Below are 114,212 nucleotides of genomic sequence, written 5' to 3'. Positions count from 1 at the left end.
TACCCCTCAGTTAGGTCCACCGCTGCATGAATGAAGTAGTGTGTATGTGTATACAGTCAATTAAAGCTATGTTTTATACATAACACAAGTTGCAGAGAAGTTGGTTGAGAGTTTAAGGTGTCACGACACCATCATTTTTGCTGCAACAGATGGGCATGGGTTGTTGTTTCTTGTTGTTTAGTCGTTTCGTCGTGTCCGACTCTTCTTGACCCCATGGACCATAGCACGCCAGGCACTCCTGTCTTCCACTGCCTCCTGCAGTTTGGTCAAACTCATGTTGGTAGCTTCGAGAACACTGTCCAACCATCTCGTCCTCTGTCGTCCCCTTCTCCTTGTGCCCTCCATCTTTCCCAACATCAGGGTCTTTTCCAGGGAGTCTTCTCTTCTCATGAGGTGACAAAGTATTGGAGCCTCAGCTTCATGATCTGTCCTTCCAGTGAGCACTCAGGGCTGATTTCCTTCAGAATGGATAGGTTTGAACTTCTTGCAGTCCATGGGACTCTCAAGAGTCTCTTCCAGCACCATAATTCAAAACCATCAATTCTTCGGCGATCAGCCTTCTTTATGGGCATGGGTACTCCTCCGAAAACTCTTGCCGCTATCCCAGTTTTGCTATGTTAATCAGCACCCATTGTGGGACAGGAAAGCACTGTCTCTGTCCAAGCTTTTATGTACAGAACACAACTTCTTGATGAATTCTAATTCAGCTGTTTCGCACCAAATTCACCCTTTGAAATCATTTTCCAATTTTCACATCAGCCGTGGGGTATCCTGGGAGACTGAAATCTTCCCCCACTGGTTTATTGATCTTAACATTTCTGATGGCAGAATTACTACGTCATACATTATTTTGCATACATCTGGATCAGTTTGTCCTATATAGAAAGCAGGAGTGCATTGCCAGGAGGTGTAAGCATTTTGCCAAACTTGAAGGATAAGCAAGTGAGGGAGCATGTGGGCCACATCTGGCTTGTGGAAGAATTTCACCCGGCCTTTGAGTTGTCCCTTTCTCTCCCCCCCCAATCCATTACACTCCTAGACTGTTAGTATTATGACCACCATACGGGAGGGGGTTCAAAAATCTACACCTAAGCCTTCATTGGAATAATGCAAGGTTCAGCTCCCAGGACTTAATTTTAGGTATATTTTCTGATATTTCCTTGAGCAAAAAATTTAGTGCAGTTAGCTCTAAACTGACAGTTCAATTTGCCCTGCACAGCCTTGTGACCAAGACTGAGCTTGAGAACAGCCCCTTCTTTAAAGCCATCTGAGAAGAAACATCTTACAAATCAGGGGCAGTATTAAGGGGTGGCCCAGGGGGCCTGGGCCCATTGTTGTTTGTTGCAGACACTGGATCCCTTCTCACTTGTCACCCTTTAATTTTCTAGGAGAGGGAAAGCTCTGATCCTAAACCTCTGCTGCCTTAACAGCTATACTCATATGTAAGAAAAGCTTTGGGGGTACAGTGGTACCTTGGTTTGCAAACAGTCTGATTTGCATACATTTTGGATTAGAAACATGTCAAACCCGGAAGTGCGTGTGGTACCTTGATTTGAAAACAGTCTGATTTGCAAACTTTTTTTGGATTACAACCCCCCCTTTTTTAAAATTACGAACACATTTTTTTGGAGGCCCCATTGGCGAAAGTGCGCCTTGGGTTACGACCTGTTTTGGTTTACAAACGGACCTCCGGAACGGATTATGGTTGTAAACCAAGGTACCACTGTAAACCCTGAGGAACAGTCCCTACCCGTTGCCTTGCAGGACATCTTCAAGAAGATAAAAGGCTAAGGAGTAAACCCTGCACAAATTCAGAGAGGAGTCCCTAAGGCAGTTGGATGTTGCCTTCTATGCCTTCTTCCTGCAACTGCTGTAGCCAAGTTGGTGCCAAATGTATTGATTTGATTTCCTCTGGACCACATCAATGAGGCCAAGGTGTGTGTGTGGGGGGGGAGTCTTGTTGTCTGGGCAGCTCAGGACCTCCACATACACTGCCCAGGCTTGCACCCCTGAGAGAGTTGGGCACTGCAAAGTGTAGCCATCCACATCTCATTTTCCCAGAGGCACCTATACATATATATATGTATATGCAAATTGTATGCAAATTTGGCTCTCTGCCCTGAATCCTTTATGTACTGTGCAACACTCCTGTCTTACATAAAATCTAGTAAGTTAACACAATGGGGGAAAGTGTACATAGGAATGAACAAATCATGGATATTAACAGCACTCCTAACCTGTAAGTCAACATCTCCCTCTGCTGACTTTTGGACGCCTTCAACTATTTTTTTAACATTCTTAACCCTAAGTCCACAATGTTTTTCTTTAATTCTGGAGGACTTGTTCTGCAAAGCCTCACAGTTACAATCCACCATAAAAATTAGAATCATAGAATTAGAATCAAAGAATTGGAAGGGACCCCTAGGGTCATCTATTCCAACCCTCTGCCATGACAAGAAAACAAATATCTTTGAGCATAGTGGGATTTAATTCCACGTAAACAGGCATTGGATTGTGCTGTAAACTTTCTCACTGTAATATTGGTTTGGAAGAATATTAGTTAAAACAGCAGCAGCAGTTCCAGTCATATTCTAGTGCTCACAAATGCATTCTTAATGTAGAAGAAATCTAATAGTGAAGCGGATGCAAACTCATTATTACAGTGAGTTTTTAATGAACTGTGTTTGTTGACCTGGAAACACCATTGTCTTATGTTTTGAGCTTTGAAGTACAATGATAACTGAGTTCCTGATGGCATTAGGAGTGGGTAGATGCAAATTGTGAGGTTACAAATTTCCTGTTCCTAGGTTTCTCAGGAGAAGGACACTCTCCCTTTCTACTCTCCAGAATGCCCAACCCCCTGGCTTCTATATAGAAATAAAGTGCTCCGATTTGTGGCTAGCCATCAACTTGAGCCCGAGCACTATATAGTTTGGTGGAGGAAATTTTTAGGACAGGAAAAGAAATAAAAATACTGTACTGTATATATAATTTCCTTCCTTGCTTCTGAAACATTCCCCTTGCCAACAAACAATGCTACTACAAGTCTTTTTTCTGGGATGGTTGGAGACCTGAATCGGAGTAATCTTCTTAGGAGTTTGGAATACACTGGACAACTTTATTGCAGGTCCAAAATCAAATTACTGATTTCACAACAAAACTTGCCTACCCCAAAATGAGGGAGTTGTTTCTTGTTCCCCAGGGAGTATAAGTACATTAAGTTCGACATTAAAAGAAACTAACAAGGATTGAGCATGCTTTTTGGCTTCCCAAAGCCATGAATATTGAGGGTTGTGCTGTGGCTGTGGGGAGGGCAAAAAAAAATGGAGGTGACTAGCCAGCATGAAACCTTAGTAGCATATAATAACCGTGCGCGGAACCAGCACGGAATGCTCCCTGCCCAATGGGGCAGGGGGAGCGGGAGACAAGCTGGAGACAGAATGTGCTGAATAAAAAAAAGGGAAGAAGATTTAAAGGGAGGGAAAATGAAAAGGAAAAGAAGTGGATAATAGTTAAAAAATTGGGGGATCAGCAGCTGATGAAGAGGACAGAGCAATGGGTAGAGTGGGTCAGAGTGGGAGTGGGGTAAAAGTTGCTAATTTATGAGATAATTGGATTGATAAAGATGGTCTGAATCTGGATTGTTATAAGGAGCTTGCCGAAACCTCTGGAGACATCGACTCCGGGGGGGGGGCTGAAATAGATCTTAATGTATTAAATTTGAATAAGATGTTGAAATTGATTATATGGATATTTTTGGGTATGAAAAATTGGCTTTGGAAAAAATATAAGAAAAGGGGATTAGTTGTTAGAGGAGGGTGTTTGTTTTTAATAAGTATTGATATATGTTTAAATGATTATTATTGATAGATGTTCAAGATATAAGAATTGATATATGATTTAAGAAATATTGAGAAGTGTTTAAGATAAATGAAAATTGCACAATTTAGTTATAATAATGAACTCAATGAGGGGGATGTGAGGAAGTCCATAAAGTTAAGAAACAAGATTAAGATGTTATATATTTTTCATTTTTTCCATTTTTTTCTTTTCATTGTTTTCGCTTTTTTTAATGCATTTTTGTATGTTGTCTTAAAATGAATAATTTTTTTAAAGTAGCATATAATAACCTAGAAGAGGGGGCCAGAGGCAGAGGAGGTTGTGTGTCATTATATTTAAAAGAATTGGGGGGGAGGGGAAAATACTTCCCTTTCCCAATCTTCAGAAACCTCCCTCATCCGTCTGTTTCAAGAGACAATGGAGTGTGCCTCCGAGGTTGAAGTAAAGTCACTGTGTTAGCAGCACCAAGTGACTTCACCCGTGCACAAGCCTGGGCAGTGTGTTTGGAGGTCCTGGGCTGCCCAGAAAACACCCGCCCGCCCCCAGCCTTGCTGATGTCCAAAGGAAAGCAGAGCCATACATTTGGCAACAACTTGGCTGCAGGAGTTGCTGGAAGGAGGCATACAAGGCACCATCCAGCCTTTTTTGGGATTCTGGATTTGTGTAGAGCTTACTGCTTAGCCTTGCCTTCTTCCTAAGATATCCCTCAAAGTATCAGAGGTTTAGGGTCAGAGTTTTCCTTTTCCTAGATGGACTACCTTTCCAGGTTGAGGAGCCCCATCTGCCCCTCACTCCCCTCCAGAGCACATGCAGAAATCTCCTTGACCATTGGACCCACTACAGTGGTACCTCGGGTTACAGGTGCTTCTGGTTATAGGTGGCGCTGTGGTTAAACCACTGAGCCTAGGGCTTGCTGATCAGAAGGTCAGCGGTTCGAATCCCTGTGACGGGGTGAGCTCCCGTTGCTCGGTCCCAGCTCCTGCCAACCTAGCAGTTCGAAAGCACGTCAAAGTGCAAGTAGATAAATAGGAACCGCTACAGCGGGAAGGTAAACGGCGTTTCCATGTGCTGCTCTGGTTTGCCAGAAGCGGCTTTGTCATGCTGGCCACATGACCTGGAAGCTGTACGCTGGCTCCCTCGGCCAATAATGGGAGATGAGTGCGCAACCCCAGAGTCGGTCACGACTGGACCTAATGGTCAGGGGTCCCTTTACCTTACCTAACCCAGAAACAGTACCTTGTGTTAAGAACTTTGCTTCAGGATGAGAACAGAAATCGTGTGGCGGCGGCACGGCAGCAGCGGGAGGCCTCATTAGCTAAAGTAGTACCTCAGGTTAAGAACAGTTTCAGGTTAAGAACGGACCTCCAGAACAAATTAAGTTCTTAACCCGAGGTACCACTGTATTGGTCTCGTCTGCTGAATCTGCCAGTCTGTCTTTGCATAGAGGGGAAGTCTCATAACTCACTAAGGGTTTGAGACTCATTGGCTACCCTTACCTGGTTTAGCTGACCAGTTGAAGCTGTTCCAGGGGTGGGGCCCCTGGATATCCCAAACTCCTTTATGAAGCTCATTTTCCAGGTTGGTTGGAGTCCTGAGCAGAACCACTAACATTTAGTGTCCCCTAGCTTCTGCTGCATTCCATGTCATTGTTGTGGCACCCCCTATGGCACTGGTGCCCAGTGCGGCCGAACCTGTCACGCTACCCTAAAACTGCTCTGCTTAAATACAGTTCAGAGGGGATGCAGGCTAGATGACATACAGCTGGCTCCCCCATCTCCTCTTCCAAAGGAGGCCGACTGCAGCAAAAGGCAAATGTTAAGGAGGGCAATGATGGTAACCTTCTTCTCCAGCCTCCTGAAAGTACCAACTGCTGGTGTGGTGATGCAAAAAACCTAGTGGGCCTCAATAATTTTCTGCCATCCCAAGTGGGTCCTTTAGGAAGAAAGTTTTAATATTCCTGCTCTAAGGGACAGCCCAGCATCATATCTGGCACAGTGCTTCATTTTGGTGGAAGACATAGAATCATAGAATCACAGAGTTGGAAGAGACCACAAAGGCCATCCAGTCCAACCCCCTGCCAAGCAGGAAACACCATCAAAGCATTCCTGACATATGCCTGTCAAGCCTCTGCTTAAAGACCTCCAAAGAAGGAGACTCCACCACACTCCTTGGTAGCAAATTCCACTGCCGAACAGCTCTTACTGTCAGGAAGTTCTTCCTAATGTTTAGGTGGCATCTTCTTTCTTGTAGTTTGAATCCATTGCTCCGTGTCCGCTTCTCTGGAGCAGCAGAAAACAACCTTTCTCCCTCATTGTGAAATCTACCACCCCTATGCTAATAATTGCCAATATATGGTCCCCCAGTCATGCAGTTATATGATATGAGCCCCAATGTAGGAGCCAACTCCCAGGGGCTGAGGTCCCTTTGGCCCCAATAAAATATTTGAGGGCGCCAACTCCCCCAAAATTAATGGACATTGCCAATCAAATGATGTATGCACCTCACGTCTTGTGATTACGTGGGGCAGGGCTTACCTGGGGCCCCCAATATTTTATTCAAGTTGGCACCCCTGTAGCTCAAGGTTTATTTTGGGGTGCAGGGACATTTTGTTTATTGACTTCATATCCCATCCTCCCTCCCAAACGGAGCCCAGGGTGGCAGACAAATCCTCAGCTTAACCCCCCACTACTGTATATTCTAAAACCATTAAAACTTCTAAAAATACTTAGTTGTTGTTTGTTTGTTTTTAATCTAAAAACAGTTGCAATTAAAAAAATTGTTTCATTCAGTGATCTCAGGGTGGCCCGGAACAGTATTCTTCAGCCATCAGATGCCTGAGTAAACAGGAATGCTTCCAAACTCCTCCTGAAAGTTAATAATGATAGGGACACACACCTCATTAGGCGGGCATTCCACAAACAGGAAACCTCCCTGAAAAGGCCTTGTCACAGGCCAATGCTAAGCAGGCAGCCCCCCCCCCAAACATATTGACCTGAGGAGAGGAAGTATCCTTTATGGAGATCCTTCCAACCCCTAGGTCCAGCAAGTGTTAAAATATAAGGCAGGCTAGCTTCCTGTGTTGAGGAGATAGCCTGGGTGATGGGCCATTAAGGGAAACAAAAGGAAAGAGGCTCTGGGTGAGAGGGGCTCAGAGATAGTTTGAAAGACAAAGCCAGAGTTTAGAGCTGAGTTTGAAGTTATGGAGAGCTGGAGAGTGAGTCAGAGCAACCTTTTGAGAGCAAGGGTTGATTTCTGTTTGAATCCAAGGCTGTGGCTGTGGTAGAAATAAGACCCTTTTGGAGCGTTGATTCTGTGAACCCCTCCGTTGTAGGCTCAGGTAGTTTATACGTGTAAATAAACCATATAGCATAAAGACACCACAGTCTCTGCTGTGGCTCATTTCCAAAAGGAAACACGAACCCTGGGGGAGTGTGTGGAACCCCTGGAATCTCCCACCACTTGGAGACTGGAGTGGTATGCAACAGTATACAGCTCCTATCTAGGGCTGCTCATTCAGCTCTGTTTCAGTGGGAACAAGGAACTGGGACCTAGTACAGTGGTGCCTCGCTAGACGAATTTAATTCGTTCCACGGGTCTTTTCTTATAATGGAAAATTCGTCTAGTGAATCCCATAGGAATGCATTGAAATTTCTTTGCCCATAGGAACGCATTAATTGAATTTCAATGCATTCCTATGGGAAACCGCGATTCGCTAGACGAATTCGTTTTATGAAAAATTCGTCTTGTGAGGCAACCTCCGCTAGAAGAAACCCTTCGTTAAGCGGAAATTTCGTTAAGCAGGGCATTCGTTAAGCGAGGCACCACTGTAATCAACTTCAACTATGTGATTCCCAAGTTCTTTTTTTATAGTCCGCTTTCACTTTGGCCTCTTGGAAGGGAAAAAAAGTATACGGAAACGGGAAGTTCATATAATGTATCATTCTGAACCTCTGGTTTTGAGTTACTTTGCAGAGCACAGAGATGGGGGGAGGCGGAAGAACTCCATTATCCACATAGGTAATTTCTTGGTTTACATGTTAAAAGCCATTTTAAATTTTCCCCTGGTGTAAGAAGTGAGAGCTCCATGAATGGAGAAATGCTAGATTTTACTGTACGTACCAGTATGTTCCTCCACATTGACTCCCCCACCCATCGAACAATGAAAAAGGGGCATTCCTGACTTTTCTAACTCAGGAGATGTGGAGGGGGTGTTTTTCAAATATTTTAAAAAATAGTCTGCAAATTGCAACGCCAGTACAGCTCATTACAACAGCCCCACAATGTAGCCCAGAATGCATATTGCAGATGTGTGGCTAGGCTAAGACTGGTATATAACAACAACAACAATTTATTTATTTATATCCCGCCCACCTGGTTGGGTTTCCCCAGCCACTCTGGGTGGCTTCCAACAAAAATTTAAAAATACATTAAAACATCAGTCATTAAAAACTTCGCTAAACAGAGCTGCCTTCAGACAGTGCAGTGCAATGTTGTGCAACCCTCACTGCAGACCGAGGGTCAGGCTGAAGTTGAAAGAGAGGCTAACAACCAACTGTACTTTATAGTCCAGTGTTACCGGTAGTATTGCTGATCAGAGGAGGGTCTGAATTGGGGTTTGCAATTTTTACTCAAAACCCCTCAAACAAAACATTCCTAACACTCAATTTAATGGAGAAGCCTTGTGCTTCATTGACTTGCATGCAACCATGTTGCACTGTAAAATGCAAAAACAAAAAACTCAGAAGAAAGAGGAGGAATTTCTGTTTTTCCTAGTACAGTACATTGAATGGCTGGAAAGACAGGTTGCTATCAGGTCACACCTTCACTAAAATCCTACTTTCCCTCTTGATTTCCATGGACGGCTTTCACTCCCCTGCAATCGGAAAAAAAGAATAATTGTATTGAAACCGGAAATCATCCCTACTTTTCAGTCTTTAATTACAAATCTATGGTGTAGAGTAGACAACAGGAAGTACAGGTGTCTGGAAACTATAGACTTTAGAATATGTTTAGAGGAAATCGCTAAACATGCAGTTAAGAGTCAGGAATTTATCCCTCCCAGCCTGCACTATGGGGATATTATTTGTTAATGTGGTCACTGAAAAATCTTTTTTAAAAAGAAACTATCAGTACTTGAATTATTTCCTGCACTGTTTATTTGTGCTGTTGTATATTTAATAATATGTAGTTGACAGTTCTAAACTGGCAATTAACTGGTTATCTATCAGTATCTACGGTACCTCACCAGATACTGTGGAGAAGATAACAGAGGCCAGCTGTGATAACACACACACAAAACCTATAGTGAGAGGGTAAACACACTGGAATACACGGGAATACATTGCCATTATCTCAGCCATAGGTGCCTCTCCCCCCCATGCAATATGTGGACTATGTGTGTGTGTGTTTTCTCGTTTGTTAAGCTGAAATCTAAAACACTAGAACAAAAATCTCAGAAACTAAGACCCGAGTAACAAATAAGCCAAGGAAGCAATTTCTTTGCTGCTATGCTTTGTTTAGAGCTGGGCGGAATCACATATAGAATCATAGAATTGTAGAGTTGGAAGGGACCATGAGGGTCATTAGTCTAACCCCCTTCCATGCAGGAACTTCAGCTACAGCATACATGGCAGGTGGCCATCCAACCTCTGCTGAAAAACCTCCAAGGAAGGACAGTGCACCACTTCCCTTGGGAGCTTGTTTCACTGCTGAATAGCTCTCACTGTGAGAAAGTTCTTCCTGATGTTTAGTCGGCATCTCCTTTCTAGAAACTTAAATCTTGGTTTGGGTCCTATCCTATGGAGCAAGAGAAAACAAGCTTGCTTCATCTTCCATTTGACAACCCTTTAGATATTTGAAGATGGCTATCATATCTCAGCCTCCTCTTTTCCAGGCTAAACGTACCTGACTTGATTGTTCCTCATAAAGCTTGGCATCCAAACCCTTTATCATCTTGCTTGCATTTCAGCAGAGCAGAGCCGTCTTTCCTATATGGCTTAGTGGTGCATTGCGCCAGGGCGCCGGCCTCTCAGGGGTGCCCCAGTGAGTGGGGGAGCTGCGCGCCTTTGCCGGCGGCTTCCCCTTTCCCTACATGCCCGTCAGCTGTGCCCCGTCAACCATATGGCTGGCGGGCGTGCAGCTTCCCTCCCAAGTCTCTGCGGGGATTGCTCTCCTGCAGCGGCATGGGGGAGAGTTGCGCCCCTCTGATGGCTGGCAGTGCGCAGTTCCCCCCCCATCCGTGGTAATTTGGGGGTGCTGAGCGGATATTTGCACCCGGGCTCCGCATCTGCTAAAGACGGCCCTGCATTTCAGCTTGTCAATATCCATCTTAAAGTTTGGTGCCCAGAACTGGACACAGTATTCCAGGTGTGGTCTGACCAAGGCTTTTACTTCCCTTGATCTTGACACTATACTTCTGGTGATGCAGGCTAGAATAAAATCAGCTTTTAAAATTAAATTGATATAGCGCCCTTCATTCAGATATCCCAGGGCAGCCATGGGGCATACCTAGGAGTTGGCAAGGCTGGCCCTTGCCAAGCGCCCAGGCCTGGGGGGGGGGGGAGCAAAAATTATTCCTCTCCACTAATTCGGAGTGGTTAGAAGCCTGACCACCCACACACCCATGTCCTCGCCTTGCACCTATACAGCTTCTTGCCAAGGGGTACAAGCGAACCTAGGTACACCTTTGCTTGAAACATAAAGACACACAAAAACACAAAATATTTAAATATGTAAAATCACATACACACATAACAATCAAAATCAATAACCCACCCAAAAAGTCCACAGACCGTGCAATTGTGTTAAATCCCAGTCACTGATACCTTAGTTGGTACAGCATGAGAGACTTAATCTCAGGGTTCTGGGTTCAAGCCTCAGGTCGGGTGAAAGATTCCTGCATTTCAGGGGGTTGAACTAGATGATCCTCCTGGTCCCATCGAACTCTATAATTCTATCTTTGATGGAAGCCGTCCAGAGTGGTGGGGGAAACCCAGCCAGATGGGCGGGGTATAAATAATAAATAATGATAATGAAATATACTCGGAGTCGAGAGTGAATTTCATGCTCTTTATTCAGCTCATAGTCATCAAGGAGAAGAAGAGAAGACGAATGGCTCTTTTCCCAAAACCCTCTGCTTATATACATTATTTACACAATGGGCCTTGCGTGATTGGCTACTTCAGGGCTACACCTGTGGGCCAATTATATTGTGGATTGACTTCTGCCTGCAGCCTGATTGGCTGCTCCTACAGGCCAATCAGGTAGCAGATTCACTTCTGCCAGCCGCCTGATTGGCTGCTCCAGCAGGCCAATCAGGTTGCGGATTCACTTCCACCTGGAGTTGGATTGGGTAGCTCCCGCTGATTCTGAATCCTATTGTTCTAGGATTCAGCTCAGTACATAACACCCCTCCCCTCTAAGTTCCAGTCCTGCCCGGGAAGTTGCATTCGTAGTCCCCAAGGTCTGCTGGCCGCCTCCGTGTGCGTTGTGGCCTGGGGTGTTCCTTGGTCAGGGGTTCTGGTTCTGGCTCGTGTTCCGAGGCTGCTGGCTGTGCCGGGGCTGTCTGGTCTGGCGCCACTGAACCACTAGGTTGTGGCTCTGGTTCCGGTGTCCTTCCAGCCTCGGGGCGCCCCTCTGTGCCTACTGCTTCTGCTTCCCCTGCCCACCCCTCTCGCTCTACAGGCCTCACTGCCCTGCTGTCCCCTTGGGACCCCTCTGTCCCGCTCTCCTCCCGGGTTCCTCCTGGGAATCGTCGCTGTAGCTGGTCGCAGTGGCGGCGCCAACATTGCCCCCCTTCCGTTAGTACCTCGTACGACACGGGACCGGTCACCTTGGTGACTGTGGCGGGTACCCATGCTGGGCCTGCCCCAAAATTCTTTGCATACACTGGGTCCTGGGCCACAAATGTCCGGGAGTTCCTGCCTTTCCCCACCACTACCTCATCCTGAGCTCTGTCGGGGTGAAGTCGGTCCAGTCTAGTTGCAAGGCGCCGGCCCATTAGTAGTTCAGCTGGGCTCCGGCCCGTCGTTGTGCTTGGGGTGCTGTGCTGTGCTAGAAGAAATGCGGCAAGGCGGTATTCCCAGTCCCCTTGTGTCATGCGGCGGAGGCTGTCCTTGGTGGTCCGCACCATGCGCTCCGCTTGGCCATTGGTGGCAGGGTGGAATGGTGCTGAGCGGATGTGGCGGATGGCGTTCTGCGCTGTGAAGGTCTGGAACTCCTCTGACGTGAATGCGGTTCCATTGTCCGAGACGAGGGTGTCAGGGAGCCCGTGGGTTGCAAACAGCTTACGTAGTACCCGGATGGCTGCCGCCGTAGAAGTGGACGGTACCAGTGCGACCTCCAGCCATTTGGTGTAGGAATCCACCACTATGAAGAATGTTTTTCCCTGGAAGGGGCCAGCGAAGTCCACGTGCAAGCGTGACCATGGTTGTCGGGCGGACTCCCAGGGCTGGACTGGGGCCCTTGGGGGATCCGGGCGGGATTCTTGGCAGGTCTGGCAGTGTTGGACGCAGGGCTCTATCTCTCTGTCAATCCCCGGCCACCACACATAACTCCTGGCAAGGGCCTTCATCCTCACTACCCCTGGGTGTGTCTCGTGTAGGGCTGTGAGGACCCTTTTGCGGAGGGGCTGGGGAACAACAACCCTGCTTCCCCATAACAGGCACCCCTTGTGGGCCGACAGTTCATGTTTGCGGTTTGTGTAGCCAGCGAATTCTGGCCCGGGGCTGCTGCTGGGCCATCCTCGCCACACCCAGTCCAGGACCCGGGAGATGACCCTATCTTTTGTGGAATGGTGCGCAACTTCTTGTGCCTGAATGGGTCGGTCGGGAAGCAGCTCCAGGGTCATAACCTCTTGCGCAGGCGCTGGGTCGGGGCCTGTTTCTGGTAGTGGTAGCCTGCTGAGGGCGTCTGCGTGGCCCATCGCCTTCCCAGGGTGGTGGATTAGTGCATACTGGTAGCCGGCAAGGAAAATTGACCACCTGAGGACACGTGGAGACAACACTTGGGGGGTCTGCTTCTCGGGGGCAAACAGGCCAAGCAACGGCTTGTGGTCAGTCACTATGGTAAAGGGCCGCCCGTACAAGAAATCATGGAATTTTTTTACGCCCTTCACGATTGCCAGACCCTCCTTGTCAATCTGTGAGTAGTTTCGTTCGGCTGCAGCAAGCGTCTGGGAGAAGTATGCCACCGGCACCTCTCTTCCATCCGGGAGTTGGTGTCCCAGGACAGCGCCGATGCCATAGGGAGAGGCGTCGCATGCCAGCACCACTGGCAGCCTCTCGTCGAAGTGTGCCAAGACCGAGTTCGAGACGAGCAAGTCCTTGACTGCCTGGAATGCGGCCCTTTGTCGCTGGCCCCACACCCAAGGGGCCCTTTTATCTAGGAGTCTGTGTAGGGGCTCCGCTACCGCTGCCTTATGGGGAAGGAAGGCATGGTAAAAGTTCAATAGTCCCAAGAATGACTGAAGTTCGGGCTTGCTCTTGGGCGCTGGGGCCTCACAAATGGCCCGTACCTTGTCACCGGTTGGATGGACCCCTTCTGCGTCCACCTTAAATCCCAGAAAGTCCACCTGCGGCACTCCCAGTAAACACTTTTCCCGCTTCACCTTGAGGCCCGCCGTCTGGAAACGGTGCAGGACGGAGCGGAGGCGGTCCTCAAATTCCTCTGGTGTGGGCCCGGCGATCAGTACATCATCGAAGAAGGGGGTGACGCCAGGAATCCCTTTAAGGAGAGAGTCCATTAGATTCTGGAATATGCCTGGTGCCACGCTAACGCCAAATTGCAGCCGCTTTACTCTGAATGCCCCTCTGTGCGTCACAATCGTCTGAGCCTCTGCTGTGGCTTCGTCCACAGGCAACTGTTGATACGCTTGGGCCAAGTCCAGTTTGCCAAAGATTTTTGACCCAGCCAGGGTGGCGAGGACATGGCTGACCACTGGCACTGGGTATGCATGGGCCGTGAGAGCCTTGTTTATGGTGCATTTGTAGTCTGCACAGATGCGGACCGAACCGTTAGGCTTGACGGGTGTGACAATTGGAGTTTCCCAGGGGGAGTTGGGCACCGGCTCCAGCACTCCTTGCTCCACGAGCCGGTCCAATTCCTCGTCTATGCGGGGTTTCAGGGCGAACGGGACCCGGCGGGCCTTGTGCCTGATGGGTCGTACAGCGGGGTCTAGCTGTAGGGCAATGGGGGGTCCTGTATATCGTCCCAATGCCCCATCGAAAACCCCTGGAAACTCTTTGCATATCGCATCCACGTCCACTTGTAAGCTAGTGCGGTTCACCCCGGTAACGGCTAGCCCCAGAGGTCCAAACCATGCCAGTCCCAGTAAGCTAACGTAGGGGCCCTTAACTACCAGCAAGTCCAATTGTTGCTTTCGCCCTCGATATTGCACCCTGAAGGTCCCCACCCCCATTGTAGGGACCTTACGTTTCTGGAAGTCCCGGAGGGTGAATGGGGCCGGCCTTAGTTTGGGACCCCCATTAGGGCACAGTTCCCTTAATGTTCGGGCCGAGATTATGGATAGAGTTGAACCTGTGTCCAGCTCCATGCGGCATGGGGCTCCCTCTATCTGTACCTCTATATAAATTTTCTCTGTGCTGGGATGGGGCAACTGGAATACCTGGTAGTCCATGATCTCCGTCGAGTTGCCTTGGTGCATGGTGCCGTGTGACCTGGGGCTCCTGGGTCGGTCATCTGATGCTTGTCGACGGGTGAGTTGAGCCCGACACACCCGGGCGATGTGTCCCAATTTTCTGCACTGCCTGCACTCTGCGTTGCGGAAACGACAGGTCCTCCTCTCGTGGTTCTCCCCGCAGCTTGCACAGTTCCCTCCTTCTCGTCGAGGCTGCTGTGGTGTGTGTGCTGCTTGAGTGCGCCGCTGTACTCGGTGTACTTCCTCCCTGTCAGATTCGGATTCGTCGGTGAGGTCTTCGTGGTAGACCCTCGGTTGGGATGGCGGGGCCGGTCGTGCCTCTTGCGTTGACCTCTCGGCGGCTTCGGTTGCCAGGGCTTCCTCCAGAGCAATCTGGAACGTGAGGTCTTTTTTGGCGTAGAGGCGTCGTTGCAACATCTCGTCCCTCAGGCCACCGACGAGGCGGTCACGAAGCATGTTCTCCAACTCTGAGAAGTTGCAAAGCAGGGCGGCTTGGCGGAGGGAGGTCACAAACCCAGTTATGGTTTCCCCCGGGGCTTGCCGCTTTGCGTAGAAGGCATTTCGGCAAGCTACCACCGAGGGCTGTGGTGAGAAGTGCTCCTTCAGCCGTTCCATTATTGTTTTGTAAGAGACGGTAGCGACATCTCTAGGTGCAAGGAGAGCCCGGGCGATTTCAAACGTCTCCTCTCCACAGACGCTGAAGAATGTCGCCCTCTTCATGGCATCGTTGGTGACTTCTTTCGCTTGCAGGAGGAAGTTGAAACGGGCGGCGTACCCTTCCCAGTCTCCTGATGCTGGTTTGAATGGCGAGAAGCTGCTGTCGGTTGCCATTCTGGGTTCCTTGGGTCCTGGAGCTGAAGCCTGGATGCACGGTGCGATGCAGCGGTGCAGCAGGTGGCGGTGCTGCGGTGCAGTGCGTGGTGGCGGTCAGCTCAGCAGGATCCCACCTTCGTCGCCAGTGAAATATACTCGGAGTCAAGAGTGAATTTCATGCTCTTTATTCAGCTCATAGTCATCAAGGAGAAGAAGAGAAGACGAATGGCTCTTTTCCCAAAACCCTCTGCTTATATACATTATTTACACAATGGGCCTTGCGTGATTGGCTACTTCAGGGCTACACCTGTGGGCCAATTATATTGTGGATTGACTTCTGCCTGCAGCCTGATTGGCTGCTCCTACAGGCCAATCAGGTAGCAGATTCACTTCTGCCAGCCGCCTGATTGGCTGCTCCAGCAGGCCAATCAGGTTGCGGATTCACTTCCACCTGGAGTTGGATTGGGTAGCTCCCGCTGATTCTGAATCCTATTGTTCTAGGATTCAGCTCAGTACATAACAGATAAATAATAATAATCTGTAATGGATGATCTAGTTGAGATTCCTGCACTGCAGGGGGTTGGACTAGATGACCCTCGGATAGCCCCTTCCAATTCTTAAGATTCTATAAGCAGTGACCATTTCTTCGAGAGCGCTTTGAAATAAATAAATAAAAGAAACCCGGAATAACTTCCGTTGCCGCTGCGAGCCCTTCTCTACCCTTAAACAGCTCTATGAAATAGAAAACGAGAGGAAAGCAGAGGGCGTCCTCTTCCGCTCACGGAGAGCCACGCATGCGCGCGAGGGGAGCCTGCTTCTCTCTCTGTCTCAGGATTCCGGAGTCGGTTCCTGCCTTGCGAGACGTTTGTCGGAAGGAAGAAGAGAAGGAGAGGGAGAAGAGGAGGAGGCCGAGGAGCGAGTGGCGCCACACTGCCGGCCGGCGGGCCCGGCCCCTCCGACGCTCCTCGGGCTCCGCCGCTGTCCCCGCTGAGCGGCTGAGGGAAGGGAGGCGACGGCGGGCGGGCGGCCTGGCCGGTGCTGAGGGGAAGGCAGGCGGCGCTGAGGAGCCGCTGGGCCAGGCATGTGGTGACGGAGCCCCTCCAAATTTCCCTCAGGCTTCGCGCTCAGGACCCCGCCGCGACCTGCTGACGCCGACCAGGAGCCGCCTCGGGATGAGCGCGGCCGCTCCGCCTCAGGCTGCCGTGGCCCGGGGGCCTCCCTCCGGGGAGGGAGCCGCTGCCGGGACGGCTTCTTTGCGCGGAGCGGCGCGCCGGCCCTCCTGAGGAAGAAGGCGGAGGAGGAGGAGGCCTGGTAGCTGCTCGGTCGACTGGGGCCGAGATTTAACTGCCGTCACCCGCCGCCGCCTCGTCTTGTCTTGCTTCGCCGCCGCCGCCGCCGCCGCCGCCGCGATGACGACCCCGGCGCTTCTGCCGCTCTCGGGTCGCCGGATCCCTCCTCGCAACCTGGGCCCGTCGTCGTCGTCGTCGTTCCCGCACCACAGGGCCACCTTGAGGCTCTCGGAGAAGTTCATCCTCCTGCTGATCCTCAGTGCCTTCATCACGCTGTGCTTCGGGGCCTTCTTCTTCCTGCCGGACTCATCGAAGCACAAGCGCTTCGACCTGGGCTTGGAGGACGTGCTCATCCCCCACGTGGACGCCGGCGAGGGGGGCAAGAACGCGGGAGGGTACCTGATCCACGGGCAGGGCCGCGACCAGCACAGGCACAGGTAGGCTTGCTGTGCTGGGGCAGGCGTGGCCGGCCCTCATGCCAGTGCTGCCATTTATTCTTATTCTTCTTATTATTATTGGTGGAATGGGGTTGGGTAGTTCATGGATCTCAAACTCTGTGATTTAGGGGCTTCTGGTGGATTGCGCAAACGATATCAATAGTTGGTCCAGTGGTCAAGGTGGTATCTGCATGGTGGGCTATATGGAGAGAAATGGGGGCAGATGGGGCTTGTCAGCCTGGTGAGGTATCCCATCTAGGAGAATGAAAACACTGATCCTAAACGTCTGTTGCCTTGTGGGATATCTTTTGGGAGAAGAAAAGGCTATGGAGTAAGCCCTTTACAAATCCGGAGTGGCAACCCTAAGACTGTTGGGTGGCACTTTGTATACCTTCTTCTAGCAACTCCTGCAGGCAAGCTGGTGCCAAACTTATTGCTCTGCTTTCCTTTGGACCACATCAGGGAGGCTGAGAGAGAGGTCTTGCCTCTGAACAGCTCAGGACCTCCATACACACTGCCTAGGCTTGCAGCCTGGGGAGGACACGTCAGTGCTAACGCAGCGATGGAGGTGCACTCCATTGTGTCTCAAAACAGACAGATGCTAGCAACAGGTGGAGTGTTGTATACAGGAATAGGTTTCAGCTTGGCTTAATGTGGTGTGCTGTCTTGGTGAAGAATCACTGTGTGCTGTCAGGTTACATTCACACCACAGGTGTCCAGAAAGAGCTGTCAAAGACCTGATTTGCCAATGCACCTTATTTACTGTACAGTGGAACCTCGGTTTATGAACACCTCGGTTTACGAATTTTTGGTTTACGAACGCCGCAGACCCATCTGGAACGGATTAATTCACTTTCCATTACTTTCAATGGGAAAGTTAGCTTCAGTTTATGAATGCTTCAGTTTATGACCAGACTTCCGGAACCAATTACACCCATGCTTTGGGTTAAGTACACTTCAGGTTGAGTACTCTGCGGACCTGTCTGGAACAGATTAATCCACTTTCCATTACTTTCAATGGGAAAGTTCGCTTCAGTTTATGAACGTTTCAGTTTATGAACAGACTTCCGGAACCAATTGTGTTCATAAACCGAGGTACCACTGTATTTAAATCCTGCCTTTACTTCAAGGAGCTCAAGGTGGTATTCATATTTCTCCTTCCACTACCCATTTAATCCCCACAACAACCCTGTGAGGAGTGTTAGGCTGAGAGGCAGTGACTGGCCCAGGGTCACCCAGTGAGAGCTTCGTGATCAAGCGGGGGACTCAAACCCTGGTCTGTCAGTACTCTTAACTGCTGCTTCACACTGGCTCTTGTTTACTTTTTTCCTCCCCATCCCTGCTAGCAGTGGCTGTCCCCATGGAAAGCAAGCCTGTGTTTTAGACTAATGAAAGCCAATTGTGTATCAGTCTCCTGACATTTTGAGGTGGGGCAGTGGGAAGTTAAATGGCCTTTCCTTCTGGGGCAAGTCTTTGGAGCTGTTAGGAGTGGAATGAGTGAATACTTTAGATCAGAGGCCGGGAACCTCTTTCAGCTGCATTCACTTCTTGGCAACCTTCAGGGGACCACATGCCAGTGGTGGGTAAGACCAGAGGCAAAAGTGGGCTATTTTCTGCATGCACTTGTATACCCCTCTCTGTCCTCCACCAGGGAACCAAAAGGCATTATCAGAATAAAAGGACGCATTCCAGCTAGGCAAAAACACTCAAAGACCAAAGACAGTTCAGTGAGGGGTGTGGCCTAGGGAAAGCTCTGGGGAGGGGCAGATAGAGAGTCTGGAGGGCCTCCTTTGGACCCTGGGTTCCTCACCCTTGCTTTAGGTGGGGCTGGTGACTGATCCACCGCCTACCCTTATTAGATGTAGGCACAGCAGGAACTGCCACAGACTAAAAAACATTGTTACATCTATATTGTGTCTGATAACCTGAAAAGCTATGTAACAACTTGGGAGGAAAGAGTATATAAGTCCTCACAGCAGGAACCTGTGCCACAAACCCTGGCTTTATATAAACCTTTAGAATATCCTCCATATGCACTCATACCCATCTATGAATAGAGTTGGTGTGTCATTTTATACAATGCTCTTAGCAAATGGAACAGAGAAGATTAATTAAAGGAGTGCCTTTCCAGTACCCCGTTTGTATGGAACAGGATAAAAGAGGGGCAGCACCAAAAGAACAAAGTACAGTGCAAAGAGTCTGTATTGGGAGGGAAAAAAGTGAATTACCCTGGGTGTTCAGTCATAAAATTACTATTTTTGAACCTTATTTTATGGCTTTGGGGCAAGCCTAATGATGTCTATTCAGAAGTAAGTCTAGGTGAATTCAGTACGGAATACAAGAAGCAAAGGTATTTAATTAAATCATTTTACTACCGAAGAATAACATTAAGGAAAAGGTAAAGGAACCTCTGACCATTAGGTCCAGTCGTGACCGACTCTGGGGTTGCGGTGCTCATCTCGCGTTATTGGCCGAGGGAGCCGGTGTACAGCTTCCAGGTCATGTGGCCAGCATGACAAAGCTGCTTCTGGCGAACCAGAGCAGCACACGGAAATGCCATTTATCTTCCTGCTGTAGCGGTACCTATTTATCTACCTATTTATCTACTTGCACTTAGACGTGCTTTTGAACTGCTAGGTTGGCAGGAGCTGGGACCGAGCAATGGGAGCTCACCCCGTTGCGGGGATTCGAACTGCCGACCTTCTGATCAGCAAGCCCTAGGCTCAGTGGTTTAACCCACAGCGCCACCCGCGTCCCTAACATTAAGGCAGTAGCAAACATAATTTGAAAAACTACTGGCAAGATCTTCCGTTATTTTAAATATTTTACCCCACTTTTACTTTGCTGCAGTTTACAGCAAAAAATAAAAACCAAATTCATCAACATTATAACTTAACACTACAAACCTAACCCCCCCCACAAATCAGCTGAACTCACAGTCAATTCCTAGTCTCCAAAGGCCAGAACAAACAGATGGATCCTGTGATGTGGTACAGTTTTCTGTGTGGAATAAAAGGTTGGGAAATGATATTTGCTCTTTTTAGAAAACCATTGAGGTTAGAGCCATAGAATTTTGTATGTTGTACTTTACACTTTGCTCTTTCCTTGCTTGCTTAAGGAAAACACACTGGAATGATTTGAACTTGACACATATTGACTTGTTTCTTATTCTGTTCCTTAATTCTTCCCTTCTTCATGCACCACAACTGAAAAATTCCTGGGTTCATTCCTGCTCCTGAACTTGGAAATTAGGGTTATCAAAGAGGGCTTGGTAGCCAAGTTTTTGTTTTTATTAGCCAGCTATGAAGCATATACTGCTGTCAACAAATATACTAACTGATGAAGTTACATAACACTCTATGTAGGTTGAAATTTTTTTTTTGTTTGAACCTATTGACAGGTTTTTCTCCCCCTTTCAAAAATTTAAGACTTATCTCCACCACAAATATATATATATATATATATATATATATATATATATATATATACACACACACACACACACACACACATACATACACACACACACACACACACACTCTTTGAACTTGTACAAAACAATATTTATATAACTATTTCTAATAGGACTACAGAATGTAGGGCAACATGCCATTTTGCCAATAAGATGCTTATTTTAATTGTCTAAGAAATTTTATAACAAAAATGAAGGAAGAATTATCAGAGAGTTGGGGGATCTTAAAGATTAAAGTTTGCGGCATGAGTTTTCATAGGCTAACACAGGCACCCCCAAACTGCGGCCCTCCAGATGTTTTGGCCTAAAACTCCCATGATCCCTAGCTAACAGGACCAGTAGTCGGGGAAGATGGGAATTGTAGTCCTAAACATCTGGAGGGCCGAAGTTTGGGGATGCCTGGGCTAACACCTGCTTCTCAGTTTTTCCCAAGCTGGATCACTCACATTGCCCATAGGATATCGAAATCTACAGCGGGCTTGGTTAGTTTTAAATCAGAATTAAATAAGCTTTAGGCTCCATGTCCCATCAGTCCCAGGCAGCATGGCCAGTGGTGAGGAGTGATGAGAGTTGTAGTTGATAACAGCATCTGGAGAGCCATAGCTTAGCCAACCCGGATTTAGGGTTTCTTTCCTCTTTCAACTGCATAAAAAATAGATAACAGTAATGCTATCACAAGACGATACCACTTTTCGCTTAATGCCAGGTGAGAAAATCCAAAGTTTGATAAACTCTCAGAGTTTGTTAATATAATTTATTTTTATTATTTTTACCTCACTCTAAGACTACAATTATACATAACTTACCAGAGTATATATCCCACTGAATTCTGTGGTGCTTGATTCTGAACCTATGCTTTTGCATAAGTTCAATCTGTAAAAAGCATTAACCATTTTTTTTAAACCAAGGCTTATCTTCAGCCAGTTCAAATGCACTCTTTAGTTTTGAGCAAGAAAAAAAATAATTTTACAAAGAAGTATCTAAATGGCTAGAAAGAAAAGAGTAGTATCTAGTTTCTGCTTGCTTCTTTTCCTTACTCTTACTCTTTTTTATTTTTAGTATTTATCCCCTTGCAGTTCATTCAAGTAAAAACTCTGATGTAAAAAATGTTACAGTCTGAAAGAAAAAACCAAACTCCATCTTCCACCCCCCCCAGCATTGTTTTAAAAATGGAATACCTACTTGCCCTGATTAATTAACATAGTTAAAATGCGCAATAGTAAAACCAAAATGCCTTCCTGAACCTAGTTACAGGCAGTAATCATTTTTGCACGTGTCTGATTGATGCACAACCACCTACATGCACGCTGCTTTCGGCCCCGGAAGGGGGTGGGGCAGAATGGGCTTATGCACGACTGCTGACACCCACAATGAGTTGCCTGCATTATCTTGCAATTGCCTCATACACTCACCAAAAACAGGAAGGGCATTTAGCTATAACTACCCTGATTATCGGGACGCGGGTGGCGCTGTGGGTTAAACCACAGAGCCTAGGGCTTGCCGATCAGAAGGTCGGCGGTTCGAATCCCCGTGACGGGGTGAGCTCCCGTTGCTCGGTCCCTGCTCCTGCCCACCTAGCAGTTCAAAAGCACGTCAAAGTGCAAGTAGATAAACAGGTACCGCTACAGCGGGAAGGTAAACGGCGTTTCTGTGTGCTGCTCTGGTTCGCCAGAAGTGGCTTTGTCATGCTGGCCACATGACCTGGAAGCTGTCCGCCGGCTCCCTCGGGGAATAATGCGAGATGAGCACCGCAACCCCAGAGTCGGTCACGACTGGACCTAATGGTCAGGGGTCCCTTTACCTTTACCTTTACCCTGGTTATAGCTTTTACCACATTTGGAACAAACCAGGAACTGAAATAATAGGAAGTTGGTGTTTCCCAGTTTCAGGCATGTTGGGAAACTGATTAATTGATTTACTTAGGCAGTCTTCGGTTGTGCATGGAGAAGGAGCAGGAAAGGGTGCAGCAAGGGCAGGGTGTCTAGGTGCAAGGTTTGCGTTTATTTTAGCTTAATAAATGTGGGATATATGGTGGCTGAACTGGGGTGTTCACAACTTCTGCAATTTATTGTGGAGTAAGTACCCCACTACTAAACTCTTCTCATGAGCTAGCATTCATAAATGGACAAGGAAGAGTATTGACCTGCACTCTTATTTAAAGAGGAGTGCATATTTCCACCTGGTTTTTGTTTTTTGTTTTGCTTTGCCCTCTGAATGAAAGCAGAATTAAAGTATTCAACATTCAGAACTTTTAAAGTTCCTCTTTATTAATGTCTTATTGTAGTGCTGCAGATCAGTCTAGCAGAAAATTCCATGACACAGTTGAAACAATAGAAGATTGTATGTTAATATGAATTAAAGTGGTACCACTGGAAGTTTGTAAAAATATAGTTGTCAAGGATTGGAGTTGTAGTATGACTTGAAACCAGTCAATGGACAGAGGGAAACCAGTTCAGAACTCTTCCCTCAACTCCTTTTCTAGCCACTGTCTTTCCAGGTTCTGCACAGCCATTCGGGTTGAACAACCAGAGACCCCTTTTGCTCTAGGAATGCAGACTTACATTGTCACATTTAAAATGGGAGTAGTTTGGCAGTAACAATAGTTTGAACCAATTACCCCTTCAGTGCCATTGTTGGAATGCCTTAGGCTTAGAAAGTGGGAAGAAACTATTTCCCACCCCCTTTCTTACGGTAGACCTTCTAACAATGGTGCTGCACTAGGAGGGAAAATGACCCTTTCCCAAAGGTAAGGAGAAGCTTTGTTTCTCCTTTCCTGGAACTGGAGGCGACCCTCCTACACTCTTGCAACTGTAGACAGCAACACAGTCCCCTCCCCCCCCCACATGCTGGGGTAGAGGGAGATTCTTCTACTGCAGCGCTGCCCTACAGAGTAAAAATGCTACTGACTGAGCATGTCTATCTGCTCCTGAACCTGCCCCTCTACTGTGTGCGCATGTGTGCTTGTATGCATATACACATAAGTGCAGGTTCCTGTGTGCCCCCTCCCCCTGCTGTGTTGTGTGTACATGCATGTGAATTGGACTCTGGTTAGCATGTGACCCTTGGAAGACTGTCAAATCCTAAATGTGGCCTTCAAGCCCCAAAGGATTACACACACACCGTTTCAGCCTACTGTGTTGAGTTATAGTATTGTTGTGATTCTCAAAAAGTGGGTTAAACTCACAGTAGGTTTCTGGTTTGCAGTGGGAGTTAGGCATAGCGCTATCCAAGTCTCAAGGGCATGGAGTTTAATGTCACAGGTGTTGTATTCCTTCAGAGTTTAGTGCCTGTTGCTATTCGTTGCAAATGAGGTCTTAACTGCTAATCTACTGTTGAGAAGACTTTCTTGTCATTGTTGAAATGAAGAGAAGTGACAGAATCTTAAATGATTTTGACTTTTCACACTTAAAATAACTAGTAATATAATGTTAATATGTCAGGAATGATATTTTCATTTTCACAGCACATGTTTTGTGACCTTTTCAATAGGATTGAGTAGTTCTAAAGCTTGTGGGATAAGCAGGAAGCAGAGATCCATCATGCCAAGCTTCTGATGAGTTTTAAATCCTTTTTAAATCAGGTTTATCAGGGGACTCTTGGGCTGCAATCCTAAACATGGTTACTTAGCAGTAAGTCCCATTGAACATATTGGGGTTTACTTCTGAGTAGACATGCATAGAATTGTACAGTTCTCTGAAATGCCTGTGCCAGTTTTCCAGTCACAGATGTAGGTCTTTCTTATCTTGTGATTGCTGTTGCATTACCCTATTTGTGCCAAAAACTTGTTGTATAACTACTTCCTGCAGTAATAAGGTAAAAACTGTAAATTGCTGGTGATATTTGTTCATTATTGCTGCAGCTTTCTAAATTAGATGCACATGGATTTCCTTCTTTAAATGTAGAGTTGAGGGCATAAAGTGGATTTGCATCCAGATGCAGATATGCCTACCCACATTGTGTTTCTATCAATGGTAGGCATATATACCTGGCCAAGTCTTAATTGGCACCTGAGAGTTTTGAATATAAAGTCTTCATACCCAGCGTTCTTGGGATAATGTTGATTGCTGTGCTAGTTGCCTTGCCATTTAGGGCCTCCTCATTTGCTCTATTCAAATTAGGGGTTGGCTGTGAGCACATTTGCAAACCAGAGAAACAGTTGTGGGCACAGCAACACACACAGCACACTCAAGCACACAATGCCACCTATTTTGTTGACAAAAATAGTATGCTTAACTTCAGCGGGGGAGAGGACCCTGTAGACTACAGGCAAGAAGACCTCTGTGTGTGCCTACGGGAACCATATTGGCAAACCATGCTCTAAACTTTATCAGAGCTACCGTGTGTGAATGCACTTTTACATATAAAGCCTATAGATAGCACTTTCATGTAGCTTCACATCAGTAACAGTGTTTTTCAATGAAATCTGTTCATTCGGCTGCAAGTGACGGCAAATGAAATGAAATTCTTGCATATGTGAAAAGGCCCATTTAATCATTAGAATTTCTGTAATGCTCTAATGTCAACCATTTCTTACAACATATAGTGGGCTTCTAATACTAATAGATGTATTGTTTGCATATATTTGGCAGAACGTCTTCGGTTACAGTTGGAATAAGAAATAAATTATTGTTGTATAACAGGTTGGCCCTAACTGTTGGCCCTAAGCTCTAAAAACAGAGTTTTCTGACTATTATTTGTTTATTTAGAGAAGAAGAGGAACGCTTGAGAAATAAAATTCGTGCAGATCATGAAAAAGCTTTGGAGGAAGCAAAAGAGAAACTGCAGAAGTCACGGGATGAGATCCAGGCTGAAATTCAAACTGAGAAGAACAAAATAGTAAAGGGTTTGAAGAACAAAAGCAGCAAGCCCCTGCCAGCGGTCCCGGTACCAAATCTTGTAGGGATAAACAGTGGAGATCCAGTGGACCCAGACATCCGAGAAAAAAGGGACAAAATTAAAGAGGTAATGGCTTGCGTCATCTTATCATTACCTAGCTATAGTTCGTGATGCTAGGATTATTTCTGTGAATAGAAACCATACTGTTTGTGATAGTCACAGAAGTTAATTTCATGTGGGAATTGGCTTAATATATTCTGCTTCATAATCTGGTTTTATTTTCTGGGCTGCTTTGGGAGGAAGTTCATCACTCTGACACCTATAGAACATTTCCTGCCTCTGGAGCAGGCTAATAAGAAACTCATGAGATAGAATCTGGAACAGGACCTCATGAGGAAATCTTAAGTGCCATGTTGAGGTGGGGGTTGCTTTTTGGAGGCACAATAAGCACGTTAAGACAATTATTATACATAGATCTTTTGTGTCTTTTTCATTTAGTGTAATCTGACATTTTTCTCTAATCTCTTGCCCTTTTGTTATGATTCAGAATTGCCTTGGGAGCTCCTTTTCTGGGGTAGAATGAAGATTACTGACAATATTTTTTAAATGTTGCATTAAAATGTGTTCAGCTATGCTAATGAAATTTCTACCTTAAATTTCCTATTTGACAGAGGAAACATGCATTAATGCCCATTTTTTTTCAACAGCTTGCTGTTTTCCCTCAGTCATACTTTTTCTTCTGTGCATTTGCTCCTATGTCACCATAGTCATGAAATGCAACAGAGGTCTCTAGGCTTTCTGGGTGTCTGTGAACCAATTTGGATGTTTTTAAAGTGTTGTGTGCATGACCATAAAATGCCTGTAGTGTGTGGGGGTGAGTGGGTAGGGGATTGCTCCTGTGGGGATATAGCTAATCACAAAACATTGGGAGTGTCCCATGTGTGTCTGCCTATGTGAAAACACAGACACAAGACACATACACACCACTCAATGGAGCAGTTCCTCCATTGACTTGCGAAAGTGAGAGAGAGGGGAAGCCTTCAGGAATACAGCTTTTTGCCTTATGCAAATCAGTGGAGACACTGCTGCTTTGACTCACAGAGGCAACAGGAAGCATCAAGAGGCAGGTGGCTGGCTGGCTGGCTGGTGATTAGGCATACCAGGCATACAATTTCATTTTGTGAGTATGTTGCTTTGTTCAAATTTGAGTCAGAGTCAGAGAGAAAATGCAGTGCTACTCTGAGAAATAATGAGAGGCAAATTAGGAATATGTGTTTTGAAAAAAGATAATAAAAGAAAGAAGTTGGGACCATATTTAGAATTGCATTTCAACAGTGATTCTCATGAATGTGCTGGCCTTTGCAAGTTGATTAGCTTCTTCTACTTAACCTGTTTGATTTATTAGCAGGGGATGTTGCAGTAGACTGGCAGTTCAAATCTGCAAGATGGGGTGAGCTCCCATTGCTTTGTCTCAGCTCATGCCAACCTAGCAGTTTGAAAGCATACCAGCACAAGTAGGTAAATAGGTACTGCTGTGGCAGGAAGGTAAACGGCTTTTCCGTGCACTCTGGCTTCTGTCACAGTGTTCCATTGCTCCAGAAGCAGTTTAGTCATGCTGGTCACATGGCCCAGAAAAGCTGTCTGCGGACAAACGCCAGCTCCCTCAGTCTGAAAGCGGAGATGAGCACTACACCCCATAGTCAAATTTGTCTGGACTTAATTGTCCAGGGGTCCTTTACATTTTTTACCTTTACCGTTTGATTTATTCCTCTTACGTTAATCACTGCTGGTCTTCCATCCCTTTAACAGAAGCAGTTGCTTACTTTGACAGCACAGAATATTTTGCAAGACTTGAATTTGAAACATTTTCAGATATATTTCAGTTGAAATTACAGTTGTACTCTGTTGCTTATCTTTGTTTATATAGAGAGAGAATCTGTTTCTGAAACATATTTTAGTTGAATGGTTAATTTGTGTTAATTTTTATTTGTTTTCTGTTCCTTAGATGATGAAACATGCCTGGGATAATTACCGGCAATATGGATGGGGACATAATGAACTGAAACCCATTGCTAGGAAAGGGCATTCCACCAACATATTTGGTAAGTTGTCGTTTTAAAAAACTCTTTTTGAAAATTCCACATAAAATACCTTGCTTATCCTGTTGTGTCATTGGAATTTGAAAAAGTCAACTAAAGAGAACTGTTGACTTAAGAGATTGCATGTGTAATCCTGTAGATACCGCTCAAGAATAGCAATTACAATTAAATGCAATCCCGTTTTATTCTTGAATTTTATTGTACAAATGCATCAGTGCATGCCTGACTTCTTATGACAACGAATGTTATAAATTTTCTGCTAGTCATTGCAAACGCAAAATTTGTACAATAGGTTTCTTTTTGTATAACACAGACTTTTGTAGTTCTGATACTTGGCTCTTTGAATTAACATTCTGCAAACAAATCTGTTTCATGGTTACATTTGATGAACTGCACTCAGATTTTTGTGTGGCAAGCTTCTGTTTGTGCATGTGCTATGCTGCTATATATACAGTATTTATGTATGAAGTCCTGCTGGGGCATTCGTGTGTATGAGAGAAAGGGAAGAGCTGGCATGATGACTTCACTTGATCTTCAGTCTTTGCCCTTGCTTACTTCATCTAGAGACCTGTTCTGCATAACTTTTGCGATCTCTTCCATGTTGCCTGGATTTGCAGTTTGATAGCAATTGTAGAATACATAGGCATCTTAAACTATTGGACAAACTCTGAAGATAATAAAAACAGGGATACTATGGAGATGATAATAAAAACCTATTGTACAGGTTTAACATGTAGAATATATATACATGAAGTTCTTTAAATACCTTAAGTTGCAGTACATATGCTAAGATTTCTGCAATCACAATGCAGTTAAAAAATCTACCTCTCTGTTCCCACTATGCCTGCAAGAGGAGAGGACTTAAGTCACTCAGTGAGGTTGTTTTTTTAAAAAAAGGACATACTAGGACCAAAAATCCTTCAGTTTAAGAGAAAGGCTAAGATGTTTACTTACCTTATTCATCAAAAAACCAGAGTCCTACCTCAAACTCTGTGCCATATAAGCAACAAGTACAGCCTACAGTTTGGCATATTCTACTCGCTTACAAAAGTCTCCATATACCTGTGTTTTTCCTTGGGCTTTCACCCTCGATCTTTTTCGGTATGTTGGGAGAATGCTATGGGGGCAGTGACTAGATAGGTGCACATCCTGGGTTCTGTTTCTTGGTCATGCTAGGGCATGACAGGGTTAAGATGGATAGATAAGAACAGTGCCTTTTAATTTTATTGAATTTCACAGCAAGAGTGACAGAGTAGCTTTATTTCCAAATGTGGTTTAATGGACCTGTATTTCTTCAACCTGAAGTGCCCTGTTTGTTTCACAAAATGTTCCAGTGGCATATATATGTGAGGTGCTTTCCCCTCCCTTTTCCTCACAGAATGTGGTCTCTGTGCTTCTCAAGCCTCTTTGTTTTTATAGCCCTCCTGTAGAGCATCTTCTTCTCTCTGACTTAGAATGCAGTTAGTCATCTCATCTCTCAGTGTGTCCAGGTCAGATAACTCTTCTGTGGATATACTGGAACTAGTAATATCTTCCTTGAGGAATGTGATGTTGGCGATTTGTTTTCCTTCTTGTTGACAGAGTTGTCCCTCTGAATATTTTAATGTATCTGGGTGCTTGATGCCTTTTTGTGAAGACAGTTGAGACAGGTCTTCTGCAGAGACAACACCTGTCCAAAAAAGGATGAACTCTTTGCGAGAAGCAGCAACAGCCATAGTAGTAGTGAGTATACAGGGCACCAGGTATAAGAGAGTTGACTGACTTGTCTGTAAGAATGTTGCTACAACAAAAGTCACCATAAGACCATAGCTATAAGCTAGAGTAGAAGCTAGAAAATAGACCCCTGATGAGTTGACTTGAGCATCAAATCTGTGGCAGTAGGCTACCAGGAAACCAGGAAGTATAACATCTCCAAGGCCTATAGCAGTAAAAGAACTGTCATCAAAAATGGATGTTGATGGTAATATTGGTACTTTCAACAGAAAGGGGATCTCTTCAGAGTCTGGTGTCCCATAAGCTGTCACATCTGTGATGCTTTTTCCAGCTTTGGTTAGCAAAGGCGTGACGAACAGACAGAGTACATCATAAAACAAATGAGTGAGCAGAAACAAGCTACAGTTCTTTAAGGTGGGCATGTGAACTGTTCTCAGAATGTAAATGCCAATAGAGATTCCTAGAACATCTTGCAAGACCCAGCCCCACTCATTCTCATTTCTGAAGATAACCCAGAGTGCACTGATGGCTATACACAGGACAGTTAGAAGCAATGTTCTGATCTCTAGACCTTTGTGAAAAAATGGGAGATGGATTACACGTTTTCCAAATGGAAGCTTGCTTACAAATGGAGCTAAGCAACCATGTAGACTGAAAGATGCGTATAGACAGAAAATGCCAATCATTGCATGTACCAGGTAATCATAGAAATAGTAGAGAGCAAGTAGCATGAAGGTGGCCATTACTGTACAAGTACATGTGAAGTAGACATTGGTGTCAATTGTTATCTCACCAAAATCATCGTCTTCTGTTTGGAATCGGCTTTCAACATGTTGTTGCTTTTTTCTCTCTGTTCTGCCTGCCCAGTAGCTTCCTATGGTGACTATGAACATTGACATCAGATAAACGGTCCCAGTTTTGCGTAGCAAGTCCCTGATCAAGTTCTTAAACAATAAATAGAGAATGTCCACATCTTGGAGAAGAATTCCTGGGATTGTGACCTCCTCACAGTGACCCCAGTTATATCTGGATCTCCAGTTTTTCATGAGATAGGGAGCATCTCCACCAAGAGTCAACAGTCCCTGGGTTTGGTTAATTTGATGGAGTTGGGCACTCTCAAAGAGATTGCAGTTGTCCTCCCTTACAGATGCAATTCTTGTGCTGAATCCACCACCATCATTGTCTTTCTCCCCAAAGAATGAAGGTGGGCAACACATGGCTGAGTAAGTGATGTTCTGAGTTCCGAGTGCAGGGTGAAGCCAGCGATTTTTGTTACCCTCTTGGCGTGATTTCATCCACTGTGAAGGGAAGAGTAAGCAGTAATCTCCTCCTTTCTCTGGGCTGATATGGATGACCCCAGGGTTCTGAGCAAGCACAGGTGGAACAAGGAGCAGGAACAAGCTGGCTAGAAACAGAAACATCTTTCTTGGCAGTTTCCCTGATCTTTACTAGGAACTGTAACCACACGCTGCTTCTTTCTCTTCTTGTAAAATAGATTTTGTCCCTTTTCCCGCTTTTATTCAAAGCTTAGGCCCCTGGGACCCAAGCTCTGCTTGCTACATGGTAAGCTGTTCCTGACAGCCTTACCCCCACATCATGGATATAAGCCCAACCTTGTTTGTTACATAATAAGCCCAGCTTCCTATCCATGGAGACAAACCCCACCCCTGTCTGCTGCATTGCATCTTCTCTAATAAGTATTTGTTTCTTGCTTTTGCACAACAGGTTTATCAATAAGCCTGTTCGTCACAAATTGAGCCTAATTTTCTCTTCAACCATGGATATGGACCCAGAATTACAAACTAGAAATTGACTTTTATTACTGCTTTTATGATTTAATAGCTTAATCTGGTGACTGTCAGAAGAAGGTGTGATGTGAACATTTTAGTTCATAAAGGTGACTGTCCTCTAAGCAGTATTAAAATTTGAAGTATAGGAGCTAGTCATTACAGGTTGCATAGCTGCACAATAGGAATCAAGAGAAACTAGGGACTCTTTATGTTAGCAAAGGTGGACATTAAGTTTAGGTTGTGTGCTAGGTAAAAAGTCAGTACAGTGGAACCTCGGTTTATGAACACCTCGGTTTTCGAATTTTCGGTTTACAAACGCCGCGGACCCATCTGGAATGGATTAATTCACTTTCCATTACTTTCAATGGGAAAGTTTGCTTCAGTTTATGAACGCTTCAGTTTATGAACAGACTTCCGAAACAAATTACACCCATGCTTCGGGTTAAGTACGCTTCAGGTTGAGTACTCCGCGGACCCGTCTGGAACGGATTAATGCACTTTCCATTACTTTCAATGGGAAAGTTCGCTTCAGTTTATGAACGCTTCAGTTTAAGTACTCCACGGACCGTCTGGAACAGATTAATCCACTTTCCATTACTTTCAATGGGAAAGTTTGCTTCAGTTTATGAATGCTTCAGTTTATGAACAGACTTCCGGAACCAATTGTGTTCATAAACCGAGGTACCACTGTACTGTAGAAGCCCAATTGGGGTAGAATCATAGAATTGTAGAGTTGAAAGGGATCCCAAGGGTCATCTAGTCCAACTCCCTGCAATGTGGGTTTCTTTTGCCCAAGGTGAGGCTCAAACTCACAAACACGAGATTAAGAATCTCATGCTCTACTGATGGAAAGATTCTTCCCACTTCAAGGGTGTACGACCCTCTAGCTCTAATTTAGGATCTCACAGCTAAATGGCTATATTTTCTAATTCAGACAAAATTTAGAGGTAGCCATGTTGGCCCATAAGAAAAAAATCCTAACTCTGTACTAGGGCAGTAGTTTTATTAGGTTAAACAGAATAACAAAATATAGTGTGCAAGCTTTCAGGATCACCAGAACTCTTCATCAGACTAGATGGTAAACGGAGCATCTGGTCACAATCTTTTACCTAGTATACCATCTAAAATTAAATTCAGTCTCTGTTAATGTAAACACTGCCTAGTTTTACTGTTTTCTACCTACCAAGGGGCCTGTATATTTCACTTAAGGAACAGACCTGGTTAACAAGCATCTTTTGAGGTTCTAGAGATGGGGGATCGGCCATTGTTTTTCTTCTTGTTAACAGTAGGCCTTGGTGCTACCATACGGTAGCACCTAAAGAGCCTCCTTTGATTGTCTACTGCCTCCCTAGCATTAAACACCCCCCCCCCCCCGCCAACAATTTTCTACTCAGTTGCCTGTGGTGATTAAGAATTGTCCCCTGGCAACCAGTCAAGATTCCATTCTCCTATGAAGCCTACCCCTCTAAGATTAGATTGGAAATAGGCAGCCCCACATGCAGTCTCCAGAATTATAACTCGAGAGTCCCTCACTTTTGAAATTGGAAAAGGAATGGACCAGGACACTGCCCGTGAAATAATACATAGCCTTACGCTAAGGAGGGCTGCAATTCTGGAATCTGTACACTAGCCTTTCATTGTCTGCCTTCGTATTTTGTTAAATATTTTTTTTCTTTGTCCCATTTCTACTTCCATGGTTTTTGTCAGTCAGTTTTTTCTACCTGAAATGGCTCCCCCCACCCCCACCCCAGTAACGTTTGGTGATTGGTCCCAAGGGGGGCTGTTTAATTACATTTGTATCCCTGTTGTAATGACAAAGTTAAATCACCAAGCTGTAATCACTACATCAGCAGGGGCTACACATTATGGCTGGGGAAGGCAGCTAAGCATTAATTCCGACTACACTGCTGTGTAGTCCTACCATGCTATTGAAACAGTATTACCGTATATGCATTTGTCAACACAATTACTGTTAAGTTACTGTTAAGTTTACTTAGATCAGTGGTGCTTGCTTCTGAATAGATATGTGCAGCACTGCACTTTCACTCTATATGCAGGTTGATGAAAACCTGGAAGTTATTGTTTACTTTTAACATGTGATTCCCACCCCCAGCTTTTTACATTTTCCGCCTTCTTCCAGTTTTTTTGGACACCTACCACCCTTATATACATGGTAAATAAGCTCAAACAACATTTATGTTGCTTTTTTTACTGCAAACATTTAAATGAAGGAAAATATGGGTTTTGTCCAGTAAGATGCCCATTTTAATTTTTTGCCTTAAGAAATTTTACTAACAGTTGAAGGAAGAATGACTAGTTTTTGTTTGTTCATTTTTTGCCCGTGGCACCTTGAACGCTAAACCTTTTGGTAGCATGATCACAACTTATTTGACTTGGAGCAGTGGCCATGTAGTGCAAAGGGAAGGGCTGAATTTGGGCGCTGAATTTAGGAGGCTGCTGCTGCTAAGGCAAGGTTATGAGTGAACTTTAGCACTGGAACTTTCTAGTGCTGGCTGGCTGAGTGAAAGGACTGGATATCATATACTGCTAGGGTTACCATGAAGTTTTGGCTTGGGGGTTGTAGAAGGGATTGTCACTTTCTACTCATCTGCCACTTGCTGAATTTCCCCTCACAGATTTGCTTAGTATCAGGTGGCACTTCAGTCAGTCAGAAAAATAGAACCAGCTCTGTTTGACCAATCAGAAAAAGCTAAACATTCCTACTGGCTTCAAGTGAAACAGATGCATCCATGAAGAAGACATGCTGTGCAATGATGGGTGCCAGAAGGAGGAGAAAGTGGGGATAGAGAGGTTTTTGGGAGGTGGGGCAAGGGAACGAGAGAGAAAGTGTGGGGTGCCTTGGTTCTGTGAGCTTGTTGTTACCCATGAATAGCTGCCTGTCCTTACAGGCAGGAGAACTTTCCCAGGGAATTTCCCCTTCTACCTGCCAAGTGATTTTTCTTTTATCGGGACTTCATGGAAAGCATGGCCTCCATGGGGCTGCCCCTGAATAAGTCTGACCCAACTCATAGCCGCGGACATGCCTTGGATCTGGTAACTGAGAGCGGCTGCCGAGACCACAGAACACCGGTCTTGAAAGACCTACATTGGCTCCCAGTATGTTTCCGAGCACAATTCAAAGTGTTGGTGCTGACCTTTAAAGCCCTAAACGGCCTTGGTCCAGTATACCTGAAGGAGCGTCTCACCCCCATCGTTCTGCCCAGACACTGAGGTCCAATGCCGAGGGCCTTCTGGCGGTTCCCTCACTACGAGAAGCCAAGTTACAGGGAACCAGGCAGAGGGCCTTCTCAGTAGTGGCACCCGCCTTGTGGAACACCCTCCCACCAGATGTCAAGGAGAAAAACAACTACCAGACTTTCAGAAGACTGTTCTGTTGAGTCGCCAAAGAAATTCCTGTGCTCAGGGCTGATGATGATGATAATAATAATAATAATAATAATAATAATAATAATAATAATAATAATATTAAATTTCCAACAGAACAGCCCTGAGCACAGGAATTTCTTTGGCGACTCAAAAGAACAGATTCAAGTTCAAAGTTTTACTTACACAACAGAACACTCTAAAATACACCATGCATGAGGAATAATTCCTATAAAACCTTTTTCTATATAGCACTAAAGAAATGAACACAGCAGATTAATGGGCTGCTCAGAAGCCAACGGAGAGGGTCACAGGGGACGTCCCCCCTGGCTTGGTCTTCTCTCTCCTTTCTTAGGTCAAAAATTTAAATATACCCAGTGCTTTTTTCTGGCACAGGGGTACACACCCCTCTAAACATTTTGTGAATCTTAAGTTTGGCCTCATTGAGGGGCAGTATTTCAATATGAGTAGGGAAATGAGAGTACCCCTAAATATTTTTTTTAGAAAAAGCACTGAGTATATCATTCAGTCTACATTGTTGACATAGCCAGACTGTTACATCGATGATTTTGTTTGCACTGATGCTGCTGCAGGTGCAAGGTAACTTTCCCATGGGCCCAAACATTATCTCTGGTGGTTCCTCTTCCTTCGGAGATGGCATTAGGTTCAGCCCTAGTCATGCCATATTTGTTTCGAACTGGTTCTACTACAGTGGCCTGAGATAGTTTTTCATTCAACTTTACTTTTGTTTACGCTTGACTATACTCCATATATATTGCTATGAACAGGTCTTCTGTCTTCTTGTCGTTTATTGTGAGTTAGCATTCTTAGGGGAAATCCCTTTAATTCCCATTTAACTTCCCTTGGTTTTGTAATGTCAGCTGAACAAGCCATTCAGTAGAGCATAGTATACACAACAAACAAGGCCAAACATCTGAAGGAGTAGCTCCTTCCAGGTTGATCTGCCTAGCTGTTAAAATCGGCACAAAAGGTGACCCAGCCTAGGGCCATTCAGTGAAAGATACACTATTAGCACAAATAATCAATAAATAAAAGCATAAAATTAAAATAATAGACCTCTGAAATGTTACTCTTGGGGGGAATGTGTCTCTTTGTTTGGGGGGGGGGGGTTCCTCACCCTAGAGAGACTGGCTCGGCTTCAGTGTATTGAATTTGAGATAATAGTAAAATTTAAAAGCTGCTGATATTATTAGATTTATTTTATTTATTAAGGCCAGCTATCACATTCACTTAGCAGATTAGTTGTCCAGAGTGCCAAATCTCCATGAGGTTCCCCCACCCCACCCTGCCACTTTGCAAAAGCTTCAATTTCAGGAGCATGTACATATTTTGTGTTTGAGAGTGAGATAGAAATCTTACACAGTCTGGTACATATTTTCTGTACCTGTTTGTTCCCTAATTCCAGTAATAAGTGGAGAGTTCCTTTGCAGACAGGCACCCGATTCTGTTTATTTATTTAGTTAGTTATTAATTTATAAGATATATATATATGCTGTTATTTCATTTAAAATATCAAAGTGGTTTACAACAAAAAATACATTAAAAAACCAGTTTGAAATGAAACGAAGCCACCTAAAAAACAATGTAGTGGTTTCTACATGTATACTATGCAGAAGTATATCTGTTTGCAAATTGAAAAGCCAACAACAAGGATCTGTGAGTTTTCGGGGGAAATCTGTCAGCGAAGCCTATGTTTGAGAACAGTTGTTACATGGAATGTTAGGGTGTCATTTTTTTAAAAAGAAAAGAAAAAAGGAAAGTGAGTGGATGGATGGAGAGGGAATTGACCTGCTCAGGCCCCTAACAGCAGCTCATAGTGCCTTCAGCACTGTTCTCCAACCCAGTGCCCTCCAAATGTTATGCAGTACAACTCTCTTAATCTCTGACCATTGTCCATACCAGCTGGGACTGACGTGAGTGGTAGTCCAAAAAAATCGAGTGCACCAAGTTGGGGAAGGCTGACCTGGAGGTAGGATTAGACTGGGGTAACAGATTTGTTCAAGGATGTTTCAGGAAAATGGAAATTCTTCTTCAACCTGCTCCTTGCCACATTTCCCACTTTTTAGCAAAGGAGAGGCAGATGCAAATGTGATACAGAAATAACATTGAAGGAATAATGTTCTTAAAGGCGTGACAATTCACTCTTCTTCATTTTGTTGAAGTTGTTGTTTTTCCCCACATGTCCCACGTGTTTATTTAAATCTTTATTCATGCATTCAACAAATATTTATATACTGCTTGATTGTAACTACTAGGAGAAATTGATTTATTTATAAGGGATAGTTCCAGCTTACAAATAAATAATGGCTGCACTGAAGGGGAAGATCATAAGTAAAACATTTAGTTATAATGGAAATTCTGGGTTTTCTGTAGGAAATTCACAGCTGGGTGCCACTATAGTAGATGCATTGGATACCCTCTACATAATGGGCCTTCACGATGAATTCAAAGAAGGGCAGGAGTGGATAGACAATCACCTTGATTTCAGTGTGGTAAGTTGAACTTGTTGTATGTTGTCCAATTTCTTCCTATGTGAAGAAACATAGACTCATATAATTGTAGAGTTGGAAGGGCAGGAAATTTATTAGCTTGATCAAACTTCAAATACTCTTCTTCTTTCTAAAATGAAGCCTGTAAAAGAGCTGATTGGTATCTTTTGATGACTCGCAAACATTGTGTATAAATTTAAAAACAAAACTTTTCAACCTTTCCTCACAGGACTTGGTCTCCAAGCTTATCTAAGACATGTTGCTTTAATTAGCTGTCCTCCTTCCCTCAAGTGGGAAAAGGAAATTCTGGATGTAATGGTGGATTTCTGTTATTCACATGGTGCAAGCCCACCTCATGATTTTCTTGTCTTTCTACATCCTTGGTGCCATACTTTCTTCACTGCAGCCTGTGGGAGACAGAGAAGTTTTTCCTCTTCCAAGTTATGTTTCTTGGTCCCAAGCTTTTCCTAACAAAACAAACTGAATTCTCTTGCTTTGATGCCTTGATGCCTCTAGTTCTTTTGACTAATAGCAGAATAGCTTTTTCAGTTCCACAGGAGCGTGAGGGGAAAGGCCCTTCTTCCTCTCTTTTAATAACAGAGAGTGTGTTTTTCTGGTCCCAGAGGAGGGGCCTCCTTTCTTTTAGGAAGAGAAATTCAGTGTCTTCAAAGGAAATTTGGGACCTACAACACTGGCAATCACATTTCTATGAAAGAGAGACCATAGCAGGATGCTGGTTTGATGTTCAGCCCCCAAAAGAGACATGAGTAGCTTTTGTGGATGTAATCTCAGAGCCTCTCAAAAATTATAGAGAATTATTGGAGAACAGATGAGGTGCCTATCTTCTAAAAGGGGAAAAAGAGAAGACCTAGGTAACTACTGATGAGTTTGACATCAATACCAGGAAAGGTCTTGGAACAGATAATTAAGCAGTCATTTTGTGAGCAGCTGGAGAAGGATGCTGTGATGACTAACACCCAGCATGGGTTTCTCAAAAACATGTCGGGCCAGATGAATCACCTTTTGTTTTTCGATACAGGTACAAGCTTGGTAGATCAGGGGAATTATGGAAAGGTAATGTATCTTGAATTCAGTAAGGCTTTTGACAAAGTCCCCCATGACACTCTGGTAAAATATGGACTAGACAAGGTAACTGTTAGGTGAATTTGTAGCTGGTTGACTGACCAAACCAATAGAGCGCTCACTAACGATTCCTCACAATTCTAGAAAAAGGTGAGAAGTGGGGTGGCACAGGGGTCTGTCCTGCGTCCAATATTGTTCAACATCTTTATAAACTATGGATCAAGGGAATGCTCATCAAATTTGCAGATGACACCAAACTGAGAGGGAATATTCAATGCTGGTAAAGAATGAGTTGGGATTCAAGATGACCATAACAGATTGAGAAACATTGCCCACACTAACAAAATGAATTTCAGTAGGACAAATGTATGGCTGTAGACTTAGGCAGGAAGAACCAGCTACACAAATATAAGACTGGAGTACAGTGTCCAGTTCTGGGCAGCACAATTTAAGAAACATATTGACAAGCTGGAATGTGTGCAGAGGGAGGGTGACCAATGTGATAAAAAGACTGGAAACCAAGCGTTATAAGGAATGGTTGAGGAAATTGGGTATGTTTGGCCTGGTAAAGAGCGTTGTCAACATGGAAGATGGAGCAATCTTGTTTTCTCCTGCACCAGAGACGAGGGCCCGAACCAATGGATTCAAGTTACAAGAAAGGAGATTCTGACTAAACATCAGAAATAACTTTCTGACAGGAAAAGCTGTTCAATAATGCAACAGATTCCCACGAGAGGTGGTGGACTCTCTTTAGTAAGGTAAAGGTAAAGGGACCCCTGACCATTAGGTCCAGTCATGACCGACTCTGGGGTTGTGGCGCTCATCTCGCTTTATTGGCCGAGGGAGCCGGCGTACAGCTTCCAGGTCATGTGGCCAGCATGATAAAGCTGCTTCTGGCGAACCAGAGCAGTGCACGAAAAAGCCGTTTACCTTCCCACCGGAGCGCTACCTATTGATCTACTTGCACTTTGACATGCTTTCGAACTGCTAGGTTGGCAGGAGCAGGGACCAAGCAACAGGAGTTCACCCTCTTGCGGGGATTCAAACTGCCAACCTTCTGATCGGCAAGCCCTAGGCTCTGTGGTTTAACCCACAGCGCCACCTGCGTCCCACTGTTTACTTGGAGGTTTTTAAGCAAATATTGGGTGGCCACCTGCCATGTATAGATTCCTGCATGGCAACGGGTTGGACTAGAATGATGACCCTCAGGATCCTTTCTAAGTCTACAGTTCTGTTTCTGTATGAAAGCTCATTGTAACAGATTAGCCCCAGGATGGAAGATGTATTACACCCTGGATTAGAAAGAGTTAATCCACCTGACAGCGCATCTTAACTGACAGCGCATCTTTAGGAGGCGGGGTGGGGCCTGGTTTAAAAAGGAAGGAATAACCGTTTTGGCAGTTGGAAGAGGGGGAGTGTGGTGACGAAGAGGGAAGAAGAAGGGTGTGGGGCCAGGATAGTGGTGGTTTAGGTTAGTTTTAGGATAACTTGAAGTTAAAGTCTGACAGAGTTAATGTATAACTGTAACTAAGCTTGTAAACTTATGCATCGTTAAGAAAAGAAAAACCTATGTTCTCAAGAAAATAAAATTCATCTTTTTGTGCCAAAGAATATCGTCTTGGTTATTCCAGCAGCGTATTAATACTCACAGAGGTGAAGACTCAGAAAAGGGCAAAACTTACCTAAGGAAAAGGGGATAGTTTGTGTCCTAGAGTCACACAGGAAGGGCAGTATGGTAAAAACCTAGAGTGCCACAATTTTGCCAGGGTGATATGGCAGACTGATACAGTGGGGATCTGAGTTGAGGGAGTCCCTGTTCTGTAGGCAAGAGGTTGTTCTTTCAAATAGCCCTGAGTGTTTGTGAGATCAGGCCATGAAAGCTGGAATTACTCTCTTTACTGAGAAGCCCTGAATTGAGGGGTTTATTTTAAGGCGTAAGGAATTGAGTGGGGATTGCTTTACCCCTGTACCCTTTAGTCTCATAATCTATTGGCAACATCGGCGAGGGGGTTCGTCGCACTCATCAATCAGAAAGTGAATGACCAACTAGTTATAGTTCCTTAATTTTTTTTTTTTTGATCTCTTGATTAAGAAACTGTGATTTTGAATACTTGGGGCATGGAAAACAAAGTGAGAAAGGATTTTGCTCACACCAGCTCTCTTGCATCTTGGCGGTTAAACTTTCCACCAAAAGTCAGATTTTATATCTTACGAAGAAGATTACTGTATATCCCTTGTATGCTAATGGAAGATTTTAGTTAGCCATTGCTTTCAGGTTGTGAAATATTTATAAAATGCAATTTGTTGTCTCTCCGTATAAAAGATATTTGGAGCTCTTGATATCTTTCCTGAATGGAGCTTTATGTACCACAGTTATGAGCCCAACACATTGTACAGATATGGCTATAAGAGTTTTATCTCTTATGTGAGATCATTTTTCACAAAATTAAAAAAGATGGCAGCAGTTCATGACTCCTATTAGCTTTCTATTAACAATACACCACAACACACCTGCAACTTACACACATCTCTTTTGCCACCTTGCTACTACAAGAAGGTGTGGGAGCCAAATTGCACAGAAAGTTGAAATCAATTCATAATAAAGTATGGAAGTTTAATGTATATGTGAAACAACACATTTGCAGACATTGTCCTTATTTTCATAATTAAGCACAGAATGTGAGCTTTCTTGATGTGAAAGGGCTCCTTAGCCAGAAAAGTATACTGTTAATTTGCATAGGAGGTAACACTAACTCTAAAACCTGTTCTGTAAAATGGGTTTATATCTCCAAAGAAACATTTACAGGAATACATTATTTAAAACAAGAAGTGCCACCCTAGGAATCTTCAGAAAGAAGGATAGGATACATATTTAATTAAAAAATAAATTCACTGTAATAATTTGTGATTAATCTACACACTCTATACTAATATCTAGCTTGTATCCTTTTTTTCTGTCTCAAGAATTCAGAGGTATCTGTCTTTGAAGTCAACATCCGCTTCATTGGTGGCTTGCTTGCGGCCTATTACCTTTCAGGTCAGGAGGTAAGTGGATTATAATATAATTGTTGAAATATGCGCAACCTTTTGCATAATTTCCTTAAAAAGGAACATAGGCTTGTTTTCTTGCTACTTCATAGGCCTCACTAATAGGTAAAGGTAAAGGTATCCCTGACAGTTATGTCCAGTCGCGAACCACTCTGGGGTTGTGGCGCTCATCTCGCTCTATAGGCCGAGGGAGCCGGCGTTTGTCCACAGACAGCTTCTGTGTCATGTGGCCAGCATGACTAAGCCGCTTCTGGCGAACCAGAGTAGCGCACGGAAACGCCGTTTACCTTCCAGCTGGAGTGGTACCTATTTATCTACTTGCACTTTGACGTGCTTTCAAACTACTAGGTAGGCAGGAGCTGGGACAAAACAAAGGGAGCTCACCCCGTCGTGGGGATTCGAACCGCCAAGCTTCTGATCGGCAAGCCCTAGGCTCTGTGGTTTAGACCACAGTGCCACAAACTCATAGCTGTAATCAGGAGCGATATGAATTTTAAAATTCCGTACAAATGCAGAAAACTCAAAATGCTGGGCATTGGCCACAGAAACCGTTCTCATTTTATTAAAGAGAGGCATTTAAATGAAATATCTGGAGCCAAAAGAGATTAAGGGGGAGTGCTCTAGTACTGTGGAAAACACATTTCTCCCCATGGAAACTAATAAAATACGTGTGAGGTAGTTTAAGTTTTATATTCAGGTTGCAGAATTTGGCACAAAATTTGCCAATAATTATGATGAGCATTTGTCACCCTGCCTGAAATCAGTTGTCAAAAATTGAGGTCTTAGTTGATGGTTTGCAGCAAGGTTTTAACTGCAGCATATGAAACAGATCATGAAAGATCTGCAGTGGGTACCATTCTGTATCTGGAGGATCACTTGCTCCCATATGAACTTGCCCATGTCTCATTAAGATCTTAGCTTGAGAGGTGCTCTGGGTGCCCCCAACCTCAGATATCCCAGATGGAGCAGGAGCAGGGCCTTTTCTGTGGTGGCACCCAGATTATGGAGAACTTGTTAGGGAACCTGCACTGCTGTCTTTTAAGTGCCAGCTAAAACTTTTTTATAAATTTGCTCTAGCCTTTCCCAAAATTTTATTTTTGTGTATAATTTGTGATCATTTATATTCATGTTGCTTTTACTAACTATTGAATATGTTTTGTTGTTGTGTTTTTAATTGTTTGTTATGAGCCATTTGGGGCCAATATCAGAATATGTATGGGATAGAAAAGATTTAAAATAACCCAACCTGCACTTTTCTATGCTTATTTGCGTAAGGACTTACTTCTAAGAAGATATGTATAAGATTGCGCAGAAAAAAATGGACAAGCGCTCAACTTTCTTTCTTGTGTTACAGGTTTTCAAGTTAAAAGCGGTCCAACTTGCAGGAAAACTTATTCCTGCCTTCAATACACCCACAGGGATTCCCTGGGCAATGGTGAATTTGAAAAGGTATGAGGAGAATGATAAAATAATAATAATAATAATAATAATAATAATAATAATTTATTTATACCCCGCCCTTCCCGGTTTAGAAACTGGGCTCAGGGCGGCTAACAATGAATATAAAGCATCAACCAAAAACAATGTAAAATACACATCAATATAGCATCATCAGGGCAACTGGCCAAGTTAGTCCTGCTAAGGCCAGTAAGGAGACAAGGGAAAATTTTGATGTGGGGACCCAGAAGGGTTTCTTCATAAAAAAGGAAAGGGAAAAGTGATAACAGATCAGGCTAAATTAAGGCCAGGCAGAATAACTCTGTCTTACAGGCCCTGCGAAAGGAGATCAGGTCCTGCAGGGCCCTAGTCTCATGGGACAGAGCATTCCACCAGGTCGGTGCCATCACTGGAAAGGCTCTGACCCTTGTGGAGGATAGTCCTGCTTCTTTAGGGCCTGGGACCCTTAAGCTGTTACTATTTGTGGACCTGAGGGTCCTCTGTGGGGCATACCGGCAGAGGCGGTCCCGTAAGTACGAGGGTCCTAGGCCGCATAGGGTTTTAAATGTCAAAACCAGCACCTTAAACCTGACCCGGTACTCAACCGGAAGCCAGTGCAGCTGGTAAAGCACTAGGTGAATATACTCCCATGGCAAAGTCCCCGTAAGGAGCCTCGCTGCAGCAGTTTGCACCCACTGGAGTTTCTGGGACAATTTCAAGGGCAGCCCCGCGTAGAGCGAGTTACAGTAGTCAAGCCTGGAGGTGACTGTCGCATGGATCACTGGCCAGGTCGGGGCAGGAAAGGTAGGGGACCAACTGCTTGATACGGCGCAGATGGAAAAATGTCGCCTTGACTGTTGTTGAGGCAAGAGGAAGACTGGAAATCAGGAGTAGCAAAAACCTATGTTTGGCCACTGATAGTAGGATGTCTCAATGCCTGCTAAGGGATTTTTCTGTACAATTAAATACCTATATGTGGTGTCTTTGGAGTCCGATGTTAGCTGTGCTATCATGTTGAGTAGTAGTGAAGTTTGGGGGTGATCCTTTCACTGTTGGTTCTTATTTCAAGCACACTTTTTTCCTTTGACTTGTGCTTATCTTCCCCAGTACTCTGTTGCTGATTGGTCTTTGCCTTTAACAGAAATAGATAAATTGCTAAACCTCTTCCTATATAGAACAATGCCAGTACCAAATATTTGTATATATTTACCCTTTAATCTTTTTTCCTGTCAGTTTCTAATGTGTTCTTTCTCTTGCCAGTGGTGTAGGTCGCAACTGGGGCTGGGCATCTGCTGGCAGCAGTATCCTATCTGAGTTTGGCACACTTCACATGGAATTTGTACACCTGAGCTACTTGACTGGCAACCCTGTCTACTATGATAAGGTTAGTTTTGTGCTCTTTCTGGTGTAATAAGAAGTGTGTAGATATTCATTGACAGTGACTATAAATATTGTTTTTATTATGTATTATGTGTTTTTATATTGTGATTTTATGTTGTGAACTGCCCTGAGACCTGCAGGTACAAATTTTAATAATAATAATAATAATAATAATAATAATAATAATAATAAGGAAATAATGCATATATTAAAATACATATACCATCCAGGACCATTAATTGATTGACAATTTATAATGAAATGGTTTTTAAAAGTCTGCCTAGTTCTTCAAAATTTGTTAGGGCACCAATTTAAACTTGTTTAATTGATGGAAGAGGATTTGATGTATTGAGACTAAGCTGTGATTATGATTTTTTTTTTTCATTTAGGTCATGCATATTCGTAAACTACTTCAAAAAATGGACCGCCCTAATGGGCTTTATCCAAACTACTTGAATCCAAGGACTGGGCGCTGGGGGCAGCGTGAGTACTTCCTCCACATTTATGTCAAATTGGATTATATCTATCTATCTACACCAGGCATGTCAAACCTGCGGCCCTCCAGATGTTTTGGACTACAATTCCCATCTTCCCCAACCACTGGTCCTGCTAGCTAGGGATCATGGGAGTTGTAGGCCAAAACATCTGGAGGGCCGCAGGTTTGACATGCCTGATCTACACACACACACACACACACACACACACAGGCACATTCTGAGACCCATTTCAGACATCCCAGCCCAGACCATAGTTTAGCCCAGACAGCCCCAAACTCGGCCTTCTAGCTGTTTTGGGACTACAATTCCCATCATCCCTGTTCACTGGTCCTGTTGTGGCAGTGGCCCTTTGGCTTACAACACTGTTAGCTAGGGATGATGGGAGTTGTAGTCCCAAAACAGCTGGAGGGCCAAGTTTGGGGATGCCTGGTTTAGCCATTGGGAACAAGCTTCATACTCTCATGCTCCATCCTCCTCTTTTATGTTCTTGTTTCCTGTATCATGTCCTGGCTAATAGTAATAATAGTTCTGCCTCTTTCAATGCACAATTGCACCAAGCTTTGATTTGGGGAGTTTGACTTCAGTAACTTCCAGGATTATGTATCTATGCTGCACAATGCAAGCTTCATTTATTAGTTTATGTAGATAGTTTCACAATCAGAACCAGCTTCTCCAAAGTATTGGATCCCAGCAGCAAGTCCATTAACTAAATTTTAGTAGTTCTTAGTTTCCCAAAGGAATTTCTAAAACACCCATGGAAGTAGAGGGCAAGGAGTCTACAGCTTTGCTGCATCCTCTGAAATTTTCTTTAGCTATGGCTTGATACCATACAGTGGCTTGAACATCTGATGTGGTGCTGCAAACAATGTCCTTACAAGTGAGTCTAAACCCAGGGGTCAGCAAACTTTTTCAGCAGGGGGCCAGTCCACTGTCCCTCAGACCTTGTGGGGGGGTGGACTATATTTTGGAAAAAGAAGAAGAACAAATTCCTATGCCCCAAAAGTAACCCAGAGATGCATTTTAAATAAAAGGACACATTCTACTCATGTAAAAACACGCTGACTTCCGGACCATCCGTGGGCCAGATTTAGAAGGCAATTGGGCCGGATCTGGCCCCCGGGCCTTAGTTTGCATACCCATGGTCTAAACCAGGCATCCCCAAACTGTGGCCCTCCAGATGTTTTGGCCTACAACTCCCATGATCCCTAGCTAACAGAACCAGTGGTCGGGGAAGATGGGAATTGTAGTCAAAAACATCTGGAAGGCCGAAGTTTGGGGATGCCTGGTCTATAAACAGTTGTCAAGATGGGAGACCCACCCACCCCCAATAACCTCAGCCTTTCCTGTCAGTGTTGTGGGACGAGCTGTGCTGAGCACTGTGATTTTTTTATGCACCTGCCATGCCTCTGGGTAAGTCAGCCTGCTGTTTAACCATTTGTGAGACTGCATAGAAATCACAAAGAGGAAAAACTGGTTTACTTACTTCTTTCCAGAGGGGCAGTTGGATTACAACAAAGTGTCTTGTGACGCCTTTAAGACATGGTATCTTGGCATATGCTTTTGTGGACTTGAGTTCATTTGTTTATATGTGTGAAGTGTATTTCTCGATTTCATACCTGCAGCTGAAGATTGCAGGTTGCTTACCTGTGACTGCAGTCCTTTGGTCATCTGTGCAGTCAGATAGCCTACCACCTCCTACACTCCAGATGCTGCTGTTCTCCTGCACTTCCTTATATAGATGCTGCAGTGGTCCAAAAGTAACTGAGCAGGAAAGTGCGAGACATGCTCCTGGAGCATGTGCACTGAGGATGGGAGTGGGTTTCCTGCCAGAATGTCTGTTGAACTCTAGAAAATTCTGAACATAGGTCAGTGCAAGGACAGAACCCATATGTTGTGACTACACAGATAACCACCTGAAAAAACCAGTCACCAGTAAGCAACTTACTTTTCTTTTGCTATGAGGTACATGCAGGGTGTTTTTAGCAGAAACTCAGGGAAACTGAGTTCCCTTTCTCTTTTTAAATTAAATACTTATTTTTTTGTCTGGGCGACCTGGAACAGATAAACACCCAATGCCTGAGCCAAAAACCCACCTATATTTGTAATCAGTAAAGTTGTGGCCATTTCTAACACAGATCATTGTCGGCTTGAGTTTATTAATCACATATTACATTTAGCCACTGCCTCAGGGGAGTGGGGTCACTGCGACTGGGTCTGCAATAAACTAACTTAACCAACCAACCAACCAACCAACCAACCAACTAACTAACTAACTAACTAACTAACTAACTAACTAACTAACTGGTGAGTTCTCCCACCTTTTTCTCCAGAAAAAAAGCAATGGGTACATGTTCTGCATGTGGGGGTAGTTACTTTCTTCAAATCTGTCAGTCTGATGGCTTAATTCACTTTAAAAAGTCTTAAGGTTTTAAAAGATTTCCTTGATGGCAAAAGTTGGCTTGAAAAGAAACCAGCTTTATGCTGCTGACCCCAGCACACAAACCTCTGAAGAGATCAGAAAAGATTAGTTAACTCAAGAGTGAACATTGAGCAGTAATATGACCACAGTCCTGGAGAGCTTCCAGTGCAGATATTGTGGCCAAGTAGATAAGCTAAGAGCCAGTTTGCATATATACTGAGTCAGATTATTGATCCACTTGTCCAATATTGTGTTTTCTGACTGGAATCCAAGGTCTCAGGCAGCTTCCCTACTCGCCCCACTCAATCTTACTGTGTAAATTGAATAGGAACAGTCAAGTAATATAATTTTAATATGGAATGAAATGAAAAGCCCACTTTGCTGTTCCGTGATTGGCACGTTATGTGAGATGCTTCTCAGGTTTCCCAATATGTAATTGTGTGTTCCATCATGGGTCTGGGATTAGGCATTTAAGTTGTTGTGTCAAAAACACGTTGCAAAGCTAATCAGTGATGGGAAAAGGAAATCATTTTCCATGTCAGTGGTGTAAGATGAATTGTGATGCAAAATAAGTTATTTTTAGCATACCAAATTCTTAAACCACAGATTGATGGAGACAATTTTTAAAACAGGTGCTTTTCCAGACTTGAGGGTTATTTCCAGCTAGGTTTTACAAAATCGGTCATGTTCATTCATTTCACTGAATCTACTTTGAGTATGAGTAATATTTGATATAATTCTATGGAGTTTGCCCTGGCAAATCTAGGTAGTACTGCCCACACCAAATTTTACCCTCTTTCTCCTTCTTTGTTGCAGATCACACTTCCATGGGTGGATTGGGAGACAGTTTCTACGAGTACTTGCTGAAAGCATGGTTGATGTCAGATAAGATGGACATGGAGGCAAGGAAAATGTATGATGATGCTATTGAGGTGATTATAGTGCATTGCTTTCCCCCCTTCCCTACATACAGAACGAGAATGTCAATTTTAAAAATGTTTCTCCCCTTAAAATGCAAAGGATTATTTTGTTTCTAACTCTTTTTAGGGCAGCAAGATATACAATATGTACAGATATACCGTCTTGATTCAGTTCTGAAGCTGGTGTTATAAAACTGTGGAGCTCCCCATTTTGAACACAGTTTGTTAGCTGCATATTGTGGACTAACAGGAGTTTTATAACCCTAACCCACCGCACCACTCGAACCTGTTTTTGCAGACTCAGGCAGGCAACAAAAGCAGGCTTATTAAGCTCTTGCTGGCTGCCGAGCTGTAGCCAGAATTCTACATTTGGTAGATCAGAAGTTGTGCAGACCTGCAGTAAGCACTATATTTATACAACTGTGTAAATGCTGTGAGAACTGGATTGTGATTCCCTACCCTGAATTGTTTCAGCAGTATTGTAACTGAACAAATACTGGCTGACATTCTGGATCAGACTTCCCAGACTTGTCTTCTACACGTTGCATGCGAGCAAAATATTGCAGTTCTATAGATTCCTACCATCACTGCAGTGTCAGAGTAGCTGTTGACTTGGAAACCTCTAAAAAGTGTCATTTGCCAATATTAGCATTAAAAGTTGACAGAAGGAAACACCAGCCTTTACTGAGCACTGCTTCCTTCTGCTATGACTATTTGAAAACAACAACCCACTACTAGTAGAATCTGCCCCCACCTTTACATTATAAGTAAAATACAGACCTGCTTCCAGAACTTCAACATCCACATGGAAATGCTCCTCCTAGCTTAGAGTTTATAAATTTTGTGAGCAGAGAACAGTTCTTGAGCCAAGATTTTCAACCAACCCCTTGCTCAAATAGGTTACCTTTTCTTAGTGAAGTTCCTTATTCTGGTACACTACCTTTAATTCTAAGTAGGTTTCATGAATATGCTTGCTTTTAAAAGAGAGAATACCACCCACTGGTCTGTGTTGCTTTGTGTGTGTGTAAAAATCAGTGGTCTTGTAAATAGAAATGGAAAGCTAACTCTCTCTCTCTTGGTATATGGATTTGCATTGTTCCCAGTAAATGTCCAATAATCCTGATTTGTTGAATTTCCCTTGAAGTAAGAAGCCAGGAAAGTTTTTAAGCAGAGGTTGAATGGTCATCTGTCATGTATGATCTAGTTGAGATTCCCCTTTAACTCTACTGTTCTGTGATTCTATTATTCTAAGTTGGAGTTTGTCTTACAGCAGCTTGTATGCTACTCCAAATCCCATGTGATGTGCAAAGTGCTCATGTCAGTATTTGTGAATTTAATGGCTGACAGCACAATATTAACTATGTCTACTCAGAGTTAAGATCTACTGAAGTCACTGGAGCTTACTCCAAAGTAAGGGGGGAAAGAATAGGATTACAGCCTAATCTGCATTTTTTAATTGTGTTTGGATAGTATGATTTAGGACCCTGAGTGTTGCACTGCTAGGCTGAAGGAGTCAGAAGGCCCTAGTCAAATAGAATAGCCTTATCTGGACTACATCTCCCATCATGGCTAACTATTGGCCATACTGGCTGACCATTGGCCATATTGGTTGGGCTTATAGGAGTTGGCATTCGACGACATCTGGAGGATGCTAGGTTGGGGAAGTGTGGAATAGATGATCTATTAATCTTTTTTCAAGAAAAGCTGCATCGAGGGTCTTTCCACTCACCTATGTACACACATAGGGACACGGGTGGCACTGTGGTCTAAACCACAGAGCCTAGGGCTTGCTGATCAGAAGGTTGGCGGTTCGAATCCCCACGACGGGGTGAGCTCCTGTTGTTCGGTCCCAGCTCCTGCCAACCTAGCAGTTCGAAAGCACGTCAAAGTGCAAGTAGATAAATGGGTACCACTCCGACGGGAAGGTAAACAGCGTTTATGTGTGCTGCTCTGATTTTGCCAGAAGCGGCTTAGTCATGCTGGCCACATGACCGGAAAAACATCGCCTCCCTCAGCCAGTAAAGTGAGATGAGCGCTGTAACCCCAGAGTCGTTCGCGAGTGGATTTAACTGTCAGGGGTCCTTTACCTTTACCTTTAATGTAGATGCACCCCTCTGAAAAACAAACCCACACCTCCAGTGTAATAGCTCTGTCTCTGGAGAAGAGCGGAGGAGAATGAAGGTGTGACTCGCTAAGCTATGCCTCTGCTCTTCTCCTAACCCACACCTCTAATTCTGTGGGACATGGTGATGCAGGATAAATGCTTAACTTCCATCATGCATGACAGAGCAGGAACTAGGTAACTTCTTTCTACTCTCTCTCCCTCCCTCCCTTTACAAAGAGGTAAGTGGCTACTTAACTCTTGTCTTGTTGAGGACTCCCATCCTGTAAATCATTGTTATTCATTTGTACCTATGTGGCTCATTGAGTGTTTTGCAGGAGAGAAAAGACTTGCTTGGAAAGACAGAAGTCTGTGTGTGTGTGTAAAAATTAATGCAAAGCATAAAGGATGCACTTGTGATAGTGAATATTTTGAATATTTGAAGTAACTAAAGCTTTTCTGTTTCTTCTTATAGGCCATAGAGAAGCATCTTATCAGAAAGTCCAGTGGAGGCCTAACTTTTATTGGGGAGTGGAAGAATGGCCACCTTGAGAGAAAAATGGGCCATCTCACATGCTTTGCTGGAGGATTGTTTGCTCTTGGAGCAGATGGTTCCCGAGATGATAAGGCTGGACACTACCTACAGCTTGGAGCAGAAATTGCACATACGTGCCATGAATCATATGACAGGACAAGTAGGTATCCTTTCCTGTTTTAAGTTATGGGTGGCTTTTTCCCTTAATACTTACTAATGGTAATGAGGCTATATTTGGAGCAATTTTGAAAGTACATGAAAATGTGGAGAAAATAAACTGTGTAGGAGATTATTATTTTTTAGCTCATGCCCTTTGAGCTTGAATGGTGAATATGACGTGTGCATTTAAACTTTGTTTTGCCAAGAGAGAAAGCTGCATAAAAACACCATCAGTTCTTGGTAGTCATGAATTGTGTGAAAGATAGAAAAGGAGGTTATTAAATTACACAATAAAATCCTGTAACAGTTCAAACCAGTAGGAGTATTCTTATTGTTGGCTTCAAACAATTTAACTGGATGATGAACATAAAACTATATGCTACACGTCTTTGTAAGGTGAGAAATTATCTATATTTGAGTTCATTTTAACTGTATTTTTATTGAAGCTAGTAGCAAAATCTAGATTATCTAAAATTGTGTTTTACATTTACCATGCGTAGGAAAAAATGAAGCCTGCATCTCCTGGAGTCTAACACTTGTTATGACTTACTCATAATTACAGTTCATAACACTCTGACATTTATCCCCAGAAATAAAATATGTTTTTGCCATAGTTATCTCTATGAGAAGCAGCCTTTAATAACTTAATCTACTTAGTAGATTTCATTATTCAGTTTAAGAGCTATAGATGTCAGTTTCATGATTTTTCAGTAACCTCAAATTTCCTTTTACACCAGGTTTTTAAAACAAGCTTCTTGAGTAGTGAATTCTGTATTCTTAGTAAAGGAAACATATAGTTGTTCAATATATTCAGTATTAATTCTACAACTGTGTGCACATTCATTGTTCTTTCAGTGGATTTTAGGGTGTTATCATGCTGGCCTGGAAAAGGCCTGGACAAATTTGCAAGAACTGTTACAAGTGCTAGTAAGCACAAAGTACCCGTATATTCCGACGTATAAGATGACAGGGCGTAGAAGACGACCCCCAGCTTTTCCAGTTAAAATATAGAGTTTGGGATATACTTGCCGTATAAGAAATACGACCCAGCGTATAAGACGACCCCCGACTTTTGAGAAGATTTTCCTGGGTTAAAAAGTAGTCTTATACGCAGGATTACAGTACTTGTGAGCGTTAAAAACAAACATAGAGTAATATATGTTATTAGCATATTTGATATATAATTTCCATAAATAATAATTATTTTTCATGCTTTTTATTAGTTTTCTTACTTGCTGAACAAACACATACAATAAAGTAATAAAAATAATAAAATGACAACAACAAACACAAAAAACAAGAAACATGCATACAACCATAAATCCATAAGTCTTTACCCATGGACTTATGTCACCATATTCTTTATTCCTAATTCCTTTTCTTCTCTGACAGACTTCCATCTTCCTCAAAGCACATCTGTTTTATCTAGTTGTTAAACTGCTTCTTTTATCATTTCATCATTTCTGCTGTTTTCCACATCCTAATAACCCATACCGGTATTATGGTTTGTGAAAATTAATCAAAGCAAATCCAGGTTTTGACTTGGGGACACTTTTTTTTAAAAGTAATCTCTATAAATTTCCCATTCCTTTTGGAACTTTCGGTTAGGCCGTCTCCCAATTTTCTCTTGTCATTTTTGCCAATTTCCATAAATAAACCATTAAATGTTTCTCCCCCTCTGCCTCTTTCCTCTGCAGCATTAAAATTGGGTCCTGAAGCTTTCAAATTTGATGGTGGTGTGGAGGCAGTAGCAGTACGGCAAAATGAAAAATACTACATTTTAAGACCAGAGGTGATAGAGACGTATTGGTATATGTGGCGATTCACACATGATCCGAAATACAGGCAGTGGGGCTGGGAGGCAGCGCAGGTAACAACAGAATGCTTTTCTGTGTGGAAGTCAAAATGTTTAATGGCAACCTCTCACTGATGAAGTGTGATGAATATTATGTTGCTGCATAGTTGTCTGTTTTACAAGCAGAGACATAAATGCACATATAGGAGAAATGACAAATAGCAGTATATAGAAACATATATCTAAGCATATAGAAGAACCTTTGTTGAAACAGAACCAGCGTGGCTTCTGTAAGGGCAGGTCCTGTCTCATGAACTCATTAGAGTTCTTTGAGAGTGTCAACAACCATATGGCTGTTTTATTGGCTGTTTTTTTGGTAAATGCTAAACAATGAAGACAGAAGGCAGCACATGAGACCCATTATATGTTTTTCTTTTGTCTCCCTCTTTAGCCCCCCCCCCAAAAGCCCCTAGAAAATTGGGGTGGACTCTCCTGAACAGTGTGGGTTGCAGTGGGAAGAGATAATCATGAAATTGGACAGAAGCACCTTGCATGAACCATCTTCACATTGCATGCTTTATGCAACAAAGCTTTGAGTAGTATTCTGGGGCAATCAAATGTTTTTTTAAAAAAAGAACAAGTTTATTAATCAATTTAAAACATGACATGGGGCAATCAAATGTAATAGCATAAATGAAGTACTAGTACTAGTGAAATAATTAGAGGAGCAAGAGTCGTCTCATAACTTGCAGTGAACATTTCTGCTTACCTTATTACGTTGTTGCTGATTTTAAAAACAGTCCTCTACAAAAAAATTACTAGGAATTTGGGAATTCCATATTTTTAATGTCCTGCAAGAACAGATTAAATGCAAGAACATATTAATGGACATTTTGACTATAATATTTCACATATTGTTATCCCGCATACAACTCCCTCAGCTACCAAATTGTTATCTTTCTTGTCATAACTGTGAATGAACACCCCGTGTTCGGTCTTGTTTGGCCCTTGCTGTCTTCATCACTATATGGGTAGGTAGGATTCCACGGTTTCGCAATAGAATGTGTTAACTAGGTGCAGCAGTGAAAAGGTGTCTAGTAGAACACTCATTCTGTTTCCCCCACCCCCCATATAGGCCATTGACAAGTACTGTCGAGTGAGTGGTGGATTTTCTGGGGTCAAGGATGTCTACTCTTCAGCTCCTACATATGATGATGTGCAGCAAAGCTTCTTCCTTGCTGAAACCCTAAAGTAAGCAGATTTTTCTTCTTGATAACTTTCTTGGAATAGAATTGTTGCCTATTTCATTATTGTTTTCTTAGGTAAATTGCAATTTTTTTTGGTAAACCACACTGGAATCTATTTTGATGAATGGTAATATAAATGTTTTAAATAAATGTAACAATTGGAGTCAACAAATGATCTATTGATGGGATGAATGGCAGCGGTACACCCACCAGAATGCAAGATGTAAGCACAAAGACCACCACAGTGTACCTAACGTAATAGAAAGGGTATCAAAATAATAAGTATTAGTGACAAGACAGATGTACTGTTTCTGTGATCCTGAAGGTTTGCAACATTGACCTTGTTACTAATTATCATTTACACCAGGGGTCCCCAAACTTTTTCAGCCGGGGGCCTGTGCTGGGCCGGACTATATTTTTGGGGGTGGGGTGGGGAGCCGAAATCCTATGTGCATTGAACATACTGCATTTGGTGCACAAAAAACAGGAAAACAATACAATATTTAAATTTAAGATAATGATTTTAATCATAAAATAATAAACACAAAATAATATTTAAAATAAAACAACACCATACAGAGCCCCGCCAGGAGCCCGCCAGACCCCAGCGGCCCTAGCCGCTTTCCCGCTCACCTCCGCCTGCCATATTTGGAGCGCTCAGGCTGAGCGGCAGCGATGGGGCCGGGGCTGGGGCTAACGGCAGCCTGACCGGGACTGGGGGTGGGCCAGGGGCCTGGGTAACATCGGAGGAGGATCCCAAAGCCAGCTCTTTGAGGTGATCCAGGCGCCGAGAGCCGCAAGAGAGCGGCAGCGGAGGGGGCCATCCGGGCGGCCGCGGTAGCGGCTGCAAGAAACAGAGCAGAGGGAGAGGTGGCGGCGGCTATCCGGGCGGCCACGGCAGAAAGAGAGGGGAGGCGGAGGCGGCTATCGGGGCGGCCGTGGTAGCGGCCGCAAGAAAGACAGCGGAGGGGGAGGGGGAGGGGGCGGCGGCCATCCGGGCGGCCGCAAGAAAGAGAGCGGAGGGGGAGGCGGTGGCGGTGGCGGCGGGGCCATCCGGGCGGCCACGGCAGGGGCCTCAAGAAAGAGAGCAGCGGCGGGGGAGGCGGCGGTGCCAGGCCATCTCCTCTTCAAGCGGCGGGTCGGGCCAGCCCGGCTCCGGCGGCGGGAGCGGCAGCGCGGCTAAGCAGCTGCGTAGGGAGTCGCAGAAGGAGCGCTGAAACACACAAACACACACACACACACACAACACTTATCTGTGTCTTGCAGCAGGGGCTGCTTGCGGCGGAGGGTGGAGCGGCAGCAAAGAAAGGGGTTTCTCCGGCTGGCTCTGCTCTGGTAAGAAGCGGCTGCTGCAAATGGCGATCAGCCAGCTTAGCACAGCCCCCTTCCTCCTGTACATGTGCATCTGCTGCCCACCCATTGGCTGGGGCCTGAAGCACTTCGACTTTTTGATTGGCTGCTACTGGCCAGCCACAATGAAGGAGGGGGGAAATGGCGACAAAGGGGGGGAAATGGCTCTCGGCTCTAAAAATTTTTTTTAAAGTGCAGGATGGCCATGCTGATCCCCAGACCTTTTGCGGGCCGGATTGGCAGGCCAATTGGGCCGCATCCGGCCCACGGGCCGTAGTCTGGGGACCCATGATTTACACTATTATATGTTAAATAGTCTCTGAGTCCCTTTTTAAAAAGGTTGTCTTCTGTAACACATGTTTACATCCTGTTTACTGGTGGATATTTTATAGTGTCAGGCTATAGGTGTGTTTTACCAGGAGTTTGTTTTTGTTTTCTACTGACTGGATTCAAACATCACACTAAAGGTTGGCTTGGCTCAGACAAACCATAATTAACGTTAACCACAGCTGATTAATGCTTTGTTGGGTCAGAATAACAAACCATGGTTAATCAAGCACTGAAGTAAAAGCTTCCAAACTTTGTATTCACATCATGATTTAGCATGGCATTTGTTTTTTTACTGCAATGCAAAAATAAATTACAAATGCTATTTACCCTGCCAATGGTTACCCAAGGGGAAATGGTGTTTAGTCAAGGCAGTATTTTTGAGATTGTTGTGTATTTTACATAAATAAGTACCAAGGCCTTATGGATTATTTTCCATATGCGGAGGGGGAGTAGTTATGAAATATAGTGGTAGACTTTCTTTAAAAAAAAAAAAAGATTGTGGGGAGGATTCCCATTGGCAATAAATGAGGTTATTGTGTACTGTACTGCAACTGCATTATTGAATAACGTGTTTACCCCAGCGTGTTAACTTCAGAGATTAGGAAATAATCATGACTTGAAAAACATTATTCTGAGTGAAGAATTCTGTGAAATATTTTAGTCTACAGTCATACCTCAGTTTAAGTCCGCTGCAGTTTGAGTACTCTGTGGACCCAGAAGTGCTTACTTCCGGGTTCCGTGGTGTGCGGATGGGCAGAAGCAATCTGCGGATCGCGCGGATGCACAGAAGCAATCTGCGCGGCATGCGCAGAAGCGCTCTATCAGTGCTTCGCGCACACGCGGAAGAGGCACTCCGTTTAAGTACTGCTCGGGGAGCGAACGGTTCCCCGGAACCAATTGCGTCCTTAAACCAAGGTACCACTGTATAGCTAATGTGTCCCTTGCTTGAATACTCAGATCATTTTGGCTTTCTGAGCTGGGTCTTAACGATTTGTTCTTTGAGTCTTATAAATAAATACTTCCCAGGTGGTAGCATATATTATCAGATAACGTCTCTTAGAGGTCTGAAAATGAAAGGTCTCAGTTCATGGGTGTGCATTTGAGACTTACAGGCCAACACCACACTTTTCACTAAGGCTAATGAGCACGAGGCTGGCATTTCACTACAGCCAAATGGAATTAGTTCACGTTAAATTCATAACATTTCAGTCTTGAAAATGCAGTGACAATCCAGTTATTGCAAAGAGAACACTTCTGGCAATCATGGCAGTGTTATTAATTTTGGTGGTTAAAATCTGAATCATAAGATTGAGATTATTATTTTAAAAAGTATTTGAACAAAAACTAGACAATGAATCCATTAAAACATTTTGCTCCATTATAAAATGCACAGTTAATTGAGCAGAAGAGTTAAAATAACCATCATAATTTTTTAAAAGCAAGTACTTATTTAAAAAAAGATGGATGGTGAGAACCATCCTAGAAGCATTCCGTCCTATATGAGATACGGGGGAATGTTTCTTTTATGATAGCACCTGCTCTGATTACATTCCTGCTTCATTTGAAACAATAGTATTTTCTCTTTCAGAACAGTTGTTGCAGTTCGTATGCAAATTATAGAATTTATAGAATTTCATTTGATTAAGTGATCTGCTACAACTTCTTTAATGGGTGATACTTTAAACCGTAAAGTCCTTAATTTTTCTGAGGTTATCTAACTTAGACCAGGCATGGTGACAAACCTTCTGTTGCTCATTCCAACTTGTTTTCTCTCTCTCCTTTGACAGGTATTTGTATCTGCTGTTCTCCAATGATGATCTCCTACCTTTGGATCACTGGGTTTTTAACACAGAAGCTCACCCCTTGCCTGTTTTACATCTAGCCAACACAACACTTTCAGGAAATCATGCATATCGATAGAAACTATTCCAGGACAAGGACAAAATACTTTGTTTTAGCTGTGTTTTGTTTACATGGACCACTTCAGACTTAAGGCTTGAGAGAAGACTGGCGTTGTTTAATTAATGAATAACTTTGAATGAAGAGAGGATCAAAACTGCACTCTTAAGCATGTACATAAATTTAAAAATTCCATTTTATACATGACCAAAACTATCGAGTGCAGTGTATGTCAGCGAAAGACCTTGTATATTTGCAACTGAGAAGGTGGAGCATGGTGTTTTTAAGAATTCGAAGCCCATGGGAACATGTTTCGTGCCCTATGACAGGAGTGAAGTGGAACTGCTACTACTGACCTTCGAAGTGAGCAATCTCCTGCCCAGATGATGTGGATTCCTGATATTACGTCATTTGGTTTTTCTTTTGATGATGGCATGAGTGAAACAATGACAGGCAACAAAAGTGCACTAATAGCACCTAGAGTTGAAATTCCTCTACTCCTGTTTAGAATTTTCTACTTTTCATCAGTCTGTCCAGACTGGCAGCCATTCCCAGTGCCTCTCAGACCCTTGCCTATTTTTATGATTCTTGTTATTAATAATATTGATCAACCATTTGTTCTTGTAGTATTGTTCATCAGTAAATGAGATATGAAAAGGATCAGCAACTTCTCTCGGTTTTCCTTTTAGGATTTGGAAAGCTTCATTCACTGCAGCGTTGCTTCTTACACTATGACAAAACTGCCCAATGCATCTACCACTTGGTCAAGATTCCCTTCAACTAAGTTGCAATAACGCAGCATTTGTCCATGAAGCCTGGAGTTTCATTAAACTCTCACTTTTTTATTTGTATATTATTCAGAAATGGAAGAACTATTCTGTAAGAGATGTTACGTGGGTATAATGGTGCTTGGTTTTTGGATCTTTTGGTACAGCGGAAGTGTGAGGATGAGTTTGCCATCCTTCACTTATATAATAGAAATCCTACCACTTGATTTCTAAGCAACTGGAAACATAACACTTACTGGAGTGTACATGATAGTAGACAGCAGATCAACAGAAAAGTTTGCGTGAATTATACTTTGCAATGCATCCTTGTCATTACTAAATGCAATTGATAACAATTTGGGTTAGAAATGGCTCCTTTCCTGTCAGGTCCCCCACCCCACTTCAGTTAAAAGAGAACCATTAAGTATTTGGGCGGGGGTTAGTTGGATATTTAAATATTTTGTATGACTATTTTTCATGTACGTTGGAATCTGATTTCCTGGTGAACGCAGATTACAAGCATTTATTTCTGTTGGTATGCATCCCTTTTAAAGAGTGCTGAAATCCAAAAATGTTGACCAAGTTATCCCATTGGGACCTTACTGTGCCTCAAGGACAGCCGATCTGTAACTCAGCACACCATTTTAACTAGGCAACTGGTAACAAACCTAAGATCCACTTGTGGTGGAATATAAGTTAAATATTTAACATATTGGAATCCCGAGGATGGAGATCACTACCCACTTTGCACTGGTACAGTACAGCTGGGCCTCTGGCCAGGATCATGCTGCATTCTAATGTGAAACCCAATATATGTGCATGTCTCTAGCCCACATAATTGCAGAGTTAAATCTAAAACTTCATGGTATATTTACAGTAGAGAAAGGTGGAATTCTAGACCTCAGGAGGTTGAGTTATTCCTTGCTTAGCACAACTACTTGACAACCCCATGGTCTCCACTCCCATGTTGCCCCCCCCAAAAAAATCCTGTTTTTTACATTTCTGCATCCTAATGTTTTCTTCATGCTCACTTTTCCTTTCCCAGGCCCCCAATAAATTCAAAATTCTAATTCTGCATGCAAAAGACAACATATGCAAATCAAAATCATGTGCTGTTTTTGAGCTGTAGCCCGGCAATAGAATTTGGAATATTAGCATAATGTTGGAAATTGCTCTCCATATGCTGCTTATACTGTGTTTATTGAGCCTAAGTCTTGGAACATTGATAATATTCTCATCGAAATCAGTGGCAAAACTGTATGATGCATGGATATCCAAAGTGATTGTTTTGTTGAAAAGTAAAAATTGAAGGGGCTAGAATGGTTTTCAGCCTAAGTAGAGTGGAATAGGGCTTTGTATTAGGCCGAATACGGTAGTTTTCAGCCACTTCCTGTACATGGAAACAGTGCATACCCATGCTGGTATTACATTACTGCTAAATTTGTCTTTCCTAAAACATTTATGTGCAGCAGATAGTAATCTTCATTTTAGAGCAGAACTGCACAAACAATAGTGTCATTGTTGGGAATACTTAGGTGGATTAACTGGTTTTGTTTGTTGAATAGCTGGCAGTGTGCTGGCAGTCTATCATCCCTCCATGCTTATTTTAAAACTTTTTCAGACCACACTGCATGCAGTTTCTTTCAGTTTTGAGTTTGCTTCTTTACCCCACCCCCTTACTGGTTTCCAAAGTGCATGAGTATATTGATTAAAATGGGCCTGAGCATCTGGATCCACTGGTAGATCTGAGATATTTGTAATGTAGCCATTTTTGGCCATGCAACAGTAATAGATCTGCAACAGTTTCTGGCATCTGTTTTTTTTATTAAAAAAAACAACCAAAAGCAGCAACAAATAGATTTCTCATTTTACTTTTCTAAATTAGGCTGTTGAAGCAAAGAAAGCTTGGGGAAGATTAAGAGTAGATTTTTTAAATGTGAAAGGCCTGTGGGCTCTGTTCTACTGCTGCAAACAAATTCCTGTCCCATGCATGTGCTCAGAGGCTTCCTGTTTTAAGTGTATATACCCCCCCACACACACACATATTTTGCATGGGTCTTCAGAGAAGAAGACACAAATCGAACATTGTGACAAGTTAAACCAGCTGACGTGGAATATAGGGCAGAGCCAACCCGTGAAATAGTGGACATTAGCAACCCACAGAGCCCCATAGATCTGCTGCCCCTGTTCACTTGCTGTCTCCAAGCAAGTGAGCAGTGACAGGAAAAAGGAGCAGGCCAGCAGCCTCAACCTGCCTCTCCCTCTGGGCAGTGCTGCAGCATGGGCCTAGAGCAGGCATCCCCAAACTGCGGCCCTCCAGATGTTTTGGCCTACAACTCCCATGATTCCTAGCTAGCAGGACCAGTCGTCAGGGAAGATGGGAATTGTAGTCCAAAACATCTGGAGGGCCAAAGTTTGGGGATGCCTGGCCTAAGGTTAAGCAAATCGCCAGTAGTGATAAGGAAGAGAGTGGTGGGAGGAACTATTTCAGGCCTCTTACCCAAACCCTGCCCCTAAGCATCAAGCTGCATCCACTTAGCCCTAATAATGTGGGGTATGTTCCAGCAACATATTGGGGGGGACAGGAAGAGGAATAATGCTTGCCTTCTGAAAAAATTGAAATAATTTTTTTCTCCCAAGATTGAGGGTTGGGTCTGAGGATCACCCATGGAGAGCTCTTTTATGACACAGGTTAATCCAATACTACAATCACCAAAAATAGAAATTGGAAGTTCAGCATAAATAAGTACTCCAATAATTCATAGTCACTCAAGTTAATTGTGACTTGTGCGGCTATTCGCTGAAAACCAAAAGCTGAATGAAATTACTATAATTGCTTTCCAAGCATCCTTGAAACTAATTACCTAATTAGTATTTAATGACTTAAGGCAAGTACTTCTGTTCCATTTTAAAAGAGTGGTTTAAAATTAGATTTTCCACTTGTTATAATCGCTAGTAATTTGAGTTTTACTTCTGCACACTGCTTTTGCATCAGGAGGGGGGAAGCATTGTGTGTCTCTACAAGTTATTTTATATTCTTCAGAACATACAACACCCCACCCTAAAAATAAAATACTTGTCCCAATTCTAGAGGGAGAGGTCAGGGACAGAATTATATAGAGCCAGAAATGGAAAGTCTGAATTCATGCCTGCCGATTTGCTTTCCTATCTCTCACTGTGCCTTGAGTTATAAAAGTGCTGCTTGCATTTGTTGCTTTGGTAAGTCTGCTACATGAGGTGAACTCATTGCCATGAAATATGTCAAATTTTAAATCCTAAGCCACTTCAGAAAATTTCACTAATCAAATGCAATGCCATTTTCCTCTTGTTTGGCCATGCAACAAATAGAATATGTTTGCTTCATTATTGAGTTTATCACAGTATTTGGTTTTGGGAGTTTTGAGAAGCTCTCCCTTCTCAAGCTTTATAAGGTACAGAGACAACGACTCTATTATAGTTTGTGTACCTTCTTGACAACCATGAAGTGTGGCTCTTCAAGTCTGGCTTCAGTGGACTCTTGATTTTCTTTTTCAGGAATTAATAAAATCCGAGGGATGAATTCATACGCTGCTACATGTGAAGTGTCACTTGTTAATGTTAAAAATGTGAAAGACATCACAGATTGACAGGCCATAATGAAAGGCTCATAATCACAGCAATTGTTTAAACTATGTGTTGAATCCATTAAAATATAGCTGCAACAATGGTACATGAATGCACTGAGTTCTTGTTTTAAAGAAGAAAAAGGATAAAAGTAATAATTAAAAATAAATACATTAGAATTAGTAGGATTTTGAAAACATTTTGTTGCTCCTGTTCTACTTTGCTTCAGACATGTTAGATTTAGTTATTTACAAGTCCTACATTCTAACAACACACAATTCCGGTTTATCCAGTATTTTTGCAACATGCTCACTTTTCTCCTCCAAACAAAATTTTAATAATGGACAACACCCATTTTCTCTGTACTAGGTTATTTATGCACATGCCTGGCAACTGATGTGTGACCTGACTCCATACTTTTTATGTGGAATGCAAAAGCTTTCTGTGGTCACATGTGCAAGTCATCACTTGCTGTTGTAGACATAAAAATGCTGAACATACAAATATTCGATTCTATACGTTTACTCACAAGTAAGTCTCACTCAGATTGCAGTGATGACTCTTCCATTGAACTCAAAGGGGCTTACGTCTGAGTAGACATGCCTATGATTCTGCCTGTGCCTATGAGTAGACATACCTACGTCTGCTGCATAGTCTTTCCCCCCTGCTAGACCAAGAACGTGTGATTTAGACTCAAATATTTTAAATTATTTTTTTAACATGGAGTACTAAAGCTCCATTTTCTGAATGAATACTCTCAATGAAGGAAAAATCCTCTAATTGACTTCAGCTGGTTGTTTTTTTTTAAATGAATATATTCTCTCAAAGATCCTGGGCTCTTTTAAACAACAACAAAATCTCTCTTTGATTGTCCACTCTAGATGTTTATACATTTACAAATATACTCCTTATATTTTTCTTCCTTGAAAATATTTGGCTGGTTGAAATAATTCATCCCACCACCTCCACAGGCAACTTTCCTATATGTTTAAAAGCCGTAAATATCTAGGGCAGAATCCTTCTAAGAGAACCAGAGCCAATCAGCAGGTTTTTTTTTTTTAAGCACGGCATTTGAGCTATTTATATGATCTCTATATGCATACACTTTTGGATTGCTTGTATAGTTCAGTTTTTACACCGTTGAAAACGAGGAGATAACAAAGAACAATTCAGTTAGTGTAGGAACTGGGAACCTGTGACCTGCCAGATGTTATGACTGCAACATCCAGTTTCCCTGCCCCTTAGCATAGCTGCCAAGTTCTCCCTTTTTTAAAGGGAAATTCCCTTATGCTGAATAGGCTTCCTCGCGAGAAAAGGGAAAACTTGGCAGCTATGCCCCTTAGCTATGTTGGCTCAGCGTGAGAGTTTAGTCAGACAACATCAGGAGAGCTACTAGTTCCTTATCCCTGGGCTTCATGTATCAGGTTGGTGACCATTTTTGGCTTTTGGACTGCCATTAATACACATGAAGGGCGCTTGGCTCATTCATTATTGTGATGTCAATCTGTAGTGGTGCAATTGTTTATAACCACAGGCCTAGGGGCACCTCTGCTTGATTTCGTCAATCTACCATGAAACACTTATTCATAGTGGATGTTGGCTGTCATCCTGCCTCTTATTTCACTTTCCTAAAGTTTATATTTTTCTTCTGAAATATTAAAAAGGGCAAGAGTCAGCCTTGTGAACTGGGGAGCTTCTGGCTGTCTCTGAGCTGGCATCCTGCATATGTAATTTTTAAAAGTTTAAAAAGAATATTGTATATAAAAAATAAATAATGTCTTTAAAAGAAAGTGCTGTGAGCGTATCTTGTTTGCCTGGGAGTAAAAGAACTAGACAGCAGGTGGGATTAGCTTCATTCAGCTAATGAAGTTACTGTTATTTTGCATCCTTTTATAAGCTGCTCAAGATGTGTGAAACTCGTGGGTGCAGGGTGCTTTCTTAGTAAAAAAAAGTTCCCTTGAATCAGTTGTAGCCGCCTGGATTGCCTTTCATTGTCAGAGGGAGGAGAGCTGCATTGCACTAATGAGACTTGGCTCCTGCTAAGGAGGTAGTTGGACAGCAAGGGAGTTAAAGATGTGCTAAAGGAGGAAGATGAGATTGCAAAGAAGCTGAATGAATTATTTGCATCTGTTTTCACTGTGGGGAAATGGGCAGATCCCTGTGCCTGAACTAACTTTCCCAAGAAGGGAGTCTGGAAATTAAAAATGGGCAAATCACCAGGTCCAAATGACACCCACCCAAGAATTTTTACCTCGAATGTGAAACTGCTGATCTTCTAACAAAGAAATGTGAAATATATAAACTTATGCTGCAGGACTGGAAACTGGCCAATGTAACTGGCCAACGTAACACCAATTTTTAAAAGGGGTCCAGGGAGTATCAAGGAACTTGCAGACCAGTTAGCCTAATGTCTGTTTCAGGAAAACTGGTGGAAAGGCATTATTAAGATAGAATTACGGTACCATAGATAGTATAACAATGCCTTTTGGAAAGCATCCATTAAAAATAAGAAACAATAACATGGATTTGTTAAATTCCTTGATTCCCCATCAGGTGACACTTTAGACACAGCCAGTTAATAGATTTTTCATCATCATCATGACACCCACATGGGTCACCCAGTAACACGGCTCACTAGTTGGCTCAGAAGCACAAAATAGTAAAATACAGTATTAAAACTCCATAAACATGGCAAAACCTACAGACTAATAAAAATGCACTAACTCTTTATGGATGGCACAAATAAAGAGATGTTGAAGATGCCTCAAGCAGTCCTGAAAAAATTACCGGTATGTATGGAGGAAAAGGAGTAAAAAAAAAACTTTTAAAAAGGATACATTTCAAAGGAAGCTACAAACAAGCAGCAGCCCAAATTAGCCAGTTAAAGACAAGCTTTCATTACCACCAAGAGATTGCTTTGGGAGGGAAACTACTATGGTCGCTCACAGCCCAGTTGCACTTTCTTCCTTTCAACAAGTTTTTAGTGTTTTGCCATCTTTTCTGGTCCCTGGACAGAAAAGATGTGGAGATAAATAAATATAGATTCTCCTGTCAAATAAACTGCATCTCACTCAGAGATGTAGGTTGCACTATAACCAGACTAGCAGCACTGGCACTACAGGTGCCATATAAATAACACCCATTCCACATTTGCAAGAAACTGATGTTTTTGGTGTGGCAGCGCTACCACTTTGCCAAGCAGGCACCTTCGCCGTACTCTTTGGCAACTGCTAAAACCTATCCCTGTTTTGGACAAGTCTACCCAGATGCTTAGAAAGTTGAGGCAATTCTAATCCGCTCCAGTATTTTCAACTTTTGTTCATAGAATCAGAATTGTAGAGTTGGATGGGACCACAAGGAATATCTAATACAATCCCCCTGCAATGCAATAATCTTTTTCCCAACACAGGGCTCGAACCCACAACTCTTATGCTTTACTGACTGAGTAAAGGTAAAGGTACCCCTGACTGTTAGGTCCAGTTGCGGACGACTCTGGGTTTGCAGCGCTCATCTCACTTTAAAGGCCGAGGGAGCCAGCATTTGTCCGCAGACAGCTTCCGGGTCATGACTAAACCGCTTCTGGCGAAACCAGAGCAGTGCACAGAAACGGCGTTTACCTTCCCGCTGGAGCAGTACCTATTTATCTACTTGCACTTTTGACGTGCTTTCAAGCTGCTAGGTTGGCAGGAGCTGAGACCGAACAACCGGAGCTCACACTGTCGCAGGGATTTGAACCGCCGACCTTCTGATCAGCAAGCCTTAGGCTCAGTGGTTTAGGGTTGTGGATTTTCCCTTGGCTTTACTGCTTTATCTTTTCATAAGCCGCTTTTTATGTTTGCTTTTAAACTACCAAGCGGTGTATAAATTTCATAAAATAAAACAATATATTTTTTGTGCTGCTGCCACAGAGAGCAACTTTCGCTGTACTCTTTTGGGTGCCTGATGAAAACCATCCGTTTTAGACAAGCCTAACCAGATGTTTAGAAAGTTGAAGCAATTCTATTCCACTTTAGTACTGTATTTTCAACTTTCATTATGCCTTAAAAGTTGGGTTGAGGATTTTCCCTCGGTTTTACTTTCGTAACCTGTTTTGGGTGCTGTTGTTTTTTTAACTATCAAGCGATGTATACATTTTATGAGAGAAAAGCAGAATAAATCAGTGGTTCTTACAGGGCGTGGCAGGAGAGGATGCCAAACATGGTGGGAGGAAGATTCAAGGACAATCCAAGAAACATTTAAACGTGCAGTGCTGTAGTGCCATTTCATTTGCAGAATATGGACAGATGTCTTTTCAAAAAGAGCACCGAGGGATATTGAGGACAATCCTAGTTAGCAATAATAATAATAATAATAATAATTCGGTGCGGGCGCGAATAAATTTGCATTTTGAAATTGCGACGGGGGGTGTTGAGAACCCCTGAAATAAATTTCGTGCCGTCGCTGCGAGCCACTTCTTCTTCCAGGGCGCCGACACATCGTGCCCGCGCGCCAAAAATAATAAAATAAAAAATTGAGAAGGAAACCGTCGTCGAGATGCCGCCGGGAGTTGGGGGCGGCAGAGGGGAGTCTCCTTGGGTTACCTCAGGCGGAGGCGGAGCGGGGGGCGACGACAGCCGCTTCCCTCAGGGCCAGCAGTAGGCCAGCCGGGCCAAGGAGGAACCCGGCGGCAGCGGCGGTGTTGGCGAGTGGGGCAGGCGGGCCAAGGAGGCGAGGCGAGAGGCCTTTGTCTCGCCTCGGGGCCTGCGGCGTCGGGGCGGAGCCGAGGAGGAGGAAAGAGGTAGGGAGGCGCGGGCCGCCGCCGCCACGGAGAACGCGTGCGAGAAGGCGCCCGGCTCTCCGCCACAGACGGGTTTGGAGCTCGAGGAGTCCGGCTGAAGGGGATGGGCGAGGCTCGGCGGTCGCCCTGGGTGCCGGCAGAGAGAGGGATATTTCAACGTTGCCTGGAGGAGGCCCTCCCGCCGGGGCTCTTTCCAGCCCTCCGTAGCATTTCCAAGCAGGCATCTCTGCACGTGGGGGCTTCTTCCCCTACCCGCAAAACCCAGGGGGGTTGGCAGGCTTTCCCCCACCCCGGGGGGTGGGTTTCACTTCTTCATTTTAGCCCCCTAGGGTGCCCAGGGGAGAGGGCGGTGTTCTGGGGGAAGGGGGTGGTTGGTTGGTTGGTTGATTCACTCCTCTGCGCCCATTTTCCATCAAGATCCACCCTGGTTCCCTGTTGCATACCCTCCAGCATTTCTCCAATGAAAATAGGGACGTCCTGTTCAACAACAAGTGCTTTAAAAATTGTTTAGGGGCACTGTCATTTTGACTCCAGAAAAATCACCATTTTACAGTTCAAATCTGGAAAAATAATTACAGTAAATGGACAAAAGTATAAAGATTCACAAAATGTTTAGGTGTATGTGTCCCCCCCCCCCCGGATAAAAGCACTGATGATAATAATAATATTTATACCCCACCCATCATACATAAAAGCTTAACATTAAGCATAAAAAAACAACAAGTTCCCCGTACAGGGCTGCCTTCAGACACCTTCTAAAGGTTGTATAAGTTACTTCTCTCCTTGGCTCAGGGGTCACATAACTCGATACTGTCCAAATTTCCATACCCTCCACAACATTTCTCCAGTGAAAATAGGGATATCCTGTTCCATAGCAATGATAATAATTCTCTGTGTGGCTTCCAACACATATAAAAACAATGAAACTATATCGGGCTGCCTTCAGATGCCTTCTACAGGTTACTTAACTCCTTGGTTGAAGAGTCACACAACTCCCTGCCGTACAACATTTCTCCAGTGAAAATAGGGACGTCCTAAGGAAAAGCGGTACATTCCAGGATCAAATCAGACACTGGGACGGCTTTTATAAATCCAGGACTGTCCCTGGAAAATAGGAACACTTGGATGGTCTGCTGTTCTCTCAGCTTGATCCAACAGGATAATGCACTACCACCACCAGCAGCCATTTAATAAGGTTTTAGGCTGCACCCCCTGTGTCTCAAGACCAGGCCATTCAAACGTTATTCATTTATGTCCCCATTTTTCCTCCAAAGGAGCTCAAGGTGGCATAATCAGGAGGAGGCCAAGCGGGGCTGGTGGTTTCTCCTCCTTCTCCAGCCATGGAGGGGAAAGAGGAGGGCAATGGCAGTAGCAGGAGAGGAGCCACCAGCCATTGAAGCTGAACTGCCACTGCGTTCAGCTCCGTCCCCTGGTTCCTCCTGATATCCCTTTATCACACACATGTCATGCGTGTATCATCACACACACCATCTTCTGCTCAGGTTGGCACCTCCGCGCTGAACTGCCTATAATTATTCAATATTTGTCCCACAAGTAACAGTATCTGGTCACTCCTGTTCTACACCACACTTGAGGCTATTGCTTTGTGGGCCCTTCCTCTACAGCAGAGCTTTCCAAACTCTGTGTTGCGACACATTAGTGTGTCGGCTGCAGTGTGTAGGTGTGTTGCACGAACACTCCCCGCACTCCTCTCAGGTGTGGAAGGGGGTTTAGTTTAACCTCCACTTTCCTAGTGATACTGAAGTAAAGGTAAAGGGACCCCTGGCCATTTGGTCCAGTCGTGACCGACTCTGGGGTTGCGGCGCTCACCTCGGCCAAGGGAGCCGGCGTACAGCTTCTAGGTCGTGTGGCCAGCATGACAAAGCCCCTTCTGGCGAACCAGAGCAGCACACAGAAACACCATTTACCTTCCCACTTGGAGTGGTACCTATTTATCTGCTTGCACTTTGATGTGCTTTCGAACTGCTAGGTTGGCAGGAGCTGGGACCGAGCAACGGGAACTCACCCCATCACTGGCATTCGAACCGCCGACCTTCTGATCGGCAAGCCCTAGGCTCTGTGATTTAATCCACAGCACCACCTGCGTTACTGAATTACTGTGTCACAAAATGATGCATGTCTGAAAAGTGAGTCACCAACATGAAAAGTTTAGAAAGCTCTGATCTACAAGGAAGAGGGATGATGATAATTTGCTTAATGCTGAAATTGCACAGTTGTGGCAGTGGGTTTGTATATACAGAAAAGAGTCTCATGGTGCTTTTAATAACACATTTATTTATGCTTTTTTTATTGTGAAAACCAACAAACAAACTAACAAACAAACAAACAAACAAACCACAAGGTGGTTTACAAAAAGACTTAATAACCTTACAGTACTTTGAAACCACTGGAAATGACCACTGGGCACAAAGAGAAGAATTAACATCATGCATCTGCACCAGCAAAACCAGACACCGCCATGTGCCCCACCTGCAATAAAACATGTCTCTCCTGTATTTATATCTACCGTATAGCGACAGTAGGTGCTGTAACTCTCCAGTGGTTTAAATTACCTCAATTTTCTAACAATCTGAGTAGGCTTCTGAACAAGAATGTTTATCATGGCATAAATCTACCTGGACGAGTGTCCCTTTTATCAGATACATGAAATGCTATCCTTACTTGGCAGACACAGAAGAAAATATGTAAAAAGTGAGTTCTGAGGAAAAGGGAGGCAAGGACACCAGGCTGTGACAATTACATTAAAACCTAAATGGATGTAAAATAAGTACAGCAACCATTCAAAAATGAAATATCCTGGTATTGGTAGATTACAGCATAATCCATTCCTAACCATGTCTGCTCAGAAATTAAGGCTTAGTCTGAAGTAAATGAGATTATAATTGCAGTCTTAATTAGCACCTGTAATGGGATAAAAACGTGTTATCGTGATTCAGGCTGTGTGTGTGTGCGCGCACACACACACACACACACACACAAGTACCCATATCTGTTGTAACAATGTGCATTGTGTTTTGCAGGGCAAAAAGGAGGTAAGTTGAAGGGACTGAAAATTTAATAATCAAATTTGCATTATTTCTACTAGCAGATTCAATTAGCAAAATGTCCAGGCAATTGAGTGCAGGTCTTGTTCTCTGTCCCTCTCTCACACTTTTAAAAGAAAGCAATTGTGATACAAAAACTTGTACAATTCTGCACTTGCCTACCTGGGAGTAAGTCCTATTGAATACAGTGGAACTTATTTCTGAGTACTGTAGACATGAACAGGATTCTGCTGTGAACAGGGATTTTTAAAAAGCATGCTAGTATACCAGTGAATTCATTTATGATGAAAAATACACCGGATAATTATAAAGCTGCATTGTGGCCACAGGAATACAGCTTTATATTTGACAGAATGAATAAAATACGGAATTAGTGAAGTGATGTCCACAGTATTTAATACATAAGAAATCCACAGTTTTCTTCATATTTGGACAAATGCAAGTTTCCTCCAAAGAGCTCAAGGCAGCGTACATTGTTCTCCTTCATTTTATCCTCGCCTTAAAGCTATTGCATGGGAAAATGGTGGTGTTAACCTAGGTCTCCCAGTTAAAGTAATGGATTACTTTGTGTATGAACATCAGCAGGTGAATCCATACAGTCTTTTCTCACTGCTAAGTAATTTTTGCAGCCACCTTGTGGGGAATATCTGTATTAACATACCCTTTGTTTAGCAGGAAATGGGATCTAAGTAAGGAATCGTCGACACTGTTAGGCAAATGCAGCCATAATCTTTGACTGTTGGTGATCTATCTTCATGTTCTGCTACCTACATAGTGCTGCTTCAAACAAAGAGATATATGAATCTGCCCTGAACTGAGTCAGAACATTGATCCATAGGGCGGTGTAGTATTTTCTACTCTGATGGTGGGTGGAGAGGAGACTGTAGAGAGGCCTGGGTCTACAACTGCCTTCCCACAATGGAAAAAGATTTGCATCTGTCTGTCTTGGGAGGTAAAGGTAAAGGGACCCCTGACCATTAGGTCCAGTCGTGACCGACTCTGGGGTTGCGGCACTCATCTCACATTATTGGCCGAGGGAGCCGGCGTACAGCCTCCGGGTCATGTGGCCAGCATAACAAAGCCGCTTCTGGTGAACCAGAGCAGCACACGGAAACGCCGTTTACCTTACCTATTTATCTACTTGCACTTTGACGTGCTTTCGAACTGCTAGGTGGGCAGGAGCAGGGACCGAGCAACGGGAGCTCACCCCGTCGCAGGGATTCGAACCACCGACCTTCTGATCGACAAGCCCTAGGCTCTGTGGTTTAACCCACAGCGTCACCCGCTCTTGGGAGATAAGTGGATACACACCCCACCTAAGTCCCAGTATATCCTTCAAGCTGCCAAGAATGCCCTTGGCAATAGAGGCTCTCACTTCCCTCCATTTAAATGCAGAACTCCTTAGGGCTAGACTTCAGTGGAGTAATAATAATAATAATAATAATAATAATAATTATTATTATTATTATTGTATTTGTTCTCAAGACATGACCTGGATGGGAATGGGATTTGAGTGAAGGGCAAAGAGCACAACAGTTTCAAGCCAAACCCCAGACAGCTTACCCTGGTTAGCCTCCTTGCCGCAGCTGCTTTCTCCTACTGAAAACTAGGAGGAAGTGCTTTTTGGTGGGTTCTTTCCTAATCAAACCACTCTCTCAAAGGCATTTCCTCTCAGTTCCAGGCATGCTGAGAGAAGGGGAAAATGCAACTGTGGGTAGCGTAGATTGGGGGGGGGGAGGTGCTTCCTTCTTTCTTATGTCCCTTCCACCCTGCTGTGAATTTTTGATGGACACCACTAGTATCTCTTGATGTGCAGGGCGGCCTGTTCAATGATCCTGGAATGCAGAAGATGCACGTCGGCAGGACACCCTGACTGAAAACCTGTGTGGTTTGCAACAGCAAAGTAAGTCAACCCATAGACTGGATTAAAATTAAATTACCTGCTTATCCTGCTGCTTTTCCAGGAGACACAAGTCAGTGTCCCATAAACTTCACAAATTGAAGGGAGTTGGGTGAAGAGAAAAATACTTATTTATTGCCGTTATATCCCACCTCTATCTCTAAGGAGCTCGAGGTGGCGTGCATGATTTCCCCCCCCCCTTATTTAATCCCCACAGCAACCCTGTGAGGTAGGTTAGCTGAGAGGCAGTGACCAGCCTTGGGTTACCCAGTAAGCTTCATGGCCAAGTGGGGATTTGAACAATGGTCCGTCAGGTCCTAGTCTGACACTCTAACCACTACACCACACTGTGCACATTTGCACAGTGATGCTGTCGCCTGAGTGTGGATTTAAGCATTAGTATCAGATCAGCAAATGCAGCCGTCAGAGGTATAGTGTTACTTCCTTCCACATCATTAGCATTCAATAGCAATGATCAGCCCAGCTTGGAACCACATACTGAATGATGTATGACAATGAAACTGGGAGACTTGAGCACTCAGGCCTTATCATAAACAAGAGATGGCCGTGAGCTGAGAAGTGATATTGAATATTTTATTCAATAGGGGAGACCAGCAGTCCCGATACTGCTAATCTCCACAATTTCATTTTTTTTTAAAAAAATCCAACGCAATAAATCATGAGTGGTTAGAACGCAATGGTCTTCTCTTCCTTGACCTCCGGTTCCTGCATCTTTCCAGCTTAAATATGAGCTTTTATAAAGGAGATAAGTAAGACATGGTGTCCCCCATAGAGCTGTCTTTAGACTGTTGCTTTTTAATGTCTTCATAAAATGAACTGGAATTAGGGCAGAGCAGTGAAGTGGCCAGCTTTGCAGAGGACATAAAACAATTTACGTTACATAAAGCAAACAAACAATTCAGAAAGGTGACAAACAAAGTTTGCAAATAGTTAGCAGTACAGTCGTACCTCCGCTTACGTATCCCTCTGGTTACGTAAACTTCGGGATGCGAACACAGCAAACCTGGAAGTATTTTTCTGAGTTTCGCTGCATGCACAGAAGCGCTCTATGCGCCGCACACATGCGCAGAAGCGGTTCTCCAGGTTGCGAAAACCTCGGGATGCAGCCGGACCTCTGGAATGGATTCTGTTCGCAACCGGAGGTACCACTGTAATGGACTTCAGGCCAGAGAAATAATCTCTCCAGCTCAGTGAAATGAGAGCAGGAGGAGCCCCAAGCACAGGCCCAGCAGAAGCATGGCTTTCTCAGATTACAACACACAGCAAAATGCCCAAGATGCAAACACCCCCCGCAAGTACAGTAGACCCACAACTTGCATGTGATTTATTTACACGATTGCAGCTTTGTGCAGGTGGCACTGGCAGCTCACACTCACACAAACACCCTACAGCCTTTGGGACCCTTTTCCCCAGGGAGGCTTGCCAGTTTGTTGTTACTCCAAGTTCAGATCCTTCTCTCAAATATGCAAAGGTTTGAAATAACACCGAATATGATTTTGCTGAAGAAAATATGTATTTTCAGGGAAAGTCTTTTCTCTAAAGGATTTGAATGTTCGGTTCAACCTTGCGTGGCAAATTTTGATAGATGCTAAAGGGAACAACCTGGCTGATCCTCAAACAGCCATGAGCATTAATGCGTTTAGTTAGCTGGTTCCATTTCTGCCCCACCTTTTCCGAAGGATATCTGTATTTTAATAGCACATATGTGTGAAGTGGGGGGAGGATTCTGTTAGCTGTCTAGGACCATCTTGTTCTCGGCACATTTCCTAAGTTTTTCCTGAGTCATCCAGGAAAAGACTAAAACATTGCTGATTCATTTCCAGATGGCAAAAGTTGACGGCGTGATAAATGAGGACGCTGCCAGATTGGAAATTCTTTGTCACTGCTTGGTAAGATGTGTCCATTCCAACCTTGTACGCCTGCTATCATCAGATAAAGAATGTACAGCCTTGCCCTATGCATTACCCAAAGCTCTCTTGGAGTCTGGCACTTTGAAAAGGGCTTTGTGGTTTTCTAGGGTTCTAGGTGGCTAAAGGTAAAGGGACCCCTGACCATTAGGTCCGGTTGCAGACGACTCTGGGGTTGCAGCACTCATCTCGCGTTATTGGCCGAGGGAGCCGGTGTACAGCTTCCAGGTCATGTGGCCAGCATGACTAAGCTGCTTCTGGTGAACCAGAGCAGCTCACGGAAACGCCGTTTACCTTCCCGCTGGAGCGGTACCTATTTATCTACTTGCACTTTGCCGTGCTTTCGAACTGCTAGGTGGGCAAAATGAGCCCAATGTGGACAAGAATAGGCCAGAGTTTTGACCTTTGCATGTAAATAGCATTGATTATAAAACAACATTTGTGAGAGTATTGTTTTTAAAGGATAGAAAAGGGGTAATACCAGAAAAATCCAGTCTGCCTAAAAGCATCATTGGTAATTATTGTAGAAGGTTAAACAAACCTTGTCTTTGCTTCCAAGTTTAAGCTGCAGAGGATGGATAATACCTAAACAATATATCATCTCCTAGTGTCTAAATCCATTGCTACAAATGCTATTCCACCCAATGTATCTCCAGAAATGTATATCTGAGGGTAAAAGGCATACAATAATATGTATAATGTAATATGTTTTCTGTGAACCGCCCTGAGACCTCCAGGTATAGGGCGGTATATACATTCAATAAATAATAATAATAATAATAATAATAATAATAATAATAATAATAATTACACTTAACATTAAAAACCCATTTCCATCTTGTGAAAACAATGTGGAAAGCTATAAAAAGGGTAAAAACAGAAGTGAGGAGGAGGCAAAGAAACTCATTGTAAACCTTCTTTGAGAGTCAGGTAGCCGTGTTGGTCTGACACAGTAGAAATATATATAAAAATAATAATAATAAATTGACCAGTAGCACCTTAGAGACCAACTAAGTTTGTTCTTGGTGTGAGCTTTCGTGTGCACTTCTTTGAGAGACTGCTGTTAATTTATAATTTTGAGGCATACAATGTGGGCATGTCTTGTGTTATTTTCTTTTTGGTTACTGTCTGCATTAATTTTGTATCTAACGAATCCTTGATATTTACAGGGCCCATGACTTTAAAAATATTTTCCTGTGGTAATGGCAGGACTGAAAAAGTGGATTTTGCAAGGCCTTATGGTTTCCAAGAGCCTGGAAGGGCAAGCACCTGTTACACAATGATTCAAGGACCTTGCTACATTTGAACGTATTTCTTATAAACATCAATTTTGTTTGGATATCTGTCAGGAAATTTTGACGGGGTATGTTGACTTATGGTTGTAGCCAAGGCAGCACTAAAGTAACAATCCTGGCAGCACAAGGATATCTGCTTGTACAAAAGGATTTCCCTCTCCTCTCCCAGGCACCCCTTAATCTGTTCTAGGGGGTCTCCCAACCTTCCAGAGCAAATCTGGGGAGGGCATGGGGTGCACATGGGATGGGGGCCATTGCACAAGCAGAAATATTTGCACTAAAGGGGTGTGCTAATGGAATACTACTCATCACATATGTTCAAACTGAGATTGCTATATTGATGGTTACTAGATTAATAATATGAACTGATGTTTTCTTCTTTTCTTTTGCCTCGTTTCCCCCATTTATTTTATGTTGTTAAATTTGCTATAAAAATATCCCATTAAATATTTCATCATTAAAGAAGTAGGCTTTAATAGTATACTAAGTGATTTATTTATTTATTATTACATACTGTACCAATGTTATATTGCAGATAAGCAGCTCCATAGAGACATTAACATTAAACCAGGGTTGGCATACTGTAAACCAGGCATCCCCAAACTGCGGCCCTCCAGATGTTTTGTCCTACAACTCCCATGATCCCTAGCTAACAGGACCAGTGGTCGGGGAAGATGGGAATTGTAGTCCAAAACATCTGGAGGGCCGAAGTTTGGGGATGCCTGCTGTAAACCACTATTTCAACCTCAGATTATGGTTTGGGTTTACAGGCAGATGAAATAACCACGATTTGGAGCTGCAAGTCTTCTCTTGTTTCCATCTGTTCAACAGCCCTAGTTTAAAAGAAAAGGAAAAAAATTGGGGGTGCAGGTGCCTGTAATTAGTCTATCAGTTTCAACATGGCTGGACATATATGCACATCACACAAAGTGAAACCCATGGTTTAGTGGAAATGCACAATATATTACTTAATCCTTCAGAAAGGAGACTTCACAGGCTTTTCAGCTCAGCATTGCTTAGCTGCTTAGCAGTTAAGCAAAGGTTTTGCATCATATGTAGCTGATTGTGGTTCAGGTCTCTCTTCCTCATCACAATTGTAACTGAGCCAAAGTAGATAGGAGCTGCTCTTAAGAAGCCAGCACATTTATGTGGTCACAGTAAGCCATACTCCAGCTTATTGGCTGTGCGAACCGGGCCACAGCTAGCACCAGCTGTGGCTTGTAACTTCCTTTCAAATTGTGGTTACTGATTCTGTTTTGCTCATGCAAACCTTGACTTGTCCATTCAGACATCACAGCAAACCAGGGCCGGCGTGTCCATTAAGGCGATCTAGGCAGTTGCCTAGGGCGCCAAAATGGAGGGGGCGCTGGCCAGCCTGCTGGGGGAGGGGGAAGGAAGCCTGCTCTTGCGAGAGGCGACATCTGGGCCACTTTCCCTCCCACCGCCCCACAGTGAGCCAGAGAGGAGGGAGACGCGGCCGCCCCTGCGAGAGGTGGCGACAGGATCAGCGCCCCGAAAGCGCTACTTTCGGGGCACTCATCCCGCTGCCTCCTCTTGCAAGAGCAGGCTTCCCCCCTATTTTTCTCTCTCCTTTCTTTCTTTCTCTCCCCCCTCTCTCTCTTACCCACCCCTTCCTTCCTTCCTTCCTTTTTTCCTTTTTTCCTTCCTTCCTTCCTTCCTTCTGTCTCTCTTCCCTCCCTCCCTCTCTCTCGCTATTTCCCTCCCTCCCTCTCTCTCGCTATTTCCCTCTCACCCCCTCCTCCCTCCCTCCCGCCCCTACACTCACTCTCTCACTTTCCCTCCCTCCCTCTCACCCCCTGGGGGGCGCCAGAAGGTGATCTTGCCTAGGGCACAAAAAACCCTAGCACCGGCCTTGCAGTAAACAATTGCTTTGGTGTGCTGCCTGAATATAGTTACAATAAAACCAGTTATATCATGTATTGTTTGGTCTAGCTGTGTACATAAATCCACATGCATTTCCATACTTCTCAAGTAGAACATTGACAGGTTGGGGGGGGGGAGTGGCAGGAAAAGTATTTCTGAGGAGATTCTTGCAATCTATTCCCAAGGTTCTGCTGCTACGAAATGTAAAGATGCATAATAACATTGTTCCCCCCCTTGTCCCTGTATTTTGTTTTAAACAGACTTTGGGGCAAAGTGGAAGAGATTCGAAAGCACCACACTCAGGGTCTTGAGTCATTTTCCAGTTTTTGCATGAAGGCACTAGGTGAAAGTTTAATTGTTTTCATGTGTAAATTGGATAAACCGATTATTTTCTCTCTCTGAATGTACGAGGTGAACCATTCTTTCATCTGAGGAAGCGTGTATAGGCATCGTGCTATATAGGGATGGTGCTATATAGATACTGCTAACAATAATTTCAGACAGGTGCATGTTGGGAATGAGTTTGTGGTGAGCTCAGAAGGCAATGTTGAAGGTGGATTCTGACCTGGTAGACGGATAAAGTCTCAGTAAAGTTTCTGTTACTGTGCTAGTGAAGGTGTGTGTGTGTGGTTTATTATGTTGATTAATGTATTACACTTGGAAGAGATTTTACAGACAGCTGCAGCATTGTCTCCCCATCTTTCTATATGTCTTGCCATGAGCAGGATTCCTTAGCGTGACATCTGTGGATGGAACCAGTCGAAGAATTGTGTGCATCTGTGCTCTCCAATTCTACAGAAAGAGAATTTATAGGTGAGATAGAACAGTCCAAAAAAGAAAGTGATTTCCATCAAATATCTCATCCTGGTCTCGCTTTATGCACGGTGTGGCTGGAAGTACACTTTCTAGCTGGTCTTTACTAATCTTCATCACTAATGGCAGTATAGATAGCCTCACTTTCTCCTTCCTCCTCTTCTGCATCTTTGTCTCAGGTGACTGACTGTGTAGTTGTGCTTTCCTTACGAGGCAACACTGGGGTGGGCAAGAAGGAGCACTGAGTAGCATGAGCTTCTTGCCAGGCCCTTCCACTGAGAAAGACAGAGGAGCTGGACAGGGAGGGGAGTGGGCAACTCTAGTTTCAAATCCATGTTTCTTTGGTGGGGAAGGATTAGCCCCCTCCTTTCCACTTCTCACCTTCATGGGGTGATTGCCAGCAAGAATTGCCTCTTTCTTTGGGTGTTAACTTGCCTGTGCCTGCCTCACACCCATCTCCCCAAAGTCATGCCATGAAGTGTCTTCTAGTTATTCCGCCCTAGTCTGTAGGACAGGCATCCCCAAACTGTGGCCCTCCAGATGTTTTGGCCTACAGCTCCCATGATCCCTAGCTAAGAGGACTAGTGGGCAGGGATGATGGGAATTGTAGTCCAAAACATCTGGAGGGCCGAAGTATGGGGATGCCTGCTGTAGGATCTTAAAGCCCTCAGGGGCCATGCCATAACCCACGTTTCAGGCTATTATTAATATTATTGGTCTAAATCCTCCTATCTGATGCTTCTGTTTTCTAGGAAACTATGAGATCCCAAGTGAGTACGAGGAAGAGATTCCTCCTGGAGATGATCCAGAGAAGGTGCAGCAAGATGAGCTTCTACCAAGACAAAATGAAGAAAATGCGTCTCAGAGTGAGGGAGGAGGCATTACAGCTGAGCAGATGCAAAGCAATTGTCCTGATCAGCAGCATAATGAACCTGCAGATCGAGATGGTTGCCTGGGACTCCGCCAAGACACCGTGTCTCCACCTGGGATTCCCTTGGGAGTAGATCCTTTTCGTTACACTGAAGGTGGGGAGAGCGTCCAATATAATTCAAGCCTTAATGTCCAACCTGAGATCTCTCCAGTGGGAGAGAAGCCTCATAAGTGTATTGAATGTAGCAAGAGCTTTAGCTGGCGCTCTGACCTTATTAAACACCAGAGAATTCACACAGGAGAGAAGCCCTACATATGCAGTGAATGTGGGGAAAACTTCACTGTGAGTTCTCACCTTTTTACACATAAAAGAATCCATACCGGAGAGAAGCCTTTCCTTTGTCCCGAGTGTGGGAAATGCTTCAGTCGGAACGCGCACCTTGTGAACCACCAAAGAACCCACACGGGGGAGAAACCCTTTGAGTGTAGCGAGTGCGGGAAAAGCTTCAGCGATTTCTCAACCCTGACTCAGCACCAGAGAACGCACACAGGCGAAAAGCCCTATATATGTGTTGAATGTGGGAAAGGCTTTATACAGAGTTCACATCTCGCAAGGCACCGGAAAACCCACATGGGAGAGAAACCCTACAAGTGTGCTGAGTGTGGCAAAGGCTTCCGATACAAGACGCATCTTGTACAACACCACAGACTTCACATAGGATAGGAAAGCAGGGGGAAGACGACTGCCTTGCCTATAAAAGCTAATGAATGTTTTAAGTTTCATGGGGAAATGAAATAAAGAAGGAACCTTAAGAAAAGTAGTGTTTTTAACTGTAGTGATAAGAGGCCAGAGCTGTACTTTAAGTAGGAAACATGTTTGCTGTGTATAAACCATTGCTTGCCAAGTCAGTGTTTAAACTATGGGTGGCATGTGTGTCTGGAAAGCCTGGCCAAACTTATGTGGAAGGACTTGTGCGGCACTGGGGCAATGTAGGCTGAAGCTTCCCCAAGTAACAGGGAGGGAAGCTGGATGTTGCAAGTCAGGTAATTTGGGGAGGTGGGTGAGTATAGTTGCTGGATTGATGAGAATGGGAACTTTGGACCTGTAGGGATACAGTCACCAAGACATCAGCTGATGTGCAGTAAGTGAGAGGAACACTTTGTTTGTCCTTATTTAGAGAGCAGAAAGCATGTTGTGTTGTGTTGTTGATTCCAAATGGTGGATTTGGAAACCCCTTCCTTTTTCATCTGCAGGTGGGAAAATTCCCCTTCGTCTTTCACGCAATATCTCCCCTGATTGCATTGATGTGTGTATGCGCGCACATGCTGCTCTAGGGGCTCAGCCAAACCTGGTGTGTTGGGGAAGAGGAAGTGGAAGAGGTTTTGAACATGTTAACAATGTTAACTCTACTTTTCTCTGAAATAAAACCTTGGGTTGTTTTTTTTTAAATAAAAAAGAATTACCCATTCTTCCTTTTTTAACCTGTACTTGGATTTCTGGTTGAAATTGCATTTGGGTATCTGGAAAGTGTTCAGATGCACTTAACTGACAGTGAAAATCTTGCACTCTATACAGTCCCTAGGGTGAAGAGGCACCCCAGGGTAGAAGGATTTGTTAGCTGGCATGACTTGGGGGCCAGAGTATAGAATCAGGTGGTAACTATTTTATGGACCATACCAGAGAAAAATAGGAAATTGAGAAGAGAACCAGGCTAAACCCTTCTTTGCACCATATTTTTTAAGAATGTAGTTTTTCCTCACCCGCCCTTTTTTTGGCATCACACCTCATCACCCTTATCACAAAAACCATTGCCACTTGATCATGCTGATTCTATTAAATGGCCCTCAAACTCAATTAAAAAAAAAACCCACACAACACTTGTTGCACAGGCCATGCATGTCCTGTTGATTTTATATATGCATTGCTATTATTAACATTTCTCTGCTAGGTGCTTGCAAGTAACCTGTATGTGACAAATCACTGCTGTCCTTGCAGTTCTGAATGGTGACAGAAGCAGGTGGCGGCCCATGAGAGCTGGTGAAGAACTTGGGGGGGGGGGGACTGGTTGATCATTAATGTCCACAGTGAATGAAAGAGTTCTTGTACTTCATTCAGGCATTTCAGAAAGTGGGTTCCACACTTTGGCTGCTCTGTTGCCTCCCTGCTGACCGCCCACCCTCCTTACTTCCTGCCTCCTCTTCATCCTGCCACAGAGGTCAACCTTAGAGGGTCTTCTTTTTCAGGTAGGCTCTTCTTAGTGGAGCTACTTTGGCAATCCACTGGCTTGTAAGCTCCTTGGCTTCTTCCCATTTGTAGCGAGGTGTGTAGCCAAAATCCCTTTGAGCTTTTCTGGAAGAAAAGCTAAACGGGGTATTGACCAAGGTCACAAGGTGAGTATTGGTGCGGGGAATGTATCTGACAAAAGGCCGGAGTAAGAAACTCACAATCTCCAGCAGCAGAGCATAGTAATAGAAGATTGTCAAGGGCATCGGTAGTTTGGGTTCAACACCAAACCCCAGCTCCTTGCTCAGCTCGTAATTTAAGTCCGAATAGCTCATGTGGGGAGTGTCATCTGTGATGTAATAGAATTTTCCTCGGATCCGCTTGACCTTTTCTGGATCCCTCATGGCTTTCGCCACTTGAATGTGAGCCGAAGCAATGTTCCCTACATAGATGGGATTTACGAGAGCCTCCTTCCTAGATAGCCTTATAAAGACATTATTGTTTCGGATGCTTTCATCGAGATGGCCCAGAAGGAAAGGACTTCCTTCTCCAAAGATGTACGGGGACCTCAAAGCGCAGGTCACAAGACTGCTGCCATCTTTCAGTGGCTGGCCATCCAGCTCCTGCACAAATTTCTCCGCCGCTTTCTTTGATTCAGCGTAAGGGAATTTTCTGTTATCGCGATACACTGTGTCTTCATCACCATCAACAATGGGGTCCCCTCTTCTGTTTGGACCCATCACTTCAATGCTGCTGGTGAAGACAAAATACTGGACGTTGTTGTGGAGGCAGGCATCCAGGAGCAGCTGTGTACCTTTGCCAAAAAGAAATACGTTAGCAAGGCTGGCTCAAGTTTTGCTACCAGAGGTGGGAAAATGAAAAGAACATTTCCCCGCTCTCTCACACACATGTGCCTTCTGCCATTTTTAGCGATGACCCAAACCCACCAGCTCACATTGCATTGTGCCAGGCGTATCTTTGTAATGAACTGCCTGCATGAAGCGAAGGTGGCAGGTGTTCCCTGTGAAACGGGCACCTGCTAGAAAGCTGAAAGCTCTGTAGCTCTGTAAGCTCTCTCCTCCCCCCCCCCAAGCGCCAGCATTGCTGGAAATTTTGACCTGAGGCTTAATTTGAGCCCCTTGCCAGTTCAGTGTTGTCCTACCACTCATTCAGCATAACGTCATACATCAGTGCATAAAAATCCCTCACGTGTACTAAACAAACACACCAGGGAAAGGACTGTACTAAACCATTCTCCCTGATGCACTGGTCTTCTACATGCAGGGAGGTTTCTTTTTTTAAAAAAAAGGGGTTCTTCAAACATGCAGTCCTGTCCACAATTCATCGACTTCAGACTAGTCCCTCATTTTGTAACAGGAAACTCTTACACAGACGGGCCTATGGGAGCATTTCATATCAACGTTTAAATGCAGAACATTGTGCAGTAAGCATTTGTAGCTGAAACTGCAGTGTGAAGTGGAAGAGTCCATTCTCCCATCTCAGGACTCTGCCTCTGTCTCCCTACCTCATTCTGCGCTGTATGCCACTCTAGCTTACCAAGAACAGCTCTGACAGGCTGGGGTGTGGCTGTGCATTCCTGACAGTGCCATGGAAAGGAGACAACAGAGGCCATATTGCGTTGTAGTACATCAGCAGGTGGTTGAAGGAGGTAGGAAGCAGGAGGACTTGTGGCAAAAGGTTGAAACTGAATATTTTGCCTGTGTGTATGGCTTGTGATACCAGGCCACCCTCTCCTAGAGATTGCTGCTGCTGCTGCTGCAACAGAAACCACCTTCCTGGCTCTGAATTTCAGCTCCCTGGGGACAGGCTGTGGTTGGTCAGCAGTGAAGGAAAGACATGTTCAATAAACGGCACAATGACCGTTCCCCACCATCAAATGGAGGGCGACTTTTGCGTGGTCGCGCACAGCCCCCTGATCCCAGAGCGGCTCCCTGATAGTTCGGAGCTGGCACTGCCTTCCCAGGCAGGATGCCTGGGGTCTCCGCCTACCCCAGCCAATCGACCAATCCTGCCTGGGGAGGGGTTGCCAGGGGACTGGCCAGGTAAGGGGAGGGACTGTCCAGATCACACAATAGAATTAGAATCTCTGCGCAGCCGAGTCTTACCTTTTGTGTTGACATCCCAGAGTGTCTGTCGGTCTATATATCCCAAGATGTCGATGATGCAAGCCGTGTGGATGACAAGGGAGACACCTTGGACAGCTGTGCAGAGGAATGCTGCATCCCGGATATCCCCTTGCATGATTGTCAGGAGAGTTTTGGTCTTCAGTTCTGGAAATTATGACATCAGATAAAGGGGTGATCAGTTGTTTGCCTCTGTGGTTCACTAAAGAGCAGGAGAATCCCTACTGTTTAATTTATATTAAGGAGCAGCCAAAACGACACATTTCTCAAGACCGGATTTAGGTCTGATGAGGCCCTAAGCTACTGAAGGTAATGGGCCCTTTATATGAGCAAACCAGTGATATTTTAGGGAGCAGGCTAGCAGGCCTTTACTCACGTTATTCACATCATAGGAGCCTACACAACACAAAACACTCTTGCTGTATGTAGGTTTTATTTTATTTGTTTTTTTTATCTTATATTTTGGAAATGTACATCCAGGGTTTTTTCCCCTTTAATTTTTTGGGGGCCCCCTAAGAGAATGGGGCCCTAAGCTATAGCTTGTTTAGCTTATACGTAAATCTGGCACATATACTATACCTTGAAAGCACATTGTTTTCCTCAAAGAATTCTGGGTGCTGTAGTTTGTTAAAAGTTGCTGGAAATTGTCACTCTGCAAAAGCTAAACTACAGTGCCAAGAATTCTTTTTTTAAAAAACTTTTATTGATACATTTCAATAATTTTACAATAATTTTAACCTTTTTAACTCTACTTCCTTCAATGTTGACCAGTTATAATATTTTTATTAAAGTTTTTCACAATACAGATACAGTTGTACCTTGGAAGTCGAATGGAATCCATTCCGGAAGTCTGTTCAACTTCCAAAACGTTCAGAAACCAAAGCATGACTTCTGATTGGCTGCAGGAAGCCCCGTCGGATGTTCAGGTTCCAAAGAACGTTTGCAAACTGAAACACTCACTTCCAGGTTTGCAGTGTTCAGGAGCCAGAATGTCAGTACCAAGGCGTTCGGGATCCAAGATGCGACTGTACAATATGATAAGGACTACCAAAAATACAGGCAACTCCCCATTTGCATGGGGGTTGTGTTCCAGTATTGTGCATGTCAGCAGTTATGCATAAGCCCATTACACCCCCACCCTGTTCTGTCCCCTTTTGGTGCCAAGAGTGGCACACATATTGGCAGTCACACATCTCCTAAAGGCAATTCTCTGCCCCCACCTCCCACAGAAGGTAGCAGCCACACACACACCCCAGCTCTCATCTGATATCCTTCCTTTCTCCTCCCAGCCTCTCACCCTGGGAGACCGAAATTACCCTGTCCACCACCCAGAGCCCTCCACCAACCATCTACTGTACCACCTCTTTGAGTACACAATCCCTAGATTTTAACAAACGTATGACTTCACAGAAAAGAAGAAAAAGAAGACAAACAGAAAAGGGAAAGAAGCAAGAAGTGAGGAAAGACACGCAGAAATTGTCAACACCCTGAACCTCAAATTGTCTACAACAAAAACGTCTCAAACTGACTGTAATTGACCTGTATGAAGGATTTGAAAGAGACCCTGAATGTGCTTTTGTTAATTACAGAAAACCTTTTAATATTTCCTGAACTGTACTGCTAGGCATGTTGCTGCTGCTATCCTGGATATTCAAGGGACAAAGGGAAACTAGTCCGCCAACGCTCTGAAGTCAATTAGTTTTTAAACTGAAGGTTTCTCTATAGAGAAATATATGAACAGCAGCCACAGGAGGTTCTCCCTGCTCATTCTTAAAAGCTGGTGAGACTGATTTTGAGCTTTTGATAATAGATGCCCATGCTTTTCCTAGAACATACCATACCGGTAGTTAACCAAAGGAGCAGTTGTCCCTTATTTAAACCTAACTTCTGAGGTTTTAATTTGTTGCCCTTGCACCTAATGCCCCTGGTTTTTATTTTTCACTCTGGATTGGTCCCCATGCATGCATGCCTGCCATCTCCTAGAGACCACCAGCCCTGCTCCTAGCACAAGCACACATGCTGGCCAAACTCGCATGGCATCTGCACATTCAGCTGCGCATGTAAAAAGTGCCCTACATCCCATGGAGACATGATTCAATTCCAGTTTCATTTGTTCATCTGAATACATGAAATGTATTACATAATAATACATAATAATTTATGAATACATAATAATTTATGATTTATACCCAGTCCATCTGGCTGGGTTTCCCCAGCCACTCTGGACGGCTTCCAACAAACATTAAAATACAACAATCTATTCAACATTAAAAGCTTCCCTAAACAGGGCTGCCTTCAGATGTCTGGTAGTTAAAGTCTGGTAGTTGTTTTTCTCTTAAGTTGTGGTGATACGGCCCACTCAGGTGTTTGCTGGAGACAGTGTTTCCGATGAGGCTAAAGGCAGTCTGCAGGGAGCGCCCAGGTTTGCCAAGAGACGATTGCATCCTTATGCCAAAGTATTCCTGTTCCACAGTACAACTGCTGCCCCTCTGCTACCCCATTCATTCAAGCTGCACAGAGCAGACACATTCTACCATCGCAGAGCAGTATAAAACAGACAACGTCAACGACCCTCACATTAAACCAAATCACACCGTCAAAATATTACCATGAAACAAATTTAACCATCCCCAGACAGAAAACTAAACCAGTGAAGAAACAGCAGGCCTTTTAAAGAGCCACCTCCTTCGTCAACAGCCTGAGGCACCTTGCCTGGTGATGGGCAAACACCCTGCTGCACAAAACGCATTCCCTGCAGGTAGAAAAGTGGCCTGTCAGTCTTTTCCTGGGCATGCTACCTTTCTATGTGCATCCGAGCTCCCACCTGTGTTCTGAAATGTTGCAGCTCATGCAACACCTCAGTAAATGAGGCCACTTTCCCAAAATGAGATAACCTTACAATTTGGATCCTAGTCGCACAGCTTCTTTAAACTCCAGATCTTCCCCTCCCTTCAGAAAACAAACACAGAGGAACTTACTTCCAAAACGCTGCAGTGTCTCAGGGCTGAGGGCTTTGTCCGTGGCGCGGACCTCGGCCGGTCCTTCCTCTTCCTCCAGCAACTGGCAGACGATCCTTTGACCAAGGAACCCCCCAGCTCCGGTCACCAGGCATTTCATTCCTGCCAAAGACATGGTGGAAAAGCTGCAGCAGTTGACCCAGGGGCAGCTCTCTCCTTCTGAAAGGGAAGGAGAAGGGAACAGCACAGCTGAATAAATAAACTCAAAAGGAATAATAAAAATAAAAAATTCCTTCCAGTAGCACCTTAGAGACCAACTAAGTTTGTCATTGGTATGAGCTTTCGTGTGCGCATGCACACTCAAAAGGGATGACCGGATCCTGTGTCAGGTGCCACTATTACTAGAAAACTTGGCAACTCAGCAAAGAATAGCCCTCACCTCTAAGAAGTTAACTGCTCAAAGAGACAGTAATGATTAATTACAATCTCCTCCCTTGTCTGGATTCCTCAGGACAGAGGCAGCAAGCAGCTCAGGGTTGTTGCTGTTATTGCCTTCTCGTCTGAACCTCCTTTTATCCTCCCCCGCTCTTCTCTTTGCCTCCCCCAGATTGGGTAGCACACTCATGACGTTCCCTCTTCCTCCACCCACTTGGGGGCGGGGGGGGGGGTTTGAATCCTCAAATTTATTGATTTTTAGAAAAAGCTCGCACAGCTGGTATTGCTTGTGTCTGGGGTTTTTCCCATGCGTTTGTCCCATTCGAGAATTACCTGGTGGCCTCTCGAATGGATGGCAGGAGAAGAGTTACTTCCAGTCTGGCAGAAGAGGGCTGGCACCCACTGAAAGCAGATAACAACTCCGGCTTCATCAATTGGATGAGCAGAAAAAATAGCACTGGGGAAAAGTTCGCAACACCTGCAGCAGAATCAGGCAGTAAGAAGCCTTTCCAAGGCAGAATCCAAGGATGTAACGCTTGAATATCCGCCCTTGTTTTTCCAACAGACAAAAGGAAGCACTGGTTTCACTACTAGCACGTCCTGGAGAAAGGTTCACCCTAGCTTTCTCCCAAACAATTTTTGGGATTTCCTTCAACAAAAAAACCAGAGAGTGTTTGCTACCCTCCACCTGACACACAGCTGCTGTTGTTTAAAAATGGCACAATGGAGTAAACATTTCACCATTTCAGTTCAGCAGATGGTATAAACGGCCCTCTTATTTTAAAGACTGCTCCTTTTTTTGTCTGCTGCTTTGGCAAAATCAAAGCAATGCTAGCATGTAGCTCCATTTGTAACAAAAACTTTAAATAATACATTTAATTATTGACTGAATAACCTGTACTTTTAATACAGGTGACATGATAATTCAATCCAAAACTAATGCATTCCCCATCCTCAAAAAAATATTTTTTTTCTGGAATAATTGCCTCTTTTTAGTTAGTTTGTAGGATTGCCATCTTAGCCTTATTGAATTGTGAATTGAACTATGGGCAAGGAAATAATGACACACACAAACACCCCATCACAACTGCTATGTTAATTCAAAATTGTTTATACCATTCGCACCTGAAGACTGAATTTTAGCTGCTTTGAAAATGAACTTCTATTGCTGTAAGCCACCCAGAGTGGTTAGGGAAACCCAGCCAGATGGGTGGGGGTATAAATATTATTATTATTATTATTATTATTATTATTATTATTATTATTATTACTCCACAGAAGCAACAATACGGTAGTCAGTTTTGTATTTAGAAATGTAGTGATAGCAGGGATGTTTCCATACCCCCCTCAAAAAAAAAATTATGCAGGCTTCATGGATACTTTTTTAATCGCTTCTTGAAAATATGTGTTTCGAAGCTTGAAATATAGGTGTGAACAGGGATAGAAAAAATAACAGTAAATAGTGAATCTGGTTCTGCAGAGGCTTCAAGGGTTGAGTTGAGCCTTGTAATACCTTTATCACAAGACTAAAGGGTCGGAATTGTTTTACTCCTTACCAATATATTAGCATTTCCTATTGTTTTAGATACAGTGGTACCTTGGTTTAAGTACACAATTGGTTCTGGAAGTCCATACTTAACCTGAAGCGTACTTAACCTGCAGCAAACTTTCCCATTGAAAGTAATGGAAAGTGGATTAATCCATTCCAGATGGGTCCGCTGAGTACTTAAACTGAAGCGTACTTAAGCTGAAGCGAACTTTCCCATCGAAAGTAATGGAAAGTGGATTAATCCTTTCCAGACGGGTCCGCGGAGTACTCAACCTGAAGCGTACTTAACCCGAAGTATGAGTGTAATTGGTTCTGGAAGTCCATACTTAACCTGAAGCGTACTTAACCTGAAGCAAACTTTCCCATTGAAAGCAATGGAAAGTGGATTAATCCATTCCAGATGGGTCCGCAGAGTACTTAAACTGAAAGTACTCAAACCGAAGCGTATTTAAACCGAGGTATGACTGTAACCTACTTTTTTCATCTGTTGCTGGAAAGATGCAAGTGTCATTTTGAACTGAGGAATGATTAAACAGATAGCACTTCCTTCAGACAGTTGCTGCCTCCCATGGGCTGCCTTGGGTTAAAAACAAGAGCAAGAACTGCAAACAAAAGGATCGTCTGCGTAAGCAGCTTGTTCATATCATCCTTGCTCACTATCTCGCATGTCAAGACCTCACTAACTTTCCTTCATACCCTTGACTTCTGGTAAGCATTGCAATAAAACAAATTAAATTAAATTAATAAAATAAAGATCATTTGCTTTTTCCATGCCAGTCAAAGTGCATCACAATTTAGCAGTGGAAATTGGAGATCTTGGGAAAGTCCAGAAATAAACGATAAATTGCAAGAACTCAGGCCAAAATAAGATGATTTCAAAAAAATCTTCACAAGGTTTCATTGATTTGATGCGGAGTTTAAATGGGAATCAATCCCAATGTTGAAGGCAAATAAGGATAAATTCCAGTAAACATCAGGACAAGGCCCTGTTTCGACTATTCTTCATCAGCAAAGATTCACAGGTCAAAGTGTACCAAGTACTTGGTACACTTTGACCTGCGAATCTTTATTGGGATACCCTTGGGAGCCCTCCACTTATGACTTTATTTTCTCCGCCATGTTGAGAATATTATAGCCCCACTGGCATGTTGCTGGGAAAAGTCGCTGCTTCCCCAGAATTACCTTTTTGCTTGAAGGCAGTTTGGCACTTTTAAGGACACCTGGTCTTCAACTGTAGGGAGGTTTTTAAGGCGCTTCACTGAACTCACGAAGAAGATCTGATGAGAAGCTCCCACATTTAGGAAAGTCAGGAAAGTCAGTCTTTATGGACTTAAAATCCTGACACACACACACACACACACAGGCACCTTTTTGTTACCCCAATAAAGGACAGAGAGAGGATACAAAAGCAAGGAAAACAGTCTTACTATGCAAAATCAAGTAACAATGATAGAATCATAGGATTTTTTTAGAGTTGGAAGGGATCCTGAGCATCATCTAGTCCACCCCCCTGCAATGCAGGAATATGCAGCTGTCCCATAAGGGGATTGAACCTGCAACCTTGACGTTATTAGCACCACGCTCTAACCAACTGAGCCATGTTTACGTTATAATCAGAGTTGCAGACCTGTGTCCTCATTCATGGGAGCCAGCCCCATTAGAACTTACTTCTGAGTGGGTAGGCATGCGTAGGATTACATGGGTAATTTCAAAAATCCAATTTATGAACACCATATGTTTTTCTGCGAAACAAATCCCTCTCTGGTTTTGACCTTTAAAGCCCTTCATGGCCTAGGACCCTCGTACCTGCGGGACCGCCTCTTCCAGTATGCCCCACGGAGGACCTTAAGGTCCATAAATAGCAACACCTTAGAGATCCCAGGCCCTAAGGAAGGCAGATTAGCCTCAACCAGAGCCAGGGCCTTTTCAACATTGGCTCCGGCCTGGGGGAACGCTCTGTCTCATGAGACCAGGGCCCTGCGGGATTTGATTTCTTTCTGCAGGGCCTGTAAGACAGAGTTGTTCCGCCTGGCCTTTGGCCTGGAATCAACTTGATCCCCTCCCCCTTTTTCTTTTTCTGATGAGGCTGCATTTTCAATGTTGTCTTTAATCTTGTTCTTAAGCTGTATTTTAATTAACTGTTTTATATTTGGTGTTAGCCGCCCTGAGCCCGATCCTGGCTGGGGAGGGCGGGGTATAAATAAAATTTATTACTATTATTTATTATTATTAACTCTAAATTTTGGCACCTTTGCAGTATGCGCAATCCAGCAAAGCATTGGTTGTACAGTGCGGATGTGATCAGAAAAATAAAGTTCAATCTTATGTATATTTCCTCTGAAGCAGGCATGTCAAACAAGTGGCCTTCCAGATGTTTTGGACTACAATCCCCATCTTCCCCAACCACTGGTCCTGCTAGCTAGGGATCATAGGAGTTGTAGGCCAAAACATTTGGAGGGCCGCATGTTTGACATGCCTGCTGAAGCAAGCGCCGTTTTGTTCAATGGGTTTACTCCCTTGGAAATGGGATTGCGGTTGTTGGGTTTATGGGCTCCCCCCCCCCCCCGCCTCCTTGTGATGCTTTCTCTGCATCAACCTTGAACTGTCTGCTGGTGACTTATCTGACAACTGTGGAAGACATCCAAAACTCCTGCTTGTGTACTGCCTTTCAGAATGAACATTTCCTCCCCCGCTTGAAAATACATGGAATTGGGTATCAGATGGCACATTTTTCATGAAGTGCGCACCCGTTTGGCTCACTCCTAACACTGACGCAATGTGAATCCAGTACCCGGCCTTCTTCGCTGCATTGGCATCGTCTGGCTACAGTCAATTCAGCTCCAAAGTTCCTTATAGAGATCAGAAACAACCAAGGATAAGGGATACCTTTTCAGCCCAAAGGTGGCATTTCCTTATGGGCAGTTGTGTGCGGTCAGTGGACTAAGGGGACTAGGCTAGTCTCCTATATGTTCCTCTGGTGCCTCCTTCCCAAAGGATGGGAAGTTTCTGCCCAGCTTAGGGAGGGAGATGCAATGCTCCGATGTAACTTTACTTCTTGCATTGAGGGAACTGATAGAAGGCTCTTGGAACTGGACCTCAGTGTCAAGGCTGAACGATGGGGGTTAAACCAGGTGCGGGTAGCCGATAGATCTCAAACCCTCAGCGAGTAAGGGCCTTCCCCTGCAGGTGAAGACAGGATTCAGCGGATTGAGTAGGCAAGACCAAGAGTGGGTTCAACAGCCAAGAAGACAGTTTCTGCACATGCTGTAGAGCAGGCATCCCCAAACTTCGACCCTCCACGTGTTTTGGACTACAATTCACATCATCCCTCACCACTGGTCCTGTTAGCTAGGGATCATGGGAGTTGTAGGCCAAAACATATGGAGGGCCACAGTTTGGGGGTGTCTGTTGTAGAGGGAAGTGAGGGGCAGATGGGGCTTGTCAACCTGGGAAGGATGTCCATCTAGAAGGAAAAATCTGATCCTAAACCTCTGCTGCCTTGCATGATATCTTCAGGAGAAAAAAGGGCTAGAGAGTAAACTCTACACAAATCTGGAGTGGAGTCCCACAGGTGGTTGGATGGTGGCTTGTACGCCTCCTTCCAGCATTTCTTGCAGCCAAGCCGATGTCAAACCATTGCTCTGCTTTCCTTTGGGCCATATCAGTGAGGCCGAGAGGGGTGGTCTTGTCATCTGGGCAGCCCAGGACCTCCACACACACTGCCCAGGCTTGTGCCCTGGGGAGGTCGCTCTGACGCTGCTAACCCAGCGGTTTGACGTCACCTTGGAGGCACGCTCCATTGTCTCTCGAGACAGACGGGTGCCAAAACAAGGGATATTTGTGCTCCTGTTTAGAGTCTCCAGCATGTTCCCTCATGACTTAAGGAAATTCTGCTGAACCAGGAAAACAACTCCCGTCATTGTGACGCAGTATTGCTACGCTGCTGAGTGAGCGGCCTTGAAAGCTGTCATATTGGTTGATGTAGTGTTATTTCATGTCTTATCTACAGGACCATGAGTCTCTCCACAAGATCAGTACATTCAGAAAGGGCCCAAGGGAAGGACATGGAAGATCAGGACAAACAAGAGTGATCTCAGAGAGAAGCTCACGTACAAAATGGACTAGTTCTCAAGAGCCGCCGGTGGATTTTCACTTCCTGCTGGCTAAAACACGGGTCACTGAAGCAGGACGTGAGGCCACTCAACCCATTTTTCTGTAACATGCTATGAATGTACCCGGGGGGGGGGGCAGGGGGATAGCTGCCCCCCAGATCAAGTAACAACCCTTCTACCAAACACTAAAGCGAGCAGCTTAACAAAGCTTATGTGCTAGGAAGTCGTTTTGTGCATGCCCCATTGGCATGAACCATGAGGCATGGGAGCATCACTGCGTTCTTGCACAGTGCACATCCACGTCAATGGGGCATCTTTGGGAAATTTTTCTGGAGTGTTGTGTGCTCTGCGAATTGTTGTTGTTTAGTCGTTTAGTCGTGTCCGACTCTTCGTGACCCCATGGACCATAGCACGCCAGGCACTCCTGTCTTCCACTGCCTCCCGCAGTTTGGTCAAACTCATGTTCGTAGCTCCGAGAACACTGTCCAACCATCTCATCCTCTGTCATCCCCTTCTCCTAGTGCCCTCAATCTTTCCCAACATCAGGGTCTTTTCCAAGGATTCTTCTCTTCTCATGAGGTGGCCAAAGTATTGGAGCCTCAGCTTCACAATCTGTCCTTCCAGTGAGCCCTCAAGGCTGATTTCCTTAAGAATGGATAGGTTTGATCTTCTTGCAGTCCATGGGACTCTCAAGAGTCTCCTCCAGCACCATAATTCAAAAGCATCAATTCTTCGGCGATCAACCTTCTTTATGGTCCAGCTCTCACTTCCATACATCACTACTGGGAAAACCATAGCTTTAACTATACGGGCCTTTGTCGGCAAGGTGATGTCTCTGCTTTTTAAGATGCTGTCTAGGTTTGTCATTGCTTTTCTGCCAAGAAGCAGGCGTCTTTTAATTTCGTGACTGCTGTCACCATCTGTAGTGATCAAGGAGCCCAAGAAAGTAAAATCTCTCACTGCCTCCATTTCTTCCCCTTCTATTTGCCAGGAGGTGATGGGACCAGTGGCCATGATCTTGGTTTTTTTGATGTTGAGCTTCAGACCATATTTTGCACTCTCCTCTTTCACCCTCATTAAAAGGTTATTTAATTCCTCCTCACTTTCTGCCATCAAGGTTGTGTCATCTGCATATCTGAGGTTGTTGCTCTGCGAATTAACTAGCTCCAAAGAGCGGAGAGGCCTTGTTAGCTTTCGTTTGATATTGGGCAGTTCAGGGTCTATACAATTCATCTAACATACTGTATTTATATCCCAAATACCCTTCAACTCTGAAGGGCCCCCAGGCCAGTTAAAAAAACAGTGAAAACAAAAAAATTGAAATAACTGCAGACAATATTAAACAAAAAAAGAGCAGAATAATGAAAGCAGGTGCAATTCTAAAACCACGTAAGCACAGAGGCAAAGAGCATAGAAACAAAACAAAAAAAAAGCTAAAAACTGGGACAGTGTTCTCGAAGCTACGAACAGGAGTTTGACCAAACTGCAGGAGGCAGTGGAAGACAGGAGTGCCTGGCGTGCTATGGTCCATGGGGTCACAAAGAGTCGGACACGACTAAACGACTAAACAACAACAACAAAAACTGGGAAACTGCAGAAATGCCGACATGGAATTCTGGGTACAGTGCACTGTGGCAAATAGCCATGGCAGAATAATTGACATACGGATTATGACAAAGGGGAGATGCCTAGGAGAGACTCTCGGTGCATCCGGGGGTCGAAAGGCCAGCTGCCAACCTCCAGCTGGATCGTCTCCCTCTTAGCCGTCATATTGCAGAGATTCATCTACCTCTGGCTCCGACGGAAATCAGCGACTCAAGCTTGCTGCCTTGAGCACACTATATGTAGCAGTGTAAACTGCACAACAGAAGAGGCTGAGGCTGTGGATACATACTAAAACTACAGATTTATTTTACATAAATCAGAACAAAGAAACATGTCATCTCTCCTTGCCGTCTTCTCAGAGAGAGACTCAAAACAAAAGCAATACACAGAGCGGAAGTTCCGTTTATGGGGCCCAGCAATCTGTGCTGGAATGTAAACAGACATGGGACACGCAACAATCCCATGTCTGCAATAAAAGGTGGAATGGAATCTCCCAACACTCACACCCTTCCTTGTCCAACTGCAACACAACAGCCCTGCAGTGATGCCAGTGGGCCCTACTCTCTACTATTTGCAGTCACCAACCCTCCCACTTACTCTTGCAGCCCAGATGGAAGGGGACCTGACATGAACCACAGAATTACTTTTAACAAGGCGAGCACACCCTGTACTCCTTTGGTTCAGGCTATACACAAATTGCTGGGGAAAGCAGGGCTTGCTTCCAACTGCCTTAGCAAAGTCCAAGGGTGGATCTACACTTGTGGTTTACAGGTGAAACTCGAAAAATTAGAATATCATCGAAAAGTGCATTTATTTCAGTAATGCAATTTCTTCTTCTTCTTCTTCTTCTTCTTCTTCTTCTTCTTCTTCTTCTTCTTCTTCTTCTTCTTCTTCTTCTTCTTTACAAATGCTTTCTTTTGGAAATTCCACAGTAATAAAACAAATAGTTACAATAATACAAAAATAAACATCGCTATTACATTTCATTAATTACATTCCATTTATAACTGACCCACCAACGACAAATAATTACAATTACAACAAATAAAGGCTTGGCATATCTTGCTTTGCATGTCATGCATCTATCTCATATATTGGTTTCACCTTGTAAGTTGCATTACTGAAATAAATGCACTTTTTGACGATATTCTAATTTTCTGAGTTTCACCTGTATAACGTTTAAAAAGTGTTATTGAAATGTGACACCAGAGGGCGCTGCAGAGCAGTGAGCCACTGCCAATGGGAAACTGCCCTTAAACGTTATAAAACATTTTATTTAATAATGTTTAAACAATCAATATAGATCTGCTCCAAGATCAATTAGCTGGCTTATTTCTCTGGCAGCCCCCCCCCCAAAAAAACCTTTGTGAAACCTAGGAACTCGGAGAACAACTGCATTTCATAGCTGAAGAAAACTTGTTTGCTTTCTCTTCTGAAGTATTTTTTTATTGGATTTTGCAATATGCGCACAAATGAGAACAGCAACACCATTGCAGGTCTTTCATTCCAAAATATAGACCTCAAAATAAAACCCTTAAAATCCTATATAATAAAGTCCCTGTGTCTCTGCGTCCAGTTTTCCCGTGTGTCCCTGGGTTACTGCGCATGTGCCCCAGGGACACAGGGATTGGACAGCAGACACTGCACGCGCGCACTCTCCCCCCGCCTCCTCCAACTGCCACTCCCGGCCGGACACTGCCTCACTGCAGGGCACGTCAGGGAAGCGAGGGTGGAGGCCGGCGGAGGCCTCCTCCTCATAACCCTCCCTGGCCCGTGAGAGGAGCAGCGGGAGGCCGTGAAGCAGCGGTGGCGAGGTAGGCGTTTGTGTCCCGCGTCCTTCCTGTCGGCGGCTGGGGGAGAGGAAGGAAGGAGGAGAATCCGTTCCTGTCCCCCTGCCGCCGACAGCAAGGACAGGTCCCAGGGTTCGGAGAAGCACTGCGCAAGCGCTTCTCCGAACCCCAGGATGTTCTAGCGCCCGTTATTGAACGGGCTGAAATACACTAGTAAGTATAATAATAAAATGGAAAAGAAAACCATACCAAAGAGAATAAATTTAATACAATATGCCAGGTAAAAATCAGGCTAAATTGGAAGTAAATTGGCTAGCTAATATATTCTGATTGTGGAAGGAAAGTGTGCCTACAAATGAAAATAATAGTAAAATTAATCTATCACCTCAGGGGAAACTGCTTGCAAAATGCATACATTGGTCAGAACCTCAAACAAAAGTGTGTTTATTCAGAGGAATTGACATTAAATGCTGTTGAATTGTCATGGGTGGTGTTTTTTTTTTTAATTGCAGATTGCTGCAGAAATGTGTAAAACTGAATTTAAGATTGGAAAAAATGAGAAACAGAGAGGAGGGAAATTGCCAGATGCTTCCACCCCTTGTCATGTGACCAAACAGCCCCATCACTGCATAAACTGCATTGGCCCCTTATTTCCCTCTAGGCCCAATAGATGGTATTTGAAGGACTGCCTCCTCCTGTACTTCCCACAAACATATCGGGGGGGGGGCTGTAACATTGCCAGAGATTAATTGGGGGAGGGGGGTGCGTGTGTTTCTGACATGCAGCTGATTCGTTCTTTCCAGTTGCTCTGACCATGCTTGTCCAGGGCCGTAGTCACTTACTGGAACTGATGAACAGGGCAGGAGGGTTCTTCACAACTTGGAATATTGAACAACGTGGCGGCCAATCTCTGAGACATTTCTACAGCCTGCATGAAATAAAAACAGGCAAACTGTTTAAAAAAATGTGCTGTTGGCAAATAGAACCACAGAGTCCTCTACTCCAAAGCCTACTGATCTAGGAAACCCCCAACTTTAGCACTTCTGGGAGCAAAGGGTTGGCCAACATGGACGCATGTATATCCTGAAGTTCGCATAGAAAGAGATATGGCTTGGTGACCCATTTCCTCTCAAGGAGGGAAGTGGTGACAGGGGTGCCACAGTCAAAACTGTGTCATTGAAATTCTACTCAATATTGATCCAGAGTAGATTCCAATGTATAGTTAGCAGAGTAAAAACCTAAACACGGTGCAGGATTCCCCCCAAAATAGACCAGAGGCAATAAATGTTCCATCCAGCAGAGCTTTACAGCTACTGAAGGCAAATAAGCATAATGGTCACAAATCCAATACATTCAGGATTGGCACTGTCCATAAGAAATCCAGTTGCAGTAGACTTAACTTAAACTTACAATAACTTATAATAAGTCCAAACCTTGACACTACATACAGAACACCAGACGGAAAAGAGATAAAAAGAGAATGTGAAACCCAGGCTCCTTCTGGCCTCACTATTATAATCAGCATGACCTTGACAGAAGCAGATAACAGAACCAGTTTAAGCCAGCTGTACTCAGCTTCTCAGAAGGAATAACCCAAACATCACGAACCTACTGCCTGCTTCTTTCACACAGAGAGGCTTCCAGAACCCGCCTGAATGAACTAGAACAGGAAAGATCTCTACACATCAGATCAATACTTTCTGCACTAAGAAATGCAAACTGACAAACTGGCCTCTGTCCCTCTTTCCTTCTTTCCTTCCTCTAATGCCCTCTTGTCTCTGCCTCCCAAAGTCTTGCACAGCTGTTTGTTGCAGCAGCCCGGGTACAAGCTCCCCAGGTGAATGGTGCCTCTGGGGTTGGCCAGGGGGTGCTGGTTGCCAGGAGCTGAGGCAACCTCGGAGTAAGGAAGCAAGCAGGTGAGGGAGCCCAGCCAGCCAGTCCTACAGCCCTTGCTGTTGGGAATGGACAGACAAGTCCTAGGCCCCTGTGGGGCAGTGTGAGATGGCACCTCTCTTTGGGGCAGAGGGGGCAACTCAGAGACCAGGGGCAGCAACAGTCCTGAGGACTCCGAAGGAGAGTGGAGAGCAGGGGCGGCTTGCCCATTGACTCTAGTGGTGCGGGGCACCAGGGCGCTTGGGCGCCGAGGGGCACCCCAGCAAGTGGGGAAGGTGTGCAGCAGCCTCCTTTTCACTCCTCCTGCACGCCGTGCCGCTCAGGGCTCAGGGGAGAGCAGGGAGGTAAGCGAGTGGAGCAGGGGCACTAGGACCCTGTTCCGCTCTGCAGCGACAGGGTCATCCCTCACCCCGGCGCTGTGTTTCATTGGTAGAGGCAATGCCACATGGCAGCACCTCTACCAATGAAACGCAGCGCCCTGTTGGCGGGAAGGAAACGGCCGTGGACCCAGCAAGCGCCAGAGTCACGGGAGACGGCCGGGAAGGCCCTGGCGCGGCGCAGCCTGCCCAGGCACCCGGCCCACTGGGAGAAGGGAGGAAGGCCGCGCGGAGCAGCGCCGCCCCCTCCCCCACTCAATCCGGCATTGGACAGGCGGGCGTCCTCCGGCACAGCGTGGCCCCGCTGTGAGGTGTGGGGGCCGCCGAGAGGCTCCCGCCGGTCAGCACACCAGGTAAGAGCTTTCCTTTAAAAAAATTAATAGTGGGGGGACGCCCGAGGGATCCCTGCACCAGGGCACCCGATGACCTTAAGACGGTAGTGGGGGAGAGAAGAGGAGGCTGAGGGAACACTCCACAAGAGAAGGTGTTCGAAAAAGGGTGAGAGAAGGGGGAGGATTTACCAGCAAGAGCCATCGACAAACGAAATTCCTCCTTTAAAATCTCCAAAACTTTCCGAAGTCCTTCTTCGCCCTGTTCCAAGAAACAGTGATATTGTAAATCATGGATCCAGCATAGACTGAATATGGACAACAGCTTTTGAGAGTTGAAAAGGATCTCAGAATTATTTTCCAACTAGGTTGTACGTATGCTATACTTTTGCCTCACTGTTGTCTCTGTTCAAACGGATTTTGCCGGCATTTGAAACGCTATGAAAGCCTATACAGAAACCGTTTGAACAAAATGTTAGCAGGGTGGCTGCGGCGTGGAAGGCAGGCTTCCACTTTCTCTTTTCTGCCACCTTCAGTTCTCTGAAACAAATTGTTGCATGGCTCCAGATATCTAAGGTTCAGACATAATAATTATGTTTACTGATACGACAAAATAGAGGGAACAACAAAGAAGTGAGCCTTGTATGTACATATCCATATTGCTAAAGGCCAAAACAGACATAATCAAGAGATATGTAAGAGCCACAGTATTAGTATAATACCTCTTCCCTTACTTGTGTATGAACCACATTTTATTCTAGAATGGAGACTACGGTACTTTTTTCTACATAGTTCACACACAGTCTAGAGCAGGCACCCCCAAACTTCGGCCCTCCAGATGTTTTGGACTACACTTCCCATCTTCCCCGACCACTGGTCCTGTTAGCTAGGGATCATGGGAGTTGTAGGCCAAAACATCTGGAGGGCCACCGTTTGGGGATGCCTGGTCTAGAGCTATTGCATATTTTAGCTTGAGAAGAGCTTCTGGAGAAACTGGTTTTGTTCTGAAAATAAAAGATCATTGCAGATTGATTGTGCGTTGCCCCTCAGTGTATCCATTTGAAGACAGATTAAAACAGATGTGTGTGTTCCCAGTAATGATGGCTCTATCCATACCTGCCCAATGGCATTGTGGGTGGGTGCAGACCCAGACACAACCACTACTTCATTCTTCGCTCTCCTGGGTCATGTGCAGGGAGGAAAAGGCATGCAGAACCGAATCAAGGGGCTGGTTTTCAAATGTGTGTTAAGCACAGACCCTCCAAGTGTCCCTATTTTTCAGGGACAGTCCTGGATTTACAGAAGCCGTCCTGGTTTCTGATTTGATCCTGGAATGTCCTGCTTTTCCCTGGGATGTCCCTATTTCCATCAGAGAAATGTTGGAGGGTATGGAGTTATGTAACCCCCAAGCGAAGGAGATAAGTAATTGTACAACCTTTAGAAAACATCTGAAGGCAGCCCATATAGGTTAGTTTTTTAATGTTCATTTTTTTAAAAAATATGTTTTTATATATGTTGGAAGCTGCCGAGAGTGGCTGGGGCAACCCAGTCAGACGGGTGGGGTATAAATAATGATGATGATGATGATGATGAACATGGAATAGGACATCCCTATTTGCATCGGGAAAATGTCGCAGGGTACACAATGACCACACCTGGCCTTGTGGACGGCAGGATCTATACTCAATCTAGACTGGAAGCAGAATGTTGAGGACGAATCCGAATGATACTGGACTGAGAAAAGCCTTTGCACTACAAATGTGTTGGTGTGTGTGCAGCCTTAGTAACAGAAATTCAAGCCAGCGTGGCAAAAGAAGGGAGGACAATGAATTCCTAGTTTGTGAATAGTAGGGAGGTCCTAAGTAAAGACAAAAGTATGCCTATGGGCCACATATGCAAAAGATTAAATGCTCTTCTGTACAGTGTGCCAGACTCAACTAACTGGTCCTGCTAGCGCAAGCTCATGCAAGGACTTCCATTAGCACAATGGGGCCTCCTCTTCTCCCCCTGCACCCCCAAATTGCCAGGAGGGGGGGAGAGGCGGTTGTTCCATCAGGCAAGAGGATGTGCTGGCGCTGACCGAATGTTCCTAACAGGCGACCTTGAATTCCTCCCACTGGTTCTCATCCTTCACTGAAGGAACTATTCACGTTATCTTGACTTTGAGAACAGCCTGTATGTCTGTCTCACCCTCTTGCAGCTGGCTTTCCATTACGTTTTTTTCCACAACTCCTGAAGATCAAGGAATCAGTGCAACAAAACAATATTGCCACTTTTTTGCTGGGGAAGAAGGCTAAATGCTCTGTTTAAATAATAATAATAAAAAGCCACAGAGAAGAGCTATGGTGCATGAGAAACCAGAGCCGCAATGAGAACCTGCCTTCAGCCTCAGTTATTGTCTGCTGCCTCGTGCTTTGCCCCTTTAAAGAAAAACAAAATGGAACCTTTGCATCTCCCTGGATAACCCATGTTCCGGGTGGAATGAATAAATGCAGTAGCCCTTGAGGGGGAAATAGTCTATGAGCCTATGAGACTAGTAAAATGATTAGCTATGATTATGCTTTTATATACAGTGGTACCTCGGTTTACAAACACAATTGGTTCCGGAAGTCTGTACTTAACCTGAAGCGTACTTAACCTGAAGCAAACTTTCCCATTGAAAGTAATGGAAAGTGGATTAATCCGTTCCAGATGGTCCGTGGAGTACTTAAACTGAAGCGTACTTAACTCGAGGTATGAGTGTAATTGGTTCCGGAAGTCCGTACTAAACCTGAAGCGTACTTAACCTGAAGCAAACTTTCCCATTGAAAGTAATGGAAAGGGGATAAATCCATTCCAGACAGGTCCACGGAGTACTTAAACTGAAAATACTCAAACCAAAGCGTACTTAAACCGAGGAATGACTGTATTTATCTATATCCCCATCTTTTTTCCTAACAGGGATTCAAGGTGGCTTACAGATAAGATAAGAACAGTTAAAAACATAGAGTAAAATAATTCCATCACTACTGATGGTGATGGCTGTCCCCTCTGATCCGTAGACTAGAGTGTAGCCTGTACACAGAGCGGGGCCTTCATTTTGCAACACAAGTGTCCTATGTTGTTTTGCAAGTTGGTTTGGAAGCTGCTACAGTGGCATCTCGGTTTGCGAACGCAATCCGTTCCGCGGAGGCGTTCGCTCACCGAGGTATTCGCTCGCTGAAGGCACGCTTCTGCGCATGCGCGAAGCACCGATAGAGCGCTGCTGCATAGATCGCACCTGCGCATCCGACGCTGAGGAACCCGGATGTAAACACTTTTGGGTCTGCAGCGTTCGTAAACGGAGGTTTTCGTAAACCGAGGTTCCACTGTATTTTGCAAACAGATCTCCCAGCCTTATGGGCTTTATTGTGACATGTGGCTTCAGAGTAACAACCAGAATTATGAAGTAGATTGAGAAAGTGGTGTTATAGCACACATACCTAGACTGAAGCTTATTGGATAAATCAAGATTGCACTGGCAGAACGATGCACCACGCTGGAGCCCAAAACATGCATGCAATATAAAACCAAAGGCAAGATGTGATGGACCATGTGTGTAAAGGGCAATGCAGAAAGCCCTGTTTAGGTCACTTGCTTTATCTTATAAGCCCTAAACAGTTGCCCAGGCATACAAACTGTATATTTATTCACCTTATAGGCCAGACCCCATATAGCAGGCCTTCCGATGAAGACGCATTTTGCCCCGAGCGCCAGCGCTTTCAATACATCACTTCCTGTTCGTATCCCGCCATCCAAATAAACGTCTATTTTGTCTTGGACTGTGGCTACAATTTCAACTAGCGCATCAATCTGCAAAGAAGCAAACGTGAAACACATAGATGGGAACTGAGGCATAAATGTTCGAGAACCAAGACTTGCCCTCTGTTATTTCACAAATATCCTTGGAACATGGATCTCTCTTGGAAATCCTATCTGCCACCATCACACCAATGCACTGCTACACATTAATGAAGTCTCTACTCCGCCTAGTGTCTGCTGTTTCTATTTATCTTATTAATAGTCTGTCCAGCAAGGCTATTTAAAAGCCAAGAGTATTCTTTTGGGGGGCTGGTCCACACCAGTGTATACTGTGTGTTTGCAGCTGTTTGTGTTGTCATTTAATTTGTGCAATCCACACAACATTACCCTCAATCAACACCAATGCTTCCTCCTGCAAAATTCAAGTTTGTGTGATATGAGGATAACCCAAACGTCAGAGAAAATTGATTCCAAACTGCTCCACTCAGTCTCACAGATTATTATTATTTGTCTGTTTTTGGATGGGTGGATCAACCATCAATTTCTGCTACTCCTTTTTTCTATGGCCATCAGGGCCGGATTTAGATGAAGAGAGGCCCTAGGCTACTCCACTTGTGAGGCCCCTCCCCACCCCCCACTCTCACAACTAGAAGAAAATGGAAGAGTTATAAACAAAAATGAGTACAGCCAAGGATGATGACGGGTATTTAAAATTCTGCAATTCACAATTTCTCCTCTAAAGGACATAAGATATTATTGTTAAATACCATGGTGATTTTAAAAAGGCATAAAATTAACACTGAAAAACTTTTGCAAGAACTGAACTTTGTAAACCTTTTCAGGCCTGGAACTAGTTACCATGTCCTTTTCCTCTCTAAGGAATCAATTTCAGCCTTCATGGCATTTAACCATGGCTCAGCATCCTCTGAGGTTAAATTTTGGACCTATTGGAAGCTTGAAAGTTCCCAAACCTTCTCTGAGTTGCTAACAACAGCTGTATCTGCTATGACTGTTTTAGCAAACTCTTCAGCATACCATTTGGGTGGTTTACCCTTTGTGGCCCTTTCAGATCTGCATACTGTACTATACACAAGTCTTCTTCAGGTCGTCCTCTTATATACCTGCTGGGATTGACAAGGCATCTGACCTCACCTGAATCTCATAGCTCTCCTGTAGCTGCCTCTGATTAGTTATCATTTAACTCTTGGGGGAAATAATTAGCATCACACGTCATGTGCATGGAAGTTGCCGAACCAATGAACCAACTCGAAGGATTACTGTTAATAGCACCAGTTTCCCTATAACTTGATATCGCTGGATAGTTTCGATGAACTGCAAAAGCATTTTTCGTTTGCTTTCTGTTGACACCCTGGAACTTTTCTTTATTAGTGCTACTTTGTTTTCTACGATTCCTTGCAAATGAGGGAAACCACTTTTCATTAGACTTAAGCATGTGGGTTATATGAGGCTGGGTTATCCCACATATGCAACATTCTTTTGTGCACTCTGTGGGCCTTGAACCTGCTCTAATAAAGGAGCTTGTTCTCCACCTTCATACTGCTCAGACACAAATGATTCCATTCAACTTGTTTCCCCTGCCCTGATTTTCTCCTCCTAGCTGTTTCTGCATTCATTTATCTTTTGCCTGATTCAGTTTATATCCGCGCACACAGCCAAGTAAACCACAGCTGCGGACATGAACAGTTCTGCACATGTTAAGTGTGATAGGTGATGACCTATCCCTTACACTTGTAGGTGCCCCATCCAGCTGTCTTCCTCCATGGTTGGACACAATAATCCCTTGAACGCCATGGCTCATGGCCAGCTCTGCATCTTCCTTTGTCAGAATTCCCTTGACGATGAGAGGTAGGTGTGTCACACTCCGTAGCCAGAAGATGTCATCCCAAGTGACAGAGGGGTCCATGCTGCCAGGAGGCACCCCATACTCTGAACGGTCTTTACCCTGAAGGGGAGGAGCAAAAGGGAGTGTCACTGTTGCTCCCAATGTTGGCGCAACTCTTAAACTTATCCCTGTCCTGCTAGGCTTTCTTATCGACATTTTGTGGTTTTGTTACAATCAAGCACTATGTAAAGGCTCTGAAACAAATATACAGTCATACCTCGGTTTACAACCGCCTCGGTTTACAAACACTGCGGACCCATCTGGAACGGATTAATCCACTTTCCATTACTTTAAATGGGAAAGTTCGTTTCAGGTTAAGTACGCTTCAGGTTAAGTACAGTGGAACCTCGGTTTATGAACACCTCGGTTTATGAATTTTCGGTTTATGAACACCGCGGACCCATCTGGAACGGATTAATTCATTTTCCATTACTTTCAATGGGAAAGTTCGCTTCAGTTTATGAACGCTTCAGTTTATGAACAGACTTCCGGAACCAATTACACCCATGCTTCAGTTTATGAACGCTTTAGTTTAAGTACTCTGCGGACTGTCTGGAACAGATTAATCCACTTTCCATTACTTTCAATGGGAAAGTTCGCTTCAGTTTATGAACGCTTCAGTTTAAGTACTCCGCGGACTGTCTGGAACAGATTAATCCACTTTCCATTACTTTCGATGGGAAAGTTCACTTCAGTTTATGAACGCTTCAGTTTATGAACAGACTTCCGGAACCAATTGTGTTCATAAACCGAGGTACCACTGTATAGACTTCCGGAACCAATTGTGGTTGTAAACCGAGGTACCACTGTATACCATATTGGCCCGAATATAAGCCGTACTTTCCCCCCAAATTCTGACCATGAAAAGTTAAAGTGTAGCTTATATCCGTGACCTTACGGTATGCATCCAGGAGCGCGGCAAAGCGGTGCCCGCCCTGTGCGTAGTTCTCCGTCCTCTCCTCCAAGGCTGGGAAGGGAGAGAGCAAGGAAGGGAAAAGCCGACAGCAACACAATGCCCCCCCCCAGTATGCAGCCAGGAACAGCGAGGAAGGAAGTGGCTTATATCTGGGTATTTTTTCTCTCCCCCCCCTCCAGTTTTAAAGCTGCGGCTTATATTCAGGTGAGACATATTCGGGCCAATATGGTATATATATTGAACAAATACTGTATGGAGCTTTTTGCTGTATGGCCTCTTATTACCCCTCTGGTAGTGAGGTCAGACTTGGCTATACAGTCGTACCTTGGAAGTCGAACGGAATCCGTTCTTGAAGTCCGTTCGACTTCCAAAATGTTCAGAAACCAAAGCGCAGCTTCTGATTGGCTGCAGGAAGCTCAAAAATATTTGATTGTTTTTCTTTCCCTTGTCCGTCCTCCAGTGGACGCCAGCAAGAGTGCAGCAACTCCAAGGCCTGATAGAGCCAAGAAGGCTTCTATTTGTTTTGGGTTGCATAACCCTTGCCTTCAGCGGGTGAGACCATTAGTGGGTCCAATGGTCCAAAAGGCCATTTCTGCATGTGGTGTAGAGGGAAGTGAGGGGCAGATGGGGCTTGTCAACTTTAGAAAGCTAGCCCATCTTGGAGTAGGAAAACTCTGATGCTCAACCTCTGCTGCCTTGCAGGATATCTTCGGGAGAAGAAAAGGCTCAGGAAGAGCCAGTGTGGTGTAGTGGTTAAGAGCGGTAGACTCGTAATCTGGGTAACCGAGTTCGCGTCTCCGCTCCTCCACATGCAGCTGCTGGGTGACCTTGGGCTAGTCACACTTCTTTGAAGTCTCCCAGCCCCACTCACCTCACAGAGTGTTTGTTGTGGGGAGGAAGGGAAAGGAGATTGTTAGCTGCTTTGAGACTCCTTCGGGTAATGAAGCGGGATATCAAATCCAAATCCAAGGAACAAGCCCTACACATATCCGGAGTGGAGTCCCTAAGACGGTTGGATGGTGCCTTGTACGCCTCCTTACCGCAACTCCTGCATCCCAAGCTGGTGCTAAAAATATTGCTCTGCTTTCCTTTGGACCACGTCTGTGAGGCTGTCATCTGGGCAGCCCAGGACTTCCATACTTGCGCTCTGTGGAGGTCACTTTGGTTCTGCTAATGCAGCGGTTCGACTTCACCCCCAGAAGCACACTCCATTGACTCTCAAGTTAGACAGAGGCCAACAAACCTCTGTTTCCCCCCCTTTTACCACTGTTTGTGCCATCCCCAAACACACCCGTCCCCCCCCTGCTGCCTTGTCCTGATGTCCAGCTTGGCACTGCCCACACCTTCCTGGCTGTCTCTCCACCATGGTGTGGGTGTCCTGAGTAACTCTACCCATTCCCTAGACAGCTTTTGTATGGAATTCTGCTAAAGCTTTACAAACCTCGAAGGTGCCTTCAAAGTTCTTTAGCTTAACGACAGACAAGAACCGGAAGTCGTTGCGGATGTCGTTGCGCCTCTTGCCCGTGTAGGGCACGTCAGCCGTGAGCACCAGGGCCCGGAAACCGGCTGCTTCTGCCCTTCGCACCAGTTGCTCCGAGGCGGTTCTGTCCCGGTGGATGTAGAGCTGGAACCATCGGAGGGCAGCCGGCGCAGCAGCAGCAATCTCATCCACAGAGCAAGAGGAGTAGGAGCTGGCAATGTAGCATGTATTCATAGCTTCTGCCGCTTCGGAAAAATATGGGGATGGGGGAAGGAAAATCTGAGCCCAGTATGCTGGCTTTGGCTGCTTTGGCTCCTAGAATTATTGAACTGTTGATTGGAAGGGACCGCAAGGGTTTTCTAATCCCTGCTATGCAGGAATCTCAGCTAAAGCAGCTATGATTAGTGGGTCAGTTCACTAATTCCTGTTATTTGTTTATTTTATTTTATTACAGAGCACGAATGGTGGAATGGTACCGTTGACGGAGAAAAGAGGGAATTTAAAAAAAAGGTTTTTTATGTATGGCACTACTGTGGCCTGTGTTTTGTTAGCGCCAAAATGGAAAACGAGTGAGGTCCCAACTAAAGAAGAATGGCAACTTAAGTTGACAGAACATGCACAACTCACAGACTTAACATATAGAACAAGAAGAACATGTGTTTAAAGATGATTGGAAAACGTTTATTGAATATATATGGGAAATAACTGTGTACAGCTGAAAGCGCTGGCAGCTTTAAGGTAAATTCAACAGCGTAAACAAGTTTTGATGGATGCAATGACGGAATACTGAATGGTATAGTTTTTGTAAAATATACGGAGATTTATGAGATGTAAAATGAACCATGAAAAGAGAAGAAGGGGAGTCATTGATATCTTAAGGATGTAAAATGAGTATTTTAAACTGTAAAACAGAAAATTTAATAAATATATATATATTAAAAAAGAGAGAGAAAAGAGGGAATTACATGTTCTCAGACATGTGGAAGTATCAGCACCCAAGCCTCTGCTAAACGGCACTCACTCTGTCTTCTCCATCTTTTGTAATATAGCGCCCTGTGCAAGGCCAAAATTTGGCTCCCCTAACTCAATCTTCTCCATTATGGATTTTCTCAATTTTGTGCCCCCTTGGCTCGGTGCCCTGTGCAGGGGAACCGCCCCCCCCCTAAATCTGGCACTGTGGGTGCCATCTTTGCATTGCTGAAGAGGGCTACAATCTTCCCTAAAGATTCAGCTGTACACATTGCTGACTGATTTCCCTGTTGTGCTCTCATGAGGCCCTCTCCGGACCTCTCCAAAGCGGAATTTCAGGCTAGCAGAAACTTTGCAGAGCGTTTTAAAAGCCTTAACATGATCCGATAAACTTGAAAGGCACTTGATTCTAAGGCAAGGCAGCCAGCTTGAGGGGAAGGGGGAAACTAGGGTTGTATTCAGAGGCAGGTCTGTGTGTGGCACAGCTGCCGCTTGGATAAGGACCGTGCTGTGTGGATGACATGAAATACATGCACACACGGGATGATGCACTAAATCCACTTTCAGCTGCCCTGTGCGCCCAACCTTTGTTTCTCAGCAAGAAGGAGATCCCGGCATACCTCTAGCTGTGCTCAGCTCTCCATCTGGCCAAGCCAACATATGGAAGCCGGTGGGAGCGATTCCCACAGGAAAGCTGATTTCAGTGCCGAGGATGGTGGTCCTTGTATCCATTGCAGACATGTCGCGAAGAACGCGTGGGCGAAAACGAATCCTGAAGGAAGAATTAGATGTGGGATGCAATCCACTGGGAGCAGTCAAGTGCAACATTCCTTGTTTTGCTAGAGTGGACATGCAAGGTATTGTTCGGTCCAGCCAGTCGAAACTTCCTGTTCCTCCTGGCCTGGAGCATCCTTCCTTGCATGTGACTAGTGGGTGGGCGTGACCTTTCCAGACCTGGTAAAAGGCCAAGTCATGCTGCTACCTTCCTCTCTTCGATCTTCTTTGTCGTCCTGCAAACATCCTGATTCACCTGCTAGCCAGCAGTCCCCCAGGTTATTTGCCAAATGGGGTAAGCCTGTTTGTAACTTTAAGCCTAAAGCCTGCCTTCAGGGATCACACTGTGCTCTGCCTGATTGTGAGTAAACTTCCTTTTTATTGCTTATGAATAAGACCCTGGTGCCTTTATTCTTTTAGGAGGGATTCAAGGGGTCTTACCAGGAAAATTGAGCCAGATTGAATTGCACATTGTCTTAAGAAACTCACACGAGTTTGCAACTAGTTTTCTGCTGTGTAAAGGGGAATGCATTCTGCTAAGTAAAAGAACTTGCTAGCGCAAGTTAGGAAGGACATAAACAATATATCCTCTCCTGCCACCCTGAACATTCCCACACTAGAAAGAGGTGAAACAGCAGAGCTGGCAGGTGTTACTTCTGCCCTGTCAATCTAATCTAATCCTGACAACTAAACAACTCAGGTATCCCTTTCAATGAAGAATATCCTATATTTCCCTTCCCCTATTGATGTGTGTGCGCAGCAGCTGCTGTTGGGTTTTCTTCTTTTGAAAAACTTGCAGCAGAGTTTCCTTTTTAATTGAGTATCTTTATTATGTACAATAAATTACATGGGTCTAATACAAATAAAACAACAGAATTAGGGTTGCCAGACTCAGTAGAGGACAGGACTTCTGTGCTTTTAATTGCCCTGTTCTCTTTTGAGTCTGGAAACCTTAAAGAGAAACCAGCAGACCCTTTGCTTGGAAATTATGCTTTCGCGGCTCCCCGGCCTCCGCAAAGGCATCGGAGCGAAGTCCCGGCTCCGATGCCTTCCGGAGGCTGGGGCTTTGCTCTGATGCCTTTGCGGAGGCCGGGGACCGCTTTCGCGGCTGCAGCCCAGTCGCGGAAACGCTCCCCGGCCTCCGCGAAGGCATCGGAGCAAAGCGGTTAATCCGTTCTAGGGGGTGTTTTTCCTCGTCTAGAACGGATTAATCAACTTCCCATTACTTTCAATGGGAAAGTTCACTTCGGTTTACGAACACTTCGGTTTATGAACAGACTTCTGGAACCAATTGTGTTCGTAAACCAAGGTTCCACTGTAATTACAATTACAACAAATAAAGGCTTGACATATCTTGCTTTGCATGTCATGCATCTATCTCATATATTGGTTTCACCTTTTAAGTTGCGTTACTGAAATAAATGCACTTTTCGACGATATTCTAATTTCCCGAGTTTCACCTGTATAATAAACTGGCTTATAATCAGTGCGTGAACTGCTTTATTCTAAGGACACTGAGCTCAAATATTTCTAGTGTTGGGACGCGTGTCTTGGGCATGCTGCAGGTGAGTGCCGCCCGGCATTATGTCACCTCCCTCAGTGGTGACACCTGGGGCAGACCGCTCCCACCGCCCCTCCCTTCCTCCGCCTCTGGGGGGGGGAGGCTATTCCTGCAACTGTCTCCAGAAAACACCAGACACTTGGAGAAAGCACTTGTGTGGGTGTTTAGAGGCTTGAAATGCTTGCTATTGTGCCCCCCCTTTGCCCATTGGGTAGACGGCATGAGATTTCTTGGGTGTCTCGATGTGCTCAACACATTTTGTTGCAGTAGAAATGGGATCTGGCTGCAAGGACACGTCTGCAAGGACACATCTGAATACATCTGCAAGTTCAGATCCAGGCACCCTACTGCAATAGCCACTGTTCCACACAAATGTGTGAGAACGGGAATGTAGCACTGAAAACAAAAACTTTGTGGGATACAGAGGCATTCATTCCTCCCAATTTTGGTGCAAATGATTCACTTTCCCAGATCATACTTCTGTTTTGATGTATACCAGATCAGCCATTTGTGACTGAGTTTAACAAAGTCAGTCGGTGGAAAGAGATGCACGTGAATGCTTGCACCCAGTGCCGGATTTAGACATAAGCTAAACAAGCTATAGCTTAGGGCCCCACTCTCTTGAGGCCCCCCCAAAAATTTAAAGGGGAAAAACACTGGATGTACATTTCCAAAATATAAAAGCAAATAAAATAAAACCTACATACAGCAACAGTGTTTTGTGTTGTGTAGGCTCCTATGATGTAAGTCATGGGCCCCGCCTGCTAGACTGCTCCCTAAAATATCACTGGTTTGCTCATTTCCATGCATATAGCCTATATTCAACACACAAAAACAGTGATAATTTGTTGTTGACAAAGGACAGCTAGACATATAAAGGGCCCCATTACCGTCAGTAATTTAGGGCCTCATCAAACCTAAATCCGTTCCTGCTTGCACCTCCAATGTCTGGCGTAAGATTTCAAGCCATCTGGGAGACCCTGAGCCCAGGGGAAGGGGGGGGGGTTGTTAGTCTTAAGTGTTAATATGTTATTATGATACATAGCTGCCAAGTTTTCCCTTTTCTCGCGAGGAAGCCTATTCAGCATAAGGGATGTTGGGAAAGATTGAGGGCACTAGGAGAAGGGGACGTCAGAGGACAAGATGGTTGGACAGTGTTCTTGAAGCTACCAACATGAGTTTGACCAAACTGCGGGAGGCAGTGGAAGACAGGAGTGCCTGGCGTGCTATGGTCCATGGGGTCACGAAGAGTCGGACACGACTAAGCGACTAAACAACAACAACAACAACTTGGCAGCTATGTATATGATATAAGAATTATTATTTGAACTTATGGGAAATCTTTGGTAATAAAATTTAGGCTAAAGGGAGAAATAGAAGATTGAAGGATGGGAAATAATTTTTTGATTGGGATTAATTGATTAAAGATTGGTGGAATATAGTTGATGTTTTTTGAATAGAATAATTGAAAGATAATGATAAAAGGTATTAGTTTGAATTAAGATATAAGATGGAAATCGCTTAAATGGAATTCTAAAATGGACCCAGTGAGAGGGGAATCAAGGAAGTCAACAAGTAAAAATGTAACAAATGATGTTTTTCCTTTTTATGTTTTATTCTTGTTTTATTTTATTTTATTTTATTTGGTTTTTTGTGTTTTTGCTTTTGCAATGTTGTTTTTGTATTTTGGCAATATTGGAAAACGAATAAAAATTATTTGAAGAAGAAGAAGAAAAAGATTTCAACCCAGCCCAATCTAGCTAGTCCACGATACCTCATGTGAGCGACCATCTTAACATGAGTGCTAACCTTCCACTCGCCAAAGGTGAGCCTTTATCATACCTTTTAAATGCCTTGAGATTTTCTTCCAGGGTACTACATTCATCAGCGCCAGCGGCAACAAAATCCCAGGCATCTTTGGGGAGATGCTTCTTAGCATATGCCTCAAAGTCTGACAAACAGACCAGGGCCATCTTAAATCAAAGCTGCAGTGGAGAGAAGATAAATATGACAAGTACAGGCTATTAATGAGAATCTTGAAGTTGGCTTGATGGGGGAATGTTCTTACAGACATGCGCAGTCTCACAGTCCCCCACCTCTTCTCATCTGATCTGTGCAGATTAGCTGGAAGATATGGGGGTCCCTCTGCTTAACGAAAACATTCAGTCTGCTGACCAGGGAGCAGGAAAACTGTATCCCTGCCAGGGCTCTGGTCTTCACCCACTCTAAGCAGAATGTCTATTTTCATTTTTTTAATTTTTCTTTTTGTTGCTGCCACCAAAACTGATGAGACCTTTCTCCTCCTTCCCCTCTTTTCTTATTTATGTTTCATTAATAAGAATCAAATGGACCTCTTGAATCAATGATGGCCTTTATGTTCACATTGGAAGTCTAGATTTCTTCAACTGGAATGCAACAATCTTGCAGCTGCTTAAATGGTGATCATGTTCCCTATCTCCACCAGCAATTCTGTACCCACTCACCTGAAATTATGCCCTGTTAATCTCTGTGGGGCCTGACTCCGAGTAAATGTAGTATAACATTCATTGATTGCAAGCTTGAAGATCTCAAATAGTTTTCCGTAGCAGCTACCCTAGTTGCTTGGGATGTTGATGATGATGATAATGATGATGATTCCTCCCATCAGATGTCAAACAGCTAAACAAATTCCTTCCAGTAGCACCTTAGGGACCAACTAAGTTTGTCATTGGTATGAGCTTTCGTGTGCATGCACACTTCATCAGATACACATGCGCACGAAAGCTCATACCAATGACAAACTTAGTTGGTCTCTAAGGTGCTACTGGAAGGATTTTTTTTATTTTGTTTCGACTATGGCAGACCAACACGGCTACCTACCTGTAACTAAACAAATACATGACATTTTGAAGACATATGAAGGCAACTCTTCATAGACAAGTTTTTAATGTTTGATGGTTTGTTATGTTTTTATTTTTTGCTGGATTGTTATTATTATAATTATTATTATTATTTTATTATTCCATTCATTGCCCTGATATAAATAATGTTCTCTCTTCTACAGCTCTTGAATCTACCTTGCCAAGGAGAAGGCACACTCCCTCCCCCCCCCAACCTGGCAGCATGTCTGGGCAAGAAAACACATATTCCACTGGAAACCTGTGAACCCACTAGAAACAGAATATTTACAGAAGCACAAGATAAAGAAAATGGAACATATACCTAAGAAATGCACATTGTAATATGCAAAAACAGATTTTTCAAAGCAGTCTTAGCAATGGCGTTATAACATAAAAACTAGGAGAGCTTTTACAGCCCTCTACCTAATCTTTTTCAAATAGCTATGATATTCATTATTTGAACTGTCTCATAGGATTAGCTAACCTTTGGTTTAAACAAAACTAGAGTCTTATTTTGGGGAATTTTACCCCACACTGCGGTGTAGCTTTCAGTTCTTTTCAGAGTGTACAGTTCTTTCTAGTTTTTGATAAGAAAACCTCAGCCCCTAAATATTTTCTTCCTGAGGAAACAGATAGAGATTTTCCAGTGAAACAAGTCACTCAGCTGGCACCTCGTCAAGGTTTACTTTATTTAGAGGTTTCTTTGAGAAATTTATGTTTTTTTCTATATCAAGCTTTCTTTTGGGAGATTTAAGCTAATTTTGTTTTGTTTTTTGAACAATTATTAGTTTAGTTTTAATATCATTCACTTTATCAATATCTCATTTCAGGGATTTATCACGGTATAGTTTTGTTTTTGAGCTGATAAAATGTTCTTTGAGCGGGACATGGCTCTGTTATATTTATTTATGCTAGTCATACCTAACAATGAGGCTATTAAGTTGTGTAAACAAAGGAAAGGGGAGGTATAAATACTGAGCCACACATCTACGTTCATCACATTATTATTATTATTATTATTATTATTATTATTATTATTATTTTAATTTCGCTTACCAAAGTAGTGCTCAAGATGACTTCAGGATACAATAAAACCATCAACAATTAAACATTACAGTGAAACAGCAGCAGAGCAGATATTTAGAACAGAGTCCGCTTGGAATACCCAATTTAAAACCCACCTGAACAAAATGGTCTTTCTCTACTAAAACACTGGAAGAATTTAAAATACAACCTTGGAACTAATCACATATGATCAGTGCTTTTTTTTTGGCAGGAGGGGGACGACGACACAGGGGTACATATACGCCCCAAACATTTTGTGAATATTTGTACTTTTGTCCATATACTGTATTCATTTGAACTATAAAATGCTGATTTCTTTGAGTCAAAAAGAGAGTACTCCTAAACATTTTTTGGGGGGGAAAAGCACTGCATATGATGGCAGATAAGGGAATAATTTGCATGTGTGAATTGGTCACATTGTGCATCAATTTACACACATGAAATGTACTGGTGTCTCCTTCCGCTGCAAATCAAATAATTATCAGGAGAAAGCAAATGCTGAATCCAGCCACAGATTTTTTCAATAACAACCTTTATCCACCGCCCACTGACCACAAACAAGCTCAGGAAAAAAATAATTACTTGCCTTTAGTGTGAGCAACTCCAGCTAGCTAGACCATTGCTTCAGAGTGGGTTTTCAACTGAATGTCGTGCTATCCCTTTGTGAACACAGCCACTCCTTGATCTGTGTTTGGCTGAGGGGAGATGGGGGAACGTTTCAAATTTAATACATCACCGCAAAAGATTAAAGCTTAACTTTCTAGTAAACTTTGGACTGTTTGTGCTGGTCTGAATGTGCTCTCATAACAAAACAGTCCTGCCACGCCACACACTAGCTGAGCATTCCATAGTTCTGGAAATTTCACCCCAATGGGGTACAGGAATCTATGGCAGAAGTGGTATGCAGAAGGTGAGGCAACCATCTTGTGCTTTGCAATGCATATCAAAGGCAGGACCCTTTAAAGTTCTAGCACTAGAAGGCGGGCAGGATTCCCCCAGAATTCAGCATGAAGCAAATTTACTGCAGCCTGGTGAATCCTTCTCAGATGGTAAATTGTCAAAACAATTAAGGCCGTAACAAAATCATTTACCACAGATATGCCCCTCCTTCTTCTCCAGTGAGCTCGAGGTCAACAGTGTGATGTAGCAGCTAAAAAAGCCAATGCAATTCTGGGCTGCACCAATAGGAGTATAGCATCTAGATCAAGGGAAGTAATGGTACCACTGTGTTCTGCTCTGGTCAGACCTCACCTGGAGTACTGTGTCCAGTTCTGGGCACCACAGTTCAAGAAGGATACTGACAAGCTGGAACGTGTCCAGAGGAGGGCAACCAAAGTGGTCAAAGGCCTGGAAACGATGCCTTATGAGGAATGGCTTAGGAAGCTGGGCATGTTTAGCCTGGAGAAGAGAAGTTTAAGGGGTGATATGTTAGCCATCAGCACCATGATGCTGGAGGAGACTCTTGAGAGTCCCATGGACTGCAAGAAGATCAAACCTATCCATTCTTAAGGAAATCAGCCCTGAGTGC

General features: G+C 44.1%; 4 protein-coding genes, 1 long non-coding RNA gene and 1 pseudogene across 10 annotated transcripts; 3 read left to right on the top strand and 3 right to left on the bottom strand.

Annotated features, from left to right (window-relative positions):
- Nucleotides 1–16,076: 16,076 nt before the first annotated feature.
- On the top strand, nucleotides 16,077–59,629 carry MAN1A2 (mannosidase alpha class 1A member 2). The gene is made up of 13 exons (XM_035140789.3): nucleotides 16,077–17,036; nucleotides 25,215–25,470; nucleotides 27,350–27,446; nucleotides 36,725–36,843; nucleotides 40,888–40,968; nucleotides 42,326–42,420; nucleotides 43,669–43,792; nucleotides 44,178–44,271; nucleotides 47,521–47,636; nucleotides 50,201–50,420; nucleotides 52,117–52,289; nucleotides 53,350–53,465; nucleotides 56,929–59,629. Exons 1-13 carry the CDS (start codon nucleotides 16,720–16,722, stop codon nucleotides 57,059–57,061), a joined length of 1,941 nt encoding a protein of 646 aa, XP_034996680.1. The 5' UTR covers nucleotides 16,077–16,719; the 3' UTR covers nucleotides 57,062–59,629.
- Nucleotides 28,841–30,751, bottom strand: LOC148683386 (signal peptide peptidase-like 2B pseudogene; annotated as a pseudogene).
- Nucleotides 59,630–65,816: 6,187 nt separating the features above from the next.
- On the top strand, nucleotides 65,817–79,411 carry ZNF697 (zinc finger protein 697). 3 transcript variants are annotated; one of them, XM_088658778.1, is made up of 7 exons: nucleotides 65,817–66,187; nucleotides 71,069–71,155; nucleotides 72,997–73,062; nucleotides 74,250–74,443; nucleotides 76,520–76,602; nucleotides 76,985–77,072; nucleotides 77,825–79,411. In XM_088658778.1, the coding sequence occupies exons 6-7, from the start codon at nucleotides 77,009–77,011 to the stop codon at nucleotides 78,664–78,666; spliced, it is 906 nt and encodes a 301-aa protein (XP_088514904.1). In that variant the 5' UTR covers nucleotides 65,817–66,187; nucleotides 71,069–71,155; nucleotides 72,997–73,062; nucleotides 74,250–74,443; nucleotides 76,520–76,602; nucleotides 76,985–77,008; the 3' UTR covers nucleotides 78,667–79,411. The 3 variants fall into 3 exon arrangements, with proteins under 3 accessions (XP_088514904.1, XP_034953009.1, XP_088514905.1); XM_035097118.3 differs by lacking the exon at nucleotides 74,250–74,443 and having other exon boundaries at nucleotides 65,830–66,187; XM_088658779.1 differs by lacking the exons at nucleotides 72,997–73,062; nucleotides 74,250–74,443 and having other exon boundaries at nucleotides 66,052–66,187.
- Nucleotides 79,412–79,821: 410 nt separating this feature from the next.
- HSD3B2 (hydroxy-delta-5-steroid dehydrogenase, 3 beta- and steroid delta-isomerase 2) lies at nucleotides 79,822–86,162 on the bottom strand. Of its 2 annotated transcripts, none has more exons than XM_035097113.3 (4): nucleotides 86,036–86,162; nucleotides 85,289–85,486; nucleotides 82,293–82,457; nucleotides 79,822–80,980 (listed from the first exon to the last, which is right to left on the bottom strand). In XM_035097113.3, exons 2-4 carry the CDS (start codon nucleotides 85,440–85,442, stop codon nucleotides 80,166–80,168), a joined length of 1,134 nt encoding a protein of 377 aa, XP_034953004.1. In that variant the 5' UTR covers nucleotides 85,443–85,486; nucleotides 86,036–86,162; the 3' UTR covers nucleotides 79,822–80,165. The 2 variants fall into 2 exon arrangements, with proteins under 2 accessions (XP_034953004.1, XP_034953005.1); XM_035097114.3 differs by lacking the exon at nucleotides 86,036–86,162 and adding an exon at nucleotides 85,707–85,877.
- Nucleotides 86,163–95,201: 9,039 nt separating this feature from the next.
- HAO2 (hydroxyacid oxidase 2) lies at nucleotides 95,202–113,394 on the bottom strand. Of its 2 annotated transcripts, XM_035097292.3 has the most exons (8): nucleotides 113,271–113,394; nucleotides 110,583–110,725; nucleotides 107,026–107,177; nucleotides 105,398–105,681; nucleotides 102,885–103,100; nucleotides 101,030–101,188; nucleotides 97,550–97,619; nucleotides 95,202–95,686 (listed from the first exon to the last, which is right to left on the bottom strand). In XM_035097292.3, the coding sequence occupies exons 2-8, from the start codon at nucleotides 110,711–110,713 to the stop codon at nucleotides 95,631–95,633; spliced, it is 1,068 nt and encodes a 355-aa protein (XP_034953183.1). In that variant the 5' UTR covers nucleotides 110,714–110,725; nucleotides 113,271–113,394; the 3' UTR covers nucleotides 95,202–95,630. The 2 variants fall into 2 exon arrangements, with proteins under 2 accessions (XP_034953183.1, XP_088514903.1); XM_088658777.1 differs by lacking the exon at nucleotides 107,026–107,177 and having other exon boundaries at nucleotides 113,271–113,380.
- Nucleotides 106,048–111,825, top strand: LOC148683385 (uncharacterized). 2 transcript variants are annotated; one of them, XR_015947312.1, is made up of 4 exons: nucleotides 106,048–106,174; nucleotides 110,467–110,565; nucleotides 111,080–111,178; nucleotides 111,784–111,825. It is a non-coding gene; the product is annotated as an uncharacterized LOC148683385 (long non-coding RNA). The 2 variants fall into 2 exon arrangements; XR_015947313.1 differs by having other exon boundaries at nucleotides 106,053–106,174; nucleotides 110,464–110,565.
- Nucleotides 113,395–114,212: the final 818 nt, after the last annotated feature.

Source organism: Zootoca vivipara, chromosome 15 (genome assembly GCF_965207765.1).
Source record: "Zootoca vivipara chromosome 15, rZooViv2.hap1.1, whole genome shotgun sequence".
Classification (NCBI taxonomy): Eukaryota; Metazoa; Chordata; class Lepidosauria; order Squamata; family Lacertidae; genus Zootoca; species Zootoca vivipara.
The sequence above is the reverse complement of the archived record's forward strand: the minus strand, read 5'-3'. Positions and strand labels throughout refer to the sequence as shown.

Excerpts from the sequence above, each read along its gene's own strand:
- HAO2 (XM_035097292.3), bottom strand. The coding sequence starts at position 110,713 with ATGGCCCTGGTCTGTTTGTCAGACTTTGAGGCATATGCTAAGAAGCAT. Across the intron at positions 105,682-107,025 it reads AGAGCTGAGCACAGCTAGAG|CGGCAGAAGCTATGAATACA; the intron begins GTATGCCGGGAT and ends ATTTTTCCGAAG. Across the intron at positions 97,620-101,029 it reads TATGGGGTCTGGCCTATAAG|GGCGAAGAAGGACTTCGGAA; the intron begins GTGAATAAATAT and ends TTCTTGGAACAG.
- MAN1A2 (XM_035140789.3), top strand. The coding sequence starts at position 16,720 with ATGACGACCCCGGCGCTTCTGCCGCTCTCGGGTCGCCGGATCCCTCCT. Across the intron at positions 17,037-25,214 it reads CGCGACCAGCACAGGCACAG|AGAAGAAGAGGAACGCTTGA; the intron begins GTAGGCTTGCTG and ends TTGTTTATTTAG. Across the intron at positions 36,844-40,887 it reads ATCACCTTGATTTCAGTGTG|AATTCAGAGGTATCTGTCTT; the intron begins GTAAGTTGAACT and ends TTCTGTCTCAAG.
- HSD3B2 (XM_035097113.3), bottom strand. The coding sequence starts at position 85,442 with ATGTCTTTGGCAGGAATGAAATGCCTGGTGACCGGAGCTGGGGGGTTC. Across the intron at positions 82,458-85,288 it reads GACACTGCAGCGTTTTGGAA|AACTGAAGACCAAAACTCTC; the intron begins GTAAGTTCCTCT and ends CATAATTTCCAG. Across the intron at positions 80,981-82,292 it reads CTGGGATGTCAACACAAAAG|GTACACAGCTGCTCCTGGAT; the intron begins GTAAGACTCGGC and ends TTTTTGGCAAAG.
- ZNF697 (XM_088658778.1), top strand. The coding sequence starts at position 77,009 with ATGGAACCAGTCGAAGAATTGTGTGCATCTGTGCTCTCCAATTCTACA. Across the intron at positions 77,073-77,824 it reads TACAGAAAGAGAATTTATAG|GAAACTATGAGATCCCAAGT; the intron begins GTGAGATAGAAC and ends TCTGTTTTCTAG.